The following is a 144,179-nucleotide window of genomic DNA, read 5'->3' as shown; positions in this document are numbered from 1 at the left end:
TGGTTCATAGAATGGAATTACAAGTATAATCAATGTTATAGAGAAAAAATTCAAATTCTCGTTACTAAATCAATGCTATGTTTGGATATCTAGTGATGGGTGAAATGGATGAAGTCAAAACAAGATTGATAAAATTACTATAAAATATGTTTGAATATTTCATAACAGATTCATTCTACCCCATACCCCCTCCTCTCCTTGACTCATTCCATTTTGCCCATCAAATGGAATTACAAACCATAAATTAGTTCTACTACCACATGCCTCTGAAATTTATTTTACATTTGATGCAACACACCGTGTTCCATCCACATGTCAAATATGAATTTTTTTTTCCATGTCAATGCTTAAGTTCTGGGCTTTATAATGTTTTATGTTGACCTTTTTTTTCCGCATGCAGTCAAGGTTCAGACTTTGGCGCTGGTAGAGGTTTTCGAAGGGGCATGGGCGGACGGATGGCGGGTGGACGTGGTTTTGGTGATTCTCTCTCTCTCTCTCTCTCTCTCTCTCTCTCTCTCTCTTCTATACATTTATGGGTTATTTGCTTCTTTTTAAATGTTAAGATGTTCACGGAATAATGCTAATGTACTTGCTGGGGTCTTGCAGGGTTGGAGCGGAAAACACCTCCAGAAGGCTATGTATGCCATAGATGCAAAGTGCCTGGTATGTTCATATTTCTGAACTTTATATAACCCCTTATGTTTACATAATGCTGGATAACGGTGTCAGTTTAGTTGGCTTACTTGTCTCTCTTATTACATTTCTTAAGGACATTTCATTCAGCATTGCCCTACAAATGGTGATTCAACTTTTGACATAAAAAAAGTCAGGCAACCTACTGGTATTCCTAGATCTATGCTGATGGTAAATCCACAAGGTTCCTATGCTTTACTAAATGGTTCAGTAGCTGTTTTGAAACCAAATGAGTAAGTACATACATCTTGATTATTCTTGTCTCAGTCCTGTTATATGTTGACATGAAATTGAGATTCATGTTTTCCTTGCAAACAGGGCTGCTTTCGATAAAGAAATGGAAGGGTTGTCATCTACACGTTCAGTTGGTGATCTACCACCCGAGCTCCACTGCCCCTTGTGCAATAATGTCATGAAAGATGCTGTATTGACAAGCAAATGTTGTTTTAAAAGCTTCTGTGACAAATGTAAGTTTTTATGCTTCTGTAATATATATGGATTTCATAATTTGAGTATTATACCAACGTGTCTTTAGAGCTCCTCTTTTTCATTAAGATTTTTTTATGTTTTGATTCTCTTGCAACTTCTTCCCTAAATTATATATTGTATATAATTTTTATATTTATTAAATATAACATTAATTGTTCTTAAAAATCTTTTCAGGTATCAGGGATTATATTATGTCCAAGTCTGCTTGCGTATGTCTTGCAACAAATATTCTTGCAGATGATCTTTTACCAAATAAGACGCTTAGAGAAGCCATCAATCGCATATTGGAGACGGGCAATAGCAGTACTGAAAATGCTGGGAGCACTTATCAAGTTCAAGGTGATTGAAACAATCATGATTTAGATCTTGCACTATTTTGGCACTTAATTTGTCAAGATATACATTATTTATTTGACTTTATTTTTCAGATATGGAGTCTTCTCGCTGTTCACAGCCCAAGATACCATCTCCAACTTCATCTGCAGCCTCCAAGGGAGAACCAAAGGTTTCAACTGTTAATGAAGGAGTGACGAATATACAGGAAATAGCTGATGAGAGAAAGGCTGTCTCTGCTACACAGCAGGTAATAGAGCAAGTAAAGATCCCTAGAGCTGCTGATATATCTGAAGCTACTCACGAGTCTATGAGTGCAAAAGAACCAGCCTCACAAGGGAGTGCTAAACTGGTTGATGAAGAAGTGCAGCAAAAGTTGGTCCCTACCGACGCAGGTAATGTAGAATGTGCTATATAACTTGTTCAAAAAAAAAAGAATGTGCTATGTAATTGTGTTATTTTTTTATTTTCTGTTAAGGGCATTTTCATTTTACTTATTAATTTTGCAGGAAAGAAAAAGAAAAAGAAGAAAGTCCGCATGCCGCCTGCAAATGGTTAGTCTGCTCTTTTTTCACACTTATCTCAGTATTAGTAATTTTTTTGCTAGAACTTGTTTTACACCCTGCTGGAACATTTAGTGTAACCTACGCAATACATAGGTTTTTAGTCCAGCAATAACAGCAAATAATTTTTATTTATCATGCAGATTTACAATGGAAAACCCCACAGAACTTTGGCGGTGAGAACTATATGATGCCAATGGGCCCACCACCTCCTAGCTATAATAATTCATACTGGAATGGCATGCAACCTTGTATGGATGGATTTATGCCACCATATGGTGCTCCAATGCAAATGATGGGTTATGGTCTTGGTCCCTTTGACATGCCATTTGCAGGTGGTCTGCCTCAAGACCCATTTGGCATGCAAGGTTACATGATGCCTGTTGTTCCACCTCAGAGGTATGACTTCAGCCTTTCCTCTGCTATCATATCCTCTTCTCCCTGCTCTCTCTCTCTCTCTCTCTCTCTCTGACACACACACACACACACACACACGGCATTATGCCTTGTTAAATGCTGAGGGAGGGATTTTAGAGTTAAGTAAATGTGGTTACATGTTTGTCTGTATAGATGGATACATTGTTCTCTAAAATGCCTTTTTGTAATATAATATCACCATGTTCAGGGATTTTGCCGACTTCAATATGGGGTTGAATGTTCCACCTCCTGTTATGAATATGAATAGAGAGGAGTTTGAAGCTCGGAAAGCTAATCTGAAGAGGAAGCAAGAAAATGAGAGATGGGGTGAAAGGTACTACTAATGGAACTTTTCTTGGGTGGCTTTGTTTTGTTCTTCTGATATACATGTTTAAGAAATTTGATAGAGTTTTAGCTTGCTAATCAAATATTTGTACCATTGTAAAATAGCAACATTTAAGACATTATCATATCATCTGGCTTTTGGTAAAATAATTTTGCAAAACACACTACTTTACACAAGACATTTTTACTTATCATTACCTAGTGAATTTAGTTTCCCAGTTTTGTGATTGACAGAGTAACATATTGTAAATGGATGATCAATGTATCATGATTCTTTTTGCATGTAATAATTATGTAGTGCTTGAGAGTTGAGACTCATCTGTGTTTATTCTCTTGCTGCTTTTAATGAGTTTATTTCCTACATGGAACAGGGACTTCTCCAAAGATAGAGATTTTGGTAGGGATGTGAGCAGTGTCGGGGATGTATCTTCGATGAAATCAAAAACAGTATGTACTTTCTATTGTCTTAATTTTCAGCTCTGTGTGTTGAATTTTATGTGCTTTTTAATTTTTGCGGGTTTTATTCCAAAAGTTTGGCCAGAAACCCCGAGCATGCAAAAGGACATCATTACATTAAATACTCCCAATTATTATTTTTATGTCTTTATCTTTGGCAGTTATTTACTTTGGCTTCATGTAGTTATAAAAAACAGTATTTCTCTATCATCTAGTTATGATGTGGTTGTTTATGAAATGGTTGAGAGAGCTATTCCAGCATGTCTCACCTATTTTATGAAATGCTTGAAAGAAAATGATGAAATATTGGACAGCAGCACTGCTGCATATGATAATGGTGCAGTGCTGTTATTAAATCTTAATTGTTTCGGTTTCACAATCTCGGGATCATTTATTCAAACCAAGGTTTATGGATATTGATTTGAAGCATTCTGTAATTTAGTAAACCAAGTTTTAAACCGACTCACCGAAGATAGTGGCTTTTTTCTCCCCTGTTCTGCAAATGTTTCATCAATCAATTAATAATGCTAGAAGAATATCGTGTGTTTTTTTTTTTTTTTTTAATTTTATTTATCTCAGAAATTAATTATGATTACTATTGATTGGAGAAAAGGTCTTAAACTGGTGATTATTTAGCATACATTTGGCTGATCTTGGGAAATCAGTCGACTCGGGCCACTTCCCGTGTTCTAAAAATCGATTCAATGGGATTTGTTTATAAGCATACATTATTTTGTTAATCTAGTCTTTCATCTTGTTCAAATCGCAAACCCTTTCATTTTTAGGAATCCCTAGCCTGAGTTTTTCGTTGTCTCATATTTTTTCTTTAGATTTCCTATGTCAGCCTACGTTCCTTCATTCCATTGTTCAAGCTTTTGAGCGGATTTGTCTAGTTGGTTTTCTCAAAATATCTTGTTTCATTTAGTCCATTTTTTATTCCAATTTCAATTTTGTGGTCGCCCATTGCATCCAAAATCTTAGGGTTTTGGATAATCCTATTGATGTGAAGTATTTACCATAATTGATTCTATCCCTTTAATTTGAGTAGTCTTCTATGGATTTGGATTCTCTCAAACTCTCTGTGATTCTTTCTTTTCTTAATCTAAGGATTGATTGACCGTCAAACTAAAAAAACATAATAGAGAAAAGGAAGTAAATGAATGATTGAGATGAATGGGCAACATGAGAATAGGTTGGAAAGGATCCAAAACTAGTCTTCCATAATCCATCCAACATGCCTTCCTTCATTCAAAGGTTTACCTCCATCCGATGCCTTTTTTAAAGTCATTTGCGTCAAAGAACAATGAACAAAATGCATGATCATTTGGATTGTGCTCTCAAAATGTCCAGTTGTATTTAGTCCGGTCCATCTAAAGCAATTTCTATTTTCTAAGACGCATGAACAACATCTTATGTTATATCGATCGAAACATAGTGTTGTGGTCTAGTTTTTTTTTCTCATGTTGCAATATCTATCACTAACAATATCTTATTAGTAGGAATCAAACACATTTTGGTTCTTTAAAAAAAAAACATTTACACCTTGTAATTTTTATTTTTCTCTAAAGTTAAAAAACGCCAATATTGAGATTATGGCAAAAACCAAACAAATTTGTAGCGGGAAAATAAATTTACGCAAAGCCAAAAATTATGTCGTAATTGTAAACATTTACAACAAACCTTTTTTTTTGTTGATAATTACAACAAACTTTTTAAATTGTGTACTTGTTCTCTCATTTTTTAAAATATAATAATAGTCCACTTGGTGTTTTAAAAGTTGGTTTTTGAATAAATTAATTTTTTTTGGTACGTGGAAATATTAAATTGTACATGTGATGTAACCCCAAAAAATTTGTACATGTAATAATGCGGTAGGTGGGCCCAATGTTAGTATTATTTGGGTTTTTCTAATAGATTATCATTATCTTTATATATTTTTGTACAAAATATATTTTATTATTGTTTTTAATTTAATTTAGTGAATCGGTAAAAAGAAAAACTAACGGCCCGATTGTTTTCTTTTTTTGGTGCAGAAGTCAAATCCACCACCGTCATCAGGTGGCAATTCCATTTCCAATCTTCATCGTGATCATCATCCCCGTCAGCGACAATCACCAGATCGATCTATGCAAGAGGCGGAGCCACCGCGGCCTCGCAAATTGAAATCAGACCACCATTCCGATCGCCACTACGAGCACGAGCGTGAGCGTGAGCATCACAACCACCACAATCATCACCGATCAGAATCATCCTCATTCAGAAAATCATCTGAATCAGCTGCAGTAGATCGCAAGCAGAAGAACAGCATCTTCTCCCGCATAAGCTACCCACCTGAGGAGGAAGAAGCAGCTGCCATTACTAAAAAGAGAAAGAACGCTTCATCTTCTTCTTTCGCAACGGAATCAGTAACAGCTAGTTTATCAAACGGTGGTTATTACGAAGTGAGAAAAAGCAGTGATGATTATGAAGGTAGCGACGATGAACGACATTTCAAAAGAAGACGGTCGAGATATGAGTCTGTGGATTCCAGAGAGAGGAAGCATCAGCATAGGTGAAGAAGAAAAATAGATTATTCATTACTACTTCTTTGTTTAAACTAAACACTTATCTCTTTCAATTAAATAAAATTGAAAGGATTTTTCAGTGAAATTTGCTGTCAAATTTCAATTATTACTCCATTGTAATATTCTTTTTTGACAAAAATGTAATACTGTATTATGTTTGTTTAATTCCAATTTATGATGATCATGTTTACTGTTTTTTGCTTCAAATTCGTCTCTCTGCCTTTTTGGTTTTGTCCGTTAGTTGTTTTTTTACTCTTCCAAGTAAATTCGTTTTTTGAAACCAAAAATAACTCAAATAGTACTAATAAAAGAGAAAATACAGTAGTACAACTTAGAGAACTTAAAAATACTATGCTAGACTTAAATACAAGCGTTGACTAAGCAATAATTAGTTGAACAATGACACTAAACAAACATTTCTAAGCATACAGAGATGCCATTTGATGTTTTCGCATCAAAGAATGCTTTACTCGAACTTACCAATTCAACGAAAATATCTCAACAATTTTCAGCGCATATATACAAGAAAAACATAGATGAAAGTATAATTTGTGGATAAACTATGGTGTTGCAAATAACGCTAAATAATCAAAGTATCTATTTTTAAAATGCTGTTAATTTTTTAATATATTTTTTATCAATCGAATCAAGACTCGTGGACTCATATCAACTTTATTTATCAATTAAAAGTCAACAAACCATGCCAATTTTTTTTTCGTCAAAAAAAACAAACCATGCTAATTTATTTATTTTTAAAAGGATATTCCAAAAAATATTCGCAAAAAAATGAAGATAAAAAATGAATCTTGTAAGTTATATATCTATATATAAAATAATTAATTACACATGAATAATGCATAATTTTATTTTTACCCATAAATAAAAATAGATGGACAACAAGCTGCGTCACTAATGTATTAGATTGAGATTTCATAGGATTTTAAAAGATTTTTTTATAATTTAAGAATGGTATTCAATCAAGAATTTTATAAAATATAAATAAGTCATGTGGTATTTAATTAAGACATTTAAGTTTTTTTTCAGGGCAACGAAATCCGTCAATATTCAATTAAAATTTCTTATGACTTATAAAATGTCCATAGGTATTCAAAAGTCTACGGATTTCTACGAATTCTTTTATTGAATGGATTTCATAGAACATTTTAATTGAAAGTATAAATATTACACTCTTCTAACAATCTCACTCAAAACCATGAGATTGTTGTTACTTTTCAACGTTAGGACTCATGTTGAATGTCGTGTTCCATCTCCTACAATTTTCTTCGTCGTTCATACATATACATATGCCACTTTTCAATAATTTCACACTATTTCCTTTGAATTGTTGATGATATTGTATATGGCTGCGTCGGAACGGAAAAGAGAAGAAGCTATATGTGCCACTTTTTAATCATCATCATCATCATTATACATATACTTTTACATATTCTACTCTCAATATTCTTCGACCTAATTTTTTCATTCATTAAACCCGGTTGGTGTATTGGTATTGGTTTGGTATCTGGGAGTGTGCTCCTTTTGAGGTTTGAGGATCAATTTTCTCTGATGTCAATTTGGGTGAGCTAATTTAGCTTCTTAATTTTATTTTTTTTTCCCATTCATTAGTTATCTTTTTTCCTGTTTTCTTGATTCTGTTAACCTAATTTTTTTTTATTAGTTGGTTATGTTTTATTTTTTTTTATTCATTGATTTTATTTGTTTATATTGATTCATTGTTTTTTGTATGAGAGTCGTTTTTTCTTTTTATTTGTACAATGATTGCACAGAAAATTGAAAAAAAATGTGCAAGAATTTCGACTCAATTTTTAATCAGAATCTCTAAAGTCATTGAAATCCTTAAAATCTCCGTAATAAATCCATCAAAATCCAAATTAAAAAATCTTGATTGTAAAAAGATTTTTAAATAAAGTTTTAAAAGTCAATAAAATCTTTTCAAATCTGTTAAAATCTTCATGAGTTTTTTTTTTTTTTTGCCAAAATTGTCCATCAAAATCTCAATCCAATACACCCGCTAAATTTTTTTTTGCTTAAATGCAGTTTTACCCCATGTTTTGATTAAATCGGAATTTTACCCTCTTGTTTTAAAATGCGGACTTTTACCCCCCTGTTTTATAATTTTTTGGATTTTGCCCCCCCTAAAATTCTGCATTCGAGTCACAACTTCAAAGCGTGGCACACAACTCAATTTGGATCAATAATTCACCAAACGTATACCGAAATGACCGTAATCGGGTTATCTTTCCACAGAATCAAACCTCACTAAATTTGGAGTACAAAGAGAGATTAATTACCATTTTAGTTAAGGTATGTCCCCAAAATTCTGCACAAAATCTGCTTTCGAGTCACAATTTCAAAACTTCGCACAGAATTCCATTTGGATCCATAATTCACCAAACTGGTATCGAAATGATCGCAATCGAGTTAATTTTCCACATAATCAAACTCCACTAAATTTGGAGTTACATAGAGAGATTAATTATCATTGTAGTGAAGGTCAGTCCAATTACTATAATTTTGCAGAAATCTACTTATGACCTTCAAATTCAACATCGTCTACCAAACATTCAACATCTATTATTTTGCCGAATTTTGGGGGACATACCTTCACTAAAACAGTAATTAATCACTTTTTGTAACTCCAAATTTAGTGGGGTTTGATTCTGTAGAAAGATAATTCGATTACGGTCATTTCGATATCCGTTTGGTGAATTATTGATCCAAATTGAGTTGTGTGCGAAACTTTGAAGTTGTGACTCGAAAGCAGAATTTTAGGGGAGGCAAAATCCAAAAAATTATAAAACAAGGATAAAAATCCGCATTTTACATCAAGAAAATAAAATTCCGATTTAATCAAAACAGGAGGACAAAACTGCATTAAGTCATTTTTTTTTATAGCAAACTCCTTTTGTGTTAAGTAAATAATATACATACGTGGAGTCTAGAACATATTCTTGTTACCTTATCTTACCTTACCTTACCGTGCCAAGCTCCTTTATGTTGGCGGGTCCCATACACACACACCGCAATTCAGTCCTTCATTCCATCTCCTCTCCTCTCCACCACAACAATCACAAATGTAAGTTCATCCAATTCTCCTTCTTCAAATCCCTAATTTTTCTTCATTATTATCGCTAATCATCATTATCATTCTTAGTTTTTTATTACTGACAAATATGTATTCAGAAAACTGAACAATATTATTGGAATTTCATCGATTGATTATGAAATTATTCGTTTTCAGTTGTCATGTGTTTCAACCTAGATGTAGTTTCTATCAGATTTCATTGTAAAAATAAGTTTTTTAAAAATTTCAAACTATTTTACTGTTTTTTTTTAAAAAAAAAAATATGAACAAAATTTTAGGGTGAAATCTCATTTTGGTTTCTGAAATTGTATTGTTCTGTTAGGTTAGACTATGAATTTAAGAAATCAACTAAAATTCTCTGAAATTGTAAATTATATTAGTGACAGATTATCCTTGTAGTAGCATTTTTAGGTCTAGCTAACAAATAAGGAGATTAATTTGATTTCACAAGTAAATTATCAAGGATCAATTTGATTTTAAGTAGTGTTTGGACAATTTAAGGTAGTGTTTGGACTAAAATGACGAACAATATACAATTTTAGATATATTTTTGTTAATATCTTCATTTTAATGATCACGTTGTGGTGCTTAATAATTTGATGTATTGATTTGGAATAAGCAACTCTTTATAATTTGGTATAACCCTTTTTTTCTTTCTTTGGATTAGAACAAGATTTTCTGTTGTGGTGGCTATTTGTGTAATTTGGTGGTACAATTTTTATACACCATGAACTTCAAGTTTCTTGGTGACATTCCCATCCCTTGGGTTAAACCTCAGAGTAACCAAGACTCGGCGACACATTCAGTTCAAACCAAAGCTTTTGCTTCACTAGCCAAACAAGAAACATTTGGTATTGATCCCAAGGATCCGACTCATTCAGTTCAAACCAAAGCTTTTGCTTTACAAGCCAAACAAGAAACATTTGGTATTGATCCCAAGGATCCGACTCATTCAGTTCAAACCAAAGCTTTTGCTTTACAAGCCAAACAAGAAACATTTGGTATTGATCCCAAGGATCCGACTCTTTCAGTTCAAACCAAAGCTTTTGCTTCACAAGTGAAACAAGAATCATCTGGTATTGATCCCAAGGATCCCAAGTTGTCAGGGTGGCCATTGTCCTTCCTTTCATTGTTTCCATGGGCAAATAATGCGGGAGAGAAGTTCCAAAGACCAACTACTATCAACAAAGCGCTGAAGAGACATGCACAAAATAATCAAAATGTTGTTGGAAAAGATAACCTGGCTAGCCCTTTGCGTTTTAGGCCGTATGTTTGTAAGGTTCCATGGCATACTGGGGTTAGAGCATATTTTTCTCAGTTGTTCCCAAGATATGGACATTACTGTGGACCAAATTGGTCAAGCGGGAAAGATGGAGGATCTCTTGTTTGGGACAAGCGGCCAATTGATTGGTTAGATTACTGCTGTTATTGCCATGATATAGGATATGATACTCATGATCAAGCTAAGCTGTTGAAGGCTGATTTAGCCTTTCTCGAGTGCCTAGAGAATCGGCATGTTATGCGTACTAAAGGAGACCCTCATGTTGCTCATCTTTACAAGACAATGTGCATTAATGGTATGCCTTGCTATTCATTAAGACTATTACACCTTTAGGGGATTACTAGTTTCATGCATTTCTGTTATAGGGATATGAGTTGAATTTGAGCATGTTTACACCTGACTTTTTTATCTCTATGAAATGGCAGGTCTTAAGAGTTTTCTAATACCTTATAGAACAAGTCTCGTAAGTCTACAACAGTCTGGTGGAACTTTGATTCAGTTTGGATGGCTAAGCAATTTGAGATGGAGGAGTTGGAACTATCAAAAAGAATGAAAATTTAGTAATAATCTTCTTTGTTCCTTTTTCAAGAGTATGCTTCTTATAATCTTTTTGTATATAATAATATATCCTATCCCTTGGTTGTTTGTAAATTGTGACCAGTGGACAGTGGTTGTGCTTGATACATTTTCAATTAACAAGATTGCCTATGGTGGTATAATGATCTTCATGTCATGCCACATAGTAACTTTGTTATGAAAATCATTAGCTTGTCTCATTGCTTTATGCACATAATTTTGCAGCTCAATGGTTATATTTGTAATTTGGCGTTCTATATAGAAAAATGAAATTAATTATCTTGCAAAAGAGTTAGGGCCTTATATGTGTAATTTGGTGTTTTTAAATATGTGAAAACCCTATTGTTTTTAAGACAAGATAGATAGTTAGGGCCTTAGTGACAGGAGATCAAAAAATTATAAGCCAAATCATTAAGAAGCATTTGAAAGTAAATTTTTGCTAATTGTGTAAGAACATGCAGTGTACCAAGGTCCCGTTTGGATTGACTTATTTTTGAGCTTATGCAAACAGCTTATTTTTATGTATTATTATAAGTTTGTCAAGTTAGTTTATGATAAAATAGCTTATAAAAATATAATTTTCACTAGTGTGAACTTATAAAATAGCATAAAGCCTAATTTATATTGCATAAGCTATTTGCATAAGCTCAAACATAAGCTAATCCAAACGGGGCCCAAGTATATATAATAACAAGGTTGTGTTTATTTTGGTTGAACTTTATTTTTGTTAGTAACTTTTTTGTCTGCGGATATAACTTCTGGAAAGTATTTTTCTTTCATGGTGGGCACTTGATCTGCTGAGTGCTGATATTTTATAGGAAGAAATTGGTTACAAAGTTATCAATAGGGAGATATAAGGATGACTTGGTAACTCAAGTGTATGAGTTAGGAAATAGAGTTATAAGTTCAGTAGTTCGATTTCCACCCTTAATAAAACAAACAAAAATTAACGATATTAATTACTAATAATATTGCCTTTTTTTTAAAAAAAATTCTTTAAAATTTTTCTACTTTGTACTGCCTAACAAAATGTAATAATAGCAAAGGTTTATAAACTTTATAAACTTAAAATTTTAGTTCCTTAACTAGTTAGCAAGACCTTTATCTTTATATTCAGCGGAAAATTTCTATAGTGAAATCTCAGCTACTTATTCATATCGCATGATAAAATCGTTGAGAAATTGAATGACAGTGATTTCATTGGATTCCCTCACGGGAAATTTTCTATAGTGAAATCTCAGCTACTTATTGTAACATAGATTCTTAATGAAATAAAATAACTAATATTTTAAAGTTCATACACAAAGTTCTTAGATATTATATATTTCAAGGTAAGTTCTAACATGCACAAGTCTATCATATGGTGCACGGTGCATAAGTTAGTGTTTTTATTATATCGAATACGAAGCTAAAATTGAAGTGCATCTTATATTTTCAATGATTGTAACAACAACAGAACTTCGGTTCAAGATCAAAATTACAATCACCACCTGAAAATCCCTTCTTTTTGCAGTCTGCAACACAATTTGGAGTACAACCTTCTATGCAGCAACGTCGTGGGTTTGTAATCGAGTGAATACACATTGGAGCTTCATCTACTGTTGTAGTCTTTAAACTTGTAACAAATCCTGAATCAAATTAAAATTAAAATGTTTATGCACAAGAGGTTATTTCTTCATCTTTTTCAAAATATCAAACACAATATTATTTGAACTTCCTAATATATTGGTTCAATCATTTTGATATAAGAACTCAAACAATTCCCTTTTGAATATGAAGACCATGAGCAATAATATAACAAATATTAACAATTTTCAATTTAAACTAGTAAATTGTTTTTAAAAAAATGTACTAAAAAAAGATAGAATTAAGTTTTCCATTTGAGTGATGCTATACATCGCGCAAGCCAATTTTACAAATTTCATGAACATGGGATGGGAGGTGGTAGTATCGGGGCCGTCCTCAGGAATTTAAGTGTCTCGTGCAAGTTATAATATAAGTTATATAATTATAAATATATAATATGAAAGAAAAGTTACATATTATATTAATATCAAAAAGTTCGCGTTAAATAGATTCAACCGTTAAGCCACTAAGTTTAGTCTAGTGGTGAGAGAATTTGGTAATATGCTAGAAGTCATGAGTTCGGTCCTCTCGAATGTTGTGGTAACAAACATTTTCCTTTTCATTTACCTGAAATCAAAATCAAAGTAAGGCATAAAACACCCAAAAGATAAGAAGATTGATAGCTTTGAGAAGTCATTTTTTTATTTGACTTTGTTTTATTTTTTATTAAAAGTCTAACATCACTCTCATTTTATAGACTCATGCTTAAAAGAAAAATAACATAAATTCTAGTCAATATTTGTACGTTTTATTTTTAATTTTTTTACCATAACTCATTGGTATTATTAAAATAAAAAAAAAAACATAAATTCTAGTCAACATTTGTACATTTTATTTTTAACTTTTTTACCATAACTCATTGGTATTATTAAATATTAATCGTAACATTTCAAAGTCACCTAAAATTGTCTTGATGAAATCAAGTCATTGCGTTCAAGTGGTTAATGAGCTTTACCAAAAGGACGGATTTCGGAAAAACCTGAATTCGATTCCTAGGTGAATCAATTTTTTGGCCAGACTTTACTTACCTCGCGGTCGAACTTTGAACTACTAGGGTCTTTTTCCCTTAGGAAACAGAGGGTTATAAAAAAAATTGCCTTGATGCAGATATGTTGGTTACCTAAGCATGAATCACATGGCAAAGTTTGTATGTAATCCTCCTATAAATTTAATATCTCACCGAAATATTAAGTTCATAAGTGCACATGTTAAATTACCAAAAATTTAATTTCAAAAAAATAAATTAATTACACAAGTTTCAAAAGAATACGTAACCAAAATATATATATATATATATATAATAACATATGTTAATATTTTTATTTTTTTAAATATTTTTCTTAAATAAAAAATGTTCTAAATTAAAATTTTATTATATTACAATACTCATTCCCGTCCTTTTTATAAGAAATAAAAGTGAGAATTTTTTTAGTCATTTTTACAAGAAACTTTGACTAATTTTTAAATGTAGTGAATGTTTATCTTAATTTATTCCCTTATTTATTACTCCCTCCGTTTTTCTTTAAGCGCATTTTGGCGTCGGATTTAACGTTCCTATTTAATTATCGTTTTGGTATTTTAAGGGTACAATTTGTCAATTATACCCATTGTCAATTACTCTTATCTTTTTCAATCAAAATACACTTTGTTAATTTAGTATTACTATTCTAGAAAGCCTTTTTTTAAAATAAAATAAAAAATAGAGGGAGTCTGAGAGTATATTGAAAAGGCAAATGCTAATGAGTGCCCCCGGATTTTAACTTAAATAGTAATTATTTTATAAACGTTTTACAGGAAATTATAACACATTGAAAATTATAATGTTTAATTTTTTAAATAAAAAATTTCTTTAAATAGAATGCTTAAAGAATGCCTCGGAGCAGTTATTAGTAAGACGCTATTGAAAATAAGTAAATTAGTGAAATTAAGAGTAATTAAATAGGAATTCGAATCCCGGACACTCCACTTTGTATGTGTGAGTTTTCAATAGTTTTCTTATTTTTTCTATCAACAAAAAAAAGAGGTTTTGATGTATAGTATGACCACTTCATAGTTCACCTTTGTCCATCAATGTAATGTTTTTTTTTTTTTCATTTACTATTAACATTTTTTTTTTGTTTATAATGAACTGAGGATCAAACTCAGGACCTATATTACTCAAATCTCTCACCACTAGACCAAACCTAGTGGGTTAATTATTAACATTTATCATATCATGCATGCCCATACCTTGCTGAACATTAGTAACAACCATCACTCACACATGAATGATAGTAACGTTCCATTTCCTTTATTTTTCAATCCTCATCAACAAGTGCATATACAGCGTATTGATCATGACCTGATCAGGTTCAGACATAGAAAGAGCTATTTTCCTCTTCTCATTAAATCGTGTTCTTGAGTAAAACCCTACATTTGTTTAACTCGTAGCTCTGGTCTCTCTTCATGGAGATTATTTGGGACTTAAAATTTATTCAATTGGAAACTAAACTAATTTTCGTTCAAACAGGATTCTAAAATGACTGAATTTCATTGAGAAATTGATTGAAAGAATTTAATTGAGTTTCGGTTGGAAACTCGCATCCCTAATTGATATCTTGTCAACTTAACAACAACTTAATGTGTACCAGTACAACACAATTTTTTTTTTTTTTTTTTTTTTTATCATTTTAAAAGCAACAAATATGGAATCCCAAACCAACTTCTAATCAAAACATACATACCATAATTGGAAACGAGTGATCACAGTTTCTAAAATAATATTGGACAACAAAATGGTAACTCAAGGGCTAAGAAAATGATAGGCCACGAGAATCAATAGGACAATATGTTTCACAGAATTTAATGTCACAGCCAATTCCAACTCACACCCGAAGAGTACATTACAAAAGAATTAAAAAATAAAGTCCCATATTGTTGGACGAACTCCATTTGCTATATATTACTTTGACTGAGTAGTAAATAAATGCCACCATGATACTCCCCGAGTACAACCATTTTCAAAGGTGTCACTCCGATTAAATAGTAATGTAGGAGTGAACTTGCATAACTGGCAACTCAATGTTCGATCAAGAATGAGAGTTGAAAAGGGGACTAAGCAAGAAGTTGTAAAATGAAAACCAAAACCTTTTTCTTTTCCATCTTTTGATTAAAAGGACTATCATGACAATTTTCTAACATTAAAATGAGAACGCAATTCGGAGCTAGATTTCTGTATCAAGTAGTTTCTTTACATTGACTTACATATGCATTTGCTAGCAGTTAAAACATGTTTCCACCGATCCAGGTGTTACACAGGCACTCGTCTACCTCTATAGCGGTCAAACAACTGCAAGTTGGCAGAAAATGCTCAGATTGATAATTTCAGCATGTTACGCAAATGAAAGCATAGAGAAATCAGCATCTATCAAGGAACTGAAAAACTTCTACATCATATTGACGGATACTGGTCCTGTCATTCAATGATCTCTAGCTTGACAAGCAAACCGAACTAACTGTTTTTTAAGACATTTATCAATGGAAAATAAAATCCCCAAAATCTATCACAGTTGTTATAGATTCTTACATCCTTGAACATCCACTAATTATACAGCAACATGCATACTGGCATAAATGTAAAATACTATATAAATAGCAATATTAAAATGCATATACAAATATTTGAATGAAAGGTAAGAAGACAATTTAACAGAATTGCTTACCGATCGAATATATGGCTGTTGAACAATCCAACCAAGAACAGGAATCTTCTGCAAGAAAACAGACAGTGTAGGCCAGAAGCCACTGCAAAATATAATCCCACCATATTAGTCTTTAGGTATGAAAGTACTTGATAAAATAATTTTGTTCATTGTTTAAAAAAAAAAAATTGTTCATTTAAACTAAACCTGAAAAGTATGAGGAACCCATAAGATTCCACAATCATGCCCAAAATAGGCCACCCCATTATAAGAATCAAGAATCCTATACCAAATGAAACTGTCCCCTACACAACCACAAAATGATAAGTTGAAGAGGAAAATTTAACATGAATGAAAAGCATAGCAAATGGAACACAAACTAAAAGAGGCGGTAAATGCATAAGTCAAGTACCTTGAAATTACTACGTTTCATGAAGAATTGCATTGTGGATTTCAGTCCAATGGTCAGGGACACTCCGGAAACAAAGAGGATCTGATTTTAGGGACAGAACAAAGGACGTTGTAGAAGTTCTTATTAAGTGAGAAATCACACGAGCAAAATGATTATAATTTAAGCAAGGAACTTATCAAATGTCATAACACAAAGCTTACATTTCCCATTGCTAGCAAACCCTTGTCGAAGAAGAATATAACGCCAAGGAATGAGAAAAATATACCAAAGCCCGTTAATCCCAATCCAATCTCTGTTTCATGTTCCAATTGCAAACACATATATTAGAATTGTAAATACAATTACAGATAGGAGTAGTAGATGCAAACTGTGAATGTTCAAAAATAACACTGCCTCGACATAATTGAATTAACAAATAATTTATCTTAAGGAGCAATTATAAACTCTCTAATAAAATATTCTACTCTTACATATGATTACATAAGATAAGATAGAAAAACAAACCATATGATACCATCATTGCCAGTATAAACAAAAATAAAAATAAATCAGATTTGACTTACTCTTGCGATCATTCATCTCAAAGGAAACCATTTTATACCAATAACTCAAATGTTCAAGTGCTTGCTTTCACTGAAACCAATGATCAAAGAAACAAAGTCAGATAATATGTTTATGAGAATAAATACTCGGCTCAGACAATTTGACTCAAGAAGATCATACTGCAACTCTGGGCAAAATCTATTCAGATGCCAATGGTTAAAACATATCAGGATTTTTAGTTTGAGAGATAAAAGAGGCGGTAAATGCATAAGTCAAGTTTATATAGCAAATGGAACACAAACTAAAAGAGGCGGTAAAAGCATAGCAAAATATAGAATAATTTTGACATCAATTTTCCAAGTGGGTGTCTCCTTCATCTCCGAAATTACTTTCTCTCTCTGCCTAAGTGAATCAGAGCGTCAAAGCACTCTCTATTCAAAATTATCTATATAGAGAAGCCATAACCATAGCCATTTCCAGTCGGCATTTTGTACAGAGAGACACATGGTTTCATTTTTGTTGTCATCCTTAGCTACTCTAAAGGACTCATACAGAAGGAATACCAGACACACACAGGGGTCCGAAAGAACGCAAGCAACCGGGAATTCAGTTTGTTCAAGCTTCTAAAGCCATCAACACTCACAAGTAATTTGGTAATCTACAATTCCCCATCTCTGTGATTTTTCAGACTAAAACCCAACGAACCATAGCAAAATTATTTTCTTTCTCTATCCATAGACCCCCTACTGAAAATCTTATTTGTACACCAATGAAATCCCTGAAACACAATTAATCTTAAAACAGCAATGGATCAGAATTTAATCTTGTCTTATCGATCTTTAAAGATCAATAAGACATGATTAAATTTCCATGCACTGAAAGACTCTAAAAGAACAGCACATTGTACCAACGCCAGCCCTGGAAGACATGCAATTTCCATGCAGTGAAACTGGAAATAGGGCTGATTTCTTATTTTGGGACCAAAACCTTATGATTGTGGTCCAGCAGTTCTTATTATCTATAAAGGCATCCACGTGAATGCCAAGGTGGTAATAATGTGACACAAGAGCATTTAACATGCAATTATACAAAAAGTAGCAGATGGACCAATCTGATCTTAATTTCTTATTTATACGTTTCAACATTCAAGTAAATTGATTCCAGACTGAATAACCGCACCACTGTTGTTAAATGGCGGCGGCAATGGTGGAATAACGTGGCATATTTTTTACAAACACCATAGCTAATTTGTGAAGGAATGCCCCCCATGGCAGCGACAGAGGCCGCAAATCGCAATGGCATGTTAATATGGAATATTTTTGGCCATCCCCCATCAACAACGCTATAGTACTCTACAGTCTACACACAAGAGATTGAGTAAGATTTTTTTTATCAAAATTTCCCATAATGTCAATCACTAATTCCCTATTAAGTGCTCCGTACTTCAGCATTTTCATTAACTAAATTAAACTTCATCGATCAGTATCTATTTAACCTCAGTCAAAACAAAATGCAAGCTTAACAAAGGTCCTGGGTTTGATCCCAGGCTTAAAACCCTTAGGGAGAGTTTGCCACCCATTTAGGTCCACAAGGCTCGTGGGATTAGTCTTCGCAGTTGCATGCAGCGGATACCAGGTTTACACCCCAAAGAAAAATGCAATAAATCAAATGAAAATATGGAAATCCGAAAACAATCAATTGCAATTCGAAAACTAAATTCCCTTAAAAAAAACTCCTCAAGCCACCCTAAAATACCTTTAATTATATCCCAAAGCCAAACCCAAAAAAAACCAAAGCTTCAGTACAGAAGCTATAACTATAAAACCATTTCAATTACAGCAAAGAAACTACAATAATCTCCAACAAACTAGAAAGCTAATGAAAAACCAGTCAAATATGGCATAACTAGTTACACTGACTGACTCTTATTGCTTCTAAATGAAAATTTTCTTTGCTTTTCTTTCTAATTGACTCATTCAGATTAACCAATTTCCATCCCAAACAAGCAACCGCACACCATAGATTATCTATCAATATATTCTCCGCTGATCCGTTCGTTCGTGAAAAATGCTAGCTATATAAATAATAACGACAACGATTTTCAAATCCTTCAAAATCGAAGGTGAAATTGATCCGAGCAATTCATGCGAAGAAGATTGAAGCGTTTTTCGGATCTCATAACGTATTGTAGTTTCCATAATTGAAGAAAAGGGATCCATAAACAGAAACAGTAAAAAAAAAATAATTAAGATTCACAGAAAATTTTGTGCACAAGAGAGAGAGGTTACCGGTTGCCGGAGAGTGGAGCGGCGTAACGTAGTGGCGATTGGTGGCGGGAGCGGTGGCGGGAGTTTGGTTATAGAGAGGCGCGTGAGCTACAGTGTGATTGTTTTCAACTGTGTCTGTTTTCAGTTTCTTTGCTTTGCTTTGGTTCGTTTTGTTGGTTCGATCTTTTCGTGTTTTAAGTTGCATAATAATACGAGTAATAATAATCGATGATGTTGTTTGGCCAATAGAAAACGAGAATTTGTGTCTTCTTAACGAAGAAAATGAAGACGGTCTATATTTTAATTTTTGTGGAGCCACACGCAAATTAGCTTATTAGTTAAGATAAGAATATGAATTGAGTCTTGACCAAAAAAAATAAAAATTGAGATGTTAGTTGACATAGTTGCGGAAAATTGCGAGGTTAATGGAAGGTTTTGATTTTGATCAGGCGCATTCAAGATCTCAAAAATATGAATCGGCAAGTTCAAACTAAACGTATATGAAGAGAAAAAAACAGATTAGTCGATTGGTTAACTAATTTCAGCCTAACTTTGAATTTTTTGGATTTACATATTTTTGAGTCTTCTCAAGAGCTTTGAAATCTTATTTTTTATGATATCTTCGGCGCTTGCACGCCTCTCATTTAATTTCCTATTTTTTTTCTTGGGGCCTTGCCCCCCATTTTGTAAAAAAAAAAAAAAAATTAAGATAAAATAAGATTATTATTACTATTCGCAAATCTTAATTCAATCGACAGAAATGCTGAAATTGTTAGGTTGAATGTCATGATCGGGATTTGAATTCCGGTCTCTCCATCTTGTGTGTGAGTTTTTCATGAGTTATCATTTCATTTATGTATCAATTTTTTTTTTCCTTTGAAAACTCGATATCTGACCCTAGGCCCCGTTTAAAGATAGAGTTTTTTTGTACCGTACGGACTAGTCCACCAAATTGACACCATATCGAATCAAACATGATAACTTGAGAAGAACATTTTTCAAGGACTCAAGCCAACACCATAAGACCAACCAAAGTGGATTAAAAAAATGTATTAAATATATTTTTGGTCCTTATAAATATCTCAAATTTTATTTTTAATTCCTATATATAATTTTTTTAGCAATTTTGGTGCCATTTTTTTAGCAATTTTTAGTCCCTATACAATGAAAATAAGCCTCTTCTACAATGTTGTGTCACCAAACTAAACCAACGGAAACTTATCAAAAAAAAAAAAAAAAAAAAACTAAACCAACGGAAAACCCCAATCAAACAAGTAATAATATACTAATACATATCAATTACTCATTAATACAACTTGGAATAACTTTCTACTTTTCTTTCTTTATTCAAAGTAGTTCGGATTTGATAGAAAATTTCCATGTAGATGTGAGTTTGGAATTCTAGCTAGGAAGTTGGTTACTTATAAATTATGGGAAATGTTAAAAATGTTTCATGAGTCCTTTTTTTCCTTCTTTTCCTTAATGTTTCGTGAGTACTTTTTAAACATATTAAAATAAAAATTTAATTTTAAAAATTATACATTCAATATTTTAAAAATGTAAAATAAATTCTTCAATATTAATTTTATGTTTGATTTTTCTTTTGATATGTTTAACAAGTATGTCAAAGACACTCGTTAGCATGATTATAAATTATTAGTGAAATAAAAGTAAGGAAAATGTTATGCGCTTATATAACACACATTAAGAAGGCATTATTACATCAAAACACATTAAGAAGGCATATGCAGAGAAATATTTTATCGAGCTTTTTGGATTTTTTTTTTTTTTTGATAAATTGGATTCAATTTTTTAAGCATTAATTCTTTTAATTATTAAATAAATTTGATATTATATTTAAATACCCTAACACGTGTTTTAAAATACATGTTAGCATGTCTCTAAAAGTAAATGAACTTTAAATATTTTTTGTCTTTAATTTAGTCTAGTGATATGAGTTGAGATAACGAAGAACTCTACTTATAACAAAATTTCTTTCTCTTTAACGAATTAATTATAATTCTCAATATGAAAAAATTCAATCAACGCGGTGTGACATAAGTAATAGATGCTTAATTCTTTTAACCATTCATTCAAGGGTATAATCTCTATTTAGTGCATGAAAAAACATATATTAAAAGATATCAATCTTTTAAATAGATCTCAGTTAATTCAATAAATTAGTCGTCGAAAATTGCGCTATAGTTTGGATTACCTACAAAAACAAAAATCAAATACCTCAACAAAGTATCTCAGATAAACTACCTCTACCAAACAAACCTGTCATGCATCTACAATTGTCATTGGTTGTTTCAACTTCCATTTCTTCTCAATTTGAACATTCTTCCTTCTTAACCTCACACACTCATCACCCAAACAACAATCAAATCCACACAATGGTATCTTGCTTGAAGCCACAAACCAGCAATGAAGATGATTCTGTCATACTTTTTTCAACTTCTAATTCTTCCATTAGTCCTTCTTCATCTTCTTTCCACCATTCACCACCACATTCTTCATACAAACTTTCCATCAAAAACCTCACCTATACTCTGCACCCTTATAAAACCATTATCCCTTTTTCATTTTCTCACTTGACTCAAAAACCACATCCTATAAATATACTCAAATCTGTCTCTTTTGTTGCTCGAACATCCGAGATTGTTGCGGTTGTTGGTCCTAGTGGCACCGGAAAATCAACCCTTTTACGAATAATCGCGGGGCGAGTTAAAGACAAAGATTTCAATCCAAAAACTATATCAATCAATGATCAACCTATGAGTACTCCATCTCATTTAAGAAAAATTTGTGGCTTTGTTTCCCAAGAAGATAACTTGCTTCCACTTCTAACAGTGAAAGAAACATTGCTTTTTAGTGCAAAGTTTAGATTAAAAGAAATGACACCAAAAGAAAGAGAATTGAGAGTAGAAAATTTAATGCATGAGTTAGGACTTTTTCATGTTCAAGATAGTTTTGTTGGTGATGAAGAAAATAGAGGAGTTTCTGGTGGTGAAAGAAAAAGAGTATCAATTGGTGTTGATATGATTCATAATCCACCAATTTTAGTCTTAGATGAACCAACTTCAGGACTTGATAGTACTTCAGCTCTTCATGTGATTGAGCTTTTGTCATCAATGGCTAAATCAAAACAAAGGATAGTGATCCTTTCAATTCATCAACCTAGCTATAGAATATTGCAATATATTTCTAAGTTCTTAATCCTTTCTCATGGTTCACTTGTTCACAATGGTAATTTGGAATCACTAGAGAGAACCATATCCAATTTAGGATTTCACATTCCATTACAACTTAATCCTCTTGAATTTTCAATGGAAATTATACAAAGTTTAGAAGATTCTCGTAGTTCCGTCGCAGTCGTCGACGAAAATGAAACTTGTTTCCCAAGTTTCATGTGGCAAGAAGAAGAAAAGGGTTATGAAAAGGAAATTTTTGAAAATGATTTTTATGTGAACATGATGGAAATACTATTTTTATGTTCAAGATTTTGGAAGATTATTTATAGAACAAAACAACTTTTCTTAGCAAGAACAATGCAAGCATTAGTTGGTGGATTTGGTTTAGCAAGTGTTTATATAAAAGTAAGAAAAGATGAAGATGGAATTGCAGAAAGATTAGGTCTTTTTGCATTTAGTTTAAGTTTTCTTTTATCTTCAACAGTTGAAGCACTTCCAATATATCTTCAAGAAAGAACTGTTCTTATGAAAGAATCATCAAGAGGAGCTTATAGAATCTCTTCTTACATGATAGCAAACACTTTTGTTTTTCTTCCTTTTTTGTTTGTTGTTTCAACACTTTTTGCAGTTCCTGTTTATTGGATTGTAGGACTTAATCCTACAATCACTTCCTTCATTTTTTTCACTTTTGTGGTTTGGCTTATTGTGCTCATGGCAAGTTCTTTAGTACTTTTCTTAAGTTCTGTGTCTCCTGATTTCATTTCAGGAAATTCTCTAATCTGCACTGTTCTTGGAGCTTTCTTTTTGTTTTCTGGTTATTTTATACCAAAAGAGAGTATTCCAAAATATTGGCTTTTTATGTATTATGTGTCACTTTATAGGTACCCTTTGGATGCATTGCTAACAAATGAGTATTGGAATGTTGGAACTGAGTGTTTCTCATTCTCAAAAGGGTCTAATTCATCAAAGTGTTTGATTACTGGATTTGATGTGTTGAAGAGTAGAGGGATTGAAAAGGATAATAGGTGGATGAATGTTGGAATAATGGTTGGATTCTTTGTGTTCTATCGTTTGCTTTGTTGGGTTATACTTGCTAGAAAAGCATCCAAGACAACAATATAATTAGAAGTCCCAGCCCAACTGACAAAAAAATGTTGAAATTGTTAGGCAGGACGTTATGATCGGAGTTCAAACTCCGACTCCTTCACTTATGTGTATGAGTTTATAATAGTTTTGTCTTTTGTCTATGTAAAAAAAAAAAAAGAAATCAATTTCAAGTTCTTTAGGCTATTTGTTTGTATGAGTCAATATTTTTAGATATTTCAAAATAGGTCTTTGCTACATAAAAACAATCAATTTCAAGTTCTTTAAGATATTGTTTGTATGATATGATATTCTAAAGATATATAATATTTTATTTTGAAAATATATATGTCTTGTGCAGGGCCGGTCCTGACTGTTGAATTTAACTTTACTTTTACTTAAAATATTCTCTAGTATTTTCTTTTTCTCCTTCTCTAATGTTCATAATTATCTTCTGAAAAAAGAAGAAAAAACATCAAATGTTTTAACTTAATTAATTATAAACAGTTTACAATTAATGTACTCAAAATAATTCAAATCCTTGATTGGTTAATAGGAATCATTAACATTGCACCACAGAAACAGACACAGAAAAAGAATAAACAAACTCTAAAAATCCCATATAATTTCCCATTATTAATTATAGAAATTAGCACATTGCTTTTTCCTATTTTGTACAACTTTTTTTTTTTATTAGAAATCATTTGTTTCAATTTTCACACCCTCAAATGCTATTTTTACATAATCTTATTTCATTTTGCTCCTATGGATTTTTATTTGAATTTTTGGATGATCTTGTAGTCAAAGAAGGTTTCATCTTCACAATGTGCTCATCACTAACTCCCATTTTCTTTGCATAACGACCTGCTTCAAAGAATCTTTTAACTGCTTCATCCATGTAATCTTTTCCTTGCTTAACACTCATGTCTTTCCCTATTGTATTTGGATAACTAGTTAATATATTGTCTCCTTTAAGAACTGCTGCAAGTTGGATCAATTCTTGCTGAAATTCACTGAGTTTTGCATCTTCATTTGCCTCTCCTTTTCTTAACTTTTCAGGAGTTGGAAGTTGCTCTGCATCAAAATAATACTGGCAAGAATCAAACAAAGTGTAAACATGCCACAAAATATTGTTAGACCTGAGTAAATTCTAAGATGTAATAGTCTAATTGAAACTTGTTGGGTTTCAAATGAGTAGTTAAGTCTCACATCGACTATGAATGAGAGAATGTTACTTTTTTAAGAGAGGTGACTCATTAACCTAATGCCTTAAGGTTTTAGGTGGAGATGGGCTGTCTCTCTCGTGGTCTTGGAGCATTTGACTCGATGTTTCTCTCGAGCTTCCCCAGACTCCCAAAACAAGTGGTATCAGAGTCATGGTTCGACTTGGTGGGGGAGTGGGAGTAAAATTAGGTATCCTTTGTGGACAACTGCAAAGACTAATCACTGAGCCTTGTGGGACCCAAATGGGCGGCAAAATCTCCCTAGGAGTTCTAATGTTGTTGCATGCTCAAGCCAGGAATCAAACTCAGGAATTTGGTTAAGCTAAAAGAGACCCGCGCCATCTTATTTAAACGCTCTTGGATAATCGGATTTTGATGTTTATTGAAGCAAGAATAATGAACTAACCTGGGCAATCAGTCCTGGGCTCTGTCCTTGTTTGTACAATGCCTTCAAAGGTTCCTGCCCATTCATCTCTCTTGGTAAGAAATTTTGGCAAATTGAAGATTTTTTTAACCGTTGCTGCAATGGATGAATGTTCATATTCTGATGTAGGAGTTGGTGACCCGTTTGGCCCATGAACAACTGCATCAACATAAACAAAGAGTTATGTTAGAATTAAAAAACCAAAATGAAAGAAAATGCCATGAATCCAGACAGTGTTTCGAACAAGATTATCTCCTGTGGAGGAAAAGTGTGTCGATTAAAAATTAATATTCAAAATGTTCTATTCAATACACTTCGAATATACCAAAATTGTTGAATTACATTAGTTTCAATTTATATTATAATTTTTTTTATTTATACTCTATTACATGTGAATTAATTATGTCTTTCATTTTATTTAAAAATTACAATTGAAGTTATTAACCAAGAACCAATAAACATAATAGTCTCTCACAACATGACAAATCAAGCTTAGTTGGTACCGTTGCTAAATTCTTTGTATAAAAAAAGTGAAATCAAAATTCATCAGAAGTAAGTGTACACATTTTTTTTTAATACCAAAATATGTATACCCAAGGCATAGTAATTTCTCATTAAACTTTTCTTGCCCCATATATCTTGTACTCATGATAGAGCATAGAAGTTTCCTCCCTACTTTACAAATTGTACATAAGTTGGAGCTTGGACAAAACCTACACATTTAAAGGGTCATGTTTTTTTACTATTAAGAAACCAACCCAAACAAATGTGTACCTAAAAAATATAGCTTGGTCATATTTTTTCCCCCTTACATGCCTAACTAAACTACCTTATTGTAGTTTTATCATTCTATTATGTTTTTATCCTTTCTAACACTAGAAAACAAATTTCAATACCAACGGTTGTTGGTTTTGTAGCCTCCTACAAATTTGTTTCCCCAAAAAAGAGATGCATGAATTGTCAAATTGATTGGATCTCACTATAAAAATTTAGCTCATAAGATCACAAAATTTATTATTAATTAAAGTAGAGATGTAAAAAGGGCCTTAAGGGGCCGGCCCTTTAAGGGGCGGACCCACTTATTCCTGATTATTAATTTTATTTAAATTTTAAACACAGTTTTTTTAGGTTGCCGATCGTGGACAGTGCTGATTGAAGAAAACGAGAATAAGTTCACGACACTAGAAAAATTGTTTAAAATTATTAGGTCAAACTCTTACAATTGCATCGACCCGACATAACAAGACCTAAGGTACCATGGACATTCAAAATCCACAATTTATGTAGCTTAACCTATAAGTCAACAAATTCATAATTCACCTGCATTATTGCTACCCCACAATTTATCTTGCTTAAGACAATGATAAACTAATTTGCTTGTACATTATGGAGATAGATATGCCTAAGAAAATTGGCTACATATCAAAGGTCAGAAATTTCTTGCGGATGAGTGACAACATTTTCACACTATGCACTTTGACAACAAGAGATTGAAACCCAAAAAGCATATGGTCCCACTCCCACCACTACATACATTATATAAATTTGTCCATTTTTCTAAAGTAGTGTGAAAATTAGATGGCTATGTATGAAGCTACGAGAAGTGAAATCAAATTAGGTGGGAATGGTGAGTAAAATAAAAAGAGAATTAGTTGGGTTTGCAATTAACCAGATGTGGGGAACTGCCAAGAGATTTTAAAGAGAAAAATATAAAAATAGTCATAGTAAAATGCAATGAATATGTCATGAATAAATGGCTCAACCAATTTCGTGACGTAATAAGATAAGGATAAGATATGAATATACGTGTCAAAATATATAATGAACCTAATACAAGCCAAATTAATGTGAGTATATGATATTTTATTTTTCTCTATTTTTACATTTTTTTTTACTATATCCTTTTCTAAACTCTAGATCTAATACAATAAACTCATCAACAACGAGACTACATAAAATAAATTAATTTAAGATTGAATGCAGAAAGAAAAAACTTACCTGTTCCTTTTTCAATCCAAGGTGAGATAGCAATAGTGGGAACCCTTACTCCCAACCTATTAAAAGTGAAGTTAAATGGTTCTGGTCCCATAATCCCATCAGGGCTAGGCACCCCGCGCACCGGTGTAGCCACATGATCATAAAACCCACCGTGCTCGTCATATGTAATCAAGAAAAGGGTTTCGTTCCACTGCGGGCTTGCCCTCAGTGTCTCGTACACCTCCTTCACAAACATTTGTCCTTGGTATACATCATGAGACGGATGATCGTCATTGCCTGGGAACAACTTAGTGTCAGTGTACCGCTGCTCCACGACAACATAATTCGGTAACTTTCCATCCTTAGCATGACGCTTAAAGGTCTCGTATAGATGAAATTTGAGCACATACTTTAGCTTCCTTAAGTTCCTATAGAACAATGTTGCTGGAATATTTTGGTAATATATTCCAAAGTCAAATCCATTATCGTGGAGACTGTCGAAAATAGTTTGTTGTGGGTAGCCCATTGCAAGCAATTTTGCCACGTTGCTGGTGGCGCCACCGGATGTTGCCGAGTGCACATAGAGTCGATTAGGTTGAGTGGAAGCTGGTACGGAGGCAAACCACCTGCGAACATATGAACGTTATGCTACGACTAGTAGAATGGGTGAATTTTTATTTGATTTTTTTTATATAGAAAGAATAGGAATTTTTTTTTCATGATATTGCATCTATGACAATTTGACCAAATCTATAGTACAAAGTGAGATAAGTCTTGTACTATGTTGTCACTTTATCATATAAATATATTGTCTTCGTAGTTAAAATGTTCTCCTAAAATAGGAACTAGTTAAAAATTGAGCAGCATGTGATATTGATCTTTTCAAAAATACTCCAATTAATTGAAGAAAATTAAAAGCATAAATATTTACCTTCAAGCTAAAGCAACCATCGAGATATTGTAGTAAAGAAATGTAAGTTTAATTGTTTTGAGATATAATAGAGCAGAAATAGAAAAATGACCTGTTTGGATTGACTTAAAATTTTGAACTGATGTAAAATAACTTATGCAAATAAATAAGTTTTTAAGCATTATTATAAACTTTTCAATGTAATTTATGAGAAAACAACATATACAAATACAATATTCTTTTAGTGAAAACTTATAAATGTTAATAAAATTTTATTTATTTACATAAGTTATTTTCATAAGCTCAAAAATAGGTTGAATCCAAACGAACCAAAGTAGTAGACAACTTTACACAAAAAAAAAAAGTAAAAAAAGTTAACATTTCATTAGCTTGTTTACAATTATTAATTAACTCGTCTAACATGCAACGACAAATTCAATTTATTTTGGAAAATTATATAAAAAAAAATACTCTTATAGCTAGAAATTCCCGGCTCGCTCCCTATTAATTGAGTTAAACTCATTTACCGTAAAAAAAATTGAGTTAAACTCATTTATTTTGGTTATTTTAATTAATTTTTAAAACAATTCCTCATCTTGATAAGAAAAAGTTTCCCATCTAATCAAATTCTTATTTTTATTTTTGTAATGTTTTTTATTAATCAATCTATCAGAAGCTACTCATCTTAAAAATATCTAAATATAAAAGATCCAACTAACGTCTGACGTGGACTTGTAGTATGGCTAACGTGGCAAACTGGCAGTAGTATTTTGGGTTTTTGGTAGTCACGAGGCCACTAGTATAAGTAATAAAAATAAAAATCATTAATTAGTTGATTTAGTGATGATTGACGCTGAATTTGGTAGTGAGGATCACGGTTCGATCCCCACAATTGCACTTGAGAGGGAAATGGAACCACGTGATGCCATAACTCGCTCCGAACTCTGGATTATTAGGGCTCCTTTCCCTGATAACCAGAGGGTGAAAAACAAAAAAAATAAAAATACTCCTACTGTTTTAAGATCAGAAATAATAACCAACGAAGTAATGAGAGATTTCTTACCAAAAAATAAAGTAATGAGAGATTTAAAAATGAAACATTGGAACTAAAATGATAATATCGGTAAGAATAAAAAAGGAATAATTTGATCATACCTATCAAAAACAGCAAACTCAGAAACAAGTGACTTATAAACAGCAACATGATCAGGTTCAAATCCATTCATAACTTCTTGTGACATATTCGTTGTATTATCCATCGAATAAGCTTGTTGTGCAAAACCATTCATTGGAGCTGGATCAGCTGACGTGTCTTCTGACCCGAATATCTGTTCCCTAATTGCTTGAAACGAGTGACCAGGATCAGGGTCCACATACTTCGCTTCGTTTTTGTAAAATATCCGTTTTGAATTCGGGTCGGTTATTGATAATGGTAATGATTCTGACCCGGTTACACCGTTTATGTTTGGGTTTAGTTTCTTCATCCAACCAAGCATGTGGTCGAATGAACGGTTTTCCATTACTAAAATCACCACGGTTTTGATTGGGTTTTGGGCTGCATTGGAATTGAGAAAGAAGAATGTTAAGAAAAATAACAGTGTAGTAATTCGGGTACCCATTTTTGTAGTGTGTTTTTAAGAAGAGTAAGTATTACAATGTTGATGGAAGAAGGGGTGAGATTTTTTTTGGTATTGTGATATGAGAAAATGAGAGAAAGTAAAGAAAGATAGATATAGTGAGAGAGAGAGAGAGAGAGAGAGAGAGAGAGATTGCGTGAGGTTAATTGCCCTTTATGTGAGAGAGGTTTTGATTACGTAATAAATGGGTTTCATGGATTTTGTCTGTATTGTTATTTGATCTGAGTCAGAATGACTGCATTTTGCCGATAGATTTTCATTTCTCTCTCTTTCACTTTAGGCAATTTCATTTCTAGCACTAGTACATTACAATAAGGATATGGTCGGCGAAAAATAGTGAATAGTCAATAAGTTAACTTACAACGGATGAATTTATAGCGATCAGTTTATAAGGTAGCTTTTAGCTTACAGTGAATAAACTAGTAGATTAAATTTGTAGTGTTTTATAAAATTTGTGGTTGAACAAGGTTATAGTTATAAGTATAAAATGACATAAAAAATATATGTTTAATTAATATTTAATTTTTTCAGATAAAATGATAAGGGTAAAATTAAAAGAAAATATGATAAATTATAAGTTCATAAACTATAAGCTAGTAAAATAAGCTATAAGCTTATCACCAAAAAAAAAATTATAAACTCTTTTTTAAAAACTATTACCAAACAGAATTTTTAGCTTATAAGCTAAAAGCTATAAAAATAATGTATTGAAAAGTATTAAATTTAACATTTTAGAGGTTTAAAAATTGTTATTTTTAATATAAAAAAATTGCTACTTTAGTTTTTTTAGTGCTCTCATCAGCTCATGAAACTTTGTTTAGCACCATCATTTTTTAAAATTATTTGTTACGTTATATTTTAAGAGTTCTGGTCAGAATTGAAAATATGATAGAGAAAAAGTGTGATATATAGGGTGTGTTTGGTAACACAAATAAGCTAGCTTATAGCTTATTCTATGAGCTTATAAGCTTGTTTCAAAAAATTAGAGGTGTTTGGTAACAAACTTTTTTTACTAGCTTATAGCTTTTTTCCAGATGCTATTTCAAGTGGCGTTTGAGCTTATAGCTTATAGCTTTTTACACTTTAATTTAATAACTACTCACTCTAAAAAATAAACTACCCACTATCAATTATGTCATTTTATATTTATTAACCACTTCAAAAGCTAATTTTACCAAACACTTTAATTTCAATTAGCTAGTTTTTCAGCTATCAGCTAGCTTTTCAGCTATCAGCTAGCTTATAGCTTATTTTTACCAAACAGACCCATAGTTTGGATAAAAATATGACAGGTCATAGAAACATGATAAGTCATTGCTTTATCACGTATTTGATGGACAGAAAATAACAAAGATAATAATATTTTTTATAATATCATTTTTTATTTCATATATCTCATAATGAAATAATAGGATAAATTTAAATGATAAAATTATCCTTATTAAAAAATTCCATATATTTTCTCAAAATTAGTTTTAAATATTTAAATTTATAAATAAAAAAATACTGAAATAAATAATTTTATCACAAGTGAGGTTTTTTTTTTTTTGACTTAATAATTTTATCATAAGTAAAAACATGTTATATATTATATGTAAATTAAAAATGAGGCACCGTCTTTACCAAAAAAAAATGAGGCACCTTGCAAGAGTATAACAACACTCATACATCTCAACTCAATGATACGTCTTTTATAATGAGTTCTAAATCATGAATCATGGTTGATCCGTTAATCTCTCTACCCAATTTCCTCCTCACTTAAAAAATCTAAACTTTAATTATTATAAAAAAAAAAAAAACTCTAAACTTTAAAAATTTAATGACCAAAGTGAACGACAAGCTAAAAAATTTCATGTGGAAGTCATGGTATAGGAGTTTATTGTTGAGCAAAACAAGTTTAATAAGGAAATAAGGAACCAAGCTATAAAAGAACAAGCTAAAAAATTTGAATGGACTCTTGATGCACTTTGCACACAATGTGACTAGCATCAACATGATTTTATTTAAACACTAACGAAAACAATGTGCAAAAACTTGTGAAGTGCTCAATTGTGAGAACCATTTAATCTTCTTTTTCCCTCATTCACCCCAATCCAAACATTGAAAGCTTCAATAATATGAAAACCATTAGCAATAAGCCAATAATCATCAAAATACAACAAAATTACATAAAATATCTAACACGGCAAGAAACAGATGCTAAATCCAAATTATAGATACATATATTGTTGTATATTCATACACGCCAAGATGTATAGGTATCCACTATCCACCAATTTATTTGCAAATTGCAAGTTCGAGCTAACCACTCGACTTATAGAAACATGAAAATGAACCATAAACCACCCATCACACAAGCAACAACAAACTATTATGATCCTTAACGAAGACGCAAACAACTAAAACACATGTACTCACTCTTCAACTCAAGTGACTACCCACAATACTTATTATATATATCGTATTATATCACACATTCCATTATCCAAACTTGACACCCACTTCTTAGCTAGCAACTTTCCCAACTATATAGTCTGAAGCACTTAGTATCACTTGCAACCAGATGATGTTGTTAACAACGATTCTTACATGTGCATCATCATGACACTTCCACTAGAGATTTGAATGAACCATTGTAACACCACCAATCTCAGAAGACACAAGCTGCAACACGACTGAATGAATAGTCTTTTATCTATCACCACCTATCCAGCCATATGGAACCAGACAAGGCATTTACTTCTTAAGAACTTTGAACAGTAAAGATGCTCGTTTATCTTCCTTCGTCCGGGCTGAAGAGCTCAGCATAATCTGTAACAATAAGCAAGAAAAGTTGGGATCATTCAGAAATAAGAAGCAGCAGACATACAGAAAGGTAGTGCAGAGGCGGCCCAAACAGAACATATTAGATATTTACACCATGATCAAATCAGACTCTTGAAAATACAAGATAAAGCTGTCTACAATTCAAATCAGCCACTTGACAATACAAGATAAAGTTGTCTACAATATGTAATCAAACAGAGGGTTTGATTCTCCCTGGATTGTATCATAGTGGATCTCTAAAGCCACGAAGTTGCCCGTTTTGCAAAGACAAAAATTCAGTGCAAAAATGTAGTGGTGTAACTTTAACGAAGACAAAGATACCAACAAAATGAAGAATAAATTGGCACTCACCTTTCGTAGTAGCAATATCCTGCAACAAGTCAAGGCCAAAGAACTCCAATAACAAGGCTGCAAAGCTGGAGTTTGAACGAGTAGCAAAAGGATGCAGCACATTCGCAATAAACCTGAAAGGACCTCCAAATACATGATTAGTTAGCTATCTGAAAAATTGAAATGAAAGGTAGACAGAAAAACAAGTAGCAATAAATTGATGCCAAGCCACAAACATACCATCTATACTCTCATACCGACATCACACAAAGTAACGACCTGTCCAAATTGATTGTCCTTGAAATTGCTCAGGCAGAGGAGAAAACTGCTGATTTCCATTTGTGAGCTGCTGTTGAGGTTGCAGAAGCTGATCAGAGTGTAATTTTAAATGATCGTACGTTTGATACTCATGCCAACCATTCTGTTTCTCCACCTGATGAGGCACAGATGGAAATTGTTTTCCAGGGAAGGGAAAGCTGACTGTACCACTAAAGCCATTGTTACCGACTTGATGAGAATTTGATTGAGAGTAAGCCAGGGGACCATTGGTGCCTAAACCATTAGTTGATGAATCCAAATGATATCCATCTAACCAACCATAATCATCCATAATTGGATTCCCGCTCATTGAATCTGAAACAGAGTATTCACTACCTTGTTTAGAAGGAAAGGGACTAAAGCCGGGAGGAGGTCCAAGGTGCCTAGTAGGTCGGCTGACTGGGGATTTTCTCAAACTGGCTTGCAAGGCAGATGTCATCCCAGAAAAATGATCAGTAATTACTGCAGGAGATGCAATAGCATCAACTTTGGATGGTATGACAGATTCTGAAGGTTTTGAGAGACCATAAAAGAAACCATTAGTATCAGCAGCAGCAGATTGTTGAATAGGAATAGGAAGGGCTAAATGGCTTGAGATGCCTACAGCTTCTTGTAGGCTAGGTTTCATTGCATGCCCGTTCTCACGTAAGCTAAGACCTTTGAAATTGTTACCAAGAGAAATTTCCTCCTCAATCCACCTTGATGTTTGCACTGCTTGCAGGTTTTGAGCCATCATACCACTAACAGAAACAGGCAAAGTTTGATGATTTAGATGATTGAGAGGGTTGGAAGTAGAATTGGCATGAAATTTTATATCCCCTCCAAATGCTTTTGGAGCAGGCTCCAAACCCTCATGGGGAGCCCATGATGAGACAACCACATCAGCTCGCGTCTCTGACACTACAGGCTTGAAAACAATAACTTCATCATCCTCATCTCCATCCATATGGTCTTGGTTTGATTGAACAACTTCCACCGTTGATTTATCTCCTGGTTTTTCTTGCAGCAAGTCGTCTGCATTGAGCATGTCTGCATAGGAGGTAGCAAGAACAAAATCATCTGAGGTTTGAGGCTCAACACCAATTGTAAATTTCTTCGCCTTTGAATCAAAATATATCACTTTCTGATCAACCCTAACGACATTTGCTAAAGCCTTCCCTGCAGCTAAAATCCTTTTGACCCGAGCTTTGATTTCCTTATCACCATCATTTCCAAAGGAATGCTTCCTAGAAAAATCCAAGATGGTTTGTGCAGGAAGCAGTGGAACAAAACCCCTTAACTCAAAGTCCTCCGGCAAAGCAAGTCGGTTTTCAGTTTCCCCTTCTTCATACCTGCTCATGTTATTAAAGCAAGTCTCCTCCTCATCAAGAATTGACGTAGGTCCAACTAAAAGCAGTCTATTCAAAAGGGATATACAATGATTCCAAAATTTTGATCTGAGAGTTGCCTGTTTCTCATCCACATCATTACCTTTAGCTAGATCAGGATAACAAGCCAACCACTCAACAAAAACCAAAATGCCAGGTAAAAGATAACTAGAAGATGGATCACGCAGCTCTGCACATCTCTCTATTATGTAACCCATCAATTCAAAAGCTGCAGCAAATGCATTCTGAAGAAGAACAGCACGCTGTACAATTTCTGCATAAGTTTGACCTTCAGATTCCTTATTTGAATTATAAATTGTAAATACTATGATGCAGACAATTCTGACAATGACAAGTCCATTCTCAGCAGCATCTGTGCCAAAATTCAGCTCCTCATCTTGCCCTGAAGAGAGAAGCTTCCGAAGGCCGGTGCTAACAACAGCAAGAACTTCAGTGAAGGTCTCGAGGCTATGAACAAGGTATAAGAAAATCAGAAAAGTAACGGTCAGAATAGATTAGTCACTAGCAATGATGCACCTAATAACATATGGACTGAAACTGTTCATAATATATACCTAGTACGAGTAAACAAGATTCCATTTAAACGGACAAATCGAGTGCAAAAGTATTTATAAGTTTCTTGTATACTGGATGCTCCTTCCATTCTAGGACTAGGATCAACACTAGCTGCCTTTGTTGCAAGTTTTGCTTCAACTTTTCCTCTTCCTTTGCCAGTTGGTCTTCCTGAAGATTCCTTGACCGCAAGAACTTTAGCATCACCAGGTAGCTGAGAGAAACTTTGACGATTCTGTCATTGAATTGCAAAAGTGGCTAGTCAGAATAATAAATGCCAAACATCATCAGAGACAATAAATTAGACAAAAGGGTGAAAAGTGAAGATGGTAAAAGAAAAATCAAGACACCCGACACCAAAACCTGAAAATAATCATAGAATCAAGCTCAAAGCCATATTAATTACGCTCCAATATGATCCATGTACCAATTTACCAAATAAACAGAATAGCTTTCAAAGGATTTCTCTTTTCATCCATTCATGACAGGTACACATAACATTTAATTAATGGCTTTAAAACAAGCAACATAATGTGAAATGTAAAGCCTTCACATTTATTAGGCAGTAGCAGTAAAATTGAATGAATCTCATACTCATAATAATACTAAAGTATGCATAGTAATTGAGATATAAATATCACTAAGATGAAGAAAAAACCAAAGAATGGAATACAAACTACTCAAATACTAACAGTTACAAACATTCTGGTTAAATAAGTGGATTATCACAAGCAAACGCATGGTGGCATTACCTTCTCAAACGCAACTATCAAGTTTTCTCTTGCAGTTGTAAATGGACTATCCACGGCCAGACTACGAAAATACCGGTAAATAACCACTAGCTCATCTCCAGAATATGAAGCCAATAGAGCAAGCTGATAAGAACAACAACATTAAAGAAAAATGGATTATGACAACTATGCACCGCAATTCAGAAACATTAAGCTAGTGTTGTCAATCCGAGATAGAGGAAAATAGTGGTTTGTATAAATTACGCTACAATGCTTTAGTGCTGCTATATCCGCTATTTAAGAATACTTTGTACTAGGACGCGTAACACTGAACAACAGTGGTTTGTTAAAATTATGCTATGCTGTAGCAATAGCGATGCTATAGCCATTATTTCACAACATTATATTAAGAAACACTACAGATGTAACAATTGTTGGAAGAATGCAAAAACCTGATGATGGGGATTCCCACTTGAAGGCAAAAGAGATGCAGCTTGTAAGTAGTAGCTAGAAGCTGCTGTGAACTCCCGGTTTACTGAGTCACCTTCACCATACATTCCTTTATAACGAGCAAGATCACCCAAGTATATCAGACAACGATGACAAGATACTAAACCTATCTTCATATCGGCATATTTCTTTCCATCTTTCTCCATCACAATCCGATTGTCTGAATCCTCCAAGTAACCAAGTGGAAGCCCATATTTTGCTCTGATTTTCATGATAAGATCATGGTAAAACCCTGTTGCCTCTGAAAGGAAAGTCTTAAACTGCAGCCTTATTTTAGTTATCCGATCAGGCCGCACAGGGCCTTTCCCACCCTGCGATGGGTTTGAACTTGTAGAATTAAGGGCAGCATTGAAGTAAGCCCTAAACTCCTCAATCCGCTTATAATGCAACAGCCAAAGAGCATATTCAATATTGTGCTTTTCAGAGAAAGCATGATCCTCTAGAATTATTGCTTCATAATTCTCACGCATTTGATGCCATGCATTTGGATCTGATGGGACCCGCACTTGAGCAGACCTCCGGCGCTTACTCTCCAATTCAAGGTTCTAAGTAACAAATAATTGAAATGTTACAAAGCAGACAATAATCTCACTAAAAACTTATGCAAATAAATTTCATATAAAATAAATCAATAAAACTGGGAAAAAGAACAGCATCTTAAAAGTCAAAGTCATGCTACAGTTTCCATCTTTAATATATATTAATATTTTAAGGTGGCAATCTAAGATTATAAAGTGACAATCCAGACTGATTAAGATTTCTTAATAAACATCTTGTTCATTTAAAATCTTGGAAATTAATTTATGGATGAGCAGTTTTATTCACTATTAAAATTTCAAAGTATATTATCATTTTCTGAGTTAAAACTAATTTATAGCTAGTGTAAGCTTCAGTACTTCGATATTTAAAGACTTGGCGACCCAATTTCAACATCATAAAATCATAAATTCAAAATACACTACAAAATTCTAAAGGAGAAGGAAGAGTATTCAGAATTGTTGTTGCGACCAACAAGCCAAACAGTAAAGCTTCAAATTGAATATTTGTTCATAAAATGTTCAAATCAAGACACTTACTTAAACTAATCGCTCATAATATAAAGCAATACTCTATCCATCCCAAATTATAAGACCCTTTTACAAAAAAATCTTTTCCCTAAATATAAGACCCTCAACACATTTCTGGGTGCATTTATTACTCTTTTTCCATATATACCCCTTATCATACGATCAATTTTGTCTTGGAACTTGGAAAGTCAATAATGAATGCAAATAAGACAAAGGGTATTCAAGTAATAGTCACACACATTTCAAACAAATTTATTACTCCAACAACTTTTCTTAAGATCCGTGATTTTTGTAAGAGGTTCTTATAATAAGGGACGGAGGGAGTAGTTCTGGGCAACAAAGACTTATCAGAATGTGCTGATAACAAACCCTAGCACTGTTTCCAAAATGAGATGATATGAAATAGAGCAAACTCCACATGGCAATACAGAGTATCAGCCCATTATTATTATTATTATAATAAAAAAAGAACATGGATTAATATTACTCATTTCTCTATCGAGCCACCAGATTCCTACTATATTTTATTAAGCAGTCTATAACAAATTTAGCCTATGTTTGGAAAATTAAAAAAACAGATGGTATTGTGCACGGTTACTTGAAGCTCGTTTGAATTGGATTGGACCGTGAGAAAAATGGACAGACGTGTATCCAACACACTATTACACCAATAAGCCATTGATTGTTTATCTACTTTCTAATTTTTAATGTTTCCAGCCCATTGAATGACCAAAAGAGAGAAACAGGAATACCTTTTCAAAAAGGCGTTGCGCACGCTCCCGTGATGAGGGAGCAGACATGTTATCCATCTTTACTATCATCATCCATCAATTATTTGTTGATTAACTAAACACGAGTTACATAAAGCCAAACCTGCAAATAAAAATGTACACAAATTTCTCTGTTCAATGATTTCATAGAAAATACTTTGTGACTTGCGAGTAACTGAAATAACGAGTAATACAGCTGTCACACAAATCTATCAACGTATTAAAACTGAAAACTAACACCCGTAAAACACGCAGATAAATTCAACTAAAAAATGAAGACCAACTTGAAAGAACAAAATCAGGCATCAATATTGGAACCCACATAAAGTACAAGATCATAATTAAACAATACCAAGCATAAAGCTCTTTTAAAAAACACAACAATATAACTGAACTTTTCTTAAGTAAAATACAAACATAAATTCCGGTAAAAACGCATGGACTACTTTGACTGAAGTAGTAAGATTATGTCACAGGGAACAAAACTCAAGCATCGAAAACCGAAAACCAACAAACCAAGACAAATCAAACAATACACATGCATGAAGCCCTTATAATAAATCATTATCCAAAAACCCATTATTTTAACAATAGATAATCTTGCATGCCTCAAATGTTCAAATATCAAAATAAAGCTGGTCCGTTTATACAATCTTTAGCATGAATTAGCAAAACCCCATGATTAGAATATCCAAAAGGGCAACAAAATATTTACATTAATGATCATTCAAACCCACCCATTACATAAAAAATTTAGCTCAATTTAATTAAAAAATATTAATGCAAATTGGAAACCCAAAACCTTTCCTTAATTCACAATCGCAAATGAATAAAATCAAAGAAACAAATACGTAAAATGCAAAATTAAGACAACACTCTTCAAAATTAATACCAGATCTACAAAACCCATAAACAATGGAACGTTTTTGAACCAATCACGTCCCAGGTTTTCCAACAAAAAGGGGCATAATCGAAAGAGGAAAAAAAATGAAGCTTGTAAAAGAAAAAAAAAATTGAAAGAAATTGATACAGACCTGATTAATTGAGATGGAGAATGAGAAAGGGGATCAAGGCATGAGGATTGAAATCGATGGGAGAATGAAGAAGGGTCTCCGCTAGGGTTTCGTTTCGTTGTGTGTTTTTTTTTTTTTTTGGTTTCGTTGTGTGCGAGAGAGAAAGAGAATTGATTTTTTTATTTATTTTTCTGTTTGGGTCCAAAAAGGATGAGATTGGGAAATTCAACGTGTTTCTCTCTTTCTCTCTCTTGAAGCGGTGAAGCAAACGACGGCGTTTAAAGCAATTAGTTTCCAAGTTTACTTTGACCACTCCTTATATCTTTCTTTTGGCTTAAGAAACAAAATTTGATCGATTATGGAAGAAATCTTCTATGATATACTGTACAATTAATTTGACTATGAAAAATTAGATAAAGAAAAAGTATGATTTGTTAAATACTTTGAAATTCATGTATTTTATTAGGCATGAATTACAATATATTGTTTGTTTTTTAGGTTTGAAGAATCGAGAGACTGTTTGAGAAAACTTATAAAAACTAAAGAAGAGTTGATTTTTAGCCATAAGTAACTTCAGTCTGAGATTTGCTTGCTCTACCGTCAATATTTCACGGATGAGTGTTGCAAAAAAAATGTATTAATGCATAAATGAGCATGGGAAAAAGGAGTCGTGAAAGCTTTTGAAAATGCTAGCATAGATAGGAAAGAACCGAAATAATGATTCGAGTTTGCTTGTAGTGGGTGGAAAAAAAAAAAGCATCCAAAACAAGAATATATATTGGATGTTCCAATTATTAAAATAAAATAAGTTCGAATTAATATCTCGTTCATTTTGGTTTTGATGATAACAAGAAGATCATCTACACAATATGATTGAGTCAACATATATGTTCTCATCCTCTAGACAACACAAATAATTATGTGAAGTCGAAGTCAACGCTTTGTCCATCATATGGACAACAACTAAAGACTTCAAGAAAAGAATGTGATAGTCTAGATATCATCTAAGAATGCCATTTTTACCATCCTCTCGACATCAGTGATAATCAAGTAAACTCAAAGACAACATCTTACTTCATCATCTGAACATCTGTTGAAGACTTTGTCATTCCTCTAGATCACCATCTTTCTACTTGGTAAAAAGTAATCATCTCCAACAAAATATTCAAATACAAGCATATCTCCAAGCACCATTAAAAAAAAGTGTATCTCCAAGCTATAGTCAAAATGTCAGCTCAAGTCGTACAAATTGTGATTGTGAGAATTGTACAAATCTCTATCTCTCATGGCTAGATTACAACTAGGGATGTTAATGGATATCCATGGACGCAGATAGTATGATATATGTGTCCACTCCATATCTATGCGGGTATCCACTAAGCAGGTAATCCGCGGATTTTGAGGTATCCGCGGATATTAACAGATATCCATGGATGATAATTTTTAAAAAAATATATTTTTTCTAATTATACCTAAAATTTCTTCAAAGAAATAACAAAAAATATTAACACATAATAATGTTCATACATTCCACTTTCAATTTACAACAATGCCACCACATTCATTTTTCTTCTTTTTACCAAAACTTAATATAATATCCATATATTTCTCTTTAAAAAAATAATATACATACATTTCTAACTAAAATAAAATTCATCATAAAGTTATGCAAAATATAAAAGCCTCTTTTATATTTAATAACTAAGGATATTTTAGTAATTTTCTTATTTATTAGCGAGTATGGATATCTGCGGGCGTGGATACCATTAAATCCGTATCCATATCCATTAATCGGGTAATTAAAATATCCATTTATTTCATCCGTGGATATCCATTAAGTTATCCGCCCCGTATCCGTGACGGATTTTATCCGCGGATATTTACGGGTATGGATATTATTGCCATCCCTAATTACAACATAGACCGATGTTCTCTGCCTTTTCCATCTCCAACAAAAAGTTTAACCTTATCCAAAATCAGACTTATTGGTATAAATGGTAATTAATCTCCTAAGTCAAGCTTATACAATCTATCCGTTGTACAAATTATTTTTGGAATCTTTTTGCGGTGTGCTCAGTTTAATATTCTTTCGTACTCTCTTTTCTTACCACGTGATAGGTCAGCAAAGCATGAGCGGGCGCGGAGAAGGATACACCAAAGACTTCGGCCTAACCATAATGGGAATGAGCAACAACGAAATGACAAGATGGGGTGCTCCGAGCACCCCCATTTAGAAAGAAGGGTCGAAGGTTTTCGGATTGTGGTTTTCCCCGTCCCCCCCCCCCCCCCCCCTCGTCGGGTGGTGCTTGTGTGGGGGGTGTGCCACCTGAACCTGAAATCGAGGAGGAAAATATTTTATGTATTTTTTTTTCTGGTACAAAATATTTGATGTCTTTAATTACACAAAAAAAGAAATATTGGAGCTTGAATCAGGGAAGAAAAGTGGCTCAAAATGTGTCATGAGAAGCACACAATGACACAAAAGGTATTATATTAAAGAGATGACAAGTTATGCATTCTACAATTCGATAATCTCTCTCATGCATTCTCTCTCTTTGGACTAATTTTTTTATATATTATTTTTTCACACGAATTGATTTTTAGGTCTGAGTGCTTATTCGAAAGTTAATGGATGTTAAATTTGCTTTTATAACTAATGGCAAATTTTCCTTAACAGCAATTGCATCAAGAAAGGGATTGACCTTTGAAAAATTACTTCATACCTTAAGTGAAAACTCTAACTAAAAATATTGATCATAAGAGAAGATAAAAAATGGGAAGGAAATGCTAATCATTGTTACCATACATGCACGAAAAAGAAGCTCTAGTGACTTTCAAGGTGAAAGTCAGTTCTTTCAGATACCGGTAGTGAAAAAAAAACTTTAAAGCTTACTTTAAACTTCGTTTAGTATTTAGTCGGGCCCTATTTGAGAGGCGTAATGTAACATAATAATGCTGATTTATTTATTTACGATAAATGTTGATATTAGTGATTGCATTGCATGAGTAAACACAGGACAGGATGGGTGCGACACAGCACGGTTTGCAAGAATAAAATAAAATCGCCTGTCACATATTGTATGGTGGTATGCTAGACTGCTAGTGGTGATTAGGTAACAATTAACAAATGGGTATAAAGACAAGTTTTGAGTCTTTGACTACATAATATTGGGACATTTAATTTTTAAGGGAGAAAAACTGACAAGGTCATGCTAAACAGTACTCCGAACACTTGTTAAACATACTAAAAATAGAAATAAAAGATAAAATTAATGTTGATAAAATAACTTTTTACATTTTCAATGTATTGAATGCACAAATTTCAAGATATAATTTATTTATTTAGATGCTTAACTAAGGCCCCGATGACACTGTTTAACCTTTTCCTAAAAATAATAATAATAGAGACAGACAACCATCAAATGAGAGACAGTTTTTTTTTTCCACAACTATATCGATATCATATGACATTTGCTTTTTTCGATTCATGTTTATTGGAAGATTCTTCATTTGTTAAAAAAAAAAAAAACTTGCATCAAACATGTCCAACAAAATAATAAGTGCCTATGCTTGCATGATATATTATATGAACATAAAGTTCCATAGAAGCAAGCAATTGTACCACCAATGCCAAAAGATAGATTGCAATTTATTCTTTTTTATTTCCCTCAATCTGTTAAAATATTAAAGCTTACCACCATAATGAGATGTTGGACATTACAGGTATGAAAACAAAACACAAAGTGGGGACAATTCTGAATAAAATTGGACTATGAAAACAAAATACAATCTGTGTTAACCCTACAAATCATCAAGTTGTCATAAGGGAGTGAAAAAGAAGTTAAGAATAACTCTTAGCTTCTGGCTGAATTCAAAAAGTTTACATGGAACAGCTTATTATAAGTTTGACTTCCCTGCTACTAAAACATGGAACAGCTTATAAAAAGGGATATAGCTGTGTGCGAAATGAATTAATTTGATTATGTGTAATAATGAGTGTACTCTTTCACATTCTTTAGTTTAGCACTCAACAACATAGATGCATTACTCAGTTATGTCAGTGAAGCACTAATTTGACTTTTTTCTATAAAAATTACACTACTTTGGCAAAAGCATACTAATGCAATATCTATAAAACTAGAAGTTTGAGTACTTGCATGGCATTAAAAAAAAGCTTTCCCATTTATTAAATAGGGTAAGACATGCTTAATACAATACTTTTCTACAAACTAAGTTTCAATTGTAAATCTTACCCTATAATCTTTCTTTCTGTTTTCCTGTTTCAAGGAATTGGATTTTTTCAGACATGATTTCAGTGGTGGTCGTCTTTGTTTGTGCTCAAAAGGATCAAGCGAAAAGCGGATATTAGCCTCACCAAACCAGACCTTCCTTTTGGCATATTGATATGCAGCAACTGCATCACTTTCTTCAAAAAAAGCCACCTGAGCTGTGCCACAATACCAAGAGACTCTTGTGTTTGAAGAATCTACTGAGCCAAATACTCTAAACTTCTTTATTAGCTGTTCCTTTGATGGTAGGTTGAAATTCTTTGGGAACTTCATGTGCAGAGATTTAGAACAAAAGGGAACATGTGTTTTTGATTGCTGTCCAACTTTTGATTTGAATATTGAACGAGAAGCAACATAGTGATAGGAATCTTCTTTACTCTCCACCAAACAATACCCAGAAGATGATTTTACTCTTACCGACTCTTTTGACTTAAGAGGTGTTATATTACCATGGCAAATTCTTTGCAGTCTCTTCTGGTAAAAAGAAGAGTTAGATCCTAACATAAATTTAACTTTCGCTGCACTAGCATCAACCTTGTTGTTATTAGACTGATGTAAAGTGAAATTTTGACTTCTTTTCAAATGCACTTTTTCAACCTCATCAGTGAAGTTTATGCCAGTTTCAGAGAAGTGTATGCAGGCCTGATCGTCTTTTCGGATACTTTCTTCTGGTTCAAGCATCTTGACATGTGAGATCCTAGATCTCATATTTTTTGAGATGTATGCATTCCCTTCACTTTCTTTATCTCTACCAGTTAGCAGAAAAACATTACATAAATCATGTTTATCTAGTCGCTTTCTTTTTCGGTTGAGGCATATAGTGGTTTCTATTTCAGGCAATCTAGAGCAAAGCTTTGGTACATTGTCTTTTCTTTTACTGGTATAATTGATCCAGTGAGTTTTAAAATCGGAAGAAATAGAAAAGTGAGCTTCATTCATTCTGGAACAGTTGCCAAAGCAGCCATCGACTAAGCCATGGTGTAATATATTTTCAAATCTCTGAAGGTTCTGCCTTTCCAACTTTAGATTCTTTCCCCAAATGTGAAACGGGCTAAAGGCAGGAGAATGCATACAGAGTTCAGACTTACCAGTGGTAGTCGGAGCCTCTGGAATAATCAAAAGTTTATTCTGAAACAACTGTACGGAGAATCCTTCCAAATCAGGAACTGTTGAATTCAACCTTCTTATAGCACCAATGGTCATGTTTTCCTCCCCTTGCTCAGATATGACCTGATGTTTTTCCTTGGGCTCCAAAGCCGTAGATTCTCGATTTACCAACTGTACCTTCTGACTCAAAGAGGTACATTGATGCTGCTTCAAATTATCACCTAATGATACAAATTATACAATAAATAGGAAAACTTAATACATACTTTGTGCAGATCAGTAAATTTAATCCTTGATAATTATACAACAATAAAAGCCCGTTTTCACAAGAACAGACAGCACACAAACAGGACAATAAGTTATTTCAATAAAAGTTTCTAAACATCAAAATACAAACGGACAGCACACAAACAGGACAAGTTATTTCAACAAGTTACTATATGGGAATGGGACTAGAAGCTTAGTTATGTCAATAAAATGGTAAATATTGACTAATCAAAATCATATACTATAATACTTTTCCATTTCATTGGCTTCTAAAAAAATATAATTTTTTTCTGTCAAAAAAAATATATATATACTTTTCCATTTCAAATTATCTATGATCATCACAAGTATGGTTATCAAAATCGCAAGTGGACTAGTAAACTCGTCTGTGTTATGTTTCTAGGTAGGAGAATCATGTTGAATCACGTACAAACTCAAAATCACAAGTTTATACCTGAGTAAGCGAGTTCGATAAAAATAAAAAATTGGCCCCGGAAAAACACTAAACAGCATTTCACCATATGGCTTCTACATTTTTGTTCCATCTAGATGCTTCCCTGCAATCACTCCCATCTTATCCGGTGAATACATTCTCTTTCAGCGAAGGCCCTGTGGACTCCGGTGAACACTCACTCTCTATTGTTCATGTCTACATACAAATTCTACCATCTTTTCTATAAATGTCTACAAACAAATTCTACCATGTTTTCCACACTAATTACCCAATTTCCCCTTTCATAATTACAATCAAAATATTTCTGATCTCATGTAACATCACAATTCCCAATCCAGAAACAAAAATATTTATCAAAATTCTAAACTTCTCAATAGCTACAAGCACCAACATAGACATAGACCCCGACACGTCAACAACAATAATAATTGAAAAAAATGAATTAAATAGATAAATGTAATCACTAATCATATGTATCGATGTAGGTTAGTACTTTGGCCAGAAGTGTCTGTGCTACATATAACTCGAAATTCAATCTAAGAAAAAAGATTAAAAATACCTAATTTCTTGGTTTCTTTGTAGACTTTCTTCTGCTGAATAGAAGAGTAGTGACGAAAAGCATGAACCTGAGCAACAACTTTAACCGCATCAACAACACATGAAGCTTCAACTTCAAACCAAGGCAAAACAGCAGCATCGGAAACAAAATCCAAAACCCTAATCGGGTCAAATCCATAACCCGGCCCATTCAAAACCTTCTTCTTTTCATAATACCCTTTTATACAGCGACATTGCAAACCGGAAATGATTCTTCGACCAAATAACCTAAGCGCAGATTGGAAAGCGTCATTGATAAAAGCAAAGGGTGGTTGATCGAAGGGGAGGAGTTCGGATTCGAGGAAGAATTTTCGAGGTGGTGGGACTGGGACGTGATCTAACTCGACTCTACAAAATCGACTTGTAAGATGACGATCAGTATATTCGGGCCATTTCTCATTCGATGTGAGACTCTTAACATTGTCGAAGAAGGAGAGGGAGATGGCGAGGTTGTTGGAAGATGTGACGAGTGCTGGAGACCAGTTGTTGTTATGAATTGTTGGCTTTGCCCATACTATGTCGCCTCTTCTTATTCTTCTAACCTTTCCACCACTCATGCTGGTTTCTCAAGTTTACAAGAATTGCAACTGAGCTTTTCTCTTTCGCTTAAAAAATTTACAAGAATTAGGAAAGTTTGTCTCTCTGATTGTCTTATTTTCCCGCGCTACACAATTTTTCAGCGCGTTTTAGTTTTAGTATTAGGAAAAACATAAATTTTGATTTTTTATATTTTATATTTCGCCGATGAACCACCTAATATGGTCTGGGTTCAGTTTTAGCATCAAGTGATTCAAGGTCTAACCAAGTCAACTTCTTCTAATCCCTAAACAAGGTAAAGAGTTAAACTATCACAAATTGAAATCATAATCAAAGTCTTGCTTACGAGTAGGGGTGGACAATGGACGGATAAATGCTGGTTCGGGCCAAAAGTTGTCACCCGATCTAAACCGCAGAGTAGAAAAATAAGGCCCAATCCACCCAAAAAATGAAGAACGGTTTTTATGTGTTCGGGTTTGCGGTTTAAGCGGGTTGTCAGACGGTTTGAAGCGGTTAGACATAAAAAAAAATAAAAATAAAAACAATAACAAACCTAAAATTTGGAGTTTAGATTCAGAAAATATGCAACATGAGAGAATTATGAAACAAACACAAAAGGAAAGTTTTAAAAACCCTAAATCGACATAAAAAGTAAGAAAAAAAATTAAAATCTCAAAAAAAATCAAAATATAACCTTTTATTTCAACGAAGTTAAACAAACAAGATGAAGAATGATCAAGTTTTGGGTTTCAAAATGTTTTAGTCTCCGTGTATTTGAGGTGAAGTGAGAAAGTGTAAAGAGGAGACGTGAAAAGAGCTTAGAATCGGCGTTTTTATTTACTCATGCGGGCGGGTTTCGAGCACCGTCGGTCCAGTTTTCTCTACCCGAGCTCACCTGTACCAACCCAGTCTAAATCGAATTTTTCAACCCGCTAACCGGCGGCCCATTATAAACAGCCCAAATCTCTAATTTTTGGACGGGTTTTGTTGGGTTCGGACGAGCCTCGGTTTTTTATAGAGCCCTACTTACAGGTCTTCAGTCACCACCAAGAAATGATTTTCACCGTTTCTACCAATGCTACGACAAATAATGTTTTATGAGCAAACAACATGTTATTTCTTTCTTTTCAAAGAGATCAACAACAAGCTAACTATAACACTTGATGTCCAATCTGTGTTTATTTACCAACAGGATAAATATTGCAAAATTATGACACATGATCGGCCACAACATTCGGTAAAGGACTAAAAAATACCTAATCAATTTAAAATTTTAATCAAAAGAGATGAAGACATATCACAACCAACTATCAAGTGATCAATAGTTCTAGACACATCGTCGAATCCTCAAAATGCATCCTACGATGGATCAAATTGTCTTTTGAAGGTAATCTGTTATTAAGAAGCCTCCATGCAAAATAAGATATTTTTAATGGAACAACTTTATTACAAATAGCGTCCTTGTGTGCTACCATCATGACTGGAACCAAGACGCCACATCCATTTTTCCAAAACATCAACCTTCAAAAACAAATTTTCAAAACAACACAACACTCCAAAATCAAACCCTCCTCCCACGCAAAGAGATGTCTACGGCATCTCCACCCATTACCCTCAACATCACAACCTCTCATATACATATCAACCACCATAATATTTTTTATCGATAGTCAACTCAAAAAGTCTATTAAAACGAATCGACAGAGTGTCACCCTCAAACCACTTATCCTTCTAAAACAGACTAACAGAGTTTTGTCTCCATTTCCCACCTTTATACTAATGTTATTCTCAAACCATCTCCCAATACTCAAGGCAACATGAAAAAATCAAAGTTCGATCATAGTAGAAACAATTCTTAGTCAAATTTTACTTACCAACTCTGAATTACTGGACCTTCTTCCTTTAGGAACTAGAGAGTGAACACACAAAAAATTATTATTTTTTGATTTACAAATTTGCCAATGAAAATTAAACTTAAGATCTCATTTGTACCACTCAAAAAAAATTATGATTAATATTATTATGCTGGTTTGAACAAATTCCAAACTTAATACAATCCAAAGTCAAAACAAGCCTCTTCTAATGTCTTTGTAGAACCTATTGTCAAAGAAAAAAAGGTCTTTGAAGAACCGTGACATAACTTTCCGCAATAAAGCCATAAAAGTCTTTCTAGAATTGAAAATTAATCCAACTAAGACTAATCTCTTATAATTATTTCAGAAGGACTTGCATTATTACAAACATTTAGATGTATTTGAATGAGAAAATATTTGAGTTGATTTTTTTTTAAGAGAATTCAAACTTTTCTATATATAAAATTAAATGTAATCAATATATTTCAGATTGAGGGAACTTTGTTAAAAGACAAAAAAATAAAAATATTCCATGTTTTTGTCTTAATATTAGAATTGAGTGACATAACTTAACCGTATAAAATTGGTTTGTAAAGTAAGGTTTTTTTCTATTTATAAATTTATGTTCATTCATAACACTATTTAGTTTGGTGCTTGAATATTAATGGTGAGTGACATGATAGCAAAAATTTAGTAGCAGGTGATCTGCTAACAGGTGGTCTAATGGATCTTGGAGTAGAATTAGATATCATCTTAAAATTTTGAATTGTGTTTGACTCAACCCTACAAAATCAGTTTGTAAGATGAAAAATTATCTCTTATTATAAACTCATTTTTAAATCATCTCGAGGTGAAAACTATCTCTTATCATATACTCATATTCATATCATCTCATCCGAACACTATTGAATTTGACGCGTGAATAATAAATAGTGGATAATTTGATAATAGATAACCTAAACGATCTTAAGGAAAATATGATACTATCTTACAATTTTGAGTTAAGCTTAATTCAATCGTATAAACTCATTTTTAAACCATCCCACATCTGATATTAAAATCTCAACCCTTAATAAATGTAATTTTTATTTGTTCCTCATAATTTAAGATAGTACTTTCTCTAGGCTGGAACCACTTGATGTCAGAACTAATCCCGGACCAGATTCAACTGGTGGTGAAAAAAAAAATATAGTACTTCCTCCGATCCTTTTTACAAGAAATATTTTGAAAAAATTACACAGACCAAGGAATCACATTTAACATAGTTATTTTTATTTAATACTATTATAAAATTAAATTTATTCCATGTATACCCTTATTTAATTACTATTTATTCAACTAACTTACTTATTTTTAAATTCTCTCTTATAATAAATAAGGGCATAAGTGAAATTAGACATTTAAAACACATGAAAATTGGTCAAAGCTTCTTATAAAAAGAACCAATTTGTTTTCCCTAAGTGTTTCTTATAAAAAGGACCAGAGGAGGATCCGCCACTAAAATTAATTTTCTTTTTACAAAACTGCCCCGCCGTGATATATATTTCATCAAATACTTGAGGGACTCTTAAGTCTTCACATAAGTCACATCCGTGCAATATTTTCTACATTGACTGACCAAATCAGCAACTACGCAACCTGCAACCACTTTCTATATTTATTTCCACACCAAACAGAATTTGACAAGTGCGTCATTGTTGACTACAACGTTGATCGACATAAATGTTTCTATTAACAAAATGTTCCAAAATCTCCATTTATATATGAATATTTCGTCAATTAATTATAACCTCTAAATCAGTACAAAATGAACATTCTTCCTACCATACTCGTTATTGCTAACATACTATTTTTCTTCTCCAAAATTTCCTTTGCAATAAATACAATTACACAATCACATCCACTTCATGATGGAAGCACCTTAGTTTCTAAGGATGGAATATTTGAGTTGGGTTTCTTCAATCTTGGTGATTCCACAAACCGCTATGTTGGAATTTGGTACAAAAATATTCCTGTTAGAAGAGTCGTTTGGGTCGCCAACCGTGACAACCCAATCAAAGACAATTCTAGCAAGTTGATCATAAGTCGAGATGGAAACCTCGTGCTTCTAAATCAAAATCAAACTCTTGTATGGTCGACAAACACAACAACAAAGGTTTCAAGTCCAATTGTTCAACTCTTGGACAGTGGAAATTTAGTACTTAAAAATAACGGTGATGAAAATAATTTTTTGTGGCAGAGTTTTGATTATCCTTGTGATACAATATTATCAGGAATGAAGGTTGGATGGGACAAAAAAAGAGGTCTTGCTAGGAATATTACTGCATGGAAAAATTGGGATGATCCATCTTCAGGTGAGTTTGTTTCAGCTATGATACTAACTCCTAATCCTGAAAGTTTTATGTTGAAAGGCTCAACAAAATTCTTCAGGACAGGACCATGGACCGGTTCACGATCTAGTGGAGTAACTAGTGGAATAATTGGATTTCAACAAAATCCACTTTTTGATTATGAATTTGTCAACAACGAAGATGAGGTATATTATAAGTTCACACTAAAAAATAGTTCTGTGGTTTCTATAATTGTTTTTAACCAAACTCTTTCTGTTCGTCAACGACTCGTTTGGATTCCAGAATCCAAAATATGGAGTGTTTACCAAACCTTACCGCAAGATAGTTGTGATGCATACAATGTTTGCGGGGCAAATGGGCAATGTGCACTTGATGCATCGCCCATGTGCCAGTGTTTAGATGGATTTAAGCCGAAATCACCACAACAATGGAATGGAATGGACTGGAGACAAGGATGTGTGCGTAATGGTAATTGGAGTTGTGGTGTCAAAAAAAGAGACGGGTTTAAAAAAATTGTTGGGCTGAAATTGCCGGATACTACACATTCTTGGATCGATGAGAAAATGACACTAGAAGAATGCAAGGCTAAATGCTTGGGAAATTGTTCGTGTAGTGCTTACTCGAGTTTAGACTCATCTGAAACAGGTAGCGGTTGTTCGATCTGGTTTGGTGATCTTATTGATTTGAGGGTTTTACAAAGAGGAAACAACGTATATGTTCGAGTAGATGCTTCAGATATCGGTAAAGACTTTAATAGTCCATTTATTATTTTGCCAACATTAAGATATTAGTCAATTAGAGGATCATATTGTTCTTGAAATCACATCACATATGCTTTGTTTCTCTCTCAACTGATAATTGCAGGTGATGAAAATGCACATAAGAAAATGGTAGAATTGGTGGTATCAATTACAGTTCCGGTAGTCATTGTGATGTTATTGGCATTCACCTACATTTATATAAAAAAGGCAAAATATAAAGGTAAGTTTCTTCATTATACAACCTTTTTTATTTCTCAAAATTATGATAACTTTCCAATCAAATTTACATTTTGTTTTGAATGATTTTTTTTTTACTATTCAAAGGGAAAATAGAGAAAATGACAAGGTTGGAAAAGAAAGATGAAGATACGCATGAAGATTTTGAGCTTCCTATCTATGATATAGCTACAATACTCAAGGCAACAAATAACTTCTCTTTCAACAATAAGCTAGGTGAAGGTGGTTTTGGACCGGTATATAAGGTAAACTTATGACATTTCAATTAACATGGACAAAATATAAATCATGAAACTCATTGTTTATTTAAATATTTCAACTATTACTAATTTATAGGGTATATTGCTTGATGGACAAGAAATTGCTGTCAAAAGACTATCAAAGAGTTCCGGACAAGGATCACAAGAGTTTAAAAATGAAGTTATATTATGTGCTAAACTTCAACATCGAAATCTTGTTAAGGTTGTTGGTTGTTGTATTGAAGGAGATGAGAAAATGTTGATCTATGAATACATGTCGAATAATAGTCTCGATTCATTTCTTTTAGGTGAGTAGTTTTTTGCAAATTAAAGTATAATAATATAAGTTCAATATTATTTGCAAAGAAACGACTAATAAACTTACTGGACACTCTCTTCAGATCCAATACAGAGTAAATTGTTAGATTGGTCCGCACGCTTTAACATTATTTTTGGAATAGCTCGAGGGCTTCTTTATCTTCATCAAGACTCAAGATTAAGGATCATACACAGAGATCTGAAAGTGAGTAATATTTTACTAGACAATGATATGAATCCAAAAATTTCGGATTTTGGCTTGGCTAGAATGTGTGGAGGTGATCAAATTGAAGGGAGAACAAACAAAATAGTTGGGACATAGTAAGTATATCTTAAAAGATAACAAGCGTGTTGTATAACTAATTGAACATTTGAATAATTATTGGTTGTTTCTTTTTTCAGCGGTTATATGGCTCCAGAATATGCCATTGATGGACTATTCTCTATAAAATCAGATGTCTTTAGTTTTGGTGTATTATTATTAGAAATTATTAGTGGAAAGAAAAATAGAGCACGAAACTACCGAGAACATGATCATAATCTTATTGGCTATGTAAGTACCTCTAAATACAATTATTCTCTTATATTATAGCAATATATGACAAATTAATCTATTGAACTTTTGTAGGCATGGAGATTGTGGAAAGAGGGAATTCCAATCAAATTGATCGATGATAACATAAGAGACTCGTGCATTGAATTTGAAGCAATACGTTGTATTCAAATTGGTCTATTATGCCTACAACATCATCCCGACGATAGACCAAACATGACATCTGTAGTTGTGATGTTAAATAGCGAAAATACTTTATCTATACCTAAGGAGCCTGGTTTCTTGATTAAGTTCTCTGCTGAAGGAGAACCTTCTTCCGGAAAAGAAACATCTTCAACAAATGAAATAACTATATCAATATTAGAGGCCAGATAGATAAATTTGTGTATGTCTTACCATCACAATATTTTTTACTCAAACCCAACGTCTGCGTGCCCCTGAATAAAAAAAAATTATGAAAAAAGAGTTCGCATTTTAGAATGTGAACTCTATTTTCATGATATTTTTCATCTAGGGGGCGTAGACTTCAAGTTTTAGTAAAAAATATTGCCACTCGCTACTTAAAGTGCGAACCATGCTCACATCCTAAAAAATAAGGGGGTTAGTTTGATAGTTTTAGGGGCGCCTGAAGTTTTTCGTGGGCATAAAAGGTAAAACTCTATTATAAATAGAAGGGTGGTTGCACTAAGCAGTTGATCCCAATTCACGGTATTATTTCTCTACTTCTTGCTCCTCTCTTCCATCACTTATTAGACTTTATTCATTTAAAATAATTAAGACATTAAACTTATGTAGTTAATAAACTCATTCTAAAATGAATCGTTCGAAAAAAAATCAAAGTTTAATTTATGATAAAAATAATTCTTAGTCAAATTTTACTCACAAACTCTGAATTATTGGACCTTATTCCTTTAGGAACTAGAGAATAAACAACCAAAAAATCTTATTTTTTGGTTTACAATGTTATCAATGAAAATTGAACCTAAGACCTCATACATATTATTCAAACCACTTGGCATTATCACTGGACTAAATCCATTGGCTTAAAAGGAAGTCTCATTTTTAAATGGAGTATATGAAACTCTAAAAAAGTTTATGATTAATATTTACAATTATCTTGGTTTGTTGTAAAAAAAAAAACTATTACTTTTGGTTTGAACCATCAGCCGACCTAGGGGGGCTGGGGAGGGCCATGGTCCATCCCCAAAAAATGTGAAATTACTTAAATATCCTTGGTAGTTTTATAAAATTATACCTATTTACTATAGGGGTTTTCTAACTTAGACCCTAGTTAGGTCTAAGTTAGCAAGGTGCACCTTTTGAGTTGGACAAAAATACCTTTTTTTTTTTTTTTGAAACAATAGAGCAACTGGGGCATGTATGTAATTTGCATCATAAAAATACCTTTTTTTTTTTTTTGAAACAATTGAACAACTATTACATTTTTTAAATTTCTTCCAAATTTCGACCTCATTTTACGTGCGAATCGAACGCCGATTTCAAAAACTAATACCGGAAACCTTTGTAAAATTGAAAAACGATCAAAATCCATATAAGGAACGTCGAGTTTCGTTGAGTATTGAGGGAGATCGAACCGGGTCAAAAACCGGGTCGCACGACCCGTTTCTGCATAAAACGGGTGGGAGGGACGATGAACAGTGCGCGTCGCCCACGCCCACTCTCACCGGCGGCGAGTGGGGGCGCGTGCGGCCTCAGGGAGGCTCTATTTTTTTTTTATTTTTTCATAATAAAATAGTAGATAATATTCTGGAAATTTTGGTATATTGTATGAAATTTTTGGAGACCCGAAACTATTTTTAGTTAATTAAATGAGTAAAAAGATAATTAAAAATATTATAATTCCATAAAAAATTTCCAAAATTTTATGTAAAGTACTATGAATTATTTAGAACCCTCTTGTGTACCTCACTCTCCCTAGTTCAAGTCATGAAATTATTTTCACAAATTCCGCTGATTATTTAAAACCATTTAACAAATAATAATAATAATTTCATAGATTTGTACTCTGAAACCAATTGTTTTTTTATTTGTTTCTAATAAAATATTAGATAATATTCTGGAACTTTTGGTATATTTTATGAAATTTTTTGAGACCTGAAACTATTTTTCGTTAATTAAATGAGATAAAACGGTAATTAAAAACTACTGTTTGCTTCTGAAACCATTTAGCTGGAAGAATGGTTTCAGAGAGTTATACTGTGAAACCATTCTAGCAGTAAAATGGTTTCAGAAGCAAACAATTAAAAATCAACTCTCCTGAAACCATTCTATCAGTGAAATGGTTTCAAAGTACAACGCTCTGAAACCATTGTACCAGCTAAATGGTTTCAGAATGGTTTCAGAAGCAAACAATTAAGAAATTACTCACTGAAACCATTCTACCAGTAAAATGGTTTCAGAGAGTTATACTGTGAAACCATTCTACCAGCTAAATGGTTTCACAGTATTATATAAAGATAATTAAAGGTAGTGAAAAATTGAGTTTTTTTTTTTGTGTCCAAATCAAACGAACCAAGTCTCTATTTGTAGACAAAAAAAAATTATGAATTTTGGTATAAAAATAAAAAAATAAAAAATTAATTTACAACGAAATAATTGAGTTTAAAGTATTAAATGAAAAAAAAAACACGCCAACCACCCAGCAGTTGACACGTGTCCTGCTTTTTTAAAATAAAATTTTCTCTCTCCAGGCGCAGATCTAGTGTGGTGCACGCGCTGGCTTATCATGGAGATGGATGATCTGGACTGTCTGATTGATCCGACAGCCATGATGAGATCATCTCTTGGCCGTCTGATGGAAATCAACGGTCTGTAACGGTGGTCCTGCGGTAGGCGCGCGACACTGGATCAGCGCCAATATGTTTTTTTTTTTTTTTTTTAAAAAAAAGAAAGGGTATTTTTGTCCCACTCAAAAGGTGCACCTTGCTAATTTAGACCCAACTGGGTCTAAATTAGCAGCCCCCTTTACTATATATATATAATCGTTGCGGTACAAATATATCAAATTGGGAGTTTGGCCTAGTGGTATGTAGCATGGTTTTATGGCAAGAGGTCCTTTGTTCAACTCCCTCTTCTCTTATTTTTTGCATTTTCTTCTTTTCTTTTAAAAAATTCATGTTTAATATATATACCCATAATTTGAATCCGAATCCATGGAGAGTTTGAGAACAAAACAATTCCTCAAACCACTTAACCAAACACATTTTTTCATAAAATGTTAATTTTCATGTATATATATATATATATATATATATATATATATATATATATATATATATATATATATATATATATATGTATGTATATATCAATACAAAAAATAGACAATTTTGTTTTTCTTTTATAAAAAAAGCACAATTATTTTCAATTAAAAATAATTATTATCTTTTAAGCAATAAAATATATAATTTTTTGATGATCCAACTTATATAAATATTAATTTAAAATAAATCATTGATAATTTTTCAAGTTATTTGGAACACGTCGAATATTATTTAGAGCGTGAAATTTAATTTTATGGTAAAATTTATATTTATTCTAAATTAAATTTTTATATGAAATATAATTTTTATATTTAATTTAAATATTATAATTTTTTTGCGGCCCACCCAAAAATTATTTTCCAGTTCCGCCACTGTCTTTGAACAAATTCCAAAATTAATACGGAACTTCGAATCCAAAGTCAAAATAAGCATCTTCTAAGATCTTTGTGGTGGAACCTATTGTCAAAGAAGAAAGATCTTCGTAGAACCGTGACATAACTTTCCGCAATAAAGCCATAAAGGTCTTTCTAGAATTTAAAATTAATCCAACTAAGACTAATCTCTTATATATGTATTTTAGAAGGACTTGCATTATTACAAATATTTATAGTGTATTTGAATGAGAAAATATTTGAGTTGATGTAGTTTTTTTTAAGAGAATTCAATTTTTTCTATATAAAAAAAAATATAAAATTAAATGTAAATCAATATATTTCAGATCGAGGGAACTTTGTTAATAGACAAAAAAAAAATTCCATGTTTTTGTCTTAATATTAGAATTGAGTTTCACATAACTTAACCATATAAAATTAGTTTGTAAAATTGTACCAAAAAAAAAAGGGTTTGTAAAGAAAAAAAAAATTCGGAACACTATTGAGTTTGATGTTTGAATATTATAATAGCAAGTAACATGATAGCAAAAATTTGGTAACAAGTGATCCGATAACAGGTGGCCTAATAGATCTTGCAGAAGAATGAATTGTACTTGACTCAACCCTACAAAATAAGTTTATAAGGTAAAAAATTATCTCTTTATTATAAACCCATTTTTAAATCATCTCGAGGTTATCCAATAATAGATATAACCTAAATGATCTTGGAGGAAAATATGATACTATCTTAAAATTTTGAATTAATCTTAATTCAATCATATATACTCATTTTAAAACCATTTAAACCATCTCACATATGTCCCTATGAGTTTAACTTAATTGACAGGAACATCATACTATATATATAGACGTCGGAATACGAACCCAGACACTCCATATATTCTCACATTTAAAATGAATTTTCTAGTCACTAAACTACTTGACCAAAAATCATCCCACATCTGATATTAAAATCTTAATAAATGTAATTTTTATTTTTTCCTCGTAATAATTTAAGATAGTATTAAAACTATGCCACTAAAATTATTTTATTTTTTACAAAACTGCCCTGCCGTGATATATATTTCATCAAATACTTGAGAGAGTCTCAAGTCTTCAGATAAGTCACATCCGTGCAATATTTTCTACGTTGACTGACCAAATCAGCAACCACGCAACCACTTAAGTTCTATATTTATTTCCACACCAAAGAGAATTTGACAAGTGCGTCATTGTTGAGACTACAACGTGGATCAACATAAATGTTTCTATTATTACTCCTCGATCTGTGAGTCAGTTGACTGCGTTACGCATGTCAATGCATAACTTTGGAGATTAATATTTTTAATTATATAATAGTCAATATTATAAAAATATGATATTTTGAAAAGACTGATCGAGATGAACCTAACATCTTATATGCTAATATTTGTTTTTATTTATTAGTAAAAAAATAGAGTCAAAGTAAGATATGTGAATACTGTATAGGTCATGCTAAACAGTGCTCCCGGGGCACTTGTTAAGCATACCAAAAAAGGAAATAAAAAATAAAATAAATATTAAAAAGACAACTTTTTATACTTTTGATGTATTGAATGCACGTATTTCGAGACAAAATTTCTATTTTTAAATGCTTAACCAGTGCCCGGGGGCACTGTTTAGCATTTTTCATACTGTATATAATCAAAATGACTCACTTATTTTGGGACGGAGAGAGTAACAAAATGTTCCAAAATCTCCATTTATATATGAATATTTCTTCAATTAATTATAACCCATAAATCAATGCAAAATGAACATTCTTCCAACCATACTCGTTATTGCTAACATACTATTTTTCTTCTCCAAAATTTCCTTTGCAATAGATACAATTACACAATCACTTCCCGATGGAAGCACCTTAGTTTCTAAGGATGGAATATTTGAGTTGGGTTTCTTCAATCTTGGTGATTCCACAAACCGCTATGTTGGAATTTGGTACAAAAATATACCTGTTAGAAGAGTCGTTTGGGTCGCCAACCGTGACAACCCAATCAAAGACAATTCTAGCAAGTTGATCATAAGTCGAGATGGAAACCTCTTGCTTCTAAATCAAAATCAAACTCTTCTATGGGCGACAAACACAACAACAAAGGTTTCAAGTCCAATTGTTCAACTCTTGGACAGTGGAAATTTAGTACTTAAAACTAACGGTGATGAAAATAATTTTTTGTGGCAGAGTTTTGATTATCCTTGTGATACAATATTATCGGGAATGAAGGTTGGATGGGACAAAAAAAGAGGTCTTGCTAGGAATATCACTGCATGGAAAAATTGGGATGATCCATCTTCAGGTGAGTTTGCTTCAGCTATGATACTAACTCCTAATCCTGAAAGTTTTATGTTGAAAGACTCAACAAAATTCTTCAGGACAGGACCATGGACCGGTTCACGATCTAGTGGAATAATTGGATTTCAACAAAATCCAATTTATGATTATGAATTTGTCAACAATGAAGATGAGGTATATTATATGTTTACACTCAAAAATAGTTATGTGGTTTCTATAATTGTTTTTAACCAAACACTTTCTGTTCGTCAACGACTCGTTTGGATTCCAGAATCCAAAATATGGAGTGTTTACCAAACCATACCGCAAGATAGCTGTGATGCATACAATGTTTGCGGCGCAAATGGGCAATGTGCACTTGATGCATCGCCCATGTGCCAGTGTTTAGATGGATTTAAGCCGAAATCACCACAACAATGGAATGGAATGGACTGGAGACAAGGATGTGTGCGTAATGGTAATTGGAGTTGTGGGGTCAAAAAACGAGACGGGTTTAAAAAAATTGCTGGGCTGAAATTGCCGGATACTACACATTCTTGGATTGATGAGAAAATGACACTAGAAGAATGCAAGGCTAAATGCTTGGGAAATTGTTCGTGTAGTGCTTACTCAAGTTTAGACTCAACTGAAACAGGTAGCGGTTGTTCTATCTGGTTTGGTGATCTTATTGATTTGAGAGTTTTACAAAGAGGAAACAACGTATATGTTCGAGTAGATGCTTCAAATATCGGTAAAGACTTTAATAGTCCATTTATTATTTTGTCAACATTAAGATATTAGACAATTAGAGGATCATATTGTTCTTGAAATCACATCATATATGCTCTGTTTCTCTCTCAACTGATAATTCCAGGTGATGAAAATGCACATAAGAAAATGGTAGAATTGGTGGTATCAATTACAGTTCCGGTAGTCATTGTGATGTTATTGGCATTCACCTACATTTATATAAAAAAGGCAAAATATAAAGGTAAGTTTCTTCATAATACAACCTTTTTTATTTCTCAAAATTATTATGATAACTTTCCAATCATATTTACATTTTGTTTTGAATGATTTTTTTTTTATTCAAAGGGAAAATAAAAAAAATGACAAGGTTGGAAAAGAAAGATGAAGATACACATGAAGATTTTGAGCTTCCTATCTATGATATAGCTACAATACTCAAGGCAACAAATAACTTCTGTTTCAACAATAAGCTAGGTGAAGGTGGTTTTGGACCGGTATATAAGGTAAACTTATGACATTTCAATTAACATGGACAAAATATAAATCATGAAACTCATTGTTTATTTAAATATTTCAACTATTACTAATTTATAGGGTATATTGCTTGATGGACAAGAAATTGCTGTCAAAAGACTATCAAAGAGTTCCGGACAAGGATCACAAGAGTTTAAAAATGAAGTTATATTATGTGCTAAACTTCAGCATCGAAATCTCGTTAAGGTTGTTGGTTGTTGTATTGAAGGAGATGAGAAAATGTTGATCTATGAATACATGTCGAATAATAGCCTCGATTCATTTCTTTTAGGTGAGTAGTTTTTTGCAAATTAAAGTATAATATTTGGTGTGATATAAGTTCAATATTATTTGCAAAGAAACGACTAATAAACTTACTGGACACTCTCTTCAGATCCTATACAAAGTAAATTGTTAGATTGGTCCGCACGCTTTAACATTATATTTGGAATAGCTCGAGGGCTTCTTTATCTTCATCAAGACTCAAGATTAAGGATCATACACAGAGATTTGAAAGTGAGTAATATTTTACTAGACAATGATATGAATCCAAAAATTTCGGATTTTGGCTTGGCTAGAATGTGTGGAGGTGATCAAATTGAAGGGAGAACAAACAAAATAGTTGGCACATAGTAAGTTTATCTTAAAAGCACTACTAAAAAAATAGGTGTTTAATAGCATTTTTTTTAACTTTTAACATCGCTTAAAAACGCTATGACTGAATCCGCTATTATAGGTCTGGGTGCCTATAATAGCGTTTGAAAAACGCTATCAAATATGTACTTTTAATATCGGTTTTTCCAAAAAGCGATGTTGTATCTGCCTTCTCGCGACCAAAGACGCTTTCGGATACGGGTTTCGATAGCGCTTTTGTACAAAAGCGATGTTATATATGATCTATAATAGCGCCCGTGTTTATAAAACGCTATTATAATTCGTTGTCTGGACTAACATTTAATAGCGCCCATGTAAAAAACGCTATTGTATGTCCTGTATTGTTTTTTTTTTTTTTTACTAATCCTGACCCTTTTTTTTAAACAATATATATATACTTTCAAAATATATATTATCAAATTTTTTTGAAAAATAGTGTTGTACCACACAAGCTCTAATAAAATAAAAACTCTTGTAATACATTCATTTCATAAATAAAACCAATCCGACTACAAGACAAATCCGAATTGAATAGTGCAAACACAAAGACCACTACAAAAGAGATATTGTCAAACTGTGGCCATAGCTTATAATGAGAAAATCAATGACAAATTTTAGTACAAAACACAAAGACCACTACAAAAGATAGTCAAACTCTAGCCCTACTTTCCTCTGCGACGTGTCACTTGATGAGAACCGTCCACTTCATCGAAAAAGGAAGCCCTCAAACTACCTGTATATATAGATGTACAAGAAATTAGGCATTTGCTTGATAATACATCATTTGGCAGCATACAACTTGTCTTTCTCTCTTAGAAACCACACAAATTCAGCATACACCTCAAAATAGCAGCAAAACATTGCTAAAGTATTGCAACTCAGGATCTCGCGTCATGTCACTAACGCGCTTAGGCAGCATGCTCATAATTCATCCTAGTTTCAATGGTCCATTTACAAATAATCTTTTTAAGAGAAAAAATAGTATGACCTTGGGGACATTATGATTATCCCCATTACTCTAAAATTTGACAATGGATGTGTAAATTCAAGAATACCAACTACATTTTCTACCAAGCACAACAGTCATATCAAAATATATTTGGATAATTAAATATTTATAGGATGCAACTTACCAATTAATGATCAACTATTATTTTTGCAGCCTTTTTGCATCATTGATAACATCTTCAACCATATGGGTAGCCCACTCCTCCTTCACCTTATCTAGCTTCTCTTTAGAGTATGTAGAATGTCTATGGCGAGAAAAATACTTCAAATATAAAAGTAACACAAAATTGAGTCAGAATTGAATTACACTACATTTTATATACCTAGCTATATATAAAAATATGAAATAATAATAATTCAAATAATGTACATTATCAGGAATCTTATTTGGATATTCCATGATAACTTCTTTCATAAATCTCATGATAAAATATCCGCAGTCAATAGTATTTCTTTGACGAGGACACTAAAAAAACACATTTGCAAAGATCAATTTTAATTTACACTGCATAACTATTATTTACAATCATCAATAATTAGAAAATACCTTTATTTTATTCCATTTGATTTTATCTTTCTTTGACTTGGAGATTTTATTTTCACACCAGGCACGGTAGATTTGAATTGCACTAACAAAATTAAATTAACTTCAAATGAGTAATTATCTATAACAATATATAAAGGGGATAAGGGAGTTTGGGCTGGATTTTTTTTTGTCCATTTTGCCCTTAACTTCCTTTATGGTTTTTTAATTATTCCATAATTGCCCTTAACTTCCTCTTTTTTTTAATGGTTTTTTCATCTATATCTATTCTATACTATAATATATAAAAAGAATACATGAGTTTTGGGGTAGAATTTTCATAATACCAACATTACCTTTGCTTTTTTTTAGTAGCAACAAAAATCTTTTATTAACAAACTCACCATAACATAAGGCGTATCTTTTTTTTTGGGTACATAAGTTAGACACAGGCAGGCAGGCGCGGAACGCGCCTGCCTGGCCCGCTAGTTACAAATAATAATCATACTGATATAACTGTTGAATTAAAAGAAATGATACTCACTTTTCAAACTTTGTTTTTATACTTCCATGATCTGAAGGTTTGCCACCAAGCGGATCCAAAAAATATATAACCTCAGCATCAGGATTGATGACAAACAAAACTTAATGAATCCTGCACCGAAATTTGAATATTGCAATGAATAATTCACATTTAACGCATTCACACACATCTCTTAAAAATGTAATTTAAATATAAATCTTACCCAACATTATAAGGTGCAAGACATTCGATTGGAAGACATCCATGTCTGATCCATAGCTCCTACAAATAATATGCCCAAGTTTAGTATCTTAGTCCTAACACATCCCTTCTACTATGCTACCACCTACCCACACCTTAAGAGGTATGAAGTACTTAATGATATTTAACTTATAGTAACAGAGATATGAACTAAATTACTAACTTAGAACTTAAAATTTAGTAGAGTCCTAATTAGTAGTACTCAATCATAATCACATCACACAAATCATAAACCACAAAAACCACACAACATAGAAATTTAAGACTATGTATTTAGATTAATAACAACTTGAATTCCATATCAGTAGAGAAATCACAACAGATACTTAAGTAGTTATATTGCAAGTTAAGTCTTAAGTTAGCTTTTATAGGTAAATACTTAAGTAGTTATTACTTATTAGCTAGGTTGTTAAAGCGGAAAAGCAGCACGATGCGGACAACCTCAAAATTGACGCGGCGCGGTAACGGGGAGCATCGCGGGCTCTATTTAAGCGACACGTCGTGGACAATAAAAATTACATGATATAGTTAATGATATAGTTAATTAATGGACAGAACTTAGATCAAACAATATGGCATATGGATATTTATTTTTTGTCCAGATTCAGTAACATTATTAATGGAGGTTATTTAATGTTAGCATCATAATTTGGCTTCAGAAATTGATGCCGAGGGATATAAAGAACTAGATGCAAGTTTTGTACTTAACTAATTTGTAACTAATGTTATATACCCTGAATAAATGCTGCATCCCAATTCTGAGGCCAGTCAACAATTTTTTAAGGATTCTAGGTCAGAAACAGCAGGAACTTGAGAATACAACATAATTTCAGAATAATAATAAAGTGGTGCTACTTGCAAAGCAAAAAATCATGTCTGGTTTAAATTACCAGTTATCTTTCCTTATTATCTTTGGCCTATAGTCAGCACGCATCCTATGGTTTCAATTCTGGAAAGGCTTAGTCTTTTACAAATGTAGGAGGAGCAGTTAGAGCTTTCCAGCATGACTGTTTAACTTCTCTAGAAGTAGCATTCTTGCATAGCATTAAAATGTGATCCAGCTAATTCTAATTCTCTTTTTCTGGCCTAAAATATATAGGTCCTAATTAGTTGTCCTCAATCATAATAACATCACACAAATCATAAACCACAAAAACCACACAACATAGAAATTTAAGACTATATATTTAGATTAATAACAACTTGAACTCCATATTAGTAGAGAAATCACAGTAGATACTTAAGTAGTTATTTGCAAGTTAAGTCGTAGGATAGCTTTTATAGGTAAATACTTAAGTAGTTATTACTTATTAGTACAGAAACAGTTATTTACTTATATCTTTGGAGCTCACCATAAATAACTATTGCAATTTTGGGGTGAGACACTATAATATTAGTACATAAACAGGTCCTGATATATCAATACAGAAATCAGAATCACAAGGCAAAGAAGTGTCTCCTAAAACAGTGTCCTGATATATCAGTACAGAAATCATAGCTAAATAGCCAACACCTAAAACAGCTCCTAAAAAACTCTCTTATATACATCTATATGATGCATGTGTCAACAGCGTGTAAACTTCATTTTTATAATGAAACCAACCTGACGAATCAGTACTCCCCACCGTCTTATTTATAATTCCTTGGTTTATATTAAACGGTCAATGGGACAAATTAACAATCAATGTTATCCTAGAGTTTTAAAATAATATGGCCTTATGTGTAAGTATAAAAAGAGTCCAAATTCTACTTGCTTAAACACTGATGTAAGGCATGGAAAATCAAAATTGACTAAAAAGTGGACAAACATGGAAACAAGTAAACAATATACATGTAGCCACAATAGATTATTTCAAAATATGGACAGTCTAGACTTGGAAATATAAGTATACAGGAACTATAGCAAATTTAAATTAAGGACATGGATCATTTCATAAAACAGGTAGTGCCTACCAATAGTTTACTGTATTCTAACTTAAATTAATTTTGCAAATTTAATTTTCTCAGACATCTATAATGTAAGCATATAACATAACCATACCTTAATAACCACGGTTTGAGATGTGACGGCACGACGACGAACAAGTACGACTTCCGAAAAATTGAATTGTTGGGTATATGGTGGAGAGAAGAGGATTGATGGGTTATGGGTTAGGGCTCACAATGATTTCTGGTTCTTGGAGATTAGGGTTAACAGTTGGGTTCAAGCAATTAGATTGGAGGAAGATGAACAGGAACGGTTTCTCTCAATTCCTTAGGGTTTGAAGGAATTAGATTTCCAAGATGTCAAATTTTCGTTTCCTTTGTATACATGGGATTTGAGGATCGTGGGTTAAGATTTATGCAAAGGAACTGATTTTAGTGCGAGAAAGAAAATCCTTCGTCGCCTGAAATTTGATCTTTAATTTGTTTTTATTTTATTTTTTATTTTAAAAAAAAAGGTTCAAGGGGTCAAGGGTTCGAAACCCACCCACCACCTTTTTAATTAATTTCAAACGCGCCTATACTGCTTTAATAGCGTTGTTTCAAAAGCGCTATCATAATGCTTTTTGTTTTGGGCTTTAACAGCGGTTTCTTCACAAAACGCTATAATAAGGTTCGCTGGTTGGAGCTTTTAATAGCGGTTTTCATAAAACAGCTATCGTAAGGGCTCCGTTTTAAGTTTTAATAGCGCTTTCTAAATAAGCGCTATTAAAAGGGCGCTATTAAAACTCAGTTTTGTAGTAGTGAAGATAACAAGCGTGTTGTATAACTAATTGAACATTTGAATAATTATTGGTTGTTTCTTTTTTCAGCGGTTATATGGCTCCAGAATATGCCATTGATGGACTATTCTCTATAAAATCAGATGTCTTTAGTTTTGGTGTATTATTATTAGAAATTATTAGTGGAAAGAAAAATAGAGCACAAAACTACCGAGAACATGATCATAATCTTATTGGCTATGTAAGTACCTCTAAATACAATTATTCTCTTATATTATAGCAATATATGACAAATTAATCTATTGAACTTTTGTAGGCATGGAGATTGTGGAAAGAGGGAATTCCACTCAAATTGATTGATGATAATATAAGAGACTCGTGCATTGAATTTGAAGCAATACGTTGTATTCAAATTGCTCTATTATGCTTACAACATCATCCCGACGATAGACCAAACATGACATCTGTAGTTGTGATGTTAAATAGCGAAAATACTTTGTCTATACCTAAGGAGCCTGGTTTCTTGATTAAAAAGTTCTCTGCTGAAGGACAACCTGCTTCTGCAAAAGAAACATCTTCAACAAATGAAATAACTATATCACTATTAGAGGCCAGATAGATAAATTTGTGTATGTCTAATATTGTTGTATTATGCAGTTTTACTTGAATTATTGAATTCATTAATTGTTACTTATCATAGTCATACTACAAGAAACTTTTCATTTTAGTTACATTAAATACCCTTAACTAAAAGTCGATTTATCGTAGATGTCGCTTCAAAAAGACCTACAACAATGACAAATTATGGTGACAAATTTTCATTTGCTGAATAAATTTGATGGGTTTACCTATATATTTTTTATATTACTCATTTGCCTCAACATCACAACCTCTCCTATACATATCAGCCACCGCGATATTTTTATCGGTAGTTAACTCTAAAAGTCTATTAAAACAAATCGATAAAGTGTCACTGATGCTAGGTTCACGCTACGTTATCTCAAACGAGGGTTATACTATAAGACAATAAAGAGGCGGAATATAAAACTGAGAAAATAAATACTTCATTCATAACCTCTAAAGAGGCAACTCATACACTTATATAGTTAGGGTTTTTTTAGATACTAATGGATCAAATACTAATGGGCCCAAGGCCTCTTGAAGGAAAGACAAATAATTCAAATAATTTTACTTTTCGCACTCCCCAGCAGAAGTGAGCACCCCCTGAAGCGGATCTTAACTATGAAACGTATGAAAGATGGGAATATGATTGCTTGTTTCCCATAGCAGAAGCTTCTAAAACTTGGCAAAGAAGACAATTCCAAGTATTCCAAATTTTCAAATATAAGACTTAAGCTTATAATTTGCTAAATTGATCATACTTTTCATTGGATCTCCTGGTCTTGCACGAATTAACATATGCACAATTCTGAAAATCGGGTAGATGTCTGCAGAATGTTGTTAGCTGAAAAGTAAATTATTTTGAGTTTGAGACTCTAGTTGTTTACATATTGGATGCAACAAACAAGTGATGGAAATTGTTAAAATATATGAAAATGTTTATAATATCTTGATATTATGCTATAGTATTCTAGTTTATTTCATATGGTTAGTTTCTTAAATTAGAGTCTTAGTTATACAAAGCCAGAGTTTTTTTGTTCTGTATGGACTTAGCCCACCGAAATTGGTACCAGTGGGAATCGAACCTGAGACCTTGAGAGGAGCATACTCCAAGAGCCCAAGCCAACACCACTCGACCAACCCCAAGTGGGTTTATACTGAGACTTGGTTAATTATAATCTAGAATCACAAAGCAGAAAAGTAGTTTGAAAGATACTCAATTCACCAAATCTTGGATACAGAAAGTAGATTGGATTATATTAGATTAAATAATGATTAGTACATTGACAGTAGTTCAGAATCACAAAACACATGTTGGTGAAAAAGTTTGTCAAATATGTGCTTTTGATGCAGCAACAACAAATGAATTGTGTTAGAGAGAGTTAATTGGTAATTACTAATTCCATCGTAGAACTTTCTTCACTTGTAATTTAGTCTTAAACTTAAGTGTGTTCTTCTTTCTGCATCCAACTTGTTCAACAGTGTTAGGATTTTGGGAAGTAAATAAGCTAAGGTCATCAAATCTTCATTTTCTCAATCAATTGCTTCAAATTATAGCCATTTTGATGGAAAATGATTATGTTTCATCCATTTGTCAAATTCTTAACCAGTTGATTAATTACCGCTGTCCCTATAGCAATGATTAATATATTTAAAGCGTCTCATATACTAAATATACTAAATGTGTGTACCTCTTAGCGGGATTGAAATCTTAATTTGTCACATTGCGAGAGTTTAGTCCTTATTCGCTAGGCCTAGACTAAACCCTATATGTATTTATTTTTAACTTTATTAGTACTAATTACTCGCTCACTTCCTTTTTACTTGTCGTTTTAGAAGAAAAAAATTTGTTTCAAATTACTTGTCATTTTGATAATTTATGGTTATATTTTGTCTATTATACCATCATGTAAATTTCAAATATTTAAAAATAGTTATTGAAACCATAAAAGATTTTTTTTTTTTTTGACATAATATTTTAAATTTATTGGAAGAGAAAGTGTGGGAAAAAAATATTGGTTAATTAAAATAAAGGTATAATAGGAAGATAAGGTGCAAAAATACACTTTCTTAATTTGTTGTTTTTTTTCTAAGGCGACGACAAGTAAAAAGGAACGCAGGGAGTATATATTAAAGTGAAAAGGCTAAAGAGAAGGAAGGATGAAGGTAAAGACATCCCAACTATATTGGCACTCCTGCACCCTCAACCAAAATGGCAACTCTAACTGAATATTATTAAAAATAAAATAAAAATATTTGGGGGTACTAAACCAAAACCCAAGTTAACAATAGTACAAACCAAATAGGAAAGTTTAATGGGATAAAACCTTGATGAAGAAAAAAAGAGTGTAGTTTGAATACAAGAACAAAGAATTTTTTAAATCTAAATTCAAGATAGATCACACCTATTACAATGATAAACTACAAAGACATCAGAAATAACATGATTCCGCCAAGTGAAACTAGAACCACGAAGTAGGGCGATCCTGTCAGCAAACCTTCCCTAAACACAAAAATGTACATATTCTTAAGAAGATCTAAACAATAATTAAGCCACCTATAGTAATGAGAAGAACAATGGAAATGTTTTTAAAAATCAGATTGATAAGTTGAGAATTAGGTTCCAACCACAAGAACTTCCAACACAAAGACAAATAAACAAAATGTAAAACAAAACTATCCAGTCTAAGAATAAACAAAACACTTCACTATCAAATGATAATGATAAAAAACAAAATGTTTAAAAGAGAAAATGTTCATGTTGCGTACCTTGCAAATGCTATGATATATCATTCAACATTAGAATGCGAGACTCCCTGTTGACAAAATAGGGACATTAATTATTAACAAATATATAAGCATAAGTGAGGGAGTCACGACGTCCGACTTTACAATTTATGCAGAGAATTTTAGACCGTAATTCACTTATTTGATGTCAAACTACTTAACATAATTGCTTGGAAGAAAAAAAAATCATGTATGAAGACATGATTTTTTTTGTGACATTAAGGCATGTAACATATATATATATATATACAACTTTTTTTGCCAACTAGTCTAGTGGTTAAAAATTTCATCTTTAAGATGGATAAGTAAGGTATCCTCAACCCCTGCATATAAATATTATGTTCCTACCAACTGAGCTAATAAACTCACGAATACAAATAAACACTCAATTTTTTTTGGTTGATACACGAAATGAACATAGTTGGATAAGGATAAGGCTAAATGCTTGAATTTACAAAATGCAACCAGATCAGTCAAATTAATATAACATGAGTAAGATCAAAATTGATTTAAAGCAATATTCAATTATGTATAATAATAGTCTTAAACTAACCCAAAGCAAATAAAGTGGTGGATTAAAGTAAAACATACCTTGTCATCAAACAATTTCTTTACTGTTCCATCGAGGTCGCCTTCCCAGTGGTTTTCTTCATCAAATTGTACATTTTCAAGAATTGTTGTGTTGGTCACACCAAATGAAAAATGTTCCATTCGAGGACATTCTTTGACAACTACAACTTCCAGCAACGGAAACATAATGGGACATGGACATGAGCAAAATAGACGGAGCCGTGGTAAAGAAACAAGTTCTAGATGCTGTAAACTATAAAATTCAATCTTGTGCATCTCATCTTCTTCTTTGCCGTCGACTACACCCTCAAGCCAATTACACATTTTAATCTTCATGTTTGTGAGTTTGACAAGACTCTTTGCTGTTGAGTACATTATCAAATTTATCAAACCATTGCAGTTTGTTACCTCCAAGTGGGTCAAGTAATTAAAGGTAACAGAAGAAGGCACCAATTTCACTAGACTGGAACAGCGATGAACATGAATGCTTTCAAGAAAATGAAGAATGGGGTCCATTTGAAATCCTTCTTTGCATATAAATTGAAGCTTATCCATGAACCATATTTCCAAATTTCTGATTTGCGGGAGAACTTGAGTTTCCTTTTCCGTACTTACGAGTTGTTCACCTTGAAATATCTCCCGGAAGAAACTCCGTTTGACTAATATTGTTTTCAAATTAGGGACATTTTTCAAGAACCAATATGGAAAAGTAGCTTCTTCATTGTAGCATTCGCTCACACCAATGTAATTGACTTTGTTGAATTGAACCCCTGAATATTGGCTATGCAATATCATGTCAAAATATTTAAAATTCATATTCAAACTCTCCACCACATTGTTAAGTACCTGTTACAAAACCTAAATTAGAACAAAAGAAATATATTTTCCTTCTCCATTTTTCAAACAATTATTAACACATCAAAACCAATTTATTTGCCCCAAGCCCTCAACCAATATAAAAGACAAGTTGAATAATTTGTCATAAAGTTAATAACACATTAAAACAAATCAATATTTGCGCATGTAAAATTTATATTCATAGCAAGGATGATACTCTTACCTCTTCAATCAAAAACAAAGGTTGATATGTTGAGATATTGAGCTCATCATTTCTGGCACTTTCTTGCTGTCTCAAAGGCTCTGTCTTAAATAGCTCAATATTTGGACATCTGAACAAGTCGATCGTTTTCAATGATTTACATTGAAGAGAATGGACTCCGGCAAAGAATGTCTTAAGTTTGGCCAAATTGTGAAGTCCAATGGATGTTAAAATAGGAAACACAAATTCAACTATCTCATCCACTCCTTCCTCCCTGCCAACAATTTCTTCAATCCCACATGAAGTCACTTCAAGTATTTGAATTTGGTTCATATCTCTAGCTACTGAGAGCGGAAAGAGGCTTTTCAAGCTTCTGCACTTCTCAACAGATACTTCACTTAAATTTTGAAACCTCATAGTGTTATGTTGGTCCTCCTTCCATACATGCTTCAGTTTTGGAAGATTAGATAGTTTTAATTTCTTCAACCGAGTAAAATTCTTCACAAGAATTTCTTTTTCAAATTCACCTTTCAAATCAAAAATTGCTTCTAATGAATTACAATCTTTGATATCTAGTTCTTCCAAGTTCATTATCACTTCTAGCAAATTTGGTTTAAAGAGCACATCAGATAAAAAATCACATTTATGAACCACTAGATACTTCAGACTCCTAAATACATTGTGCTGAGGTTGACCATACCACAATTCTTTCAACTCTGGATATTCAGATAGTTTTAAATGCTTAAAACAACCAAATGCCACCTGTGAATGATAGAATAGAATTTCAGTGAAAACAGTTATACCAAGTTAATTCAAACAACATAAGGGTAACTCGTGATATTGTTACACAAAAATTAAATTGGTAAATCAAGCATACCTTGTGTGCAAACATGTTGGTTATTGTATCATTTAGGTTTCCCTTCCAAAGCCATTCATCATTTTCTGCAATTTTAACTTTTCGAAGATTTGGTGTGCTTGTGTTTCCCTCCGAAAAAATCTTCATGCGAGGACATTCCCTCAACAACGGAAACTTCAAGAAGCACTTACTAGAACAAAATTTGTTGAGGCTTGGCAAACAATCCAACAACAATAATTCTAAACTAATAAATGCAATGCCAACATTTTCCTCTCCAGTAATTATTTCTTCAAGTGAATTACAGTCTTCTACCTTCAGCGAGGTGAGCTTGTGCAAACTTTGTGCCGTAGATGATGTAATTAATTTTCTTAACCCATTGCAACCTTTTATCACCATATATTCAAGATGATGAAGGGTGACAGAGGAAGGAAATAAACTTAACAAACTGGAACAAAACTTAACATCTAAGTATTCAAGGAGCTCAAGAACTGGGTCAATTTGAAAGCCTTCTTCACATATATGTTGAAGTTTTTGTAACTGATACAAAGTGAGCCTTTTGAGCTGTGGGTAAGTCTTCTTCTCACTTATTTGTCCTTCATCTTGAAATATTTTCTTGAAGCAACTCCATTCAACACGTAGTGACTCAAGAGTGTGCACATTTTGAAGAAACCAATAAGGGAATGTAGCATCTTCAATAATATAATGGGACAAACCAAGAAATGTCATTTTGGTGAATAGGGCACTTGAGTTTTGAGCTTGCAATATCAAGTTAGCTTCTTTGTGATTTACTCTTAACTCCTTCAAATTTGAAATCACCTAAAATACATATATAGAACAATTTAAAAGAATTTAAACATTTAATATTGCCTCACATATTTTTTTTATTGCCTCTAGTTTTCTCATATGTCTGAACTCCCGTATCTATGGATATTTATCAAATATATCTATAAACAAATTTCTTTTAAGAACTTTTGACATAAATTGTTCCAAATAATTTTCTCTAAATTGAGTATTATCATGTTTTTGCACATATTTGAAAATATTTGAATTTTTTAGGAGTTTCCAATTTTGTTTCTTTGTTGGTATGACATACAACTTTGTGGTCATTACGGAAAGCTCACATTTACCTTGTTTACTTGGAAAAATTAAAAACAAAAAAAAGTAGAGGTAATAGTCTAAAGTGTTACGGAGTCCGGGGGAGCTGGGAAGAAAAAATGGGCCAATGCTCCAGGATCACAAGAGAAAGACGCCACATGCCAACTCAAAACCTTAAGACACTAGCTTAATGGGCCACCTCTCTTATAAATCCAACATTCTTCCCATACATAGTCGATGTGAGACTTAACCACTCTCACTTGAAACTCAACATTCTCACCCCAAGTTTGAATTCCCACATCCTATAGTTGATCCAATACAAGGATCCCCTCCTGCTCCCCACCAAGCGGAACTAGGCTATGATACTACTTGTTGGGGAGTCCGGGGGAGCTGCTCCAAGACCACAAGAGAGGGAGACGCCACATCACAACCCAAAACTTTAGGCATTAGGTTAATGGGTCACCTCTCTTATAAATCCAACATTCTTCTCACACATAATCGATGTGGGACTTAACCACTCACACTTGTAACCCAACATAAAGTACCGTTTGGCATAACTTTTTTAGGCGTGAAAGCTCTTTTAACCATAAAGTTAGAAATAATAGCTTTAAAATTAAATTTTTTTGGTAAATCTTAATTTTTTTTTTAAAAAAGTTTAATAGTTGTTTTTATTATTATAATAAGGTTAAAAGATATGTTTGATACTATATTATAATTTTTCTTAAAATATAGAATCTGCTTGTTTTTTTTGTTACTAAAGCTTTTAAAAATTGTTGTTTGGCCTAATTAACTTTTTACTTCTAAGAAGAAGAAGAAAAAAGGTAAAAAAGCTAGGTCAAACGGTACCTAAATCATAAGCAAATTTGTTTTCTTGGAAAAATTAAATAATTAAGATTTTTAGTTCATATAAAAAAATTTGTTCTATGGTTAGTTCAAATTTTGTTTTTAGTCCCTATAAAAAAAATTCAGAAAGTTTTGGTCAAATATTTTCAATCACGACATTTGATCTTGGCTTTCAAGTCAACTCATGTGTATCATTTTAAATTCTGAAATTTTTTATGTGGTCATGCTTAGCACGTTATAGAAATTTCTCTTGCAAGTTTAATTGTTTTTAACAAGAAATGAGTTAAATATGAACTTTTAATATTAAATTCATCTTTTGTTAAAAGTTCTAAATTTTTGTGGAACAACTTCTCTTTAATACTATAAACATGAAATTAAGAAACTCATTAAAAAATGTGATGCATACAATGAGTTAACCTAAAAGTAGTGACAACAAATATTTGGCGGACACGAACTTGCTAATATTTTTTATAACAATAAAGATTGAAATTTGAGATATTTATATGAACTAGCTGGTTCCGCGCCTGCATGTGTCTAACTTATGTACAAAAAAAAGATATGCCTTATGTTACGGTCAGTTTGTTAATAAAAGATTTTTACTGCTAAAAAAATATGTACTTTATGTTATGGTGAGTTTGTTAATAAAAGTTTTTGTTGCTATTAAAAAAAAACAAGGGTATTGTTGGTATTATGAAAAGTCTACACCGAAACTCATGTATTCTCTTTATATATAGTATAGATGAAAAAACCATAAAAAAATAAAAAAATAAAAAGAGAAGTAGTTAAGGACAATTATGGAATAATTAAAAAGCCATAGAAGAAGTTAAGGCCAATTATGGAATAATGAAAAATCCATCCGAAACTCAAGTATCCTTTTTATATATTGTTATAGAATGGATAAAAAAAATTATGGCTTAATAGTCTCTTACGTTTATTTTAGGTTACAATTTGGTCTCTTACTTTTAAAAAGTATCAATTTGGTCCCTTCCATTTATTTTAGGTTTCAAGTTAGTCATTTCCGTTAGTTTTGTCACTAACACCGTTTGAATAATACACGTGTCAGTGTGTACAAGTGCCACATGTCTGTCCACATATGCAAATTGGCTGTCACATGTGACAAAATTAAGTTGTTAAACACCAATCACCACTAAAATAATTAAGTAGAGTTGTTAAATTTTAAATCTAAAACTTTTATGTTTTTTCTTGATTTTTTACTCGTCATAAATAGTTTCGAATTTGACAATTGAATGCATCTGTATGTAAATTTATATGATGATATGCATACATACCTCTTCGACAATGAAAGGTGGTTGTGGCGTTAAAACGGAGAGTTTGTCATCTTGAAAATTGGAGCTTCTTGTAGATAGAGTTCTGTACAAATTCAACTTTGCACAATTGGAAACATTAATGTTCTTCAAAGATAAACATGCTAGGGTATGCTCTTTAGCATAGAAACCCTTGAGTTTATGCATGTTCCAAAGCAATAAACTACTTAGTTCATTAAACTCAAATGTGGGAGCTGCACTCACTCTATATAAATGTAAATATTAGCATATAAGATCTTGTTGAATTTGTTTTGATGAGTATTTTCAAAATATTAAATATTTATAATTTTTACTAATAGACAATTGAAAATATTATCATATTAGTGATCAAAATTGTGCATTGACAAACATTATAATTAGGAACGAATGTAGTATATTGTAAATACAAAGGAGACTCTGTCGAAATTTCATCATAAAAATATTACTTAGATTTCCCAGATTTTAGTGCCCCATCATCTCAATTATAGCCACGTCAACATATTATATAGTCAAAATTATTGAAATTAGGGATTAAAATTGTGCAATTAAAATAAGAGAACTAAAATTACAATTTTTACGAAATAGAGGGACTTTTACTAAAAAAAAACAAATAAGAGCACTAAAAAATGTATTTAAGCTTAAAGTTCATATGGATATTTAAGCCTATATAGTATTTAGAATTTCACATTTTCAGATGAATAAATGAGTGTACTAAAGTCCCTTTAAGGTTAGCTTAGTTGATAGAAATATCACATTTTATTTGTAGGAGTCGGGGTACAAATTTCAAAACTTCATTTTTTTTTACGGAATCTCAAACACTTTATTTATTCACCTTTAAAAAAAAAAATTCTAACTAATAGACTATTTGACCATAAAAAAAAAGAGTGTGCTAAATTTCAAACATCAATCCCTATATATTATATGCAATGCCATACTAACGTAATTATTTAGCAACGGTAAAAAAACGTTTTTCATAATTTACCCTTTAAAAATATTGTTTATGTTTTTTTTTATAGAGTGTTTTTTTATTTCTATATAGATTATTCTGTTTTGTTCCCATTTTTAAGCACATATCATCTTTCTATATTTTATTCTTATATTTTTTTTTAGAGAAATTATAATGAAGGATATAAAACTTGCAACGTGGTTAAAAATAATAAAGATAAATTAGTAATTTTAGTGATAATCGACTTTAATATATGGGTCATGCTAAACAGTGCCCCCAGGCACTTGTTAAGGATAACAAAAAAAGAAATATATGATAAAATTAATATTGAAAATACAACTTTTTATATTTTTTAGGTGTTGAATGCACGTATTTCGAGACAAAAATTTTATTTTAATATGCTTAACCAGTGTTCCGGGGCACTGTTTAACATTTTCTTTAATAGGGATAGACTAGAAATTTAAAAATGGGCAAAAAAATGAGAAGAGTTAGGAGCTGTTACCTGTATTACGAATAATGAATGGAACAATTGGTGCTATTTGATCTGCAAACAAAAACAACAAAAAATTAGACGAGTTCATCCAAAAAAAAGTAAAAAGTGGAGGGGAACAAAAAAATGCATGCATACCTCGAACTCCAACCTTTGAAATCAACAGAGTGAGTACTGAATTTAAAATATATAAGATTACTTTTTTTTTTCAGTTTTTTTTTTTTTTCTATATGAAACGGAAGAATGACGAAAACTGAAAACAAGTTAATAAAACAGAGATACCAAAAGGTTGAAGACTCAAATTTTTAGGTGGTTAATTTTAATTTGAGATGGGTTTCAGAAATTGAGAAGCTGTTTTGTAAGAGAGTTTTGTTGTAGGTGAGAGCAAGATACATATTCTTATTTTTGGTGGTGAGCAAGCAAGATACATATTCTTTTTCTTTTGGTTACGCAAGATACATATTCTAATTCTACAGGAAAAGACATAGTAAGTAACATTTAGTAAATTAATTATTTATCATTATTAATAATTTAGAAATCTGAACTTTATGTAGTGCGATGCGTTGGTGTCCTCTCTTTTATTTACTTTCATGATGAAAGTTTATGGAATAATGATATATAAATAAGAAACACTCAAAAGCACTTCGGAAAACAATAAAACCATTTAAAGCAGCCACCAAAAAAATAGGGGAAAAGCAACTAAGAGCGGGTATCTCAAGAGATACCACTCAACAGCATAAAGAAGGTTGTACCTCTCACTCGTAGAAAGAGCAAGGGTTATTGGGGTTTTTACCTATAAAAGTCATTTTAGAGAAGAGTTTCATTCTATCAACAAGATTATCATCGAAGACTCACCAACAAAGATAATATCATTTCGGGAGGTACAAATAGACCATACATGCCACATTAAAATCTCACACCCATAAAAAAAGCTCTCAATAACAAGAATTGAGATTTAGTCATCTATTATTGTGATGAACCTACAATCTTAAGACGTCTATTTATTTTATCACTTATTTTCTAAATCAAAAAAATTCCTCTTTTTTTCAAAGATCAATATTTTAGCTAATCACAATGGTGGGAAGAAATGGATACTCAACACAAAATCTCTATGAATAGATATTTTTATTAGGATGATTGAACTATGTATTTGGGTTATCAAGTTTTTGACACCGTTTCTACAAACTTTGCTATGGCTATTGATTTCTTTTTGCTACATAATGTTTTCTTATTCCTTTACTTCTTTTTGCGATTTTTGTTTTTCACTTTTCATTTCTTTTATATGGATACAAAAGATTTTAAAACCGACGAAAAAGAATAAAATTTTATTTATCAATTCTTTCATCACCATGTTCACCCAAAAAATTATGACTATACTAGTATTTCTTGAATTAACTAAATTCGAACTTAACAATGCTCGAAATAAAATCATAGAATCAATAGCGGATACATGATAGCAGGTGGTCCAACAAATCTTAGAATATAGGGAAAACCGGATAGTAATGGATTTTCGAGAGTTTTGATATCATCTTAGAATTGAGAGTTGGGTTTAATTCACTCATAAAAAATCGATTTGTAAAATTAAGATTGCATCTACTTTATAAAATTTTGTTCATGTCATCTCACATCCAATATGAGACTTTTAAACATAAAATAATAGAAAATTATTCCAAAATTGTGGCAAGATGTTGTGTTACACACTTATTAGAACATTGTGGCTTGGGATACAAAAAAATTTAGAGCCGTGTTATCTGGATTATGTAGTCAACATTTCTAAAATATAAAAAATGTTAATTTCAATATAAAAGCTTTTTTTTTTTTTTTAACACTAGTTATCTGCTGCTCTTATAGTCTAAATAACTAACCTAACTCACATAACATGTATAATTACGTCTTTTCAAAAAGAACAAAAAAAAAAAGATCTAACTTATCTAAAGCAATGATTAATTTATTTCTTTTTTTTTTTGGTACAAACGATTAATTTATTTCTGACTTATAACTTATCTAAAGCAATGATTAATATATTTGCAGTGTGTCAGATACTAAATGTGTACTAACATCTTTAAGAAATTTAGTTAAGTGTGATTAATTTTCTTGATTTAATGGAAAACATGAGTTATGTTTACTATATAACCCTTTGAAAAATGATTTATGCCTTGTAAATCACATAAACTTTTGAAAAGTGAAATAGTTAAATAAGGGTATATTAGGAATAGTAGTATTAATTAGTTTAAAAGTAGTTGACTTTTGCTTATATTTGTATCCAAAATTTAAAGGATTTTTTTTCTTATATTTGTGTCTGGAGAGAGTACCTCTTAGCGAGATTCAAATTTTAATTTGTCACATTGTGAGAGTTTAGTCCTATTCGCTAGACTAAACCCCAATAGGTATTTATTTTTAACTTTATTAGTAATAACTATTTCTTAAAGTGAAAAGGCTAAAGAGAAGCAATGATAAAGGTACAGACATCCCAACTATTTTGGCACCCCTGCACTCCCAACCAAAATGCCCAACTCTAACCAAATATTATTAAAAATAAAACAAAAAAGTTTGGTGGGACTAGACCAAAACCCAAGATAACAATAATGCAAACCAAATAAGTTGGTCAATTGCCTCATTAAAAACCTTAGTAAGGAAAATCCAGTGGGATAAAACCTTGATAAAGGGAAAAAGAGTGCAGTTTAATTACAAGAACAAAGTATTATTTAAATCTAAATTCAGAAAGATCAAGCCTACTACAATGATAAGCTTCAGAGACATCATAAAGAACATGATCCCACCAAGTGAAACTAGGACCATGAAGTCAGAGAGAAGCAATCCTGTCAGTGCACCGATTACCTTCCCTACAAATGTGAGACACAAAAAAGTACATATTCTTAAGAAGATTTAAACAATTAAGCCACCTAGTAACGAGAGGAACAATGGAAATATTTTTAAAAGTCAGAATGATAAGTTGAGAATTAGATTCCAACCACAAGAACTTCCAACACAAAGACAAATAAACAAAATGTAAAACAAAACAATCCAGTCTAAGAATAAACAAAACACTTCACTATCAAATGATAATGATAAAAAATAAAATGTTTAAAAGAGAAAAATTCCATGTTGCGTACCTTGCAAATGCTATGATATACTATCATTCATTCAACATTAGAATGTGGGACTTCCTGTTGACAAAATGATTACATTAATTAGTAACAAATATATCAGCCTAACAAGGTAATGGACAATGGTTGCTCAAGAAATTCGTAATTCACTTCTTTATTGTCAAAATACTTAAAATAATTGCAACCATAAGTGGAAGGGAAACAAAGTCATGTATGAAGTCATTAATTTCAACAGTTTACAGAAGTCAACACATGTATAGTAGGCAATATCGATCACTTTCTCTATTTTTAATAGAAAATAAGTTAATGCAGCATGTTCTTAATTTTATTATAGAAAATCACTGACAACTGAATTTGGGTAAATCTCAAAATATATTATAGTGTTAAACTTTCACACATAGGGAAAATTAAGTAGAATGTTAAATGAATATAGTTATTACTCCAATGTTTATGTAAACTGTCATTTTAGGAACTTGGAATTTTGTAGACTCTAACTAACAAACCGATGAAAATTTCATTTCTTAATCCATAGTTAATTTCAAAGTCACCGTCCAATCATGCACCAAATTAATATGGCACAAACACATTTAATAATCTTCTCTGCTTTTTTTTTAATTATTTGTGTGTGTGCTCAAACATTTTTCATTCAGGGTTATATCCAAGTAAGTGTTCAGGATAATTATGTGAATAATAAGTAAATAATTTTCATAATTAAAAATGACAATTGTGTACCTTTTCTATGAACAATTGTTCAATAGTTGTGTTAAGATCACCTTTCCATCTCTTCTTTCCTTCAATTTCTGTCAGGTATGGTGTTACTGTGACTCCTGATGAGAATATCTTCATTTGAGGGCACCCTTTAACAATGAAACGTAAGAAAGATGGGAATATGAATGCTTGTTTCCCATAACAGAAGCTTCTAAAACTTGGCAAAGAAGACAATTCCAAGTATTCCAAGTTTTCAAATATGATGTTTTCCTCTGCTTTTTCTTCATCAATCTTCACAACATCCAACATCTTCTCACAATTCGTTATTATTAATGTTGTGAGTTGTACAAGACTTTTAGCTGTTGAGGATGTTATTAAATAAACAAGCTCTTTGCAGTTATCCACTTCCAAATTTGTTAAATTTGTGAAAGATGTTGATGATGGTACCAAGTTTATCAAACTTGGACAATCCCCTACAAATAAGTCTTCAAGATTTTGTAACAGAGGATGATCCAATGGGAAGTCTTCTTGCCAGATTTGCTTGAGATTTTCCAATTCATAAAGGAACAAACTTCTTATTTGATTTGAAACATGCATATTGAGATGATCAGTGGTTTCTTTAGTGGGGAACAATGTTTCAAAAGAACTATTACGCACTTGAAATGTTTTAAGATGTGGAAATGTGGTAAAGAAATCATTCAGAAAAATAGTTGGAGTTTCTTCGAAGCATTGCAAATGAAGAAATTCAACTTTATGAAAGACATTTTCTTGATTCAATATCTCCATCACATCCGGGCCATTTATTGCCAATTCCTCCAGGTTGGGGCTCAACTGAAAAACAAATTAATACTAGTTTATGAGGTAAATTAATCAATTAAATTAAACATTCAAAATTAATACTAGTTTACGAGGTTGGGGCTAAACTGAGAGGGAAAAAAAAGTATGCTTGGATTTACCTTTTCAATAGAAAATAGAGCTTGTTGAGGTATGATGGGATTTCCGTCTGCTTTGTTAGGCTGTTGGAAGTCTAAATGGTTGAATGAAAACATTCTTAATGCTTCACAATGGTATACATTCAAAATCTTCAGGGAAGGGCACTGTAAAGCATGCTTTCCCCGATAGAAGCTCTTAAGGCTTGTCAAATCACAAAGTACCAATGTATCTAGTTGGGGAAAATTAAAATTGATTTCCACTGATCTTTCTTTCACTGCTACAATTTCCTCAACTCCGCAAGAGTCTATATCAAGCATTTCAAGATTTCCAAGATCTTGGCATAGTGACAATGGAAAGATATATAGCAAGCTTTGGCACATAGAAACATCCACCTTGCATAAGTTTCCAAAGCTGATAATTTCATGAGGATCCTCATTCCATATTTGCTTCAATTTTGGCAAACTAGATAAAGTCAAACTTTTCAACTGAGTGCTTTGTTTTATCAATATTTCTCTAGACTTCATACTTTTCACATCAAACACAGCTTCTAATGAATCACAATCTGTTACTTCTAATTCTTCCAATCCATGCAACGCTTGCATTACATTTGATGGTAAAAGTACATGTGATAAAAAATCACATCTTTCCACTACTAGGGATTTCAGATTGCAAAACACATCGTGATTAAGTTGGCCATACCACAAATCTTTTAGCTCCGGGTAGTCAGATAAGGCTAAACAGTTAAACTTACGAAATGCAACCTGTTCAGTCAAATTAATTAACATATCAAGAGGCATATCAAAATTGGTTTTAACCAATATTTAATCATGTGTAATAATATTGTAAACTACAATTATTCATCTTCAAAAGGTTCATGATCTAGATAGATAGTCTTTAACCTACAATTTATTTCATTTGTAAGAAGAATTTTTTTATTGGTACCTATTCTTTAACCACAAAATGATTCTAACAGAGATATATGCTTAAATTAACAAAAAGTAAATAAGCCAGCCATGAATTAGGAAAATAAAATGGTGACATTAATTATTAACAAATATATCATCCTAACAAGGTAATGGTTGCTCAAGAAATTCGTAATTCACTTCTGTATTGTCAAAATACTTAAAATAATTGCAAATTTGCAACCATAAGTGGAAGGGAAACAAAATCATGTATGAAGACATTAAGAGCCCGTTTAGTGCGCAGAATAAGGAGACAGAATATGATAAAGTTATCATATTCTGTTTAAATCTTTTGGTTGGTGCACCAATAGGAAAGGATAAATTTAACCTATCACTAATCCTATCATGTTGACTCTTTGTTATTCTAATCCTTATTTTTTGGTGGGTTAGCAACATGATAGGATTGTTTTAACCTACCCGCTCTCTTTCTCTGTAGTACCACGCTCTGTTAACTCTTGTTGCTTCCTGTTCACTTCTTCTCCTACCTCTCAACGCTTCCCATTCTTTTTAATAATCCATAGATTTGTTTATCTCACAAAATTCTATTGCTTCTGAGTTTTCTACTTGATTCATCCGATTTGCCTATTATTAATATTATTATTCAATTGTTGTAGGACGTTTCTTATTCATGATCAAGTGTACACCAAACACAAGATATGAAAAAATAATGTTATCCTTTTTCTTATCATGTATGCACCAAACACATGATATGATATGTGTTTATCCTGGCACTATCATATCCTATCATTATTCAACTTCTTATCCTATCCTATCTCTATCTTATCCTGCGCACCAAACGGGCCCTAATTTTCTTGCGACATTAAAGTATGTAACATATAGAAATAAACACTCAACTAAAAGGTCCTAAACTATTGTCTCGCAGACTATTTAGTCCCTAAACTATAAAAATCAACTAAAATGTCTATAAATTGTTAAAAAAAAAAAAAATCTAAAATGTCTATAAACTATATATTGGGTTAGAGAAGAGATGGTGTCTTTATCAACAAAAATTGAATATTTAGAAACTAATTAGTTGTTTTTCATAATAGTTTGAGTTAAACTTATGATGTATTTTCATAGTTTAAGTACAACAAACGGTCAATTTAATTAATAAGTGTACAGTGTTAAACGAGGAACTAAATAGTAAGATGAGATAATATTTTAGAGATCTTTTAGTTAATTTTAATAGTTTAGAGATTATATAGTTGAATAATATAACAGTTTACAGAACTCAACACATGTATGGTAGGCAATATCGATCACTTTCTCTATTTTTAATAGAAAATAAGTTAATGCAGCATGTTCTTAATTTTATTATAGAAAATCACTGACAACTGAATGTTAACTGAATATAGTTATTACTCTAACTAACTAACCGATGAAAATTTCATTTCTTTATCCATAGTTAATATCAAAGTCACCGTCCAATCATGCACCAAATTAATATTGTAAGCCTTGGTAGTTAGAGCATTTCTTCTCTGCTTTTTTTTAATTATTTGTGTGTGCTCAAACAATTATGTGAATAATAAGTAAATAATTTTCATAATTAAAAATGACAATTGTGTACCTTTTCTATGAACAATTGTTCAATAGTTGTATTAAGATCACCTTTCCATCTCTTCTTTCCTTCTTCAACTTCAATTTTTGTCAGGTATGGTGTTACTGTGACTCCTGATGAGAATATCTTCATTCGAGGGCACCCTTTAACAATGAAATATATGAAAGATGGGAATATGAATGTTTGTTTCCCATAACAGAAGCTTCTAAAACTTGGCAAAGAAGACAATTCCAAGTATTCCAAGTTTTCAAATATGATGTTTTCCTCCGCTTTTTCTTCATCAATCTGTTTCACAACATCCAACATCTTCTCACAATTCATTATTTTTAATGTTGTGAGTTGTACAAGACTTTTAGCTGTTGAGGATGTTATTAAATAAGTAAGCTCTTTGCAATTCTCCACTTTCAAAATTATTAAATTTGTGAAAAATGTTGATGCTGGTACCAAGTTTATCAAACTTGGACAATCCCTTACAAATAAGTCTTCAAGATTTTGTAACAGATGATGATCCAATGGGAAGTCTTCTTGCCAGATTTGCTTGAGATTTTCTAATTCAAAAATCCACAAAATTCTTATTTGATTTGAAACATGCATATTGAGATGATCAGTGGTTTCTTTAGTGGGGAACAATGTTTCAAAAGAACTATTACGCACTAGAAATGTTTTAAAATTAGGAAATGATGTATGGATATCATTCAGAAAAATAGTTGGAGTTTCTTCGAAGCATTGCAAACAAAGAAATTTAACTTTATGAAAGACATTTTCTTGATTCAATATCTCCATCACATCCGGGCCATTTATTGCCAATTCCTCCAGGTTGGGGCTCAACTGAAAAACAAATTAATACTAGTTTATTAGGTAAATTAATCAATTAAATTAAACATTCAAAATTAATACTAGTTTATGAGGTTGGGGCTCAACTGGAAAAAAAGTATGGTTGGATTTACCTTTTCAATAGAAAATAGAGCTTGTTGAGGTATGATGGGATTTCCGCCTGCTGCGTTAGGCTGTTGGAAGTCTAAATGGTTGAATGAAAACATTCTTAATGCTTCACAATGGTATACACTCAAAATCTTCAGGGAAGGGCACTGTAAAGCATGCTTTCCCCGATAGAAGCTCTTAAGGTTTGTCAAAAGACATAGTGCCAATGTATTCAGTTGGGGAAAATTAAAATTGATTTCCATTGATCCTTCTTCCATTCCTACAATTTCCTTAACTCCGCAAGACGTTATATCAAGCATTTCAAGTTTTCCAAGATCTTGGCATAGTGACAATGGAAAGATATATAGCAAGCTTTGGCACTTAGAAACATCCACCTTGCATAAGTTTCCAAAGCTGATAATTTCATGAGGATCCTCATTCCATATGTGCTTCAATTTTGGCAAACTAGATAAAGTCAAACTTTTCAACGGAGTGCTTTGTTTTATCAATATTTCTCTAGACTTCATACCTTTCACATCAAACACTGCTTCTAACGAATCACAGTCTGTTACTTTTAAATCTTCCAATCCATGCAGCGCTTGTATTATATTTGATGGTAAAAGTACATATGATAAAAAATCACATCTTTCCACTACTAGGGATTTCAGATTGCAAAACACATTGTGATTATGTTGGCCATACCACAAATCTTTTAGCTCCGGGTAGTCAGATAAGGCTAAACAGTTAAATTTATGAAATGCAACCTGTTCAGTGAAATTAATTAACATATCAAGAGTCATATCAAAATAATATTTCATACAATAAGAACAAAATACACAAAGGGAAAGAACATTTTCAGAACAATGAATAAGAGAAAGTGTTAGAGTTGTGTGGTCTAAATTAGTCCCACATCGCTTATTTTATTTCTGTTATGTCTCATTAAGTGCTATATATATAGACATCTTGTAAACTTCTATATACCAAGTAATAAAGCTCTTCTCTAGTGCAACCGTGGACTAGGCACACACACTGTGTGCTGAACCACGTTATATCTTTGTGTCCTTTTTCTCTTTTTCTATTCTTCTCATTTCTTCTACTATTATTATTGCTCGATACTAACAACTGGTATCAAGAGCCTTTGGTTATTCCAAGGGAATTCCTTAGTTTAGAGGAATTAGTGGGAGTCTTCTCAGTTTAGAGGAGATAGTCGAGCAATGGCGTTAGAAGAAGGGAAGGTGAAGATTGAGAGGTTTGATGGCAGAGACTTCAGTTTCTGGAAGATGCAGATAGAGGATTATCTCTACCAGAAGAAGTTATATCAACCCTTGTCAGGGAAGAAGCCAGATGACATGAAGCAGGAAGATTGGGTTTTGTTAGATCGACAAGCTCTTGGCGTGATCAGATTGACATTGGCCAAGAATGTTGCATTCAACATTGTGAACGAGACGACTACTGCAGGTTTGATAAAGGCGTTATCAGATATGTACGAGAAGCCGTCTGCAGCCAACAAAGTATATTTGATGCGGCGGTTGTTCAACCTCAAGATGGGAGAAGGTATTTCTATAACTAATCATATTAATGAATTTAATACTATTCTCTCCCAGTTGGAATCAGTGCAGATTAAATTTGAGGATGAGGTGAAAGCACTGATCCTATTGTCATCACTACCGGATAGTTGGGATGCAACTGTTACAGCAGTCAGTAGTTCTACAGGGGATAACACATTGAAGCTCAATGACATCCGTAACTTGATCTTAAGCGAAGATGTTCGCAGGAGAGCCTCAGGGGAGTCTTCCAGTCATGTTTCTAATTCAGCATTGAATACTGAAAGCAGAGGAAGGACAACTCAAAAGTCTCAGAATGGTCGAGGTAGATCAAAGTCAAGAGGGAAAGGTCAGACAAAGTTTCGAAGTGATATTGTTTGTTGGAATTGTGACAAGATAGGCCACTTTACCAATCAGTGCAAGGCACCAAAGAAGAACAAGAGTCACAGAAATAAAAAGCATGATGATGATGAATCCGCAAATGCAGCAACTGATGAATTTGATGATGCATTAATATGTAGCTTGGATAGTCCTGTTGATTCATGGGTTATGGATTCAGGTGCGTCATTCCACACCACTCCTTGTAAAGAATTGTTATCTAATTATGTTTCTGGAAGGTTTGGAAAAGTTTATCTTGCAGATGGAAAACCTCTTGACATTGTCGGAAGGGGCAATATTGACATCAGGACCTCTAGTGGAACTCTTTGGACATTGCACAATGTCAGACACATTCCAGCCTTAAAAAGAAATCTGATATCTATAGGGCAGTTGGATAGTGAAGGACATTACACCACTTTTGGAGATGGAGCTTGGAAGGTAACAAAAGGTAATCTTGTTGTGGCTCGTGGTAAGAAGCAAGGGTCTCTTTACATGGTTGCAGATGAAGATATGATAGCAGTTACTGAGGTTGTCAATAATTCATCCTTATGGCATCAAAGACTTGGGCACATGAGTGAAAAAGGAATGAAACTTATGGCAACAAAGGGTAAGTTATCAAACTTGAAGCATGTTGATGTTGGTGTCTGTGAACATTGTATCTTTGGAAAGCAGAAAAAGGTTAGCTTCTCAAGAACAGGGAAGAATTCCAAAGTTGAAAAGCTAGAATTGGTGCATACAGATGTTTGGGGACCAGCTCCGGTGAAATCTATTGGAGGCTCATGCTATTACATCACCTTTATCGATGACTCCACCAGAAAGGTATGGGTTTATTTTCTTAAAAATAAATCAGATGTGTTTTCTGTATTTAAAAGGTGGAAAGTAGAAGTTGAAAATCAGACAGGTCTAAAGATTAAAAGTCTGAAATCTGATAATGGTGGAGAGTATGATAGTCAAGAGTTTAAAGATTTCTGTTCAGAACATGGAATCAGAATGATTAAGACAATACCAGGAACACCTGAACAAAATGGTGTTGCAGAAAGGATGAACAGAACCTTAAACGAAAGAGCTAGATGTATCCGGATCCAATCTGGTTTGCCTAAAGTATTTTGGGCAGAAGCAATAAACACAGCAGCATATCTCATCAATAGAGGACCATCAGTTCCTTTGAATTATCAATTGCCGGAAGAAGTATGGTCAGGAAAGGAGGTAAAACTTTCACATTTAAGAATCTTTGGTTGTGTTTCATATATACTAATTGACTCTTGTAATAGAGATAAACTGGACCCGAAAGCAAGAAAGTGTTATTTCATTGGTTATGGATCTGACATGTATGGCTACAGGTTTTGGGATGACCAAAACAAGAAAATCATCAGAAGCAGGAATGTCACTTTTAATGAAAATTTATTTTATAAGGACAGACTTTCTGCAGAATCTGTGGGTGCTAGTAAAGTACCAGAACTTCCTGAAAAGGCAACACTTGAAGAAATTTCAGAAAGTGATATAGCCATTAAAAGCCAGAATACAGGTATTGAGGTTGAGTCAGAATCAGAACCATCAACTCCTCCGAGAAGATCTAGCAGAATGTCAGTACCACCAGATAGGTATTCTCCCTCATTACATTATTTGTTGTTAACTGATGCTGGTGAACCAGAATGTTTTAGTGAAGCTATGCAGGGGAATGACTCTATTAAGTGGGAGCTAGCAATGAAAGATGAAATGACATCTCTTGAAAAGAATGGAACGTGGTCTTTGACCAAGTTGCCAAAAGAAAAGAAAGCTTTACATAATAGATGGGTCTACAGGTTAAAGGAAGAATCTGACGGTAGTAGAAGATACAAGGCGAGACTTGTGGTGAAAGGGTTTCAACAGAAACAGGGAATTGACTTCACAGAGATCTTCTCTCCTGTCGTCAAGATGACCACCATCAGAGTTATCTTGAGTATTGTAGCTGCAGAGAATCTTCACTTAGAGCAGTTAGATGTCAAAACTGCGTTTTTACATGGAGATTTAGAGGAAGACATTTACATGACTCAGCCAGAAGGTTTTGAAGTTCCAGGCAAGGAGAATCTTGTATGCAAGCTTAATAAGAGTTTATATGGCTTGAAACAAGCACCGAGACAGTGGTACAAAAAGTTTAATGAGTTTATGAGTAACTCAAGATTCAACAGATGTAACATGGACCATTGTTGCTATGTTAAGAAATATGCTAACAGTTATATTATTCTTGCTGTGTATGTTGATGACATGTTGATTGCAGGATCGAATATGGCAGAAATCAACAGGTTGAAGCAGAAGTTAGCAGAAAACTTTGAAATGAAGGATCTTGGTCCAGCTAAACAAATACTTGGTATGAGAATTCTCAGAAACAGATCAGAAGGAACTTTGAAATTGTCTCAGGAGAAATATATACACAAGTTACTTGATAGATTTAGCCTTGAAGATGCCAAGACCAGAAATACTCCTCTGGGATCTCATTTGAAGTTTTCAAAGAGTCAGTCTTCGCAGATAGATGAAGAAAAATGTTACATGTCAAAAGTACCATATGCGTCAGCAGTTGGGAGTTTGATGTATGCTATGGTGTGTACCAGACCTGATATAGCACATGCAGTGGGAGTTGTCAGTAGGTTCCTATCAAATCCAGCAAAGGAGCATTGGGAAGGTGTAAAATGGATACTCAGATATTTGAAGGGTACATCAGAGATGTGTTTGTGCTTCAGAAAAGGTAATATCTCCTTACAAGGTTTTTCAGATGCAGATTTGGGAGGAGATTTAGATACTCGAAAAAGCACCACCGGTTACATTTTCACTTTGGGAGGTACGGCTGTGAGTTGGAAGTCTAAACTTCAACATAGTGTTGCTCTCTCAACCACCGAAGCCGAGTACATAGCCATCTCAGAAGCAGCTAAGGAGATGATTTGGTTGCAGAATTTTCTCAAAGAATTGGGGAAAGAACAAGATGATGCTCCATTGTTCAGTGATAGTCAGAGTGCTCTATCTCTTGCTAAGAATCCAGTCTTCCATTCTAGATGCAAGCATATTCAATTGAAATACCATTTTATCAGGGAGCTAATAAATGATGGAGAGTTGTCATTGCTAAAGATCTCAGGATCAGAGAATCCAGCAGATATGTTAACCAAGACTGTCACTACTGACAAGCTGAGGCTTTGCATAACCTCAGCTGGCCTTCGAGGATAATTGAAGACGAAGGCGTTGCACTAGGGAATGAGCAGATGAGCTCAATGTTTACAAGAAGTTGTTGTTGTTTGAAACTTAGACCCCAAGTGGGAGAATTGTTAGAGTTGTGTGGTCTAAATTAGTCCCACATCGCTTATTTTATTTCTGTTATGTCTCATTAAGTGCTATATATATAGACATCTTGTAAACTTCTATATACCAAGTAATAAAGCTCTTCTCTAGTGCAACCGTGGACTAGGCACACACACTGTGTGCTGAACCACGTTATATCTTTGTGTCCTTTTTCTCTTTTTCTATTCTTCTCATTTCTTCTACTATTATTATTGCTCGATACTAACAGAAAGAACAATGAATCACCTCTAAAAAAAAATTGGGGGTGGTGATGCATAGCCTCTGAAACATACGTTACCGGATATGGTACTCGTATCGTACTTACCATTATGTATCCATTTTTGTTGTGGTGAATATCACAAAAACAGGCTGACAATGGGAAAATCGCGGAAAGTATTTTTATTTTTTATTGCATTTCAATTCATTCTCTTAATGTTGATGAAAATAATGCAAATATTGGACAAAAATAAAAATAAAAAAATAAGCCGTATTTCGTACCCATAACCGTACTCGGATGGTCGGACCTATGCATCATAGTGAATAGCCAATTTCCCTTTAATTTTATAGTAGAATGAAGATTTGTGCTATGTATCTCTTTTGCAATATATTTTTAACGATGTGCATTAAAAATCAACTATCATGCATCCAAAGACAAAAAAAAAACAAGGGTAAATCATGATATTGTTACACAAAAATTAAATTGGTAAATCAAGCATACCTTATCTTCAAATATGTTGGTTATTGTATCATTTAGGTTTCCCTTCCAAAGCCATTCATCATTTTCTGCAATTTTAACTTTTCGAAGATTTGGTGTACTTGTGTTTCCCTCTGAAAAAATCTTCATGCGAGGACATTCTCTCACAATTACTTCCCCCAACATTGGAAACTTCAAGAAGCACTTACTAGAACAAAATTTGGTGAGGCTCGGCAAACAATCCAATATCAATAATTCTAAACTAAAAAATGCAATGCCAACATTTTCCTCTCCAGTAATTATTTCTTCAAGTGAATTACAGTCTTTTACCTTTAGCGAAATGAGCTTGTCCAAATTTTTTGCTGTAGGAGATGTGATTAAATTTTTTAACCCGTTGCAATTTGTTATCTCCAGACATTCCAGATGATTAAGCGTGGCAGAAGCAGGTAACAAACTTACCAAACTAGAACAACTACTAACATCTAAGTATTCAAGGAGCTCAAGAACTGGGTCAATTTTGAATCCTTCTTCACATATATGTTGGAGTTTATGCAAGTGATACAAAATGAGGCATTTGAGCCGTGGGTAAGTCTTCTTCTCACTTATTTGTCCTTCATCTTGAAATATTTTCTTGAAGCAACTCCATTCAACAAGTAGTGCCTCAAGAGTGTGCACATTTTGAAGAAACCAATAAGGAAATGTAGCATCTTCAATAATATCAAAGGACAAACCAAGAAATGTCATTTTGGTGAATAGGGCACTTGAGTTTTGGGCTTGTAATATCACGTTAGCTTCTTTGTGATTTATTCTCAACTCCTTCAAATTTGGAATCACCTAAAATATATATAAAGAACAATTTAAAAGAATTTAAACATTTAATATTGCCTCTTTTAACTCTTTTAACTCTTTTAACAATAAAGCTAGAAATAATAGCTTTAAAATTAAAATTAAAGTTGTAAACCAAATTGTATCGAACCATATTTTAAACTAAACCACTTGATATGGTTTTCAACCGAACTACTTCTAGAAACCAATTATATAGTTCAATTTAGGCTTAATTAGTTAAAGAAAAAAAAGGTCCTCTCCTCCCTACCTACCAAGTTCAACGCCAATCACCACTAAAACAACTAAGTAGAGTTGTTCAATTTTAAATCTAAAACTTTTAAGTTTTTTCTTGAATTTTTACTCGTCATAAATAGTTTCGAATTTGACAATTGAATACATACATCTATATGTAAATTTATATGATGATATGCATACCTCTTCGACAATGAAAGGTGGTTGTGGCGTTAAAACGGAGAGTTTGTCATCTTGAAAATTGGAGCTTCTTGTGGATAGAGTTCTGAACAAATTCAACTTTGCACAATTGAAAACATCAATTTCCTTCAAAGATGGACATGTTAGAGTATGCTTTTTAGCATAGAAACCCTTGAGTTTATGCATGTTCCAAAGATATAAAGTACTTAGTTGATTAAACTCAAATGTGGGAGCTGCACTCACTCCAGATTCTTTCTCCTTCTCTTCTGCAACAATTTCCTTCATATTTCCACATTTGTTTATATGAAGTTGTTGGAGATGTGAACAACAAGTGGCTATAGAAAGTGGTAATAGATACTCCAAGCTTGCACAGTTTGTAAGTTTTACAAATATAAGAATTTGAAAACTAAGAACACTGTAATGATTCCCACTCCATATATTTTTCAGTTTTGGCAATCCATCAATAACAACTTTCAAATGTGTTGTATTCTCTGCACTGCCATTTTCATTGAAAGTCAGTTCAAATATCTCTTCTACTAAAGCACAATCTGTAACCTCCAACATCTCTAGCTTAGTATATGTTTTTTGCATTGAAGAAGGAAAAACCACCACAATTTTCTTACAATTGCTCACTTGCAACATCTTCACTGTTTCAAATTGGCGGTGCCATATTGTCTTCAACTTGTCCATGTCCTTCAATGTGATTTTCTCTAATTTGAAAAAATGAACGTCCTACAAATTCACAAATAACAGATATCATTATAATATAAATATTTAAATAAAAGTTTAAAATTAATTGAATGTTCCCAAAGGTAAAATTAACATACCTCTTCTATTTCATTGTTTGTCTCTTCTTTGGCTATTATCTCCTCCATCAAAGGACAATTACTTATTTCAAGGTGTTTGAGGTTCTTGAAACTTCCAACCATAGTTGACGAGAATAAGTACTTCAATCCACCACAATTCTCCACAATCAAGCTAGTTAATTTGCACATAGAATGATGACTGTCATCCCAAACTTTATTCAAATTGAGTGAGCTCAATTTAAGAGTATCCAAATTAGGAAATGCAACCTACATTAAAATAAATTGACATAAATCATAATTGAAGTGAGAATTTGAGAAAATATATGCTTATCGCAATCTGAGAATTGATCATCCTATTGATACTTTGAGATTGATCTTACTAATGAAACTTAACTATATAATTCTAAATAGATGGGTATTTCAAAATTACTCTTTTTAAACTCAATTGTTTATTCATTAAACGTACCAATTTACCTATTAGTAATTATATCATCTGTATCTAAAGAAGCTTAAAAATAAATTAACATACCTGAGCATTGAACAATGGTGTTGACACATAAGGATCTAACAATTGATGCTTTTGGTCATTTCCGGAGAAGAAATTCTGAAGTGTCTCCAAATGTTCTAAAGTCAAAGAACGGAATAGAAAAACCATTGATGCACTTGAATTGTTGTCTCCAAGCACTATCTCCTTCATAGAATTGCAATGACAAACTTCAATCTTAGAAAGGTGGGAAAGTTCTTTAACCAACGGAAAAGAGAGAAGATATCTCAATTGGACACAATTTTTGACTTTGATAGCACTAAGACATCCAAAAGAAGCAATTGAAAGTGGACCAAGACATATATGCTCCAAGTTTTTAAGATTATGAAGTACTAGTGTTTCCAACATGGGAAAGGACACATGCATTTGATTCCTCTCTTGAGAGTCAACAATATGCTTCATGTTTGCATTATTTTGGATGTGGAGATGTTTCAACAACGGAAATCCTTCTCCGTTTAGTTGATAAACCATATTTTGAATTCCGTTTACAACATCCAAGTACAAATTCTCAACACCTTTAATCAATGCTTTAATTCCGTGCTCCAAATGTATATTAGTACCAAGTTTGAGCATCAATGTTTTTGAGCTTCCATCCACAATGTCAGACCATTCCCATACATCACCAATAGTTATTTTATATCGTTCTAACTTCTCAAACACCGTCTGCAAGTCCCTTGGCAACATCCAAGTCTCACGAATTTGTAATTCTAGACTTGTCAAATTGGGTAGTTTTCGAAGCTCAGCAATGCTAGCATTTTTGTTTTGAACTGTTGAACTCACATCTTCCCAATTAACAAAGGTATTGCCCATGTACAACTCCTCCAGTTTGGTCAAGCTTGATATAATGTTGGGTGGGATTACTTCTATTCCTGAATTGCTCAAATCAAGCATTCTCAATTGAGTCAATTGCCCTATTTCTGTTGGCAACTTAGTCATTGAAGAATTCCCAAGGCAAAGAATTTCTAAATTTTGCAAAGCTTTAATTTGAACCATATTTTCCAAAATGCAAAAATACAAACACAGTGTTTGAAGGTTGGTTAGGAACCGAAATGAAGTGGGTAATGAAGACAAGTTCAGAGATGTTAAATCTAGGACTCTAAGGCTTCCCATACCCTCAAAAAAATTGTCAGGGACTTCTAAAGAAAGATTCTCGCTGGACAAAAAGAAAAACTTAATGTTTGGACAATCAATCATTTCAGGAAGCTCGTGCATATAATTATCTAAAATAACCTGCGTGCACCTTGTTAAAAAATCCTTGGTTGGCCATTCCTCATCTGATTGTTTTCTTAGAAATACATGTTTGTCCCTACGTGCTACGGAGATAGCAAAATCCCGAACAAAGTCATGCATTTGGATTTTTCCACTTGTTTTAATATCAATCAAACAAGACGCCTCCAAAGAATGGATTATTGGATTAATTCTGTTTCTAGCATCATCCACAGTCTTAATATCCTTTAATATATCCAAACCCATTGCAACTTTAAGAAAGTAATCTACCATTTGACTTGGAAATAATGCAAAAAGCAAGAAGACATCCCTCATTTCATCACTCTCCAATGAGTCGTAACTCAATTCCAAAGCAGAAAAAATTGTATGATGACCACTTTGTAATCTCCTTAATGCATCTTTCCAAGATTGAACATCCCTCTTATCTTTCAATGCTCGAGCAACTGCCACTACCACAAGAGGCAAACCTTCACATTTTTTGGCAACTTGAATTGCTACACCTTTCAAATTGCTATCTTTAATCACATCCCCAGCCATAAATTGAAACAAGCTCCATGTCTCGTTTTCACTCATAAGTTCAAGTTTGAAAGTTAAATCCTTTGGAACATCCATTTGAAGCAACACATCTTGATTTCTGGATGTCATCAACAATTTACAACCATTATGTTTATTACCAAATGGAATTCCAACTTTCTTCAAATCAAGTTTGGTCCATATATCATCTAGAATGATAAGGATATTTTTTTCCATCATGATTCTTTGTCTCAGGCGATGTGCTCTGCCAAGAATAGTCTCCTCATCGAATCGTAGACCCAACAAATCTGCAATCTCCCCTTGAATTGTTTTAATGTCTGGATCTTTTGTTACATTCGTTGTAACAATTGTATCAAACAATTTGCGTTGCTTAGATATTTCAAAAACTTCCTGCAACAGAGTGGTTTTACCCACCCCACCCAACCCATAGACCCCAATGTTGCATGAATTTTGGTGTGTTAGTGCCTTCATAATGTTCTCTTTAAGTGATTCCCTTGTCTCATAATTTTCACCACCTTTTGTTGAGGAGGAGGAGGCTTCTCCATCTAGGGTGGGAAGGTAACCAATTCGATCAAACTTCCCTTTTTCTTGAACTTCATTAACATCTTTTACAATTTTTGTGGCCTTCCTACTTAGTTGATGACGCAAAATCAAATTGGGGAACGACCATGCTGAGCACCTAGCGTTGGCACGAAGAGGATCCTTTTGAAGCTGATTTGCCTTTTCAATGACCTCATCCACTTTCTCTAACCAGTTCATCACATCTGTTTCAATCTTTTTACCGTTTCTCTTTTCTTCTTCAACTGAATGGGTTATTCTTTCTTTTGCAGCCTCAAGGTCTTTAACATGAACTGATAACATACTGAAATTGCCTTTGTAGAATATCAAGTAACTTGCTTGACGTCCAATAGGCACAACAGTATGTTCTGCTACTATTCCAACAATAGAAGATAGAATTTCCATTGATTATCTTTTCTTCTCCTCTTCCTTGTGACTTGAGTTTGCCTGAAAGTGAAAGTAAAAGGCATTGTTTCCGATGAGGGCAAAAGAAACAAGGGAAACATTTGGAAAGGTGAGGACATCACACAATACTATATTTTTAACAAGTGAGAGGAATTGTTTTTATTTTAACAAGCAAAAATGGATTTCATTAACAAATAACAAGTACTAAGGAGAACGTCAAGCGTTTACAACAGCAAAACACTGGTCAACCAATGCCCAAACGCAAAAATGGGCTCGACCACCCACATTATAGGGTTGCATCCACCAGAGCAAATGAGCTTTGACTAAAATTAAAATTAAAGGTTGAGCTTAAATCACTCATTATAGGGTTGCATCCACCAGAGCAAATGAGCTTTGACTACAATTGAGTGTTTCATCTTCCTTTCATTCTTCAACCTGGGAATAACACGCTGGTTCTCTCTCTTATGCAGGATGTAGATTTTGCTTGGATTGGGATATAATTTTGAATATTAATGGCTTCATACCAATTCAAACAAAATACCGAAAAAACCAGAAGATTAGAAATTAGACTTAGCTTAAATTTGGGAACAAATGTGAAAATCCAATGATGTTTCTAGTTTCGTTCCCGATTTGTTTATAGCTAGATCTCAAATTGAGAGAAAAAGAAGCTAAGCAGTTACCGCGTTTCAGAGAGAAGGAGAAAGGAGAAGAGGGTGTATGGAAAATAATCATGTGCAATTTAGATCTTTTACCATGTACAGTACATGAGTTTTTGTTTCACATAAAAATTCATAAATAAAATTCATCTTATGTCAAAACAATCTAAATTTTTATCGAATATGTTCTTATAATGTTATAAACATGAATATAAAAGATCATTCAAAAGTGTGAAAATATACAATAGTTTGATTAAAAGTATGGACCTAAAAACCTTGACGGAAAAAACTTCAAGGACTAAAAAATGTGAAAAAATCTTCAGGGATTAAAACGAAAATTCTGAAAAACTATAGGAACCAAAAACATATTTAACCTTTTTTTTATACAACCCTACCTACATTATCTACATTTAATTTATTTATTAATTATTGATATTATTCATTTTTTAATTGAATTTATATGCACTCTAAAGTGAATTGCCCATTTTAAAAAACTTACATTTTCTAACTATTAGGCTACTTGACCAAAAAAAAAGTTGGATTAAAAATTAAATTATTTGAAGTATAAAAACCATGAAAGTAGTCTCATAAGTGTAGCTCAAATGATAGCTACTGGATACATTATTGGAATGGTCGGAGTTCGAACCCCAAATTCCACATTTAAATGTGAAAGTCTAGCCACATTTAAATATGTAAAGTACTCAAAATTAAAATATGTAAAGTACTAAAAATTATAAAAAAAAATGTTAAGGTTCTTTTCTGGTTAGTCAAAAAAAACTTTAAAAATTAAGTATTTGACTATTTGAGGAGGAAAAATTGTTAAAATTTAGTCAAAATTTCAGAAACAATAAGGGACTAAAATTGTGCAGTTAAAAATAACAAAACTAAAATTATAGTTTTAACAAAATAGAGGGATTAAAACCTAAAGTTTAACATATAAATGAATAGTTTACTTAACCAAAACTAAAAAAACTAAAATATAGTTTATAATGGCGGCAACGACGGCAAGATATGCCGTAGCAACTGACTTTTGCAGCATATATAACACTCAACAAAATACGATCTAGGTGTAAAGGATAGAGAGTGATAAATCTTTGTCATTGTTTCTTTATCGTCTTTAATTTGGTTCATCTACTCATCTTGATTTAGTTTATCTCTCTATATTGAATAATATGTTATATTGAAATTAAAATCTTATTTTAAGAAGATATAACATCATTCGAAGAAAATAAGCTTCTAGAGGTTTTTTTTTTGCAAAGGCAAAGAATTATATTAAGAGCAAGCATCCCAAGTATAAGAAGTAGATAAGGGAGAGATACAAATTAAGCTTTAATCCGGGACATATATACAACAAAATGTCAAGTTTCTAGAGGATTAACATGTTTTCAATAGTTTTTTTTTCTTTCAATTTTTCGACTCTCTCATCTTTATTGGGTAAAATATAGAGAGGTGATTCTAATCTTTTTCATATACAACGCTCTGTCAATTGTTTCTTCTTCCTTCATTTGGTTCATCTGCTCGCCTTGATTTGATTTATCTACTCTATATTAAATAACGTGTTTTATTGAAACTATAATTTTTTTTTTTTTTTTTGTTATCATAATATTGGTACAAGTTTCCACCGTCGTAAGCGATGAATAATCTCCGTCGGAGAACCTATGGGGCACACAAGGTGGGTTCTCCTCTCCCAATCGAATTTTCTCCATACGCATGAGCCAAGAATCAAACCTCTGACCACATGCTTAAGGGAACTCAGACCTTTATCACTTGGACCAATTCATTGTTGGTAACTATAATTTTATTTTAAGATAATATAATGTCAATTGAAGAAGACAAATTTTATAGGGGGATAAAATTGGTTTGGGTTTCAATTTCTTCTTTGATTTTGTTTTTGTTTTTTGTACAAAAAGGGGGGCCATGCTCCTCTTCTTTGATTTATCTACTCTAATCTTTTTCTTCTTATTTTAAGATAATATAATGTGAATTGAAGAAGACAAGCTTCTTATTCTAGAGTTTAAGAAAATACTTATTATTTATATTATTTTAAATTTTATTTATAGTTTTCACTTTGCACCATTTTATTACTCCCACAAAAATAATTCTCTTTGTAAAATTATATTTTTTTGCCAAAAAATGATGATTTATTGCTCTAAATATAAAATTGAGGGGCAAACTTTTAGATTAATTTTGAGACCAAAATTACAAAATTAAAATTTACACTTGATAAACCAAAAAAATTATGTTAAAAAATGGGAATATTTTCTCAGTGAAGGGTTTCGAGGTTGAACAGTGGATCCTCAACCAAGAGACCTCTTGAGAGATAACAAAAAAAGGACTATTTTTGTTAGTGTGATAACATAATAAGATTGAATTTGCAATTAAATCTATATTTAATAGATTTAATTTGTATATAACAATACATATTATAATATTATAATGTATAAAACCTGTTAAAAAATTATAAAGATCATATATCTCGCTCTGCTTGGCACGGATCTTTATAGTAATTAATAGACATATAGAAAGAAAATGATTTAGTTACTTGAATTTTGATTCACAAAAATGAGTTTTGTATAAATAAGTTTTTGACCTTTTCACTTTTTAAATGATTATATATTCGGAAAACAAAAACTTAATTTTGAGCATTTTTAAAAATGGAGTAATTTTGAAGGTAAATTTTAAGGCGAGGGCTCTATTTTGAAAAATGTCAAAATCTTATTTTATGGATAGTTGTATTTTTAGCCGATATATTGTAAACATAAATGAGACCCTGTCGAAATTTCATCATAAAAATATTATTTCCCAGATTTTAGTGTCCCATCATCTCAATTAAGAAACGTGAGGGACAAAAACTGTAATTTTTTTTTTTTTTTTTTTTTGAGCAACAAAAATTTATTAACAACCACTGCATAACATAAGGCATGTTATGAGGGCTAAAAGAGTACAAGAGATAAGCACAGAGGAAAGAAACCAAAAGCTAGAAATAAGGCTAAAACAAAAGTCAGTTACTGCTCACCTAAAAAGCAGTAAACCATCCATACCACAGATACAAAAAGCACACAATTCATCTTCTCATGCAATTTATCGGACTCCATTTCCATTCATACAGCATACACGGACCCTTCGCCATCCTCCCAATGAACCATTGCCATGACAAAAACTGTAATTTAGCCTAAAAATAATTACGCTTTATCTTTCTTTCTAAAAATCATAGACTAGACATTTAAAAATGGGCAAAAAAATGAGAAGAGTTAGGAGCTCTTACCTGTATTACAAATAATGAACGGAACAATTGGTGCTATTTGATCTGCAAACAAAAACAACAACAACAACAACAACAAAAAATTAGACGAATTCATCCAAAAAAAAGTAAAAAGTGGAGGGGAACAAAAAAATGCATGCATACCTCGAACTCCAACCTTTGAAATCAACAGAGTGAGTACTGAATTTAAAATATATAAGATTACTTTTTTTTTCAGTTTTTTTTTTTTTTTTTCTATATGAAATGGAAGAATGACGGAAACTGAAAACAAGTTAATAAAACAGAGATACCAATAGGTTGAAGACTCAAATATTTAGGTGGTTAATTTTAATTTGAGATGGGTTTCAGAAATTGAGAAGCTGTTTTGTAAGAGAGTTTTGCTGTAGGTGAGAGCAAGATACATATTCTTATTTTTGGTGGTGAGCAAGCAAGATACATATTCTTTTTCTTTTGGTTACGCAAGATACATATTCTAATTCTACAGGAAAAGACATAGTAAGTAACATTTAGTAAATTAATTATTTATCATTATTAATAATTTAGAAACCTCAAGAGATACCACTCAACAGCATAAAGAAGGTTGTACCTCTCACTTGTAGAAAGAGCAAGGACTATCGAGCTTTTTACCTATAAAAGTCATTTTAGAGAAGAGTTTCAAGTTTTTGGGTTATCAAGTTTTTGGCACCGTTTCTAAGAACTTTGCTATTGCTATTGATTTCTTTTTGCTACATAATGTTTTTTTTATTCCTTTACTTCTTTTTGCGATTTTAGTTTTTTAGTTTTCATTTCTTTTATATGGATACAAAAGATTTTAAAAACCTTCAAAAAAGAATAAAATTTTATTAAATTTTAAAACCGTTGAAAAAGAATTGAGAGTTTGATTTAATTCATCCTTATAAAGCTTTGTTCAGGTCATCTCACATCCAATGTGAAATTTCTTAACATAAAATAATAGAAAATTATTCAAAAATTGTGGCAAGATGTTGTGTTACACTTACACACTTAGAACATTAATTAGTGGCTTTGGATACAAAAGATTTTAGAGCCATATTACACACTTCAACTCAAACTATAATAATCGAAAGTAAGTAAAATATTAACTGGTGTCTCCGAAATACTAGTTAAGGAAACAAAAATTAATAAAACTATCTGGATTATGTAGTCAACATTTTTAAAATATAAAAAATGTTAATCTCAATATAAGAATTTTTTTTTTAACACTAGTTTAATTTGTTGATTAAATTTGCATGTGGAGACTTCATTTTTATGAATAAAACTCATGCTTACAATTTTCTAAATTGGTCATATACTTTGCTAAATTGGTCTACATGAATTAACATATGCACAATTCTGAAAATCTGGTAATGTTGTAAGCTGAAAGGTTTTTCTGTTGACAGTAAATAATTTTGAGACTCTAAGTTGTTTACATATTGGATGCAACAAACAAGTGACGGAAATTGTTAAAATATATGAAAATGTTTATGCTATAGTATTATTGGTTCAGTGGAAGGACAGTAAATCTTGACAGTAAATGTTTATTCTACCTTAATTGGAAACTTGGAAATTTTACTATGATTTCTGGTATATGTCTGCAGAATGTTGTAAGCTGAAAAGTTATCTGTTGACATATTGGATGCAAAAAACAAGTGCAAACCCCTGCACCCCCAACCAAATATTATTAAAACTAAAATAAAAAAAGTTTGGGGGATTAGACCAAAACCCAAGATAACAATAGTGTAAACCAAATAAGTTGGTCAACTGCCTCATTAAAAACCTTATCAAGGAAAACCCAGTGGGATAAAACCTTGATGAAGGGAAAAAGAGTGCAGTTTAAATACAAGAACAAATGATTATTTAAATCTAAATTCAGGAAAGACCACGCCTATTACAATGATAAACTACAAAGACATCAGAAAGAACATGATTCCACCAAACCACGAAGTCAGAGAGAGGCGATCCTGTCAGCACACTGATTACCTTCCCTAAACACAAAAATGTACATATTCTTAAGAAGATCTAAACAATTAAGCCACCTAGTAATGAGAGGAACAATGGAAATGTTTTTAAAAATCAGATTGATAAGTTGAGAATTAAATTCCAACCACAAGAACTTCCAACACAAAGACAAATAAACAAAATGTAAAACAAAACTATCCAGTCTAAGAATAAACAAAAACACTTCACTATCAAATGATAATTATAAATTTATAATAATTCTCCACGGATAAAAAACAAAATGTTTAAAAGAGAAAATGTTCATGTTGCGTACCTTGCAAATGCTATGATATATCATTCAACATTAGAATGCGAGACTTCCTGTTGACAAAATGGTATTAATTATTAACAAATATATAAGCATAAGTGATGAGGGAGTCAAGGTTCGAACTCAAGTCATGACGTACGACTTAACAATTTATGGAGAGACTTGTAGACCGTAATTCACTTATTTGATGTAACTACTTAACATAATTGCTTGGAAGAAAAAAAAAATCATGTATGAAGACATAATTTTTTTTGTGACATTAAGGCATGTAATATATATATATATATATATATATATATATATATATATATATATATATATATATATATATATATATATATATATATATGGATAAGTAAGGTGTCTGAAGTTCGAACACCAATCCCTGCATATAAATATTATGTTCCTATCAACTGAGCTAAGCTCACGGATACAAATAAACACTCATACTAAAATGTCTTTAAACTATTAAATTAAAAGTATCAATTAAAAGCTCACGGTAATTGATTTTTTAGTTTATTTTAATAGTTTAATAGTTTATGGACCTTTTAATTGATTTTAATAGTTTAGAGACTAAATTAGTAAGGAATAATTCTTGCATGACCAACAAATCACATTTTGTCATATCCAACCAAAATTTGACAACACAACACACGAATATTTCTCAAAAGAAAAAAAAAATCTATAGTATTCAAATTACCGGTACATTAGTTCTTTAAATTAATAGTCAAATGAATATTTTTTGAAAGAATTTTTTCCTATCATTTAAAATATTGTAATAACTAAATATTATTTACCAAAATTATAAAAAAAATTGATTTTCTATTACTTCTAATAGTGAATATTGAAAAAAAATTTGAAAAAAAATGTAAAAAATTAGTATAATATTTATAAACAATAAAATAATGTTTTTTTTTAATAAAATTATTTTCTCTAAAATATAATAGCCGACAAATAGTTTTTCAATTCATAAAAATAATTGTTAATTTATTAATTTAAAGAACCAAGTGTACCGATACATTCAAATTTTCGAATACGTCAACAAAGAAGTACAGTCAGCATCTGCCATATCATTATAAATTGGACATGTCAACAAAAATTCTTGGTCAGAGACCTTTTTAAAAGTGTTGAGATTTTGTAGGGACTAAAATTAAACTTTTTATTTTCCAAAAATTAAAATCAAAACATGGCATAACTGCAGGGACTACTTTTATATTTAAGCCTACTAAAAAATTCCCATAAAATGAACATAGTTGGATAAGGCTAAATGCTTGAATTTACAAAATGCAACCTGATCAGTCAAATTAATATAACATGAGTAAGATCAAAATTGATTTAAAACAATATTTAATTATGTATAATAATAGTCTTAAACTAACCCAAAGTAAATAAATTGGTGGATTGAAGTAAAACATACCTTGTCATCAAACAATTTTTTTACTGTTCCATTGAGGTCGCCTTCCCAATGATTTTCTTCATCAAATTGTACATTTTGAAGAATTGTTGTGTTGGTCACACCAGATGAAAAATGTTCCATTCGAGGGCATCCTTTGACGACTACAACTTCCAGCAACGGAAACATAATGGGGCATGGACATGAGCAAAATACACTGAGCCTTGGTAAAGAAATTAGTTCTAGAGATTTTAAACTATAAAATTCAATCTTGTTCATCTCATCTTCTTCTTTACTGTTGATTATATCCTCAAGCCGGTTACACATTTCAATCTTCATGGTTTCAAGTTTGACAAGACTCTTTGCTGTTGAGTATGTTATCAAATTTGTCAAACCATTGCAGTTAGTTACCTCCAAGTAGGTCAAGTAATTAAAGGTAACAGAAGAAGGCATCAATTTTACTAGATTGGAACAGTGCTGAACATGAATGCTTTCAAGAAAATGCAGAACAGGGTCCATTTGAAGTCCTTCTTTGCATATACATTGAAGCTTGTCCAGGTGCCATAATTCCAACACTTGGAGTCGCGGGATAATTTGAGTTTCATTTTCAGTACTTACGAGTTGTTCACCTTTAAATATCTCCCGGAAGGAACTCCATTCAACTAATATTGTTTTCAAATTAGGGACATTTTTCAAGAACCGATATGGAAAAGTAGCTTCTTCATTGTAGCATTCGCTCACACCAATGTAATTGACTTTGTTGAATTGAACCCCTGAATATTGGCTATGCAATATCATGTCAAAATATTTAAAATTCATATTCAAACTCTCCACCACATTGTTAAGTACCTGTTACAAAACCTAAATTAGAACAAAAGAAATATATTTTCCTTCTCGATTTTTCAAACAATTATTAACACATCAAAACCAATTTATTTGCCTCAACCAATATAAACGACAAGTTGAATAATTTCTCATAAATTTAATAACATATTAAAACAAATCAATATTTGCACAAGTAAAATTTATATGGATGATACTCTTACCTCGTCAATCACAAACAAAGGTTGATACATTGAGATATTGAGCTCATCCTTTATGGCACTTTCTTGGTGTCTCAAAGGTCCTGTCCTAAATAGCTCTACTTTGGGACATCCGAACAAGTTGATTTTTTTCAATGATTTACATCGAAGAGAATGGACACCGGCGAAGAATGCCTTAAGTTTGGCCAAATAGGAAAGATGGATGGATGTTAAATGAGGAAACACAAATTTAACCATCTCCTTTGTTCCTTCTTTGTTGCCAACAATTTCTTCAATTCCAGATTCACAAACTTTAAGACTTTGAATTTGCTTCATATCTCTAGCTACTGAGAGTGGAAAGAGGCTTTTCAAGCTTGTGCACTTCTCAACAGATACTTCACTTAAATTTTGAAACCTTATAGTGTTATGTTGGTCCTCCTTCCATACATGCTTCAGTTTTGGAAGATTAGATAGTTTTAATTTCTTCAATCGAGTAGAATTCTTCACAAGACTTTCTTTTTCAAATTCATCTTTCATATCAAAAACTGCTTCTAATGAATCACAATCTGTGATATCTAATTCTTCCAAGTTCATTAGCACTTCTAGCAAATTTGGTTGAAAGAGCACCTCAGATAAAAAATCACATTTATGAACCACTAGATACTTCAGACTCCTAAATACATTGTGCTGAGGTCGACCATACCACAATTCTTTCAACTCTGGATATTCAGATAGTTTTAAATGCTTAAAACTACCAAATGCCACCTATGAAAACAATTGTACCAATTTAGTTCAAACAAAATTAATTGATAAATGATAATGCATCTATTACTAATATATTAAAATCGATTACTACCAAAGTTACTAATTTATCCTTATTACTTTTATCCTCAGAGTCATTGCCAATTTCACTTTAATTTGATATGTCTAGAATGTTAAATTAGAGGGCGCTGGCTAGCATGGAGCTCTTGATAGGGAGACCTTGATAGGTCTCCCACGGTGGGTGAGTTAGAGAAATTGTTTTAAACCGTTAGATATTGAAAGCTCCATGAATCTTATCATATGCTGATAACACTGGATTTTTTATTATTTTTTTAAATTCATTTTCACTTTCCAGATTCTCTTTCTCCTCTCAATGTTTTCTCCTTCATGATCTTCTTTCTCCTCTCAATGATTTTAATTAGTTGGATCTTGAAAGCTAATGGAGATGAAAGTTTGAACATTGGGGATGGATGTTAGAAGCTAATGGATGTGAAAGTTTAAGCATTGGTGATGGATCATAAGTTTTTCTCAGATTTTTTTGGTAGATTTCTCAAATTTATTTTATATGGATATATAGATATGAAGATTTGATTATAATTATTTGCTATGAAAATTTGAACTAAAGGGAGATGATAACATGATATTGTGAGGAAGAAGAAGAGATGGGAAGCGAAATTGCAAAAGAGAGAATCATGGAGCTGGCGGTGGTTGTGTAGCTATTATTGGTTTTTATAATTCAAACTGTCTACTTTCTCGCTTAGCGAAAATTCGCTGGCTTAACGAATATTTCATTGTTTTCAAATTTTAAGGTTTTGCAATTTTACCGTTAGTTGTTGGTTGAGTGTGTTGCACTTGTGTTAGTTAGTTTGTTACGTACAACTATCATTTTGTTTTAGTTAGTTAGAGAGGTTAGGTGTATGTTAGTTACTTGCTTTGCAAGGTACCTCTCATTGCTTTGTACATCTTCACCTATAAATGGTGGTTTTGTGTGTTAATAAAATTGACTCTTTCCTTTAATCAAGTTTTGTATTCTTTTCACAATTCACATTCTCTCAATTTCATTCTTTCATTCCTTCATCTAAGTTCATAGTGGTTAAGTGATTAATCCCAACAAAGTGGTATCTAAAGCAAGCACAATCTAAGGGATTTTGATTCAAATCTTTCACCAAGAAGAGAATCAAAGGTTGCAGTGATTCAACTATGGTTGGGAAGAACAATTTCCATGCAAATTTGCCCATTCTTGATGGAAAGAATTGGGATACATGGGTCAAACAGATGAAAGTGATATTCAGTGTTCAAGAAGTGGATGAACAAGTGAATAACGTTCTTGATCCATTACCAGCCAATCCAACAGAAGATCAAAGAACAACATTCAGAGATGCAAAGAGGAAAGACAACAAGGCTCTATTTCTCATTCATCAATGTGTTGATGCAATGGTGTTTTAGAAAATTGCAGATGCTTTAACCTCCAAAGATGCTTGGGACATTTTGCAAAAGAGTTATGGTGGAGATGCAAAGGTCAAGAAAGTGAAACCACAAGCCTTGAAAAGACAATATGAACTGTTGCATATGAAGAATGATAAGACAGTTGCAGATTACTTTACAAGGTTGGTAACTCTTACTAATCAAATGAAGAATTGTGGAAAGTAATCTCGATGAGCAAGAAAAGGTCGAAAAGGTACTCGGAACTTTAACTTCAAAATTTGATCACATTGTGGTGACAATTGAAGAAACAAAAGACTCAAGTGAAGTCAAGATTGGAGACTTACAAAGCACTCTTGAAGCTCATGAATTAAAGCATGGTAAGAGAAACCATGGCAAAGAAGATGAGCAAGCTCTTTGGTAAAGTTCAAGAAGTTTCAAAGTGATAAGAAAAAGTGGCAGAAAAAAAAAAGATTCCAAGAAAAAGATAGTGTTGAAGACAAGCCGAAATCCTCAAAGAGAGGAAGATGAGGGAAACAGAAGATCTATACAAAGATAGATAAGAGCAACATTCAATCTTACAATTGTGACAAGCACTACAAGAAAAAAGTTTTTTGGTAGCGACAAATGTTGTTGAGAGAAATACAAAGTTGCTGCTAAATGTGTTTTTCGCAACAAAAAAATTCGTTGCATGTCGTTGGCATAAGTGTCGTTACGAAAAGTTTTTCAACAACAAAGATCATTGTCTTATGATGACTATTGTCGCTGCAAAATGTATTTTTATCAACAACTAAAGTCGTTGTAGTCAATAACTAAAGTCGCTGCAAAAATATATTTTTGTCAACAACAAAAATCGCTGCAATAAGTTATTTTTTGCCAACAATATCTTTTATACCTCAACAACAAAATTAGATATTTTTGTTATTTTTTATAAAAAAATTAGCATCATTAAATTTTTTTTGACTAAAAAAATAGCATCATTAACTTAATTTTTAGAAAATTTGTTTTTGGATATTATATATAGGGAGTGTATCCAGCGAGAACTGATAATTATTATGAAAAATGAAAACTATTAATAATAACTATCAGATATAATTGACGCGTCAGATTAAAATTCTCTCACCTACTTAAAATCTCATGTGATTCTATTTGTGCAAATTAAAAAATATTCCTATATATAATATTTCCTAATTTATTTCTATAATATTTTCCAGGTTTAAAAAAACAATTTTTTATTAAAAAATATACTACTATTAATAATAATAATAATACAATAAAGTTAATTACTATCAAATTTACTAAATTATCCTAAATATTTCTAATCAAATTTTTAATCTTTTATTAAAAAAAAGTTACACGGGACTATTATTTGTACATCTTCACCTATAAATGGTGGTTTTGTGTGTTAATAAAATTGAGTCTTCCCTTTAATCAATTTTTTTATTCTTTTCGCAATTCACATTCTCTAGATTTCATTCCTTCATCTTAGTTCATAAGTGATTAACCCCAACAACTATGTCCTTCTTTCATGACACAAGAAAAATAATTAAGTATAGTTGGCAAATAGCATAACATGGCAATTTAACGGCACGTTTGATGCGTAAGATAGAATTGCGACAGGATATGATAAGGAGCTGGATAGTGATAGAATAAGATAGTAACATGATAACAATTATCCTATCATATGTTTGGTGTACAAAATGGATAACAATTTATTTTATCATTCTATATTAATTTTTTTTGTTTTTTTAAGATGCAAAAAATAATATTATTATGCGATGCACAAGAACCGGATAGAAAGAACACCATAGTCCCTGTATAAACAGATTTTTTTCCTCCCCCAACCAACACATTAATCAATGGCAAGATGCAGAGATAAGAAAAGAAAATATTAGAGATCAAAGCAAGCAGCTGCGTGGAAATCAATGGCAGATTTTTTTCTCCCCAGATTAATCAATGGCAAAGAAATGTGAGAAATCAATGGCAGATTTTTTTCTCCCTAACCAACACATTAATCAATGGCAAGATGCAGAGATAAGAAAAGAAAAAATTGGAGAGGATAAAAATTGAAACCCCAACAAATTCAGCAGAGATCAATAAGTGAGAGAGAGAGCGGCGACAGACTAAGAGAGGTGGACTGTTGGAAGAGAAAGAGTAAGCGATAGAATGCGTGAAAGATTTGACTAATTTTCTATCAGGTTGCTAACCCACCAAAAAGTAAGGATAAGAATAACAAAGAGTTGATAGGATAGGATTAGAAATAGGATTAATTTATCATTTCTTATTGGTGTACCAAACATCAAATTTAATTAGGATATGATAGCATTATCATATTCTGTGCACCAAACGGGTCCTAATGATACTAAGAGACGAATTGAGTGTAGTAAAATGAAGATTATTGCTATGTATCACTTCTGCAATATACAATTAAAATCTCAAATAGTTAATTTTTCCACAAAAGGAAAAGAAATATCTATACTCATGAATTCTCCAACACCCCTCTCAAGTTAGTGTATAGATATTTATCATAACACATAAATTAGTTTGCCAACCAATCTCTAGTATCAACCGGAACACTATTGATAAGAGACTACTTAGTACTCCCTCTTATCCTTTTTACAAGGAACACTTTGAGAAAAAAATTTGGTCATTTTTATAAGAAACTTTGACCAATTTTCAAATATTTTAAATGTTTGATTTCACTTATGCCCTTATTTATTATGAAAGAGAATATTAAAAATAAGTAAATTAGATTAAATGTTGAATTAAGATTAATTAAATAATTTTAAATTTATAAGAGTATTAAATGAAAATAACTATTTTCAATGTGTTTTCTTGTTCTCAGTAATTTTTTCAAAGTGTTCCTTATAAAAAGTATCATCTTGTAACATCATTAATATTTTGACATATGATAAAATAAGCAAATTTAAAAATTTGTCTGCAACTAACATTATCAAATCCTTCTATTTTTTAGTCCGAGGTAGTCCAAGGACAAAATCCACACTGAGATATTCCCAAGGTGGCTTAGGAACTTGCAATGGCGTGTATAATCCCATATTTCGAATTGGCACAATCCAAGTGGCAAATCATGCATATTAGAACATGCATGTTAACGTCTTTATTTAGGTTTGGCTAATTCTCCTCCATCCCATTTTATAAGAGTCAGTTTGACTAAATGACACTATTCACTTATCTTGTTTTGACTATATTTTTTTGATAATATATAGATTTAAATATTAGCATATAAGATATTGTTTGATTTGTTTTGATGATTATTTTCCAAATATCAAATTTTTATAATTTTTACTAATAAAGAATTAAATATATTAGTGATCTTGTATGATTTTTACTAATTTTTCCAAATATTGTGATTTGACATACGTGCAGCAGTCAAAGTATTTGGTTAAAAATTGATGTATTTGGTTAAAAATTTGGACTAGATACATCAACTTTAGTTGACCAATTTTCCCTTATATTTTGGAACGTAGGGAGTATAATTTTTCATTGGCAAAGGCCACAATTTTGTGTCATCCAAAGTGAACTGATAATCCAAATGGCATCATCACGCATTCATCTGTTGGCCTCAATATGATTTGATGGTACCCGGTATTATTTTCCCAAGCCTTGATCTTGCTTCTTCCTTCACCCAATTTTAGTTTTTATTTTATTTTGTTTTAAGAGCCTCTTTATTAAAGACATGTTGTGGGGAATTGAATCCATTTAAACATTTACATATCATAAAATTATTTATTTTATTTGTTGCGTAAATGTTAATTTTATTTATTAATTGTCTCTTAACTTTTTATTTATCGGTTCAATTTCAACGTTGTGAAATATGACTCTGTTTTTTTTTAATGTTAGCTACACGGATAAATGACTACTTTTGATATTGTTAATACTATTTATATATCATGAGAAAGATCACAATTGCTTTTAAGCACTATTTAATTATATAATAATATTGTAGACTGCAATTTTCCACCTTCAAAATGATCATGATCTAGATAGTCTTAAACTAACCCAGAGAAAATAAAGTGGTGGATTATAAAGTAAAACATACCTTGTCATCAAACAATTTCTTTACTGTTCCATTGAGGTCGCCTTCCCAATGATTTTCTTTATCAAATTGTACATTTTCAAGAATTGTTGTGTTGGTCACACCAAATGAAAAATGTTCCATTCGAGGGCATCCTTTGACGACTATAACTTCCAGCAACGGAAACATAACGGGGCACGTGCATGAGCAAAAGAGACAGAGTTTTGGTAAAGCAACAAGTTCTAGATATTGTAAACTGGAAAATTCAATCTTATTCATCTCATCTTCTTCTTTTCCGTTGACCACATCCTCAAGACAATTACACATTTCAATCTTCATGGTTGTGAGTTTGACAAGACTCTTTGCTGTTGAGTATGTTATCAAATTTGTCAAACCATTGCAGTTAGTTACCTCCAAGTAGGTCAAGTAATTAAAGGTAACAGAAGAAGGCACCAATTTCATAAGACTGGAACAGTGCCGAACATAAATGGTTTCAAGAAAATGTAGAATGGGGTCCATTTGAAGTCCTTCTTTGCATATACATTGAAGCTTGTCCATGTACCATAATTCCAACTCTTTGAGTCGCGGGATAATTTGAGTTTCCATTTCCGTACTTATGGGTTGTTCGCCTTGAAATATCTCCCTGAAGGAACTCCATTGGACTAGCATGCTTTCTAAATTAGGAACATTTTTCAAGAACCAATGTGGAAAAGTAGCTTCTTCATTGTAGAATTCACCCACACCAATGTGTGTGACTTTGTTGAATTGAACCTCTGAATATTGGCTATGCAATATCATGTCAAAATATTTCATATTCATGAACAAACTCTCCACAGTGTTAAATACCTGTTGCCAAACCTAAATTAGAACTAAAGAAATCTATAATTTGAAACAATTCATTGGAAACATTCTATCTTATGCTAAATAAAATCTATATTCATAACAAGAATGATATTTTATGGTACCCTCACCTCTTCAATCACGAACAAAGGTTGATATGTTGTGATATTGAGCTCATCATTTCTGGCACTCACTTGCTGACTCAAAGGCTCTGCCTTAAATAGCTCAATTTCTGGACATCTGAACAAGTTGATCGTTTTCAATGATTTACATTGAAGAGAATGGACTCCGGCAAAGAATGTCTTTAGTTTGGCCAAATGGTGAAGTCTAATGGATGTTAAATTAGGAAACACAAATTCAACTATCTCATCCACTCCTTCCTCCCTGCCAACAATTTCTTCAATCCCACATGAAGTCACTTCAAGTGTTTGAATTTGGTTCATATCTCTAGCTACTGAGAGCGGAAAGAGGCTTTTCAAGCTTGTGCACTCCTCAACATATACTTCACTTAAATTCTGAAACCCCATAGTGTTATGTTGGTTCTCCTTCCATACATGCATCAGTTTTGGAAGATTAGATAGTTTTAATTTCTTCAATTGAGTAGAATTCTTCACGAGAATTTCTTTTTCAAATTCACCACTTTTCATATCAAAAACTGCTTCTAATGAATCACAATCTGTGATATCTAATTCTTCCAAGTTCATTAGCACTTCTAGCAAATTTGGTTGAAAGAGCACCTCAGATAAAAAATCACATTTATGAACCACTAGATACTTCAGACTCCTAAATAGATTGTGCTGAGGTTGACCATACCACAATTCTTTCAACTCTGGATATCGAGACAGTTTTAATTGCTTAAAACCACCAAACTGTGAAAACAATTGTACCAAGTTAGTTCAAACAAAAGTAATTGATAAATTATAATGCATTTACTAATACATTTCACAATTTCACAATTTTATACTTTACCTAAGTTGGTAAATTCAGTTGGTAAATTTTGTACTCAACAATTTATTCATGAATTCTTTGATTTATATAAAAAAAAGTGTGTATGGTACATATTCTGCTACAACAAAATGATTCTAATGGAGACCTTGTCATCATCATCATCATCAAATAAAAGTGATGTATTTAGGGTTTTGGATTGACTTATTTGATCTATAAAAACAGTCATAGCTTATTATTCATAAACTATTCGCCGTTGATCTTGTTTGGAGAACTCAATGAAATAATAGCTATTGAGTCCACTTCGATATCACACATATTTGAGTCGAAAGTTCCTACTTATACAAAAATAATTTAAATATATTTTATATTTTGCTATAAAAATAGCTTATACACAAACACTTATCATGATAAGCAGTATTTGTTATGGAGTTTTGAAAGAGCCGATTTGTTTTATCTACACAGAGCTATGAAGTCTGAATACGTGACACGATACCGATACGATATGATACCGATACGCCGATACGGGAATTTTTTTAAAATTCTCGAACCGATACTGCGGTGATAAGTAGCAATCATGCCAGAAATACTCAGAGAACGTTGGGAGTAAGCCAAAAGGATCTTACTCTATTTTGGCATTAGGAATCTTAAAAGGACAATCAAGTTTATCAACCTTATTCCAAGTTTGGAGGAGCGTGGAAGTCAAACTGTGAAAGTTTCTCTGTTTGGTATAAACGTCTTTCAAAGACACAAAGTATGGTAAACTCATTACCACTTTGGTATGACAGGTCACTTTCATCGCTCAGTCCAATTTAGCTGGCTACAACATCTTTGCACAACGGTCATCTATGCATGGAGCGTGTTATTCAACTATAAAAACAACACTCCAATGTGAAGATCATTGACGAATACATTACCTATCCTTTGCACACTTATTTCGATACTACAAGCACTTAAGCTTTGAATCTTTGAATTTCATTCACATCAAAAATACTTTGAAGTCTGTTTCAACTTATTGTATTTTAGCTCTAAGGTTTTATTGGTGCTTTGTATTATCACAACAATCTTTATTTATACTTCAGATTGAGAAGTCTCTTGTTGTGTGCTTAAGCATTGTGTAGAAGTTTCTTGCTATGTGCTTGAGCAATTGTAATCTTGTGTGATTATAGTGGAAATCCCTCGAAAGTACAAGGGGACTGAAATACTCTCGTTTTATGAGAGGAACTAGTATAAAATTGCTTGTGTTCGTCTTCTCTCCTCTGATCTCTTTATATTTGTGTTTGTTTTGTGTTGTCCGTTGCTATTAAGCTTAAACTTGAAAAAGTTTTAGTTTGTCTTAAAATACAATTCAACTCCTCTTCTTGTGTTTTCACACCTTCATACTTAGTATCATCTTGTAACATCATTAATCTTCTGACATATGATAAGTAATTGTTCAATTTTCATTGGTAGGACAACTTCTTGGTTGGATTCAAAGCACATAGTCTTAACTTCTACAACTTCTTTGAATTGCGCTTTAGTGATTAACGACTCTAACGCTTTAGTGATTTCTATTCTGTCTTTGATGAAGGAGTAGGTTTTGGCATAACAGTCTTGATGGGCGCGACGATTGTATTGGCATGGTCTCCAAAGAGAAGGTGACATGCATCCATGGGAACAACATCACACCAAACTTGATCTCAAAACTTCCGACCAACGAAAAAGGTCACAAGACTACGATTTGTAACTTTTACTTCACTTCCTTCGTTGAGACATTACAACTTGTACATATGAGGATGACTTTCTGTAGACAACTTCAACTTCTCCAATATGTAGTTCACATTTTCACAACTACCACAGTCAATAATCACTAATAACATCACAAACCTTTCCAACAAAATGTTGTTTCTTAACTAATGTGGTTCTTTGCTTAACGCGTGTAGGCTTCGTCTAATCACCAATGACCAACGATGATCGACAATAATGAGTTCTTCATCATAAACTGGTACTAGTCTTCTCTTTCAAGATCATCTCGAGCTTCTTTAGAGCCTCATAAGCTTCTCTTTAGAGTTTCATAAGCTTCTCCTTTGCCAACCTTGGTTTTGTTTTGAGTGGAGGGTTTAGGTAAATGATTATTTGAGGAACTAGGTTGTTTGATTGATGGTTTACGCAAGTAAGGAGAATTTTCAATTGTTTCTCAACTTGTATTGCGAGGCGGATAATATAATCAACTGACAAATATTGTTGGAGTTGGACAGAATGGGCAATTTCAATGTTCAATCCTCCATGGTAACGAGCTATTGTTTATTCCTTGTTTTCATGAATATCACACTTCATCATCAACTTTTCAAACTCTCTAGTGTATTCTTCCTCCGATAAATTCTTTTGGCGAAGATTTTGTAGTTAAATTAAGTTATCTTGGTAGTAACTGGGCATACAAAAACTTACTTGTTAGTTCTCGCTGCATTTTTTCTCAAGCCTTGATCTTGCATCTTCCTCACGTTCACACTTCATTTTAAAATTCTCTCACCATATGGAGGCATGCTACTTTAGTTTGACAGCAATGATCTTTACCTTCTTCTCTTCAGGTGACGTGGCACGTGACGCCTATCGTCTTCATCCTTTGCACGTCTTGTAGACTTTTGTGGTTTTTATTAGCACGTCTTGTGCTGAGAAAATCAATTGCTCTTTTTATATATAGGGGGTTGCTAATTTACTCCCACCTAAAAACATGTGGGAGTAAGTAAGTTAGCAACCCTACTCCCACTATATATTTACTTAAATGTCATTTTGTAAAGGGCTTGGTAGCCACGATCAGTAGCCACCATACAAAATCAGAACCAAAACGAACACAAAAAAAGGAAGAAGCAGAATGACAACACTAACTTGCTGCTACTGCGCCATCTTCCATCGCCTTAACCACCACCAATACATTACAATTAAAACTACCATCCATCCACCATTAAAACCACCATTCATCACCACTTTAATCCAACATAACTATTGTATTCAAACCTTCACGACAACATCATAACATTACAACAGCATCATCATTATCTTATCGTTACAAGCCTCACGATAACAACAGTAACATCCATAGCAGAGGGAACAATCTAGCCACCGAATAAATAAAGAGAGGGAACAATCAATAGTACAGAACAAGAAGAAGCAGAATAAGGAGATGGAAAACGATCCACTGCGCCATAGGCACGATGCCAATCAGGTTCTTTCTTCAATTTTGCTTCGTTTATTTTGCATATTCTGGTTGCTCTGTGACACTCCAGTCTTCAATTTACGTCTAAATCTTTAAATTTAAATATTTCAATTTGGGGATGTAAGGGTTCAATTTTTGTGTGGTTTTTTAGAGGATTTCAATACCGAATTCAAATTCAGGAGTTTATTTAGCGTATGAATAGTGTTCAGTTTGGGTTTCGTGCCGGAATCCGTCCGGCAAAGAAAGCACAGAGAGGTGCGACTGAGAGAGACCTGCGACGGCGGTGGCAGAGTCGCCGCCGATGGAAGGGTGAGAACGAGAGATGTGAGGGAGAGAAGAAGGCAAATACGTCTTCTGTAGAAACAAGATTATATTTTCTTGACCAATTATTAGTTGGTTCAGTCGGAGGATCGCGATGCTAGAAGTGACCTCCAACCAACCAGATTAAACTGATGGTGAAAAACACAAAAAATAAATTATATTTCTTGTTTTTTTCCTCTTGCATTTTATATTATACAAAAATGTTATTCAAACACAAATATCAAACAAATATACAACATTTATATACTTTTTTCTTTTTTTAATATGTTTTGCATGCTTCGAATTGCGTGCTGTGAGGGAAGAGGGAGAACGTATCGTATTTTTGTCTACAAATTTGTGTTGATATATCACTCCTCTATATTATATATACAAGCAGCCCCGGCAAGCGCGTTCAGCGCCTGCCCGTATCTAACTTATGTCAAAAAAAAAAAAGATGTCTTATGTTATTATAAGTTTGTTAATAAAAAATATTTGTTGCTACTAAAAAAATTAAGGGTATTGTTGGTATTATTGTTAAGTGTTATTTCAAATTATAGTGAAGGGCAAAATGGACCAAAAAAAGTCAGCACAAACTCCCCTATCCCCTTTATATATTGACAAACTCCCCTATCCCCTTTATATATTGATATAGATATCCCTTTTAATTATTACTATAGTCCTGCCACGTGGCACCATCCTGTGAGTCCTGACCAAATCAGTTAGGGTCGTCTGATTTTGGTCCTAGGAAAGTAATTACATCAGACGGCCCAGATTAAGTCTGGCTTGTTTTTTTTTTGCCTGGTTCCTTTTTTGTGCCACCTGGACGACCCAGTGTGCTTCTGCACCCCTCGTAATGAGAAGGTTCCCGTTGAATACAACGAATGTAAGGAGTGTTAATACCTTCCCCTTGCATAATCGACCCCCGAACCCGGAAATGGTTGTGAAGACCATTTTTTAATTCTTTCAAGGTTTTATCGATATTTTCTTTTTCTTTTGGGAATAAATAAAGTTCGGTGGTAACTTTACTGTCTAGCGAGCGCATTCCGCCTGCACATTTTTCCACCTACTTCAAGTATTTTTGGTGACATATTTAAATGACTATTTTTTATGTTGTGGAATATGACTTTTTTTTATGTTAGCTACACAGATAAATGATTATTTTTTATGTTGTAAATACTATCTACAAAGTTTAAATTAATGATGTTCTTTTATTAAGGAGTGTTAATACCTTCCCCTTGCATAATCGACCCCCGAACCCGGAAATGGTTGTGAAGACCATTTTTTAATTCTTTCAAGGTTTTATCGATATTTTCTTTTTCTTTTGGGAATAAATAAAGTTCGGTGGTAACTTTACTGTCTAGCGAGCGCATTCCGCCTGCACATTTTTCCACCTACTTCAAGTATTTTTGGTGACATATTTAAATGACTATTTTTTATGTTGTGGAATATGACTTTTTTTTATGTTAGCTACACAGATAAATGATTATTTTTTATGTTGTAAATACTATCTACAAAGTTTAAATTAATGATGTTCTTTTATTAACGGTCCATTTTTATTATTTGCTATGGGTCTCCAAAATCTCGAGACCGGCCCTGTATTGTTACCTTTGGTAATTAGAGTGTTTCTTATTTGGAAATACATTTAACAATTTTCTCTTCTTTTTCTTAATTATTTATGTGTAAGCCGAAACATTTTCTATTCAGAGATATACCCAAATAAGTAGAAAAGGATCAACCTGCCCCGCCGGCCCCATCCCGTCATTAACTCGTCTAATAAGAGATGTGGCGGGGCGGGCTAACTAGTGGTGGTGGGTCGAAAATCTCAACTCACCTTTTTTATTGGCGGATGACGGGTTGGTGGGAGTGCCCCATCAATAAATTCTTTTTAAAAAAAATCGATAAATTTGCAAAATTGTCATAAAAATTTGTAAACTAAATTAAATAAAAAATGATCCAGGGAAATCAAAATGTAATTATCAACCAAAGTGACCAAAAAATAAAATTATTAATCAAAACTTTAAACATCTATAATTTATAAAACCAAAGAAACCATAATAAAAACTTAAGAAAATACTCAATTTAAATCCAAAACAAACAAAACTTGGATATCATTTAAATCCACAAAAATGAGGAGCCAAAAAAGTGAAATATATATATACCCTATTAGGTTAATTGAGTTGACTTTCTATTTTTTAATATGGGCCAAAAATAGGAGATTAATTTATAATGGGTTGAGATTTTTTTTAAAAAAATAAAAATTAGGTAGACCAGACGGGCCAACCCGCCCGCCCCATCGTCCCGTATTTTTGGGGTTAGGCGGGACGGGCCCACTAATTTTGCGGATTAAAAATGTCAATCCACCCCGTAAAAAATGGCGGGTTAAACGAATCGACCCAACGGGCTTGACCCGGTTTGTCATCCCTACAAATAAGTATTCCTCTCATAATAAGTAGTGGTATAAGGCTAAAAGTTGAATTTACGAAATCTAACTTGGTTAATCAAATTAGGTAGTGTATTGAATTGGGATTTTCATGGACAATTTTGGCAAAAAAAAGTCACGAAGATTTTAACAGATTTTGAAGGATTTTATTGACTTTTAAGACTTTTTTTAAAAATCTTTTAAGCAATATTTAATTATGTAGTAATATTGTAGACTGCAATTTTCCACCTTCAAAATGATCATGATCTAGATAGTCTTAAACTAACCCAAAGAAAATAAAGTGGTAGATTAAAGTAAAACATACCTTCTTGTCATAAAACAATTTCTTTACTGTTCCATTGAGCTCACCCTCCCAATGTTCTTCTTCATCGAATTGTACATTTTGAAGAATTGTTGTGTTGATCAAATCCAATGAAAAATGCTTCATTCGAGGACATTCTTTGACAACTACAACTTCCAGCAATGGAAACATAATGGGGCATGGACATGAGGAAAATACACTGAGCCTTGGTAAAGAAATTAGTTCTAGAGATTTTAAACTATAAAATTCAATCTTGTTCATCTCATCTTCTTCTTTACTATTGATTATATCCTCAAGCCGGTTACACATTTCAATCTTCATGGTTTCAAGTTTGACAAGACTCTTTGCTGTTGAGTATGTTATCAAATTTATCAAACCATTGCAGTCAGTTACCTCCAAGTAGGTCAAGTAATTAAAGGTAACAGAAGAAGGCACCAATTTCATAAGACTTGAACAGTGCTGAACATCAATGCTTTCAAGAAAATTCAGAATAGGGTCCATTTGAAGTCCTTCTTTGCATATACATTGAAGCTTTTTCAGGTACCATAATTTCAACTCTTTGAGTCGCGGGATAATTTGAGGTTCCATTTCCGTACCTACGAGTTGTTCACCTTGAAATATCTCCCGGAAGGAACTCCATTGGACTAATATTGTTTCCAAATTAGGGACGTTTTTCAAAAACCCATATGGAAAAGTAGCTTTTTTATTGTAGCATTCGCCCACACCGATGTCTTTGATTTTGTTGAATTGAACCCCTGAATATTGGCTGTGCAATATCATGTCAAAATATTTGGCATTCATGTAGAAATTCTCAACAGTGGCAAGTACCTATTGCAAAACTTAAATTAGAACAAAAGAAATATATTTTCCTTCTCGATTTTTCAAACAATTATTAACACATCAAAACCAATTTATTAGCCTAAAGCCATCAACCAATATAAAAGACAAGTTGAATAATTTGTCATAAAGTTAATAACACATTAAAACAAATCAATATTTGCACATGTAAAATTTATATTTCATGTTACTCTTACCTCTTCAATCACAAACAAAGGTTGATATGTTGAGATATTGAGCTCATGATCATTTCTGGCACTTTCTTGCTGTCTCAAAGGCTCTGCCTTAAATAGCTTAATTTTTGGACATCCGAAAACGTTGATTGTATTCAATGATTTACATTGAAGAGAATGGACTCCGCCAAAGAATGTCTTTAGTTTGGCCAAATAATGAAGTACAATGGATGTTAAATTAGGAAACACAAATTCAACTATCTCATCCACTCCTTCCTCCCTGCCAACAATTTCTTCAATCCCACATGAATTCACTTCAAGTGTTTGAATTTGGTTCATATCTCTAGCTACTGAGAGCGGAAAGAGGCTTTTCAAACTTGGGCACTCCTCAACATATACTTCACTTAAATTCTGAAACCCCATAGTGTTATGTTGATCCTCCTTCCATACATGCTTCAGGTTTGGAAGATTAGATAGTGTTAATTTCTTCAATTGAGTAGAATTCTTCACAAGAATTTCTTTTTCAAATTCACCACCTTTCATATCAAAAACTGCTTCTAATGAATCACAATCTGTGATATCTAATTCTTCCAAGTTCATTAGCACTTGTAGCAAATTTGGTTGAAAGAGAACCTCAGATAAAAAATCACATTCATGAACCACTAGATACTTCAGACTCCTAAATAGATTGTGCTGAGGTTGACCATACCACAATTCTTTCAACTCTGGATATTCAGCCAGTTTTAATTGCTTAAAACCACCAAATGCCACCTGTGAAAACAGTTGTACCAAGATAGTTCAAACAAAAGTAATATTGATATTGATAATGTACTTACCAAAATTCTTTGCAAATTTGAAATACTCTCCAAAGAAAAGAACAAAACCAACACAAGGGTAAATCGTGATATTGTTGCACAACAAATAAATTGGTAAATCAAGCATACCTTATCTTCAAATATGTTGGTTATTGTATCATTTAGGTTTCCCTTCCAAAGCCATTCATCATTTTCTGCAATTTTAACTTTTCGAAGATTTGGTGTACTTGTGTTTCCCTCTGAAAAAATCTTCATGCGAGGACACTCCCTCACAATTACTTCCGCCAACATTGGAAACTTCAAGAAGCACTTAGTAGAACAAAATTTGTTGAGGCTTGGCAAACAATCCAACAACAATAATTCTAAACTAATAAATGCAATGCCAACATTTTCCTCTCCAGTAATTATTTCTTCAAGTGAATTACAGTCTTTTACCTTCAGCGAAATGAGCTTGTGCAAACTTTGTGCCGTAGGAGATGTAATTAATTTTGTTAACCCGTTGCAATTTGTTATGTCCAGATATTCCAAATGATTAAGGGTGGCGGAGGAAGGCAATAAACTTAACAAACTAGAACAAGTATCAACATCTAAGTTTTCAAGGAATGCAAGAACAGGATCAATTTGGAATCCTTCCTCACATATATGTTGAAGTTTATGTAATCCATTCAACGTGAGCTTTTTGAGCTGTGGGTAAGTCTTCTTCTCACTTATTTGTCCTTCATCTTGAAATATTTTCTTGAAGCTACTCCATTCAACAACTAGTGTCTCAAGAGTTTGCACATTTTGAAGAAACCAGTAAGGAAATGTAGCATCTTCAATATTATAATGGAACAAACAAAGAAATGTCAATTTGGTGAACAGGGCACTTGAGTTTTGGGTTTGCAATATCACGTTAGCTTCTTTGCGATTTATTTTCAACTCCTTCAAATTTGGAATAACCTAAAATACATATAAAGAACAATTTAAAAGAATTTTAATATTGCCACAAAAAGTAATTACTTTAACTCAAATTTTCACTCCATATTTTTTTATTGCCTCTAGAGTTTTCTCAAATGTCTGAATTCCCATACATTCTATAGATATTTATCAAATATATCTATAAACAAAAATGTTATGAGAACTTTTGACATAAATTGTTCCAAATACTGTTCTCTAAATTGAGTATTATCATGTTTTTGCATATATTTGAAAATATTTTAATTTTTTAGGAGTTTCCAATTTTGTTTCTATGTTGGTAACTTGGTATGACATACAACTTTGTGGTCATTATGGAAAGCTCACAATGACCTTGTTTTCTTGGAAAAATTACAAACCGTTGAAACAAAGAGCATATTGGTATGTGAATTGAAAAAAGTTTCATATCGAGTATTAGAGCATACTAATATGTTTAGCATACTAGTGTGTAATTTTGGATAAATAAATTAAGTCTCACATCGGTTAGACAAGAGACTTTTTTTTTTCTTTTTCTGCCAACACTATGCAAGTGTTGAGTCTTTTGGGAAATTACCCTAATCGATGGCTACACTGAAAAACCTATGGTAGAGCCACCATTCAAATGTGACAGAAAACAAAAAGCACAAGAATTGCCACTGCACTATATACTATGCAACTATGCTCCATTAGTTGCTGCTAAGGGCCCGTTTGACCCAGTTTTTTTTAGAACTTATACAAACAGTTTATGCAATTTTTATATATTATTATAAGTTTTTCAAGATAGTTTATGATAAAATAGCTTATAAAAATACAATTTTCACTAGTGTGAACTTATAAAATAACATAAAATCTAATTTATATTGCATAAGCTATTTGCATAAGCTGTAAAAAAAGCTGGGCCAAACGGGCCCTAAGTATATACATATAAAAAGGGGATCAAAAGTTCAGATTTTTCAAAATATGGGATCAAAAAGTTGGCTTTTAAAATAGGGAGATCAAAAGTTCAAGTTTTTCAAAATAGGGGATCAAAAGTGCATTAAAACCTTTAATCTATTTGTTGAATTGTGTTTCTAACAAAAAAAATAGTGGACAACCTTTTGGCCTATTTGTTTCGCCTTTAAAAAAAATGGATTTTTTCTTTGTATTTTTTAAAATAGATTTTCTAAAATCGATTTTCAAAATATTACAAGTTTTTTTATATTGGTTTTTTCTAAATAGAAACACTAGTTTTGACATCATATAACATAAACATACATTATTGAAAATCAAAACATAGTCAAAATCATAATTTTTTCAAAAAGTTGTATTTCAAAAATGATTTTTATGAAAATCTATTTGAAATAGGTTTAAAATTAAGTGATTTTTCGAAATTTTGATATCCAAAAAAGTTTCAATAAAATTATCAAACACCTATAAAATCACATTTTAAGAATAATTATTCTAAATTCAAACCAAATTTTCAATTAAAACTTTTATAAAAAGTTTCTTTGTAAATTTTTTTTACACAAAATTATGTAACATTACAAGAATCTATTTTTAAAAAATCTATAACAAACAGGCCATTTATGCTTTTGATTTGGCTCTGGTTTGTTACTCTTTAATTATTTTCATTGCTTCGACTTGATTGGTGCACGATCTCAATATTAATTAGCAAGGATTTGGAAAATATAAAAATGTGAAGTCATATGTTTATCAACTTATGAGTTTGATTCATTTAGGAGGTGACTGAACTACTTGATGGAAGAACTCGCCCCGAACTCTGGATTACTAGGGGCCCCTTTCCCTAGGAACCAGGTAGTGAAAAAAAAAACTTATGAGTTTGAAAATTTTGAATTTAATTATGAATGATATCATAAATATTTGATATAAGGTCAAGAAGTTGTTTCATCCAGGAATCGAACTCGGGTTCTACCGAAATTTGTCCTTTGATGAAGCTCATTAACCACTTGAGCTCAATAACTTGATTTGTTTGCCGTTAATTTTGCTAGTGAGAATCTCCGGTCAAAATATATGTATAGAGATATTACTATAAATAATCTAAGAGACCTTATCACTTATTTAAAAAATTGTTAAGAAAATGAGTTTACATCGCTTTAGAGTCCACAAAAATATTGGCCATTAAAATGAACAACATCAAAATTTCGTGAAAAATCTAAATGATTAATATAAAAAATTAATACTTTATAAAATATCAAATTTCTTTAAAATTTTTTTTGGACCCCAAAATTTCTGTACATGGCCCTGTTGTCTGGTGTGGAGTTATTCAATTTATTTTAAGTTTTTTCTTGTTTTTTTTTTCTCAATTAGTTTTGAATTTGGCAATTGAATACATACATCTATATGTAAATTTATATGATATGCATACCTCTTCGACAATGAATGGTGGTTGTGGCGTTAAAACGGAGAGTTTGTCATCTTGAAAATTGGAGCTTCTTGTGGATAGAGTTCTGAACAAATTCAACTTTGCACAATTGAAAACATCAATTTCCTTCAAAGATGGACATGTTAGAGTATGCTTTTTAGCATAGAAACCCTTGAGTTCAAGCATGTTCAAAAGTGATAAACTAGTTAGTTGATTAAACTCAAATGTGGGAGCTGCACTCACTCCAGATTCATTCTCCTCTGCAACAATTTCCTTCATATTTTCACAACTGTCTATATGAAGTTCTTGGAGATGTGAACAACGAGTGGCTATAGGAAGTGGTAATAGATACTCCAAGCTTTCACAGTTTGTAAGTTTTACAAATATAAGAATTTGAAAACTAAGAATTCGGCGAAGATCCCCACTCCATATATTTTTCAGTTCTGGCAATCCATCTATAACAACTTTCAAATGTGTTGTATTCTCTGCACTGCTATTTTCATTGAAACTCAATTCAAATATCTCTTCTACCAAAGCACAATCTGTAACCTCCAACATCTCTAGCTTAGTATATGTTGTTTGCATTGAAGAAGGAAAAACAACCACAATTTTCTTACAATTGATCACCTCCAATTGCTTCACTGTTTCAAATTCGCGGTGCCATATTGTCTTCAAGTTGTCCATGTCCTTCAATGTGATTTTCTCTAAGTTGAAAAAATGAACGTCCTAAAAATTCACAAATACCAGATATCATTATAATATAAATATTTAAATACAAGTTTAAAATTAATTGGAATGTTCTCAATGGTATAATTAACATACCTCTTCTATTTCATTGTTTGTCTCTTCTTTGACTATTATCTCCTCCATCAAATGACAATTACTTATTTCAAGTTGTTTGAGGTTGTTAAGACTTCCAACCATAGTCGACGAGAATAAGTATTTCAACCCACCACAATTCTCCACAATCAAGCTAGTTAAGTTACACATTGATTGATGATTGTCATCCCAAAATTTCCCCAAATTGAGTGAGCTCAATTTAAGGGTATCCAAGTTAGGAAATGAAACCTACATAAAAACAAATTAACAGAAATCATATTTATCACAATGGAGAATACCTAATTGATATGCCTAGTTGATAGAAATATGTTTTATCACAATATTTTAATTAATCATCTTAGTTAAATTTTAATATATAGATACAAGATTGATATTATTTGTACCTAAACATATCACAAAATTAAAAATTATATTATTTGTATCTACAAATGCTTAAAATAAAATAACATACCTGAGCATTGAAAAATGGGGTTGAAATATAAGGCTCTAACCATTGATGCTTTTGCTCACTTCTGGTGAAGAAATCCTGAAGTGTTTCCATATGTTCTAAAGTCAAAGAACGAAATAGAAAAACCTCAAATTTTTCATTAGTTATAGAATTTTCACTTGAATTGTTGTCTCCGAGCACTATCTCCTTCATAGAATTGCAGTGACAAACTTCAATCTCAGAAAGGTGTGAAAGCTCTTTAACCAATGTAAAGGAGAAAAGATATTTCAAATGGACACAATGTTTGACTTTGATAACACCAAGACTTCTAAAAGAAGTGGTTGAAAGTGGACCAAGACATATATGCTCCAAATTTTTAAGATTATCAAGTACTAGGGTTTCCAAGATTGGAAAGGACACGTGGATTTGAGTCCTCTCTTTAGAGTCAACAATATGCTTCATGTTTGCATTATTTTGGACGTGGAGATATTTCAGCAACGGAAATCCTTCTCCGTTTAATTGATAAACCACATTTTGAATTCCATCTACATCATCCAAGTACAAATTCTCAACACCTTGAATCAATGCTTTAATTCCGTGCTCCAAATGTATGTTAGTACCAAGTTTGAGCATCAATGTTTTTGAGGTTCCATCCACTATGTCAGACCATTCCCATACATCACCAATAGCTATTTTATATCTTTCCAACTTCTCGAACACCGTCTGCAAATCCCTTGGCAACATCCAAGTCTCGCGAATTTGTAATTCTAGAGTTGTCAACTTGGGTAGTTTTCGAAGCTCAGAAATGCTAGCATTTTTGTTTTGAGCCGTTGGACTCGCATCTCCCCAATTAACAAAGGTATTTCCCATGTACAACTCCTCCAGTTTGGTCAAGCTTGATATAATGTTGGGTGGGATTACTTCTATTCCTGAATCGCTCAAATCAAGCATTCTCAATTGAGTCAATTGTCGTATTTCTCTTGGCAACTTGGTCATTGAAGAACCCAAAAGGCAAAGAATAACTAAATTTTGCAAAGCTTCTATCTCAACCATATTTTCCAAAATACAATAATTCAGACACAGTGTTTGAAGGTTGGTTAGGAACCGAAATGAAGTGGGTAATGAAGACAAGTTCAAAGCTGTTAAATCTAGGACTTTAAGGCTTCCCATATCCTCAAAAAAATTGTCAGGGACTTCTAAAGAAAGATTCTCGCTGGACAAAAAGAAAAACTTAATGTTTGGACAATCAATCATTTGAGGAAGCTCGTGCATACAATCATCTAAAACAACCTGCGTGCACCTTGTTAAAAAACTCTTGGTTGGGAATTCCTCATCTGATTGTTTTTTTAGAAATACATGTTTGTCCCTACGTGCTATGGAGATAGCAAAATCACGAACAAAGTCATGCATTTCGATATCTCCACTTTTTTTAACTTCAAGCAAACAAGTCGCCTCCAAAGAATGGATTATTGGATAAAGTCTGTTTCTAGCATCATCCACAGTCTTAATATCCTTTAATATATCCAAACCCATTGCAACTTTTAGAAAGTACTGTACATTATCATCTGGAAATAATGCAAAAAGCAAGAAGACATCCCTAATTTCATCATTCTCCAATGAGTCGTAACTCAATTCCAAAGCAGAAAAAATTGTATGATGATCACTTTCTAATCTCCTTAATGCATCTTTCCAAGCATGAACATCCCTCTTACCTTTCAATGCTTGAGCTACCGTCACTGTCACAAGAGGCAAACCTGCACATTTTTGGGCAACTTGAATTGCTACACCTTTCAAATTGCTATCTTTAATCACATCCCCAGCCATAAATTGAAACAAGCTCCATGTCTCGTTTTGACTCATAAGTTCAAGTTTGAAAATGAAATCCGTTGGAACATCCATTTGCAACAACACATCTTGATTTCTGGATGTCATCAACAATTTACAACCATTATGTTCATTACCAAATGGAATTCCCACTTTCTTCAAATCAAGTATTGTCCATATATCATCTAGAACGATAAGGATATTTTTCTCCATCTTGATTCTTTGCCTTAGGCGATGTGCTCTTCCGAGAACACTCTCCTCACCGAACCGTAGACCCAACCAATCTGCAATCTCCCCTTGAATTGTTTTAATGTCTGGATTTTTTGTTACATGGGTTTTAACAACTGCATCAAACAATTTCTGTTTCTTAGATATTTCAAAAACTTCCCCCACCAGAGTGGTCTTACCCACACCACCCAACCCATAGACCCCAATATTGCATGAATTATGGTGTGCTAGAGCATTCATAATGTTCTCTTTAAATGTCTCCCTTGTCTCATACTTTTCACCACCTCTTGTTGAAGAGGAGGAGGTTTCTCCGTCTAGGGGGGGGAGGTAACCAATTCGGTTAAACGACCCTTTTCCTTGAACTTGAATAACATCTTGTACAATTTTTGTGGCTTTCCTACTTAGTTGATGACGCAAAATCAAATTGGGGAACGGCCATGCTGAGCACCTAGCATTGGCACGACGAGGATCATTTTCAAGCTGATTTGCCTTTCCAATGACCTCATCCACTTTTTCTAACCAGTTTATCACAGCTTCTTCAATATTTTTACCGTTTCTCTTTTCTTCTTCAACGGAATGGGTTATTGTTTTTTTTGCTTCCTCAAGGCCTTTAACACTATCCGCTAACGAACTTAAATTGCCTTTGTAGAAAATCAAGTAACTTGCTTGACGTCCAATAGGCACAACAGTATGTTCTGCTATTGTTCCAACAATAGAAAATAGAATTTCCATTGATTATCTTTTCTTCTCTTCTTCCTTGTGACTTGAGTTTGCCTGAAAGTGAAAGTATTATTTTTTTGATTCGCCACAGGTACAAGCTGCAAAGTATGCAGACACCTTAACATAAAGCAAGACCGATAGAACTACACAATCGCAGCCATTTCAAAGAATCACCCTACACAATATGGTGATGAATCAAAGCTAACTACATTTTTAGCGGAACCATCGAGCTCCAAATCTGTGATTCCCATCTAATCCAATGAATTTTTCTCTTTCCTCACTACCTCCCCAGAGAAATTTTTAAACATACATTTGGTAAGAGCAACAAAATAATTAGTACATTTTAACAACAATACTTTTAAATAAAAGTGATAATTATTAAGACATACATTTTTCATAAAAGTGATTTTCATATCCTTTTAAAAATTAAGGCTCACTTAATTAGTTTAAATATTTCTTTGTCTTTTGGAAATTCAAGTTCATCGATTTGTGTCAAGGCTCACTGCCTGGTCATTTTTGGTTTGTGGGATTTTATTGTGTACATGGTAATTCCATTATTTGAAATGCTTCTTCATGGTACTTTTTGTTTATCTCTCTCGTTGGGTCAAAAGAAAGTGAAGTCGTTGGGTTCCAATCAGTTCAGGTTCCTTTCTTTGTTGTTGGTTCTATGTTCTTTCCTTTAAACAGCATGTTGGTCTTGTTATTTATCAAAGTGGAAAATTGGAATCGATGGGAGTATGAGATTGGTTGGTATATTTAGGATTCATGAGTGCTGCTAGGACTTAAAACGTAACAACAGTTTTTTGGTTTCTATTGGTATGTAATTTGTCAGAAAAATAAATAATGATGAAATTGGTACTTTGGTTTCTTATCTTGAGTTGGTATTTTGGTGAATTTCAGTTGATTTGGTTTGTTTTTGTATGGTTCATTTGAATTTGTTTGATTTGATTATGTGTGGTTTCATTTAGATTGGTCTATTTGGTTCGTTTGGTTTGGTTCTGTTTTATTTGGTTTGATTGGTTCGCTTTGGTTTATTGGTTTGTATGTCTTGATTTGATTTGGTTTCGTTTGGTTCGGTTTGATTTGGCTTCGTTGGTTTGGTTCCATTAATTTGGAAATTTGTTTGAATTTGTTTGTTTGGTGAGTTAACCATTTACAATTTGATTTTTTTTTATTGATTGTGCTCACAATTTGGTTAATTGATTGTTGTTTTTCTCTTTGGATGTTGCTTACTCTCTCAGATGGTTCACATGATCTTTTGGCTGCTGATTGTTGCTCTTGGTTATGATATTAGACTTTAGTCTTTTAGGTTTTGCTATATAATCTCTGTAACTATTTTTTATTAAGTAATGCAATGATAATGTTTTTTTTTAAAAGAAAAATATTTGGTATCCAGCCTTAGGATCGACTGATCCAAAGAGACCAATCTCACCGCCCACTTGCACGGGGGCCCAATTTAAAGCTAGAGTTTTTTGCTCTGTATGGACTTAGCCCACCAAAATTGGCACTAGGGGGAATCGAACCTGAAACCTTGAGAGGAGCATACTCCAAGGACACAAGCCAACACCACTAGACCAACCCAAGTGGGTTATGCAATGGTAATGTTATGTAACCCTAGTTGCCTCGCTTGTTATTCTCTTATTTTGCATATCTGACTTGAACATGGCATCAGAGTCGGGTTAAGGGGTAATGCGGGCATCTGACCCAGGACCACGCTAGGCATGAGGGTGGGTGTTGAATATGTCATGTCTTGTTGGAGTTTGTTTGAAGTTTCACATTCCTTAGGTTCCCGGGATATGAAGTGTATAAATATGTGAAGACAATATCATTCTTTGAGCTCGCTCTTGGGGTTGAGATCCAAACATATATTTAATAGGAATAACCTAATCTTCTGATTTTTATTTCATTTAGTAATGTTGATTAAAAATTTGTCATTTTTATTGATTTGTAGATAAAAAACATAATCTTTCTTAAATTCTACTCCTCCGTTTTTTTAATCGTTCAGTTTCGTTAGATTTAGCGTTTCTAAATAACTGTCCATTTGGTGTTTGTCAATTGTACCCTCTATCAATTATTTTTTTGACAAAGCACCCTTTGTCAATTACTCTTATATTTTTCAATAAAAATAATTAATGTTATATATATTTGGAAAACTAATTCTTTTTTTTGGTACATAATATATTAAATTTTTCTTTTTTTGTATATATAATATATTAAATTTATTGGAAAGAGAAAATGCGTGAAAAAAAATGGAATTTATTGGTGGATTAACAATAGGGGTATAATAGGGAGATAAAATGCAAAAATATATTTTCTTAATTTGGTGTTATTATTCTAAATGGACACTTCAAAACACTTGAGTGCTCGCGGTGCGGCTTAGTTCGGTTTTGAGCATAAAAGTCATCATAACCGCGAGATAAAAATGCATGCGGTTCGGTTGGTTTTTAAAAGTCATCCAAACCAAACCAATCCAATGCTTTTAATTTATTTTATTATTTACATGATACAATATTCATATACATAAATTGCATATATAAAATAACTTATATATAATAACAATATAGTTCTCGATCGCGTGAAATTACATGTTTTGACGGTCTATTGTTTTATGGACTCAATTTAGGTTGATTGTTAATAGTTGGTAGAGCTAAGTTAAGTATTGCGGTTTGGTTTGATTCGATTTTCTGAAATAAAAACCGCAAACCAAACAAAACTGTGCCATTTGTAAGAAAAATGATTTGTGCGTTTAAAACTAAATGCGTTTTTTTGCAGTTTCAGTTTGGATTGGTTCGTTTTGGCGATTTTACTTTTGGATTGGTTCGGATACGATCACCCCTAAGAGTGGATAATAATTTTCTCATTTTCTGGTTAATTTTTGAAAAAGAAGGACAAGGTTTGCAAGGTGAAGTCTTGAATCAGTGAAACATAGTCACTCTATTCTAGTTTGTATAGGATTTTTTTTTTGTCTGCCTTGCATCGTTATGGTTCTCCTCGCTCTGAGTGCTCTAATTTTGTTTTGATTAATAATGAAATTTTTGGTATAAATTCTTTGTTTTGTGATTGCTCTGATTTCGTTTCAATGAATAATGAAATTTATCATTCATGCATTTAGTTTTGATTTGATTTTCATTTAATTCCCCTTTTTCTCTTTTCAAATTATTATATTCATTTACATGCAATTTCAAATCATCATTAGTAGTAATTTGTAACTCCTCTTCAGTCGTCTTTTTAGTTACTGACGTTTTTATTAACATGTTGTTTTGGTTCCTAATGTTAGATGGGATGAAATTATAATCCTGTGAAATGTCAATTCTGAACGGTAATAAATATATTTACTAATTAATATACTAAATTACATAATGATTTTGTACCGATTTTATTTTTGTTTCTAATATATAGTTCCAAAGGAGTTATCTTTTATTGGAACAAATCATTGTTTGTGATTCTCCTTTCCAGCCTTGTGAGCATTGTTAACAAAGGGGATAAGATTAGCATTATGTCACCTACGAATCAAGTTCTTTGGAGAACTCACTTGCAATAGGCTTCACTCATTGGTGTGTTCACATTTCTTTAATCTTGGTCATTTGTCTTTTTTTTTTTTTTTTTGAGAATTCATGCTTATACTGTTTGTGATTTATATTAGGTTTATGGCTCTTATGTTTGCTAAGTAAGGTTAATTTTAGTGTGTTGGTATGAAGTCTTTAAATTTAATTTGATAGTTTTAAATTCACTTTTTCAATGTATTGCCATGATTAAGGATCCGTGTTTGTAGGGTGAGTTAAGTAGCGGATAAGTAAAAATAAATTTTTTTTAGAGAAAAACGTTGTCCACTACTTAAATAATGGATTATGATGGACAAAGACCAACATTTCCACTTTTTACTTGGGCCTTTTTTGTCATTGGACAAGAGCTTTACTTTTGCCACCCTACTAATTTTGGGGTGCGTCCTACGAAATTATCAAAATACCCCCGTCCACTACATATATAAGTAGCAGATTATACGTTTAAAATCTTGCAAATTTCATGGTAGGAGGGTTTTTTTTCCAAAAATCCGATACGTAAGTAGCGGACGTTAAAATATGTTAGGGTTTTTTTTTCCTCAAATTTCACATTTTTATAACGTCCGTCATTTAAATAGAGAACTAATCTGCTACTTAAGTAGAGAACTAGTAAAAATCTTTATTTTTCATGTAAGGTGTTTCACTCAAAATTTCTCATTTTACGTCGGCTATACTTAAGTAGAAAACTCGTAAAAATATTGAATTATCATGTAGGGTGTTTTCGCTCAAAATTTTTCATTTTACAACATCCGCTACGTAAGGGAAATGCATAGGGCGCGTGAGTAGCCAGTAAGATGACAAAAGTAATTCTCATTGGACAAATATATATAGTAACTGACTTGGGCTTTTTTTTGTCATCAAATGGATATTAAGTAATGAATTTTTCTCTTCTCACCCTCCATGTTTCTTTTTTACCCCTCATATTTTCATTTTTGTCCTTGTATACAAATTTTGGAACGCGTTTTCCGAAGTTTTTCTAGTTCTTATTCGGAAAAAATTCGGAAAACACATTCCGAAGATTTTTTTCCAAGGCAAAAAAATGGAAAAACAGATGGTAGAAAAGAATCACGGGAGGTGGGGAGAGAAATCTTCATAATAAGTAATAAAAACTTTGAGGACCCTATACATTGGACGCCCTGCTATGCAGAACTGGCTGCATCGCCATGGGTCGGCCCTGATGTTAAAGAATTAAAGAGACAATAGAAGATATATGTATGGTCTGTTTAGTTGAAAGGAAAGAAAGTAAGAATGGAGGAAAACACAGAAATCAAAAAGTGAACATCGATTAAGATTTAGTTTAAATTCATTCATTGATTTTCGTGTTTTCCTTTCCTGACACTTTTTTCTTAAGCGCGGGATAAGAGACATGATAGGATAACTACATCATATCTTGTCTCGATCCAGTGTTTGGTGGAACAATTAGATTTAATAAGTTAATCCTGAAACTTATCTTATGATGTCCCTTTAATTAAAAATCTTATCCTGAATTCAAGTTGAGTTACTAGTAGGATATGATAAGAAAATAATTTGTTTCCTTATTCTATAAAATATATTTTAAATAAAAAATATAAATCATAAAATATAAGATATGTTATATATTTCTTTAGTTTATCTAACATACATAATTGAATTATTTATTTGATTATGATTTATATAAAAAATTTAACGTTTTAACATATATACCTCAAAGAGTCAGGATCCGTTGACACCAACTAGTTTGACATCATATCATATGTTACACATCTCAATAACGTATTAACCGATATAAATTTTATAAAACCCACTGTTGAATTAAAATTTAAAGTATTATACAAAAAAAAATTGACACTTAGTAAACTTCAAAAATTTGTTTTTAACTACTATAGAGAAAAGTATCATTTCAATCATAACAGTTACTTCGCTGAACTATTCTCAGCAGATCTCGTGTTGCATCAAATAGACACACGCTTACCAAGCAGACATATTAAAAAAATGGTCAAAACAATGAAGAGTTTGGAACTCTTACCTGTATTATATTGAGTGATGCAAAATGGCTTCAAAAAACAGAAACTAAAATGATCTGCAAACAAAATGAAAAAATTCAAGGATTTATTCTCTATTAGTCAAGGAGAGAACGTTTCAAAAAAAAATATATATTAAAAGGGGAACAAAATAATGCATGCATACCTCTGAATATTAAAAATACCTTTGAAATAACAGTTTTTTTTCCTTCAGATTTTGATTTTTTTTTTTTTTTTTGTATACAGTGTTTTTTTTTTCTTTTTCTATATGAATGAATGGAAATAACAAAAACTGAAAACAAATTATAACTAGTAAAACAGAGATACTAAGAGGTTCAAGACTCAAATACTTTTATCCTTTTGGCTTTTTGGTGGTTTTAATTTGAGATGGGTTTCAGGAATTAAGAACCTGTTTTTTTAAGAGACTCTCTAGATGAGCACAATACATATATATCCTGATCTTAGATGAAGTCAACTATAAATAGTAGTAACCAATGTGAAATAAAAATTTATTTCAAAATAAGTCATCATTAATGCTTTTAAAGAACAATTAAATAAAAATCACATTTTATTTTTTATTAAATTGTATGAAATAATTAAATAAATCATCTAAAATGGGGCGGAGGCAGTAGTATTTTATAAAGTAAAATATGTTGTCAATCCCTACTTTTATAGTGAGTTTTGGTTTTTGTTTCGGTAAAATAAAATCACTTGTTTTCTTTCATATAAAAAAATTTCTTTTGTTTTTAGTCCTTAACAAGCAAAATTTTGATATTTTTTTGACTTTTTTTAATATAATATCGACTTATGTAAGTTTAATGTGATTTATAGACATAATATAAATCATTTTGAACATAAAAATATCATAATATTGACATTAACACGTCAAAATTTTGTTTATTGTGGACTAAAAACAAAACAATTTTTTATTGAGATGAAAATAAGTGATTTTAGTTTACACGAATAAAAACTAAAATTCACTATAAAGTAGGACCAAAAATTGTATCCTATATTATATTATAAATGTAATTTAGAAGTTGATTTTATTTTTTTTACCGGAAGAAAGAAGTTGAGATTATGTAACCGAAAAATAAAATTTAGACCGTAGGGTGATGTGTCGTTTTCTTCACATGATGCACATGTTGAGATTCTAATATGAAAGTCTACAAAAAAGCATAAAAAATAATTTTGGTCATGTTGCGATTACTTTTATATTTATTTTAATTTTTAATTTAGTCTCTTATATTTAAAAAGTTTTAATTTAGTTGTTTTAGTGATATTTTGTTTAAATCGTTCATGAGGCTAATAGAGTTGCATACATTGACAAATTATGAGATGTTACATGAAAGTTTTAGAAGAAATTAATTAACTCAGAATTTTACCAATAGAACAAACTTTTGGGGATGAGATCCAAATATATTTAACATGGTAAGGACTGCAATGTGGACATTTGACCCAGTACCACACTAGGTCTGAGGGTGGGTGTTGGAATATGTAGTTGTGTTGTTGAAGTCTGTTTGAAGTCTCACATTATTTAAGTTCCCATGATGTGAAATGTATAAATATGTAAGGGCAACCTCACCTTTTGAGCTAATTTTGGGATGAGATTCAAACATATTTAGGGCCCGTTTGGTGCACAGGATAAGAGACAGGATAGGATAACTGTATCATATCCTGCCGCAATCCAGTGTTTGATGATACAACAAGATATGATAAGTTAATCCTGAAGCTTATCCTATCCTGTCTCTCTAGTTATAATTCTTATCCTGAATTTGAGCTGGGTTACCAGCAGGATAGGATAAGAAGAAAAAAAAATTACTGATTTATTTTATAAAATATATTTTAAAATACATAAAATAAAATAAATAAAATATAAATAATAAAATAATTAATTTTTAAATATATATGTGATTTTGTCACGGGGATAATTTTGTAATTTATATATTCTAAAAAATCAAAATTTTACTAAAATTACAATATTTTAAAGTAAAATTATTATTAAAAAATTGACAAATAGGGATATTAATTTAAATTTTATAAAAAATTAAATATAATTCTTTTGCGATAGTAGTTTTATTATTTACGTATGAGATATATCATATATTTATTTGGCTTATCTAACATGTATATATTATTGAGTTATTTATTTGATCATGATTCATATAAAAAATTAAACTTGATTATTTTCTCATGATTTTTATTTTAAATTATATAAAGTTATTTGATTACTTATTTATATTTTTTATTTATAAAATTCAAAGTATTACAAAATAATTTTTAAAAAATAATAATTGTTTTACAAGAGTAATTTTGTCAATTAAATATGTTATATATCTTATCATATTATTATGAGCAAGTATGTATTAAAAACAAAATATAATAGTTACCATGTTTGTTATCCTGTGTGCACCAAACATAGGATATGATAACTGAGTATAATTGTTATCCTGCTGTTATCCTATCCTATCCTTATCCTGTTTTATATCCTATCCTGTTACTATGCTATCCTGCGCACCAAACAGGCCCTTAATGTATATGACTAACAAAGAATAAATTACTTGTTAGTTGTTATATTATATCCAATTTTTATTTTTAATTTGGAAAGCCTTATTATATATCCAATTAACTCCATCGTCTTGTTTCCTACGAAATTGCGAGGAAACGGACCTAGAAAGCGATATAAATATAAGAAATGTGTAATAATGGTAGTAGGAATTAACTAATGCAAACCCTATCCTTTGAATAAAAATTGACTAATACGACAATCCAAGTTAGGACAAATAGGTGACTGTCAAAACAAAATGACAACCATTTCCATTCATTGGATACTTCCCTGTTATTATTGTTAAGTAATTCAAACTAGATTGAGACCTTGACATAAACAATAGTATGAGATGGAGAAGTGTTCATTGTCATTGAATAAGGAGAAATACTTATATGGGTACAAGTCCAAATAATGATTTGTTAGGGACACTTATAATATGCAGTGGCGGAGCTAGTAAATTTTTTTTGGATGGGCCGTTAAAAAGTTATAACATAAAATTAAATAAGAAAATTATATTATTATATATAATAATTGAAGTTGTAATAAGTAAAAGTTGCTCCGGTAAAAAAAGTTTGTCATTCAAAATTAAAGTGTGTACCTTAAGATAATATTAACGTGTACAAATGACTCAAAATAATTAATAATTAAGTTTGAATGAATACTTGTTGATCATCAAAAAATGATATAATCCAAAATAAATAATATTAATCAAAAGAGAATAATTGTTTTTAATTGGTATTTTTTGATGTGACAATTATATTTTCATTTAATTTTTTGGATTGATGTGTGTGTGCCTAAAAGTTGTGTCTAAGTAGTTGTGCCCAGGTAAGATCTTCTTCTTAATAAGATATTTTTTGTTTTTGACGAGACATTGAATAAGATGCTATTATTATCCGGAGAAAGTCTTATTTGGGCACTGACCCAACACATTACATTTGAACACATCCAATAAAATTTTGACAACATAAACTATTATTATTTTTAAAAAATAAAAACTATTTTTTCTTCTCTCCACTCCTTCCGTCTTCATTCTCTCCAATCTCTGCAAGAAAATTTCTACTTCTTCCTACAAAGAACGTATCAAATCTTCTGTTATGTTAATTATACTTAGAAGTAACTAATTTTCTCATATTATGACAAGTAAATGAACTGTCTAGCATTATTTAATATATGTAATTAGTTCGAACAAGTTTATATTAACTACAATTCAGTTTGAGTAATCAGTCAATTTAGTCCCTAAACTATTACTCTCTCACCAACTTAGTCCCTAAACTATTAAAAACAACTAAAAAGTCCCTAATCTATTTTTCATCTGTCAATTTAGTCCCTAAATTATCACTCTCTCACCAACTTAGTCCCTAAACTATTAAAAACAACTAAAAAGTCTCTAAACTATATTCACATCCTTCAATTTAGTCCCTCATAAACATCATTTTATGATTCCTAACAAACCTGTTATAATATCTCAAGGCGCTTCTTAACACACTAGCATGGATGAAAAAAGCTAGCTCCTTACTAGTATTACCAATAACACAACCAGTCTGCAAAGATAATTCACCATACAAATGCTTGGAATTTAATAAGACTTTGTTAGCATACTACATGTAATGGCACTTTTGTACCCTTTATGTCATGATTATACACACTAACACACCCCAAAACATTCCTTACAATAACAGAAGAAAAGGAATAGAAGGATAAAAAAACTCTCAGACCCGCAATAAACAAAAGATCACAACATAAACTTCAAAGGGATAAAACAAAATCACAAACCCTTATAAATTTACAAAAGTGAGAACAGAAAACATACATGATTTTAGCGTAGTCTCTAACAAGAAAAGTAAATGCTTGAGCTTGAGAAGCTTCCGGTCCAGTGGGACTATAAAAATCACTAGGATAAGCAGTATTATTAAACCAGACAAAACAACAAGCTATAAAACCAAAAACGGTCGAATCATATCATCTTTTTTTAATCTTTCAGTCAAAAAGTTGAATAAAAAAATATTTTGTGTTAAAAAAAAAAAGAAAAGACAATTGCCACTTTTTTCATACTAAAGATCTCTTTCGTTCTAAATGATTATTCTGAAAGAATGAATTGAGTTCGGCAACTAGAGGTTATATTTGCGTTGCGAGAGCAAAACGGTTGTTGCCGGAGAGTGGAGTGGTTGGCGGCGAGCAGGGTGGTTGTTTTCGTTGAAGCACGTGGAAAAAGAAAGGGTGATAATATTTTAGGGTTTTATAGACAAGTTAACCGAGGACTAAATTGACGGATGAAAAATAGATTAGGGACCTTTTAGTTGTTTTTAATAGTTTAGGGACTAAGTTGGTGAGAGAGTGATAGTTTAGGGACTAAATTGACGGATGAAAAATAGATTAGGGACCTTTTAGTTTTTTTAATAGTTTAGGGACTAAGTTGATGAGAGAGTGATAGTTTAGGGACTAAATTGACTGATTACTCAATTCAGTTTATTATATTTACTATGCTAATGTACTTTCATATTTATGAATTGTCTTTAGGATTAGGTTATGTCGTGATAGGGCCCTAATACGGAACTGGGATAATTAATCTAGCCATCATTGGGAGAGCTAACTTAAGAATTTGTGGCTAGAGGCTAGGATTAACGAACACTTTATTAATTTTTGTATGTTTTACAACTGTTCAATTAAGGTAGGTATGAATGTGACATGTATAGGTATATAAACATGACAACATGAGTTTTCCTTCCTTAGTTTAGTATAAGTGTCTTCAATTGTAATAGAGTGATTTTAGTATGCAAAAGCACGTTTCACTACCTTGTTCTATATTATGTCTATATATCATGTTAAACCTATATATATACCAATTAAAAACCTTCTTTCTTTCTTTCTTTTTTTTTTTTTTAACAAAAACAATTTAATGAAGACATACCCTTCGTTGACCTCAAAATACATTTTCTACAAAAACACCTAACCGCATGATACCATGATAAAATAAGATATGGATTTTCAAAATCATTTTACATAAGTTTAGGATACTACATACCATCATAATGATCACTTAAAATGTCTCAATTAATCATAGTATTGAAATTGTTTCAAAACAAATAAGTGTAGAACATAAAATCCATAAAAATTAAAACATGTTAGAAAATTAATATTAATCCCGACTCTAATGGCATGCTCACTTCATGTTACACTTCTCATTATATACGTCACGAACTCACACTCTGCAACAAACTACATTTTATAGTTTTGCCTCCAGTTTGTTGTGAATTGATTCCGGGAATACAATAGTTAGATCAATTTTATGAGATTTTGAAAAACACCAAATGGAATATTGTTCAACAAGGTGCTGAACTCTATTTCTTATCTATGGGGAATAATGTTGCCACTCCCTTCAATATCTTGTATTCCAAACTATTAGGGAGCATCTTCTATTTCTCAATAGCTCCAAGTTCCAATTTGCTACAAACTGTGTTCAATATTTGCTCCAAGTTCCCGGTCCCGGCCACGATTTTTGCTGTTAGTGAATGGCCTTTTGCCCTTTGCCAAATAACCTCTAAACAATTGAGAGGTTTTCTTTGTTGGAATATCTTATGATATTCCAATGCGGACAAATATCTTTATATAATTATATTAACTATTTATCAATTAGGAGTTTTAATTGATTAAGTGATCAAATTAAGTTAAAAAGTTAATTAGATTTCTATTTAGAATTAATTAAGTGATTAAGTGATTGAGTGGATGTCAGGATGACCCGTTTCGGAATAATGGGAACCCTAATTGGCCATCACACTATATATAGGCTATGGTCTCCAATATACCGGACACACCGCATATCGACTCTTCTCCCCATCTGGAGAGTCCTAAGGCATAAGGTGGATGAGGAAGAACCACAAGCCAACGGATGTTCGTCTTCCGATTCTGTTTCAGGTCAGTTCATCTATTTCAGGTCGGTTCATCAGTGGATTCGTCTATCCATGTATTCCAATAATCCTTGATAAATTAACATGTCGTAGATCTTGTTTTATATACATGCTCATATGTTTATTTGGCTTCCGCATTGCATTAAAGTAAGATTGTGGATTTAATCTTTATTATTGAGCATGTTTTATGCTTAAATTATTAAGTTAATTCCAACAAGTGGTATCAGAGCGTCTTCAAGTTTGATTTATTGGGATAATTTGTTTATATCTATGTTTCAGTTTTGGTTATATAAACCTAAATTATAAGGTTTTTTTTTTTATTATTTGGTGAGGTCTGCTCAAAATATGACCAAAGCGTATAGAGTTTTTTTCTTTCTAATCGTTCATTGTATATATATGTTTCCATATAAAATCATATAGTTACTTGTCCATCGATTTCAATTTTCAAGTTAAAGTAGTGATTTTTAAATTGCTTATTATAATTTACTTGTTAAACGGGTCGATGGCCGTGTTCATTGTTTGGGCATGACGTTTTGAATTATTTGATTTGCTACTGGTGAGATATCACTTTGTAACAGCTTTGTCATGCCGTGATTTTCTGGAAATTAAGAATTGCACTATTTGGTTTGCACATAATTTGGTGTTCCTATATGTGTTGTGTGCTCTGTTGAAGTCGATCCTTTTTTTTTTCTTCCGTATAAATTGATGCTTAAACAGGTATTTTAGAGTTTTAAATTATTTTAAGTACTTTGTGATTTTAATTATTTGGTACTAATTAAAATTCAATACGTGAACTAGCATCAGAAAAAAAATTGGACATTGATATGATAAATCATGAATATGAGGATTTTAAGTGATTTGCTTCTGAAATTAAAGGTGTAAAATCAAGTAATTTTACTTTGGCTTAGTTTTCAAACTACAGTAGAAACTCTTTAAATTAATACTCGGTAAATTAATAAATTCTCTAAAATAATAAATTTTTTCGGTCCCGACTTGGGCCAGTGTAAAAAATTGAATAATTCGATAAAATAATAAGATAATAATTTTTTGGGAGATCCCTTTATAATTTTCGGTCTCAAGAAAATCATAAATTAATAATTCATAGAAACTGAAAAAAAAAATATTACACTTTGTTGAAATATGGTTCAATAGTTATTTGTTTTCCTTTAAAGTTCAAGTCTGTTTGGAGCTCATTTCTAACTTTTCTTATTGCATCCAATAGCTGAGATGTTGTATTTCTGTATTGTATCATAAAGTTGTGAAGAGTGTTCGACGCCATAAGTGCTTCCTTTCGCGTAACAGGCTCCAAAGACACTGTATCATCTTCGTCGTCATCCTCTGCATTGTTCTCAATGATAGTACGCACAATATCTTCTAAACTCTGAACTAAATACCCTTAACTAAAAGTCGATTTATCGTAGATGTAGCTTCAAACAAACCTACAACAATGACAAATTATGGTGACAAATTTTCATTTGCTGAATAAATTTGATGGGTTTACTTATATAATTTTTATATTACTCATTTCTCTCAACATCACAACCTCTCCTATACATATCAGCCACCGCGATATTTTTATCGGTAGTTAAATCAAAAAGTCTATTAAACTAAATCGATAGAGTGTCACTGATGCTAGGTTCACGCTACTTATATCAGACGAGGGTTATACTATAAGACAATAAAGAGGCGGAATATAAAACTAAGAAAATAAATACTTCATTCATAACCTCTAAAGAGGCAACTCATACACTTATATAGTTAGGGTTTTTTTAGATACTAATGGATCAAATACTAATGGGCCCTAGGCCTCTTGAAGGAAAGAAATAATTCAAACAATTTTACTTTTCGCACCCCGGCAGAAGTGAGCACCCCCTGATATCCCCAGACTACCCCTCTCGCTACTTGTCATGCGAGGGTGTAAAATGACGAAAACTTATAAAACATTGTTCGCTTTGTGATTAGCAATAGCAAGTGTTCGCTCCCTAGACGACGAACTGGTCGGCAACTGAAAAAACCAGCCCCCCATGCAGTTAAAGGAGAATGACACGTGGCCAAACGTGATTGGACACATCTTTGGCCGTGCCATTGCTCCAGCCAATGAGAATTGATCAACAATTCTATAAAGAGGCACCAAATATGCCATATTCTCTCCACCATTCTCTCCTTCTCCCTCATTCTCTCATTTTTCATTTTTTTTTTTAAGTTTTGATAGGTGTTTATTAGGACCCGAATCACGACATTCAGCCTAACAATTTCAAGATTTTTGTCGGTTGAGCTAGATTTATTGGACCAAAATTCACAGATTTTATATAGAAGAATACCATATTTAACTCAAACAAATAATTATGTAAAAAAAAAACTCAAACAAATAATAAAAACAAGTTTCTATTACAAATATTTTTTTTTTTTAATAAGCTAAATTAGCTCACCTAGATTGGCACCAGAGAGAATCGAACCTCAAACCTCAAGAAGCGCAAACTCTCAAATCCCAAGTCAATACCAATGCACCAACTCAAGTGGATTTCTATTACTAATATATTAAAATCGATTACCACCAAAGTTACTAATTTATTGTTATTACTTTTAACCACATTACAAGTTTTATACACTTCATTGTAATTTCATTAATATTTTTTTAAAAAAATACATAAAAAATAATAAGATAAATAAAAAAATACAGTATAAAAAGAATATAAGATAAGCACAATAAAAATTGCTTAAAAATAGGAATAAAACTAATTATAGATAGGAACAGAATAGAACAATATATTTGTGCTTAAAAATAGGAATAAAAAAATTATAGAAAAAATAAGATAAATATGCATAAAAATTGGAATGTCGAAATAGAAACATAAACGATATTTATGAAAAAAAATTTAAACAATATTTCTCATAAAAAATAAACAATATTACCACCAAATTCACTACTAATTTTTAATAATACTCCGTAATATAATTATAAAAAATATAATAATATAGTTTTTTTTAGCATTATAATAATTAAGTTATTACAAAAAAATATAATAAAGTTAATTACTATCAAATTTATTCAATTACGCTAAATATTCTTAATCAAAATTCTAATTTTTTAATTAAAAAATGGACACGGGACCATTATTTGTGATTGATAATTTATTCATTTAGTCCCACTATTTACCAAAAAAAATAATTTATTCATTTAATAAGTTTTACAAGAAATTACACAACACAATAATTTTACTAATATTTTAACAATATTATATAATTAATTCTTAAATATTTTATTATAAATAAATTTTTACCTTAATATAATAACAAACTTAAATATCAAATAAAAGTCAATAGACTCATGCGATTCGCACGGGTCTTTTTACTAGTTCGCAAGGGTCTTTTACTAGTTTTATATAGAAGAATGCCATATTTAACTCAAACAAATAATAAAAAACAAGTTTTCCGGCAAATTTTTTAATGTTACAACACTCGTTGAATCGCATCTTTTGACGGAAGGCAAGTGTTCTCATTATACCTTCTTCGAAGAATCACATATTGATTAGTCACACCCCATTTCATCGGTTAACTTATTTTCGATACATTTAACAATAATATCATAGTAAAGATAGAAAGGCAAAATTTCATGGTAATAAAATTGAAACATACCTTTCCACCGGATAAAAAAAATTAAAACACAATCAATCGTTAGTTGATTTAGTGGTGATTGACACTAAACTTGATAGGGATGACCACATATCAATCACTCACAACTGTGATTAGAATGGAGCTGAAACCCTTTGATGTCAGAACCTCCGAAGCAGATTAAACTGTCCAGTGAACCAGATACCGATGATGAAAACAAAACAAAACAAAAAAAATTAAAACATAAACTAAAATTATCTCATGATCAACCTTATATGTAAAATAGACAAAGTCTTGTCATTTGAATTGAAATTTAAAATGGTTCATTCACACTCAAATATATATATTATAGGGTTTTGCTAACCAGTACCCCCGGGGCACTAGTTAAGGAACCAAAAGAAGAAATAAAATAAAAGTTGTGCATGAAAAACATCAAAATATAAACTTTTGTTATATTGACTACACTATTTCCAAGTAAAACTTTCTAAATTTGAATCCTTAACAAGTGCCCCTGAGACACTATTTAGCATTTGCCTATATTATATATGAAATGTCAATGGCCTTAGAGAAAACTTGATATTTCTTTAAATTTAATATATGCAACCAGTAGCATAGTAGCCTATATAATATGTGCAACAGAACATAAGTCACATCAACAAAATATGCAATATTTTCAACATTGAGTAAACAAATTAACAACTATGCATTGACTTCTATATTTCCTCAGATGCAGCCGTATAAACCAGAATGCTCTGTTTTGGAACTACATGAAATCCATTTCACCTATCTGACATCGGTTGCG

The 144,179-nt window shown here is 32.2% G+C and overlaps 10 protein-coding genes across 14 annotated transcripts in view; 4 read left to right on the top strand and 6 right to left on the bottom strand.

Annotated features, from left to right (window-relative positions):
• The window catches only part of LOC123914078 (E3 ubiquitin ligase PQT3-like), an 8,298-nt gene extending 2,231 nt beyond the window's left edge, over positions 1-6,067 (top strand). Inside the window, exons 5-15 of the mRNA XM_045965060.1 lie at positions 401-477; positions 607-663; positions 770-926; positions 1,012-1,160; positions 1,357-1,521; positions 1,611-1,910; positions 2,025-2,069; positions 2,222-2,477; positions 2,704-2,829; positions 3,212-3,287; positions 5,330-6,067. Coding sequence (XP_045821016.1) covers positions 401-477; positions 607-663; positions 770-926; positions 1,012-1,160; positions 1,357-1,521; positions 1,611-1,910; positions 2,025-2,069; positions 2,222-2,477; positions 2,704-2,829; positions 3,212-3,287; positions 5,330-5,851 — 1,930 coding nt within the window. The 3' untranslated portion in view covers positions 5,852-6,067. The remainder of the gene's footprint in view (positions 1-400; positions 478-606; positions 664-769; positions 927-1,011; positions 1,161-1,356; positions 1,522-1,610; positions 1,911-2,024; positions 2,070-2,221; positions 2,478-2,703; positions 2,830-3,211; positions 3,288-5,329) is intronic.
• Positions 6,068-8,834: 2,767 nt separating this feature from the next.
• LOC123916904 lies at positions 8,835-11,008 on the top strand. The gene is made up of 3 exons (XM_045968481.1): positions 8,835-8,957; positions 9,634-10,543; positions 10,674-11,008. Exons 2-3 carry the CDS (start codon positions 9,694-9,696, stop codon positions 10,799-10,801), a joined length of 978 nt encoding a protein of 325 aa, XP_045824437.1. The 5' UTR covers positions 8,835-8,957; positions 9,634-9,693; the 3' UTR covers positions 10,802-11,008.
• A 4,243-nt stretch (positions 11,009-15,251) lies between these two features.
• LOC123916709 (vesicle transport protein GOT1-like) lies at positions 15,252-19,671 on the bottom strand. The gene is made up of 7 exons (XM_045968223.1): positions 19,374-19,671; positions 17,106-17,175; positions 16,743-16,834; positions 16,543-16,623; positions 16,338-16,435; positions 16,152-16,233; positions 15,252-15,778 (listed from the first exon to the last, which is right to left on the bottom strand). Exons 2-7 carry the CDS (start codon positions 17,134-17,136, stop codon positions 15,740-15,742), a joined length of 423 nt encoding a protein of 140 aa, XP_045824179.1. The 5' UTR covers positions 17,137-17,175; positions 19,374-19,671; the 3' UTR covers positions 15,252-15,739.
• A 1,956-nt stretch (positions 19,672-21,627) lies between these two features.
• Positions 21,628-23,966, top strand: LOC123916177 (ABC transporter G family member 23). The gene has a single exon (XM_045967563.1). The coding sequence runs from the start codon at positions 21,638-21,640 to the stop codon at positions 23,666-23,668; it is 2,031 nt and encodes a 676-aa protein (XP_045823519.1). The 5' UTR covers positions 21,628-21,637; the 3' UTR covers positions 23,669-23,966.
• Positions 23,967-24,234: 268 nt separating this feature from the next.
• Positions 24,235-30,082, bottom strand: LOC123916330 (non-specific phospholipase C2). Its single transcript, XM_045967766.1, has 4 exons — positions 29,319-30,082; positions 27,275-27,879; positions 25,259-25,435; positions 24,235-24,703 (listed from the first exon to the last, which is right to left on the bottom strand). Exons 1-4 carry the CDS (start codon positions 29,780-29,782, stop codon positions 24,393-24,395), a joined length of 1,557 nt encoding a protein of 518 aa, XP_045823722.1. The 5' UTR covers positions 29,783-30,082; the 3' UTR covers positions 24,235-24,392.
• A 1,915-nt stretch (positions 30,083-31,997) lies between these two features.
• On the bottom strand, positions 31,998-39,716 carry LOC123916329 (protein SMG7). Of its 2 annotated transcripts, XM_045967764.1 has the most exons (8): positions 39,327-39,716; positions 38,275-38,395; positions 36,398-37,000; positions 35,967-36,089; positions 35,217-35,449; positions 33,197-35,109; positions 32,978-33,090; positions 31,998-32,611 (listed from the first exon to the last, which is right to left on the bottom strand). In XM_045967764.1, the coding sequence occupies exons 2-6, from the start codon at positions 38,344-38,346 to the stop codon at positions 33,219-33,221; spliced, it is 2,922 nt and encodes a 973-aa protein (XP_045823720.1). In that variant the 5' UTR covers positions 38,347-38,395; positions 39,327-39,716; the 3' UTR covers positions 31,998-32,611; positions 32,978-33,090; positions 33,197-33,218. The 2 variants fall into 2 exon arrangements, with proteins under 2 accessions (XP_045823720.1, XP_045823721.1); XM_045967765.1 differs by having other exon boundaries at positions 32,978-35,109; positions 39,327-39,558.
• Positions 39,717-42,829: 3,113 nt separating this feature from the next.
• LOC123919063 lies at positions 42,830-46,685 on the bottom strand. The gene is made up of 2 exons (XM_045971286.1): positions 45,982-46,685; positions 42,830-44,922 (listed from the first exon to the last, which is right to left on the bottom strand). Exons 1-2 carry the CDS (start codon positions 46,574-46,576, stop codon positions 43,535-43,537), a joined length of 1,983 nt encoding a protein of 660 aa, XP_045827242.1. The 5' UTR covers positions 46,577-46,685; the 3' UTR covers positions 42,830-43,534.
• Positions 46,686-50,093: 3,408 nt separating this feature from the next.
• On the top strand, positions 50,094-66,458 carry LOC123915292. Its single transcript, XM_045966428.1, has 14 exons — positions 50,094-51,501; positions 51,625-51,741; positions 51,846-52,003; positions 52,095-52,305; positions 52,399-52,636; positions 52,718-52,868; positions 52,944-53,240; positions 58,301-59,582; positions 59,706-59,822; positions 59,927-60,084; positions 60,176-60,386; positions 60,489-60,726; positions 65,859-66,009; positions 66,085-66,458. Exons 1-14 carry the CDS (start codon positions 50,217-50,219, stop codon positions 66,385-66,387), a joined length of 4,917 nt encoding a protein of 1,638 aa, XP_045822384.1. The 5' UTR covers positions 50,094-50,216; the 3' UTR covers positions 66,388-66,458.
• Positions 66,459-68,592: 2,134 nt separating this feature from the next.
• On the bottom strand, positions 68,593-100,173 carry LOC123916419. Of its 4 annotated transcripts, none has more exons than XM_045967875.1 (11): positions 99,824-100,173; positions 99,683-99,724; positions 93,023-95,803; positions 92,515-92,760; positions 91,894-92,419; positions 74,869-75,071; positions 71,663-72,457; positions 70,807-71,547; positions 69,768-70,592; positions 69,159-69,205; positions 68,593-68,892 (listed from the first exon to the last, which is right to left on the bottom strand). In XM_045967875.1, the coding sequence occupies exons 3-10, from the start codon at positions 95,759-95,761 to the stop codon at positions 69,179-69,181; spliced, it is 6,102 nt and encodes a 2,033-aa protein (XP_045823831.1). In that variant the 5' UTR covers positions 95,762-95,803; positions 99,683-99,724; positions 99,824-100,173; the 3' UTR covers positions 68,593-68,892; positions 69,159-69,178. The 4 variants fall into 4 exon arrangements, with proteins under 4 accessions (XP_045823831.1, XP_045823829.1, XP_045823830.1 ...); XM_045967873.1 differs by having other exon boundaries at positions 74,869-75,084; positions 91,907-92,419; XM_045967874.1 differs by having other exon boundaries at positions 74,869-75,091; positions 91,914-92,419.
• Positions 78,743-133,767, bottom strand: LOC123916417. The gene is made up of 18 exons (XM_045967872.1): positions 133,482-133,767; positions 133,321-133,374; positions 125,008-127,809; positions 124,539-124,784; positions 123,720-124,442; positions 120,551-121,360; positions 119,631-120,377; positions 118,600-119,424; positions 111,549-112,286; positions 110,602-111,423; positions 104,382-105,122; positions 103,360-104,184; positions 84,535-85,272; positions 83,597-84,415; positions 81,091-81,828; positions 80,159-80,965; positions 79,433-79,486; positions 78,743-79,162 (listed from the first exon to the last, which is right to left on the bottom strand). The coding sequence occupies exons 3-17, from the start codon at positions 127,765-127,767 to the stop codon at positions 79,460-79,462; spliced, it is 12,366 nt and encodes a 4,121-aa protein (XP_045823828.1). The 5' UTR covers positions 127,768-127,809; positions 133,321-133,374; positions 133,482-133,767; the 3' UTR covers positions 78,743-79,162; positions 79,433-79,459.
• Positions 133,768-144,179: the final 10,412 nt, after the last annotated feature.

The sequence above is a fragment of the Trifolium pratense genome, linkage group LG3 (genome assembly GCF_020283565.1).
Source record: "Trifolium pratense cultivar HEN17-A07 linkage group LG3, ARS_RC_1.1, whole genome shotgun sequence".
Lineage (NCBI taxonomy): Eukaryota > Viridiplantae > Streptophyta > Magnoliopsida > Fabales > Fabaceae > Trifolium > Trifolium pratense.
Note: the sequence above shows the minus strand (reverse complement) of the source record. Positions and strands in the feature narration are given on the sequence as shown.

What these genes read in the sequence shown, in the direction of transcription:
- LOC123916417 (XM_045967872.1), bottom strand. Translation starts at nt 127,767, where the DNA reads ATGGAAATTCTATTTTCTATTGTTGGAACAATAGCAGAACATACTGTT. An exon ending in AATTGTTTTATGACAAGAAG is followed by an intron (nt 112,287 to 118,599) that starts GTATGTTTTACT and finishes TTGTTTTCACAG; the next exon opens with TTTGGTGGTTTTAAGCAATT. An exon ending in AAAAATTGTTTGATGACAAG is followed by an intron (nt 85,273 to 103,359) that starts GTATGTTTTACT and finishes TTCACTGAACAG; the next exon opens with GTTGCATTTCATAAATTTAA.
- LOC123916904 (XM_045968481.1), top strand. Translation starts at nt 9,694, where the DNA reads ATGAACTTCAAGTTTCTTGGTGACATTCCCATCCCTTGGGTTAAACCT. An exon ending in CAAGACAATGTGCATTAATG is followed by an intron (nt 10,544 to 10,673) that starts GTATGCCTTGCT and finishes ATGAAATGGCAG; the next exon opens with GTCTTAAGAGTTTTCTAATA.
- LOC123915292 (XM_045966428.1), top strand. Translation starts at nt 50,217, where the DNA reads ATGAACATTCTTCCTACCATACTCGTTATTGCTAACATACTATTTTTC. An exon ending in AAAAAAGGCAAAATATAAAG is followed by an intron (nt 59,823 to 59,926) that starts GTAAGTTTCTTC and finishes TTTTATTCAAAG; the next exon opens with GGAAAATAAAAAAAATGACA. An exon ending in ATCATAATCTTATTGGCTAT is followed by an intron (nt 66,010 to 66,084) that starts GTAAGTACCTCT and finishes GAACTTTTGTAG; the next exon opens with GCATGGAGATTGTGGAAAGA.
- LOC123916419 (XM_045967875.1), bottom strand. Translation starts at nt 95,761, where the DNA reads ATGGAAATTCTATCTTCTATTGTTGGAATAGTAGCAGAACATACTGTT. An exon ending in CTTTGTTTTTGATTGAAGAG is followed by an intron (nt 70,593 to 70,806) that starts GTAAGAGTATCA and finishes GTTTTGTAACAG; the next exon opens with GTACTTAACAATGTGGTGGA. An exon ending in AGAAATTGTTTGATGACAAG is followed by an intron (nt 69,206 to 69,767) that starts GTATGTTTTACT and finishes TTTTGTCAACAG; the next exon opens with GGAGTCTCGCATTCTAATGT.
- LOC123919063 (XM_045971286.1), bottom strand. Translation starts at nt 46,576, where the DNA reads ATGAGTGGTGGAAAGGTTAGAAGAATAAGAAGAGGCGACATAGTATGG. An exon ending in CAAAGAAACCAAGAAATTAG is followed by an intron (nt 44,923 to 45,981) that starts GTATTTTTAATC and finishes TTGTATCATTAG; the next exon opens with GTGATAATTTGAAGCAGCAT.
- LOC123916329 (XM_045967764.1), bottom strand. Translation starts at nt 38,346, where the DNA reads ATGATGATAGTAAAGATGGATAACATGTCTGCTCCCTCATCACGGGAG. An exon ending in GTGGGAATCCCCATCATCAG is followed by an intron (nt 36,090 to 36,397) that starts GTTTTTGCATTC and finishes TGTTCTTATCAG; the next exon opens with CTTGCTCTATTGGCTTCATA. An exon ending in TGATAGTTGCGTTTGAGAAG is followed by an intron (nt 35,450 to 35,966) that starts GTAATGCCACCA and finishes ATTCAATGACAG; the next exon opens with AATCGTCAAAGTTTCTCTCA.
- LOC123916177 (XM_045967563.1), top strand. Translation starts at nt 21,638, where the DNA reads ATGCATCTACAATTGTCATTGGTTGTTTCAACTTCCATTTCTTCTCAA.
- LOC123916330 (XM_045967766.1), bottom strand. Translation starts at nt 29,782, where the DNA reads ATGGGTACCCGAATTACTACACTGTTATTTTTCTTAACATTCTTCTTT. An exon ending in GAGTTTGCTGTTTTTGATAG is followed by an intron (nt 27,880 to 29,318) that starts GTATGATCAAAT and finishes ATATGTTCGCAG; the next exon opens with GTGGTTTGCCTCCGTACCAG. An exon ending in GCCCAGGACTGATTGCCCAG is followed by an intron (nt 24,704 to 25,258) that starts GTTAGTTCATTA and finishes ATTTTGATGCAG; the next exon opens with AGCAACTTCCAACTCCTGAA.
- LOC123916709 (XM_045968223.1), bottom strand. Translation starts at nt 17,136, where the DNA reads ATGGTTTCCTTTGAGATGAATGATCGCAAGA. An exon ending in TGAAACGTAGTAATTTCAAG is followed by an intron (nt 16,436 to 16,542) that starts GTACTTGACTTA and finishes GTGGTTGTGTAG; the next exon opens with GGGACAGTTTCATTTGGTAT. An exon ending in GGGTTCCTCATACTTTTCAG is followed by an intron (nt 16,234 to 16,337) that starts GTTTAGTTTAAA and finishes TATATTTTGCAG; the next exon opens with TGGCTTCTGGCCTACACTGT.